The sequence below is a fragment of the Schistocerca piceifrons genome, chromosome 8 (assembly GCF_021461385.2).
Source record: "Schistocerca piceifrons isolate TAMUIC-IGC-003096 chromosome 8, iqSchPice1.1, whole genome shotgun sequence".
NCBI lineage: Eukaryota > Metazoa > Arthropoda > Insecta > Orthoptera > Acrididae > Schistocerca > Schistocerca piceifrons.
This window is the reverse complement of record NC_060145.1, coordinates 284,892,691-285,036,869: the sequence shown is the minus strand read 5'-3', so window position 1 is coordinate 285,036,869 and position 144,179 is coordinate 284,892,691. Positions and strand designations below refer to the sequence as shown.

The window sequence follows — 144,179 nt, the reverse complement described above, 5'->3', positions numbered from 1 at the left end:
GCGCGACACTACTGATGCTGTGTCGGAACATTAGGGGTTTGTATTTCCTACTCAACCGTATTAACTTATATTTTTCGACATTGAGAGCCATGTCCATTCATCACGGCAACTACATATTTTGTCTAAATCATCTTGTAACCTCCTGCAGTCACTCAACTTTGACACCTTACTGTACACCAAGGTATCATCAGCAAACAACCGCAGACTGCTGCCAACCCTGTCCGCCTAATCATTTATGTATATAGAGAAAAATAGCGGTCCTATCACACTCCCCTGGGGCACTCCTAACGATACCCTTGTCTCTGATGAACACTCGTCGTCGAGGATAACATACTGGGTTCTATAACTTAAGAAGTCTCCGAGCCACTCACGTATCTGTGAACCTATTCCATATGCTCGTACCTTCTTTAACAGCCTGATCTGGGGCACCGTGTCAAACGCATTCCGGACGCTATAAATGCAAGCTAAGTGAAGTACGAGGGGCGTTTGAAAAGTCCGTGCAAAAATAAAAACTACTTATGTGTTTGGGGTAAACCTTTTTTATTTTTCGACATAGTCTCCTTTTAGACTTACACACTTCGTCCAACGCCGTTATAATTTGTTGATCCCTTTCGAATAATAGGAATTGTCCAAGTCTGCAAAATAGCTATTAGTTGCTGCAATCACCTCCTCGTTTGAATAAAATCTTTGTCCCGCCAGCCATTTCTTCAAATTGGGGAACAAATATTAGTCCGATGGAGCCAAGTCTGGAGAATAGGGGGGATGTGAAACGAGTTGGAATCCTGTTTCTATTAATTTTTCGACCGCAACTGCTGAGATGTGTGCTGGTGCATTGTCGTGATGGAAAAGACTTTTTTGCGGTCCAATCGCCGGCGTTTTTCTTGCAGCTCGGTTTTCAAACGGTCCAATAACGATGAATAATATGCACCTGTAATGGTTTTATCCTTTTCCAGATAGTTGATGAGGATTATCCCTTGCGAATCCCAAACGTCAGTCGCCATAACCTTTCCGGCCAAAGGACTGGTCTTCGACTTTTTTGGTGCAGATTCTCCCTTGGTAACCCATTGTTTAGATTGTTGTTTGGTCTCAGGAGTGTATTAATGTATCCATGTTTCATCCACAGTGACGAAAAGATGCTCAAAGTCCTGCAGATTCTTCCTCAACAGCTGCAAACCATCCTTGCAACACTTCACACGATTCCGTTTTTGGTCAAGCGTGAGCAATCGCGGAACCCATCTTGCGGATAGCTTTCTCATGTCCAAATGTTTATGCATAACATTATGTACCTGCTCATTCTAAATGCCCACAGACACTAGCAATATCACGCACCTTAACTCTTCTGTCATCCCTCACCATATCATTGATTTTATCAATGATTTCTGGAGTCATGACCTCCACAGGGCATCCAGAACGTTCACCATCACTTATGCCCATATGGCCGCTCCGAAAATTTTGAAACCACTTATAAACTGTTCTAATCGAAGGTGCAGAATCACCGTAATGTTTATCAAGCTTCTCTTTAGTCTCATGAAGCGTTTGCCTTTCATAAAGTAATGTTTAATCGCCACACTAAATTCGTCTTCGTCAATTTTTTGACAATCACTCAACTTCTTTGATTCACACGAATGCCTAACACAAAGAAATAGACCAATATGGCTGAAACTTGGTGTGAGTTCTTTCCAAAGATGCTACTAACTAAACATGACCTCGATACGCGCCGGTGGTGCCATCTATCGGACTTTGCAAAGACTTTTCAAACGCCCCTCGTACAGTGCCGTAGAGTGCCCTTTGAAAAACCGAATTTGGATTCCATCTGGAACTGGTGACTTATTTTTTTTCACTTCCTTTACAAAAAACTTATATCTGTAATAAGCTTTATCTCTTGACGAATAATAAATGGACACATGTTATGCGGAATGTTTTATTCTAATTTCTCTAACACACCATCTCCTAAAATGTTTACTATTCCTCCTGAGCACGCTGTGTTATCACTGGAATATCAAATTACGGACCGTTGTTCTGTCTCATTATTTAATCAATTTCTCAGTTGTCCTCTTGAAGCTCGTTGGGCCCCCTTTGGCAAATGCGTGCCAGTCCAAATCTTTATCTCGTTTCTAGTTAACTGCCAAATGTAATAAGGACAGACAACTTAAGATTTATGCGCGTAGTTTGGGCTATTAAAAATTGTAATTCAACGATACAGCGAATCGGCATTTGAATTCAGTGCACCTCCCCGCGCCCGGAGCATATAATTTCGGCGAATTTTATGCGGGTCTCGCTTGGAGTCGGCAAAAAATTGTCCGACGCTCGCAGAGCCGCGCCGACAGTTGCAGTGGGCATGTACACTTCTTCTAAAAGAACTGCTGTGACGGATCTGACTGGAGTTCTGTATTCGGCCTGACAAACACTTCGTGAAACACTACGTTCTTTGTCGATACGAGTAAAATCTACAACTAAAGAAGACGTTATTTCATTGGGAGAAGCAAAGGACAATTAAGGCGAAGGAACAGATGGATTACTAATTGTATCCCACATGTCTTTTTTGGGTGTCATCACTCTTGAATATTACGCTCCTAGTGCGTCTCGCTGTTTGTCTCTTCCCTCAAACAATCCAATCCAATCCTAGTACGTAAATAAGCTGTATGTCGGCGTGTAATCAGCTGATTTAGGGCTTGCGGGAATTAAATACGAAGTATGCAAAATCTTCCTACGTGGGACGTATGACACAGTTGACACGAATGGTGACACAATTAATAGACTGTAAGAGGTCAAAATAACGCTCAGTAGCCTGTGCACCAACTACTACTGCTGTAAAAACATATAGGCGTTTGAGACTTGTTACCCTCTCTCTCTCACGTTGATGTTGTGGTCTTCAGTCCGAAGACTGATTTGATGCAGCTTTCCATGCTACTCTATCCAGTGCAAGCATATTTGTCTCAATGTCCCTGACAAACATCAATGTTTTTTTTTTCTCCCTGAACTTTATCTCCTACCCCCAATATTTCTTTGGTTTCCTTTACTGCTTGCTCAGTGTACAGATTGAATAACATCAGGGAAAGGCTGCAACCTTGCCTCACTTCCTTTTCAACCACTGCTTCCCTTTAATGCAATCGACTCTTATAACTGCCGTCTCGTTTCTGTACAAGTTACGTACCCTTTCACTCCCTATACTTTACCCCTGCTGCTTTAAAAATTTCTAAGGGAGTGTTCCAGTCTACAGCGTCAAGACTTTTCTTTAAATCTATAAATGCTATAAAAGTAAGTTTACCTTTCCTTAATCTGTTTTCTAAGATACGTCGAAGTGTCGCAATTACCTCACATGCTGCTACCTTTCTCCGGAATCCAAACTGATCTTCCTGACGTTGACTTCTACCAATTTTTCCATTCGTCTGTGAAGAATTCGTGGTAGTATTTTGCTACCATGTCTTATCAAACTAACAGGTCGGTAATTTTAAAAGATGTATGAGACAGGCGGAATACCTTCAGACTTCAAGAAGCATATAATAATGTCAATTCCAAAGAAAGCAGGTGCTGACAGGTGTGAAAATCACCGAACTATCAGTTTAAGTCACGGCTGCAAAATACTAACACGAATTCTTTACAGACGAATGGAAAAACTGGTAGAAGCCGAACTGTGGGAAGATCAGTTTGGGTTCCGCAGAAATGTTGGAATATGCGAGGCAATACTGATCGTACGACTTATCTTAGAAGCTAGGTTAAGAAAAGGCAACGATTTGTAGACTTATTGAAAGCTTTTGACAATGTTGACTGGAATACTCTCTTCCAAATTCTGATGGTGGCAGGGGTAAAATGCGGGGAGTGAAAGGCTATTTACAATTTGTACAGAAACCAGAGGGCAGTTATAAGAGTCGAGGGGCACGAAAGTGAAGCACTGGTTGAGAAGGGAGTGAGACAGTGTTGTTGCCTATCCCCTATGTTATTCAATCTGTATATTGAGCAAGCGGTAAAGGAAACAAAAGAAAAGTTTGGAGTAGGAATTAAAATCCACGGAGAAGAAATAAAGGCCTTGAGGTTTGCCGATGACATTGTAATTCTGTCAGAGACAGCAAAGGACTTGGAAGAACAGTTGGAAGGAGAATATACGATGAACATCAACAAAAGCAAAACGGGGATAATGGAATGTAGTCGAATTAAATCAGATGATGCTGAGGGAATTAGATTAGGAAATGAGACACTTAAAGTAGCAGATGAGTTTCGCTATTTGGGCAGCAAAATAAATGAGGATGTCGAAGTAGAGAGGATATAAAATGTAGACATGCGGTGGCAAGGAAAGCGTTTCTGAAGAAGAGAAATTTGTTAACATCGCGTATAGATTTAAGTGTCAGGAAGTCCTTTCTGAAAGTATTTGTAGGGAGTGTAGCCATGTCTGGGTGTGAAACATGGACGATAAACAGTTTAGACACGAAGAGAATAGAAGATTTTGAAATGTGGTGCTACAGAAGGATGCTGAGGATTAGATAGGTAGCTCACGTAATTAATGAGGAGGGACTGAACAGAATTGGGGAGAAGTGGAATTTGTGACTAGAAGAAGAGATCGGTTGGTAGGGCACGTTGTGAGGCATCAAGGGATGACCAATTTAGAACTAGAGGGAAGCGCGGGGGATAAAAATCATAGAGGGAGACCAAGAGAGGTACACACTAAGCAGATTCAGAAGGAGGTAGGTTGCAGCAGTAACTCGGAGATGAAGAGGCTTGCACAGGATAAAGTAGCATGGAGAGCTGTATCAAACCAGTCTTTGGACTGAAGATAACAACAACAAGAACAGGTTGGTAATATTCAAGGAAGGAAGAAGAGAAGATTGGATTTAATGTTCCGTCAACATCAAGATCATTAGAGACGGATCACAAGCTCGGATTGTGTCAAGAATGGGAAAGGAAATCGGCTGTGACCTTGCAAAGGAACCATCCGGGCATTTGCCTGGAGCGATTTAGGAAAATCACAGAACACCTAAATCTGGATGGTCGAACACAGTTTTGAACCGCCGTTCTCCCGAATGCGAGAACTGTGTGCTAATCGGTAATATTCAGACCTGTCAGCACCTGCTTTCCTCGAAATTGGAATTACTACGTTTTTCTTGAAGTCAGAGGGTATTTCTCATATCTCATACATCCTGAACACCAGATGGAACAGTTTTGTTATGGCTGGCTCTCCCAATATCAGACGGAGTGTCGTCTGCTGCAGGGGAATCGTTTCAACATAGGTCTTCCAGTGCTCTGTCAACTCCTTCTCGCAGTATCAGGTCTCCCATCTCACCTACATTAATGCCTCTCCTCTTTGTTTTATATTCATTTTCCTTGTGTAGCTCCTTTACATACACCATCCACCTTTCAACTTTCTCTTCTTTACTTACTACTTACTACTAGTTTTCCACCTGAGCTCTTGATATTCAAACAGTTGCTTATCTTTTTCCCATATGTCTTTTTAATTTTCCTATAGGCAATATCTACCTTTCCCCTAGTGATATACGCTCCCATATCATTACATTTGTCCTCTGCCATTCCTGCTTAGCCGTTTTGGCCTTCCTGTCAGTCTCATTTATAGACGTGTGTATTCCCTTTCGCCTGCTTCATTTGTTGCATTTTCATATTTTCCTCTTTCATCAATGAAATTCAATAGCTCCTGTGATATCCAGGGAATTCTACGAGGCCTTAGCTTGTTACCTGTTTGATCCCCTGCCGCCTTCACTATTTCATCTCATAAAGCTAATAACCCTCTGGTTCTTTCAATTTATCCAGGTCCTATCACCCAAATTTTCTATCTTTCAACAATTTCTTCAGTTTTAATCTACAATTTAAAACCAATAAATGATGGTCAGAGTCTACATCTGAACCTGGAAATGACTTAAAATTTAAAATCAGGTTCCGAAATGTCTGCCTTACCAATAGATAATCAATCTGAAGCTTTGCAGTGGCTCCATCTCTTTTCCACATCTACGACCTTCTTTCATGATTCTTTAAACAAGTGTTACGGATGATTAAACTAAGCTTTATTCAAAATCATACCACATGGTTTCCTCTTTTATTCCCTTCACCCAGTCGATATTCACCTACAATTTTTCCTTTTCGCCCTCTTCCTTCTACCGAATTCCAGTCCCCCATCACAATTAAAATTTTCTTGTCCGTTAACTATCTGAATAATTTCTTTTATCTCATCGTCCTTTTTTTCAATCACTTCATCATCTGCGGAGCTAGTTGGCATATAAACTTGTACTACTGTGGTGAATGTTTGCTTTGTGCCTTTCTTGGCTACAATGTTCGTAGTATCTTATCCGGATTCCTATTTTCTTATTCATTATTAAACCTACTTCTGAACTACGCCAACTTGGTTTCGTATTTATTATCCTGTAGTCACCTGACTACATATCCTGTCCCTCCCGCAACCGAACTTCGCTAATTTCCACTATATATAACTTCAACCATCCATTTTCTTTTTAAAATTTTCTACCAGACCTTCACGTTTAAGGGATATAACATTCTATGCTCCGACCCCTAGAACGCCTGATGAGGAAGCTTCATGAGTAGTTCCCGCCTGTAGACCCGAATAGGGTCATCAGTCAACCCTACAGTAAAGAAACATGCCTTCGGCTGTAGTTTTCCCTTGTTTTCAGTCGTTTGCTGTATCAGCAGACGAGGCTGTTTTGGTTGATGTTAAAAGGCGAGGTCAGTCATCCATCCAGATTGTTGCCTCTGCAACTATTGAAAGGGCTGCTACCCTCTTCAGAAATCACACATTTATCTGGTCTCTAGAGGGATACCAAGCCGTTGTGGTTGCACTTACGGTGCAGCTATCTGTATCGCTGAGGCAAGCCACCCCACCAACTGCAAGGTTCAAGATTCACGGGATGGGGGAGAGGGGGGGGGGGGAGCGAGGGTTGGGCTTCATATTCCTTCAAAGATAGTGCTTAGCCACTGCTCGCAACGGAGACTCGTCAAAATGAAGCAGACAGTCCAGAAATGCAGCTGATTATATTAATTATTTAAGGTTCGCCTAACCATAGGGAAGTTGTAGGACACTGGGAATTTGAAAATGTAAGTCAGCTTGAGAACACAAAACTATTATTTAATCTAATTAAGTGAACAATTGACAACGAATACACAGAGTAATGATCTAAAATAAAATGACTCGAAACTCCATGAGACTCGCGTTTAATTGGAAGACAGCAGCAAGCAAAAATGAGCAAGACTTCCTCACCTGGGCAGCTCGCCAAAACAAGATAAATGAGACGATTATTTGCATATGTAACGGAACATTCAGGATGCGTTATCGGATGAGTTAATTACGAGCTGCTCAGAAGAAGGATTACGCTACTGCCCGAGAGAAACTTATATCCTTCGAACACAGCGAAAGGGCGCCAGTCAGCAGCAGATGAGACCTGGGAAGCCAATCACCTCCAGTGCGAGTTCTCTCCTGAGCTCTCTATTTCCAAGCTCCGAGGATGATTGAATGCTGCTGCCAGTATGATGAACGAATACACTCCATTTCTTACATAAAAACAGAAGAAGCAGCAGAAGTTTCCCACTCAAACCGTGCAAAAAGCATATTTACTATTCATCAGCTTGGTGCTGGTTTCAAAAAGTCTCTCCCCATTGGTCAGTACCGTCTGCACCATTTCTATTGATAAGGGCGTTACTTTGCATTGGACAGACCATAATTTTGGAGGGACGCAACGAACTTCATCATTCAACGGAAGCGTCGGTAGGTGACTCCTCTCTGTGGTGCTGACAGAGAGGCAAGTTTCACCTCAGGGCAAAGCAGTGGTGACTGGTGGTACTGCGCCTTTGGTAATCGGATTGATCCCGGGAATTGTTCATTATAAGCATTTCGGGAAACAGCATCAGTTTCTATGAAAACTGGCTGCCACCCAGAAGGAGCTCGTTCCCAACTTTTGAGACACCGTCAAAAGCCTTCTGCCGTCCCTTTGGGAATGCCGAGTCCTCAAGGACCACTGCCTTCTAGCGAGAAATCGAAATTTTTCCATCCCAACAACATGTACCAACAAAAATGGTTCAAATGACTCTAAGCACTATGGGACTTAACATCTGAGGTCATCAGTCCCCTAGACTTAGAATAACTTAAACCTAACTAACCTAAGGACATCACACACATCCATGCCCGAGGCAGGATTCGAACCTGCGACCACAGCAGCAGCGCGTTTCCGGACTAAAGCACCTAGAACCGCTCGGTCACAGCAGCCGGCCATGTACCAACCTCACATTTAATTATCACGTAATAGTAACAGAGATGAAACAAAATCACAAAGCGATACTTGACAGTCGTGTCACAGTCTTCAGATTGGTTCAATGCTTCACCAGTCTTCAGTGTTGCTTGACGCGATCCACCACGACTTCCTATCCTTTTGGTCTCAGAATACCACCTGCAACCCATGTCCTCAGTTATTTGTTGGATGTATTCCCATTACTGCCCTTCCTTACAGTTTTTTACCTCCACAGTTCCTTATACTACAATAGAAGTTAATCCCCGATGATTAATGGTGTACTTCTAGGTGTACAGCAGAGTTGTTATTTCTATTTATGCCCAATGTTTCGACGACCAACTCAGTCATCTTCTTCAGGTGCTACGAGTTGTGCTTTGATGCGTATTCTCTGCCTGGCACACATACAGCACATCTCGCAGAACCTGAAGAAGATGACTGGGTTGGTCTTCAAAATATTGTGCGAAAATGGAAACAGCTACTGCGCTGTACGCCCGGAAATACGATCACGCTGAGAAAACCTGGTGGATGATATTCCCTGACACATGTTCTATAACCCTGTCCCTTCGTTTTGTCACAGTCTTCCATAGGTTCCTTTCTTCGTCGATTTTGTGGAGAACCTCCTCATTTCTTATCTTATCTGTCCACTATAACGTATCTTTTGATAATCACACAAGGGTGAAGTCTTGCACCTGATTGAATAGTCCTGAAAGGACATGGTAATAATACTGTCAATAATCCTGGTTGTGAACTGCCACATAACAATTACTAATATAATTTCAGTTAAAACATTTGCGAGGTTATATAAATCCCATTGAGTAAACAGAAAAAAATATTTCCTTTGGCTGCAGTTGTATAAAGATATTATACCAATCTTCGTTCTTCGATAATTGTACACTCCTGGAAATTGAAATAAGAACACCGTGAATTCATTGTCCCAGGAAGGGGAAACTTTATTGACACATTCCTGGGGTCAGATACATCACATGATCACACTGACAGAACCACAGGCACATAGACACAGGCAACAGAGCATGCACAATGTCGGCACTAGTACAGTGTATATCCACCTTTCGCAGCAATGCAGGCTGCTATTCTCCCATGGAGACGATCGTAGAGATGCTGGATGTAGTCCTGTGGAACGGCTTGCCATGCCATTTCCACCTGGCGCCTCAGTTGGACCAGCGTTCGTGCTGGACGTGCAGACCGCGTGAGACGACGCTTCATCCAGTCTCAAACATGCTCAATGGGGGACAGATCCGGAGATCTTGCTGGCCAGGGTAGTTGACTTACACCTTCTAGAGCACGTTGGGTGGCACGGGATACATGCGGACGTGCATTGTCCTGTTGGAACAGCAAGTTCCCTTGCCGGTGTAGGAATGGTAGAACGATGGGTTCGATGACGGTTTGGATGTACCGTGCACTATTCAGTGTCCCCTCGACGATCATCAGTGGTGTACGGCCAGTGTAGGAGATCGCTCCCCACACCATGATGCCGGGTGTTGGCCCTGTGTGCCTCGGTAGTATGCAGTCCTGATTGTGGCGCTCACCTGCACGGTGCCAAACACGCATACGACCATCATTGGCACCAAGGCAGAAGCGACTCTCATCGCTGAAGACGACACGTCTCCATTCGTCCCTCCATTCACGCCTGTCGCGACACCACTGGAGGCGGGCTGCACGATGTTGGGGCGTGAGCGGAAGACGGCCTAACGGTGTGCGGGACCGTAGCCCAGCTTCATGGAGACGGTTGCGAATGGTCCTCGCCGATACCCCAGGAGCAACAGTGTCCCTAATTTGCTGGGAAGTGGCGGTGCGGTCCCCTACGGCACTACGTAGGATCCTACGGTCTTGGCGTGCATCCGTGCGTCGCTGCGGTCCGGTCCCAGGTCGACGGGCACGTGCACCTTCCGCCGACCACTGGCGACAACATCGATGTACTGTGGAGACCTCACGCCCCACGTGTTGAGCAATTCGGCGGTACGTCCACCCGGCCTCATGCATGCCCACTATACGCCCTCGCTCAAAGTTCGTCAACTGCACATACGGTTCACGTCCACGCTGTCGCGGCATGCTACCAGTGTTAAAGACTGCGATGGAGCTCCGTATGCCACGGCAAACTGGCTGACACTGACGGCGGCGGTGCACAAATGCTGCGCAGCTAGCGCCATTCGACGGCCAACACCGCGGTTCCTGGTGTGTCCGCTGTGCCGTGCGTGTGATCATTGCTTGTACAGCCCTCTCGCAGTGTCCGGAGCAAGTATGGTGGGTCTGACACACCGGTGTCAATGTGTTCTTTTTTCCATTTCCAGGAGTGTAATTCTTCTGTCTGAGAAAAATGGAATACTACGTTGTTTCCTTCTTCCTGTTCTGGCATCGGTATGATAAAAACCCCAAGTGTAATCGATCTATCATTTTGCCGGTAATAACTGGACCATTATACGAGGGTTATTCCAAAAGTAAGGTCCGATCGGTCGCGAAATGGAAACGACTATGAAAATCCGATAAAGCTTTGCACAGATGTGTTGGGTAGTGTCTCTAGTATAACCCCAGTTAGCATCACGTCGCTCTTCTCATTTCTGAGCTCGCAGTGAGTGCGTAAAGATGTCTAGAAAATAGTGTCTGCCGCCAAGTACGAGGGCCTGGTGAGAAATTTCGCCTGAAGCTATGCAGCCAACATTACATAACTGTCGTGATGTTTCGTCTTCACGACAATTCTCAGCCGCATTCTGCAGGGGCAATGAAGATGCTCCTGCATCGTTTTCAAATGGAAATGTGAGATTACCCACAATACAGTCCGCAATTGTCTCCCCCTGAGTTTCATCTCTGGTCACATGAACCGCTGTCTTTGAAGACAACATTTTGACACAGACAACGAGGTGTAGGCCAGCGTGGAGAATTGGCGGAAAGCAGTGGCGGCTGCCTTCTATGATGAGGCTATTGAAAAGTTGGTACAACGCTATGACAAAAGTCTAAGTCAGAACGGCGACTACGTAGAGAAGTAGCTGAAAGGTGTAGCTAATTGTTACAAGTAAAACATTTCTGATGTTCACTGTGGTTTTAATTTGGCAATCAATCGGACCTTACTTTTGGAATAACCCTCGTATTTCAAACTTGTTTTCATTTTGGAAAGTAACAAACATCACAGTTTTCCTGTGTTAACTGAAATGTGCAATTAATTTCTGACCATTTGGATTAAGTTGTAAACGACTTGTTTGGTGATGCAACAATTGAGCATCTTAAGTGCACTATCACTATTATATTATTATTCTTAAAAAGTCGAGGCTGAATCTTAACTTTTACAAAATGATTTATTTTGTATGAACGTTAATACACACACGGACATTTGTCACCAGGCCTGCCGTTAACTAACATTAATTTGTTTTGAAGCTCATTTTTACTCATTGTATTAAAATCAACTAATACCATTCCATTTAAAGCAAAAATAATCACCATTTACAAAGTTTCAGTTGCAAATGAAAATAATTGAACTTCTCCTCCTTTATCACCTTTGTAGTGAATCCCTTTGTCTGAGACTCTACCATACAAATAACCTGGAAAATTAATTAATTTATTAAAAGGAATCACTTCAAGTGGTGACCGTTTATCAGGACTTAAACAATTTTGTCGAGTTTCCTGTGAATACGAATTTTGCCATCACATTACTACAACCTGTATTTTTCTGTTTCATGTTCATATACGTGATCAATCAGACTCCCTGATGTGGAGGAACGAAGTAAATAAGCTATAAATAAAGGGTAAGTCACGAGGTTTTCTCCCAGTTGCTAGAGGTTATTCCTTAGGTATTTGGAACAAAAAATGTAAATACAGTAATGTGATCAGATCCATAATTAAGGAGCTACAACAGAGTTCCGAAACATACCATGGTGGAGAGCTACACTTGCATTCATAAGACACACAGTCAGTCTTAGGTAAACGAGTCCAGCGAGTGGTACTTTCTTGACTGCAGTCACTGTTTACTGTTATTGTCTCCTGTGTACAGTACACTTTGCGATGCCGTAGAAGTTTTCATCGCAGCAGTATGGAGAGATGGTGTACATTTTGGACCTCTGTGGTGGTAATGCGAAAGCTGCTGTTGCCGAATATCACCGTCGGTATCCTAATCGTGGGATTCCGAGTGCCAAACATATCGAATATTGGTAGAAACTGGTACTCTTCGCAGTATTCATATTCACTCCGAAAGCTGGGAAGTTCCATTCAGCCCAGTCTCTATGTAATCGCCCAGTCTCTACGTAATCAACTTAGTCTTTCTGTACTCAGCGACCTCTTACAATCATTGCTAACAACGGCAATATCGTCTTAGCACAGAGACAGCTGCATGCTAATACAGTTACTCTGAACTTATGTTCAATTAACGTCAGTTGTACTGTGGTGTGAAACTCTAATTCTGCCGTGACATATTGCTAATGTACTAAGTGCCAGAGGCCACATCAAATACACTCCTGGAAATGGAAAAAAGAACACATTGACACCGGTGTGTCAGACCCACCATACTTGCTCCGGACACTGCGAGAGGGCTGTACAAGCAATGATCACACGCACGGCACAGCGGACACACCAGGAACCGCGGTGTTGGCCGTCGAATGGCGCTAGCTGCGCAGCATTTGTGCACCGCCGCCGTCAGTGTCAGCCAGTTTGCCGTGGCATACGGAGCTCCATCGCAGTCTTTAACACTGGTAGCATGCCGCGACAGCGTGGACGTGAACCGTATGTGCAGTTGACGGACTTTGAGCGAGGGCGTATAGTGGGCATGCATGAGGCCGGGTGGAAGTACCGCCGAATTGCTCAACACGTGGGGCGTGAGGTCTCCACAGTACATCGATGTTGTCGCCAGTGGTCGGCGGAAGGTGCACGTGCCCGTCGACCTGGGACCGGACCGCAGCGACGCACGGATGCACGCCAAGACCGTAGGATCCTACACAGTGCCGTAGGGGACCGCACCGCCACTTCCCAGCAAATTAGGGACACTGTTGCTCCTGGGGTATCGGCGAGGACCATTCGCAACCGTCTCCATGAAGCTGGGCTACGGTCCCGCACACCGTTAGGCCGCCTTCCGCTCACGCCCCAACATCGTGCAGCCCGCCTCCAGTGGTGTCGCGACAGGCGTGAATGGAGGGACGAATGGAGACGTGTCGTCTTCAGCGATGAGAGTCGCTTCTGCCTTGGTGCCAATGATGGTCGTATGCGTGTTTGGCACCGTGCAGGTGAGCGCCACAATCAGGACTGCATACGACCGAGGCACACAGGGCCAACACCCGGCATCATGGTGTGGGGAGCGATCTCCTACACTGGCCGTACACCACTGATGATCGTCGAGGGGACACTGAATAGTGCACGGTACATCCAAACCGTCATCGAACCCATCGTTCTACCATTCCTACACCGGCAAGGGAACTTGCTGTTCCAACAGGACAATGCACGTCCGCATGTATCCCGTGCCACCCAACGTGCTCTAGAAGGTGTAAGTCAACTACCCTGGCCAGCAAGATCTCCGGATCTGTCCCCCATTGAGCATGTTTGAGACTGGATGAAGCGTCGTCTCACGCGGTCTGCACGTCCAGCACGAACGCTGGTCCAACTGAGGCGCCAGGTGGAAATGGCATGGCAAGCCGTTCCACAGGACTACATCCAGCATCTCTACGATCGTCTCCATGGGAGAATAGCAGCCTGCATTGCTGCGAAAGGTGGATATACACTGTACTAGTGCCGACATTGTGCATGCTCTGTTGCCTGTGTCTATGTGCCTGTGGTTCTGTCAGTGTGATCATGTGATGTATCTGACCCCAGGAATGTGTCAATAAAGTTTCCCCTTCCTGGGACAATGAATTCACGGTGTTCTTATTTCAATTTCCAGGAGTGTACACATCATCTGTGTGGACAATAATTATTTATAAAGTAAGTATTTACCAGATTTAAGTTTTAAACATTACTAATGTGTGTGTTGTAGTGTCTGGTCAATATCCTCCTGAAGTAATCTAGTGGCTACAATATATCTCATGTTTTTGAAATGGATGTGAATCTTAAATTTACCGTGGCAACCACGTTCCTAGCACATTCATAAGATTAAGCGGTAGAAATTGCTTTGTAAATGTGTGTGGATTGCGGAAAAGGAAAAGAAGAAAGAATTATGGAATATAGGTAAATATGGGTAGAAGTCCCTACTAGCCCTGTCCACTGAGCTGTCAAAGTAGCGCCACAGTCGTCAGAAGAGTCGAAAAGGGTATATACTAGGTGTTGTGTTATCAGCTACAGAATTATGTCTCTTTCAGCCACAATGGAAGTTATGAAGGAGCTGAATGGATTAGAGAATACAGACAGGACGGCACTTAACCATCTGCTTCGTGACCATTCATATACAGCTCTGCCAAACACACAGGTGCGGAATGCAAGTTCATTATGCAGAAGTAGATGTAGTAAGATAAGTATGCTCATCATGATATTGAGTCTACAAGGAATGGTTTACCACTTCCACCCATGTAACACGGTGTAACAACAGTGAGAACAGTTTGATCTTAACTGGCAGTGACCTGAAACGACTGTCATACCTTTTGATTGTCTGCAGGTTTCAAACTTCTGCCGCTAGTGAGTGCAGGTCCGTCTCAGTCAACTTACAAGTGTACATTGCTAAAGGACCTACATCGTAGCGGGCCCTTATCAGTTAGAGGGCCCGCACAACAGACTAGCAAGATGGCTGCCGACCTCCCTTCAAGAGCTCAGATGGAAGCATCGCCAGTGGATGTACACAATAACAGGCTTTCCGAATAAACACGGAACGACTTCGCGAGAAGACATGTGACAGTGTTCCACCAATGGAAACTCATGTGACTACATGTAGAACTCCACCGAATCGGCATTATAAGCATGCCTGGAGAATGAGACCGGCAGTGTATACCTACCACTAGGACAGCTCTGGCAATTACTTATGGCGACTCTAGCACAGTAGACACTCACCGTAGCGTTCAGTAGCACGTTGTATCTTTGTAATTGGTAGGGTAGATTTTCGTCATTATTTTTCTTTCATTGTCTTGTACTCTTATCTGGTGTTGCCACGATAAGAATTGTGGGTTTTCTTGTTCTTGCGTTTGAAAATCAGTGCATGCCAAGAAGGCGTTTTTTAAAATTCTAATGAAGTGTGTTCAAATTTGATTGTTAGTTCTTCCCTGCCTCTCTCGCGATTGTAAATTCTGGTGCGCCAACGTTGTCTGCAAGCAGTCTTATGCCTCTCCGTTGATTCGCGATATGGTGGTGTTTCACGCACCCGACGATGGTCTTCGGGCTGGTATTTTGAAGTTACCAGTCCATCGACACCTGTCTGCCGATCATTCGTGTGTTTGAACAGTCTCAGATTCAGGCAGCGCTCACAAGGTCAGAACTTCACCAACACTCTCCAGCGTTGCAAGATGTGACTCATAGTGTTGATTCCATCGCAGGCAAACTGAACACTTTGCACGGGGCTCCACTGACGTTTCCGCCTTTCGATGGGTCTGTCGAACAGTGGTCTAATTATGTCGAACGGTTGGAAGAACATTTACTGGCACATGGTATCCACGACGAAAATCGAAGTCGGGCTTTTTTTTTTTTTTTTTTTTTTTTTTAGCAACAATCGGTCCACAGGTGTACCGTTTAATTCAACAATTGAACCCTGAGCAGTCCCCTCGCGATCTCTCGCTTATCCTCATTAAGGGCTGCCTTTTTGAGTACTTTGATGCACAAATACACGTCACCTCCGCCCGTCAGACTTTCTTTTCTTGTCGAAAGTCCCCAGGTCAGACATATTGGAAATGGATTACGACGCTCCAGGGCCTCTCTCGCGATTGTAAATTCTGGTGCGCCAACGTTGTCTGCAAGCAGTCTTATGCCTCTCCGTTGATTCGCGATATGGTGGTGTTTCACGCACCCGACGATGGTCTTCGGGCTGGTATTTTGAAGTTACCAGTCCATCGACACCTGTCTGCCGATCATTCGTGTGTTTGAACAGTCTCACTGGCTACAACCACCGGCTGTTTTCACGGCTCGCCAGTTGCCAAGCGCCGAGCGGGAGTCTAGTCGATCCGTTGGTCCATCCCGTGACAGAAAGTCCTTCGCCCGGTTTCCATGCTGTCCGAACTGTTTCCGGACTCACCAACGATCAGAGTGCCACCACCGGCGAGCAAGATGCACGGCTTGCAGCCGAGCGCGCCATCTTCCTGTGGACTCACAGGCTTGTCACGAATCGTCACCTCAGCACCTGGAAGCCTTGCATTCCACTGACGGCCAAGTATTCTCCACCATTCCCCAGTCGGAACCGTTTTCTCCTTATCTTGGAAATCGTGCATATTCCGGTGGTCTTCCAAATTGACACGACATCAAGCTTGAGGTCCCCGGTTTTATCCCTGTACACTCGCGCCTTGCATAGTTTCAGTAAGCACCCTATATCAGTCGACGGCGTTTGTTCCACACAAATCTCTTACTACGGTTGTTCCTTCACCACTCAGTTTTTGGTGGTCGGCTCCCCCGGCGCTACTAACCTTCTGGGTGTGGCCATTTTTGGCCATCTGGGTGTGTCAGTGCAGGAAGCGGTACAGGCGGTTTCAATCCCTTCATTAGATACGCCCCTCGCCCCGTTGCTCACCAAATACGAAACGTAGTTCTCATCCTCCACACCAGGGGTGAAGAGTTCCACCACACATGTTCAGCTTCTTCCCTCTGCTGTCCCTCGCTTTTTTGAGACCCGCCCGATCCCCTTTGCTCTCCGAGACTGGCTCCTGGTGGAACTTCGCCGCTTACAAGACAAAGGCATCCTATCTACCATCGTGCGCAGTCGCTGGGCGATGCCTATCGCGATAGTCGAGAAGCTGGACGGTGGTGATTTTAAGGTCACAGTAAATTCTCAGTCCTACATCGATGCATATCCTCTTCCATCGATGGATGACGTAGTCACACGTCTTGTGGGCTCAACCGTTTTCACCAAAATTGATTTGCGCCATGCTTCTGTGCAGCTGTCATTGGACGATGCAGATCCTAGTCATCAATACCTCGTGTGGCCTTTCCTGTACAACCACCTCCCGTTTTCATTGCCAGCGCCCCCGTAATTTTCCAACGTTATTTGGAACTCCTCACAGGCCAGGTGCCTGGTGTGACAAACTATCTGGACGATGTCATCGTTGGCGGCTCATTCGCAGTGGACCTCGCGGACAAACTGGATAGGCTGTTTTAGGTATTTTCAACCTGCATTGCCGGAAGAAAAAATGTGACTTTTTTGCGCGAGAGGTCAGTTATCTGGGGTTCACAATTGATGCCCGCGGCTTATCACCTCTAAGGAGTATGTCGAGGTGATTCAAAATCTGCCTCCTCCCACCAACGTGAGGCAACTGCAATCCATCCTCGGTCAAATCAACTATTATCGACGTTTTACACTCCACGCCGCCGAGTATCGGCGCCCCTGACCGGGTTATTGCGCAAGGGTGCACACTGGGTTTGGGACACGGCGCGTGAGCAGGCTTTCACACGTCTCCAAGTCAGCTCTCTCCCGCCCTCCTTGTCTGGCCGCTTATGATCCTTCCCTGTCCCTCATCGTCGCCGCCAATGCATCGGACTATGGCCAGGGTGCAGTCCGCTCGAAAATGGTCGACGGCGTTGAGACGCCAGTGGCTTTCACATCCAAAAAATTGGCCAATTGACCGACGCTCAAACCAAATATAGTCAAATTGAAAAGGAAGCTTTGGCACTGGACGAAATTCAACGATTTCGTGTATGGTCGTCGTTTCACTCTGCAGACCGACCACAAACCTTTGGTGTCTTTGTATCACCCGGGTGCCGCAGTGCCCACCTGGACAGCGCACTGCCTTCAGCGTTGGGTGATCTTCCTGGCGATGTTCGACTTTGACATTGTCTGTCGCACCTCTGAAAGGCATGCAAACGCCGGTTTTCTGTCCTGGCTGCCCGCCAAGTCGCACCGTGAACCTCCCCTTTAGTTTTTTTCCATGTGGAACAGGAAATGAGCGCACTCTGGACATGCTTCTGTTGGATGCCGGTGTGGTCTGGCGGGTCACCGCTCACTGTGGTCGTTGCGTCTGCAATACAAAGGTCCATCGTTTTTGGGATCATTGGCACAGTCCTTTTTCCGCAGTGGCGTCAACCATTTACATAGTGATTCAGACATTCACCGGGTGGTCTTACTGCATGGATTGCACCGCCGCGTCCTCGACCTCCTCCATGCTGCCATGCTGGCCATTGGGCATCGTCCTCACCAAACAGCTAGCCCACTGACACCTTTACCAGCGCTGTTTGGATAAAGACATTGCCTTCCTTGTGTCAGACATGTCAGGCAGCACCCCCACACCAGTATTTTTTGTGGCCAGATGCAGCTGCTGTGTGGGAACATCTACATTTGGATTTGGCAGGGCCGTTTCATGGTTCCCAGTGGCCCATACTGATCGATTCCAGGTCAGGATACCCTTATGTCTTCCACATGATGAACACCACTTCTCCTGAGACTATCGAAATTCTCCAACCTCTTTGTTGTTGAGGGACTCCCCAAAACGATCGTTATGGATAACAGTCCACAGTTTACATTGACCGAGTTTAAGCAATTCTGTACTGTCAATGGAATTTCCCTCATCCAGACTGCCCCATTTCACCCTACATCAGACAGCTGGGCACAACGTTTGGTGTGGACATTCAAGACCCAGCTCAATAGGCTGCTACACCATCACCCACTGGAGGTGGTCATACTTTTTTTTGGCTACATACCTTGCTGCCCCCCACGCCGGTAAAAGTCCAGTGGAGATACTTCGTGGTTGATCATTCTACTCGCCCTTATCTGTCCTTGTTCCTGAGGCTTCTCAGCCTACTGCCCACACTCCGGCACGCTCCTTCCGCATCAGGCTGGAGGTCTGGGTGCAGATCTTCTCTCATCAATGGGTGTACTGGGTGCCTGCAGTCATCACCAAGCTCAGCAGCCAGGCGATAGTGTCTATCTGGTGGATCGATGGTTCCGCTGCCTGCTGGCACCTCCACCAGCTCTGTCCCTGTCTGGTGGACCACGACACTCTGGGGGAGCTGCCAGTGCCTGTCGCCGGCTGCCCTGTGATGGAACCTCCACTTTCCCCTCCACCTCAGCTGCTGTCTCCACCACCAGCTGCCCCTGCTGCGTCTCCGCCTCCCGCCCCTACCAGCCACGAACCCATGAACGTTGACCAGGACGCCCCTACTCCTATGGACGCTTGTGGTGCTGTGCATTTTCCAGGGGGAGAAATGTCGTAGCGGCCCCTTATCAGTTAGAGGGCCCGCACAACAGACAAGCAAGATGAGTGGCCAACCCCCCTTCAAGAGCACAGATAGAAACATCGCCAGTGGATGTAAACAATAAAGGCTTTCTGAATAAACACGGAGCCGGCCAGAGTGTCCGAGTGGTTCTAGGCGCTACAGTCTGGAATCGTGCTGCCTCTACAGTCGCAGGTTCGAATTCTGCCTCGGGCATGGCTGTGTGTTAGTTAGGTTTAAGTAGTTCTAAGTTCTAGGGGACTGATGACCTCTGCAGTTAAGTCCCATAGTGCTCAGAGCCATTTGAACCATTTGAATAAACACGGAACTACTGCACAAGAAGACATGTGACAGTGTTCCACCAATTGGAACTCATGTGACTACATGTAGCACTCCACTGAATCAGCATTATAAGCACGCCCAGAGAGTCAGACCAGCAGTGTATACCTACTGCCAGGACAGCTCTGGCCAATACTTACGCCGGCTGTAGCAAAGTTGACACCCGCCGTGACATTTGTAAGTGGACTGTTTAGGTTTTATGTTGGTAACGCCACGTAGCGCTCTGTATGAAAATCACTGACTGTGCTGTGCAGTCTGTGGCTGGTTGGACTTATTGTCGGAATATTCGCTATTGTAGTGTTGGGCAGTTGGATGTGAACAGCGCATAGCTTTTTGCAGTTGGAGGTGAGCCGCCAACAGTGGTGGATGTGGGGAGAGAGATGGCAGAGTTCTGAGAGCGGACTATCTGGACGTGTGTCCGTCACAAAAAGGAAATTTGTAAGACTCGATGTCATGAACTGATATATATATATATATATATATATATATATATATATATATATATATATATATATATAATGACTTTTTATGACGATTAAGGTAAATACATTGTTTGTTCTCTATCAAAATCTTTCATTTGCTAAGTATGCCTATCAGTAGTTTGTGCCTTCAGTAGTTAGAATCAGTATTGGCGCTCGCTGCAATGCAGTAGTTCGAGTAACGAAGATTTTTGTGAGGTAAGTGATTCATGAAAGTTATAGGTTATTGTTAGTCAGGGCCATTCTTTTGTAGGGATTTTTGAAAGTCAGATTGCGTTGCGCTAAAAAAATATTGTGTCAGTTTAGTGATGATCAGAGTAAGTAAAGAGAGAAATGTCTGAGTACATTCAGTTTTGCTCAGCTGTTTGAAAATCAAATAACGTAAGAGGTTTATCAGCACAGTCATTTATAATTTTTCTAAGGGAACGTTTCACTTTCAATAGCATGTTGTATGTTTATGATTGGTAGAGTAGATTTTTGTCATTATTTTCTTTCATTGTCTTGTACTCTTATCTGGTTTTGCCACCACAAGAATTGTGGGGTTTTCTTGTTGTTCTTTCGTCTGAAAATTAGTGCATGTCACGAAGGCGTTTTTTAAATTACAGTACAATAAAGTGTGTTCAAACTAGATTGTTAGTTTTTTCCTGCCGCAGGACACTGCAGACTACATGCAATGGACATGCAGGGGTACTTTAGAAAAGAGCATTGTTCACAGCAGTGCATAATACTCCACTTAATCACATTCAACTGGACAGTAGCTGATTGGAACCGTGTAGTGTGATGCCTCTTTCCAAATAATGCAACATTGGGAGCATGCTTATGTCCCAATGTTAACCAGCAGAGTGTGTGGGTGTGGAGGGTATATTTCAGGCTGTATATGTTTCTGTGATGCCTCACAGGCGTTTTTCCTACCGTGACATGGACCCACTCATTCACGTTACTGTGAACACAAACGAGGCCATTTATTTCAACATTCTTGGTGGGCGAGCTTCTTTGTATTCGTGAGAAGTATACTATGGACACTCTTACCGTCCAAGATGGCAACAACCATTTCCGCAGTGTTGCATGCACACATTCCTAGTTGTCAAAAAATCAGGCACCATGTCGAACCTTGCTCGGTCCTCTAAATCATCCGATCTTAGTCCCATATAAAATGTCTGAGACTGTCTGTAAAAGGTGGTGAACGTGTATTTAACAATTTGAGAGCTCTACGGTATCCAACAATCAATGAGAGGCTTCGCTCTTTTCCTCGCCAAAATGAAGCCATGGAGGTGGTACTGTGGGACATTTGCATTGTTTCCTGGGAGTGACGAATTTTTGTTCAGTGTGCCTACTTGCACATATACAGCCTTACCTGAATTAAGGAGGCGTAGAGTCCCTCTGCGAGTCAAAAAAGTCACTTGCATGCCTGATTATGTTGTACGAAATGAGGAGGCTTCTTCTTTCGTTTCCTTTGATAAACCCAAAGATGGTGCAATACTTTACTATGACAAAATGCCGTATGGCGAGCCGCAGCCAACGCTGAATCCAGCCCTCCATGTGGTGGAGCGGAGGAGTGATATAGTTCGTTGATAGAACAATGATCCCAACAGAACGACTCAGTGATAGCTTTGTGATAATGAAGTACTGGGGCTTGGCTAGTGGTGGCGGTGATGACTATGAAATATTCTGGACTATAACGCTTGGTCTGATCTGTAGACAGCTGTGTTACATTATACCAGAAACCAGATACCTTCCACGTAGTTCAGAAATCCTCCTGTTGGTTTCCCATAAATTTTGAACATTTTGGATCGGTTTGTAGTGTCAGAAAATTACTCCACGACCTCTTGTTTCTCTTTTTATTCTTTAGTGATGTTACTGTGAAGCAGATCGTCCGGAAGACAGTTAATTCAGTTCTCTCTCTTATGGGTCAAAAAATTAAATATTAGGCTTTTCCAACTCTAAAGTGTTCTGTAGTACCTAACTGATGGCATTCTTGCGTACTGTTGTACAGGACTTCCATTGCAGTTCAACTATCGATGTTTGGAACAGAACGGTTCATTACGGGGCAACAGAATTTGGTTTTCATGGTCATAAGAAACGTTCAAAATTTTTTAGGAAACTGATAGTGACGCCGTTGCCCTCCAGAAGCTGCTAATCACAATAATATTTTTTACTGCACTGCAAACACCAGCTTTCCTGGAATAGCGGAGGATATTTTACAGTTTGATGAGTCACAGTACGCGGTTCATAAATTAAGAGCATGAGTAAAACTGAGGGTTGCCTGGTGAACAATGTTTCCTTGAGTGTGTCGTGGCAACAGTGAAACATGGCACGCAAGTCTGCAAGCAGTTTTCATTAATTTTGGTATCAGTTTAGTACTTTAGAAAATGATAATGTGGTGACTGTAATAAGGAAGTACTTATTAAAATTTTTGGACTACAGTGGCTGGTGGTACAATGCCTTATGTAACTTCCTTTCTTTAACATGGCAGACTTACTGATTTCTGAAAGCTTTTGCGTGCATCGCAAGACACAACACATTGGAGCTGAAATTGGCAAACAGAAAATGTTATGGAGAAAGGCACTTTCCTCAGAGACCAGAGGGACAGGCATTGACTTCGTGGAAATGCGACTACCGCGGCGTTCCAGGGGTCTCCCAAGTATTGTCCAACTGATAATCTCGGGTAGCTGAGTGGGACACCGAGGGGTGGAGAGGCGCCATGAGCTGCAGGCACTCTCATGTTTTGCAGACTAGATTTATAGACAGCCATCGGAAGCTTTCGAAAATATGAGATGCATCAAACACTGAGCTAGCTTGTGGAGCAGTATTTCCTGAGGACCTCTGATCTGAGGCTAACTTTATGAGCGTTGAGATGTGGGATTGGATTGTTAGAGTGTGACGTCACGAACACACAGGTAGCGTGGACGTTTTTTAGCAGTAGGGGAGAGTATTGCTATATGAGTGGCGTCTGAAGGTGATGCTTTGGTTTGATGGAACTCTATTTTGGAGGGAGACGTCGCTATTCGGCCAAGGTGTTTTGTAATTTTGCTACTGTCAATAAACACTTTTCGGTGGGAAATGAAAGCAGAGTGTAAAGGAAAGCCAAATTTTGACACTCAGGAGCAGACTTCTGTTGGCGGCAGTCCGTGCAGTTTTCGCTGGTGGACATCCGTCGAGGACAGTCCATAGAGATTCGCTGGATCTCAGTCGCCAACAAATCGTTGTCAGAGTGTGTTGGGGACTTTGGACGAAGTGGAGAGGAGTGCATTTTAGCCGACGACTTGGTGACGGCATTGCAGATATCGCGACGTACCCTTACTTTCTCTGGAGAGCCGCATCCATGCCAGTGGCGTTCATCTCGGGCCACGACAAATTTGTGGTGAGCCCTAAAAGCCGATGATCACTTCAGGGAGCGATGTCTGTCTGTAGTAGCCGGCCGCTGTGGCCGAGAGGTTCTAGGCGCTTCAGTCCAGAACTGCGCTGCTGCTACGGTCGCAGGTTCGAATCCTGCCTGGGGTATGGATGTGTGAGATGTCCTTGAGTTGGTTAGGTTTAAGTAGTTCTAAGTCTAGGGGACTGATGACCTCAGATGTTAAGTCCCATAGTGCTTGGAGGCATTTTTTGTTTGTTGTATACATCGACTTTGAATGCCTCCTTGCTCCTGTGGCCCACTGTGAAGGTGACCCCACGACCTCACATCCTACCTTTACAGAAAACACGTACTATATATGGTAGCGTACCAAATTGTATTATGCTATAATTCGAGTCTTAACCGCCACAAATCTTATGTTGGGGATAATCCTGCGGTTTGGCTGCTCACTGAGCTCGAAGAACTTTCATTGGAGTTACAGCAACAACGTTCCCATTACCAAATCGAAGGATAATGAAGATATGTACAATAATACTGTTGACTGTCATATTTGTGGGCTGCCGTTAGATACAAAAGTGGAAACTCCTCATAGGGACCATTGCCATCTTACGAGGAAGTTCTGTGGCGCATCTGACAAAACGTGCAATCTGAAGTACCAGCTACCAAGGCACATACCCGTTTTCTTCCATAATTTAAGTGACTTTCTAGTTGAGCACTTAGCTGATTTCGGCATGGAGAAATATCAGGTCAGTGTCCTAACTGAGTCTAAAAAAACATTTCATTCTCCAAATTGAATGATGCCGTGAATTACACTCCTATTCCTTGATACGCTACGTTTTATGGAGGTACCACTCCATAAACTTGTTGAAACTCTGGAGGATATGCATATCATTCGAGCTGCATTTCCCGATGAGGAAAACTTTCAGCTTGTGACTGGAAAGGGGGTTTTCCCTTACGAGTATATGGATAATATGGGAAACTCAATGAAACCAAGCTACCCGACATAACCGAAGTCTCCAGCAACCTTACAGGCGATGCCATAATGGATGCAGAATATTAGCATGCTGCGAATGTCTGGTGGGAATTCAACATCTCCACTTTAGGAGAGTATGCACAGCTTTACACGGACACAGATGTGCGCTTGCTTGTGGACGTTTTCGAAGAATTCCAGATTCTATGCATGACCACATATTCTCTTGATACCACCTTTTATTACACGGCATCTGGGTTGTCCTAGGATGCAATCCTCAAGAAAAGGAAGTGCAGCATTAAATTATTGACCAATGTTGAATGCTTCTTTTCTTTGAGCGAGAGATCTGTGGTTGACTTTGTCAATGTGTCCATAAGCATGTGAAGACAAATAACCCACAGTTGGGTGACAGGTTCACTGCATCCCTTGATTCGAGTTACATAATGTACCTGGATGCAAATAATTTATACAGGAACGCCATGCAGCAATCACTGTGGATGGGTGAGTTTCGATGGGTGCCTGAAGACGAATGCAAGGCATTAGGAGGAAAAATCATGTGGTGTATGGCAGCTGATTCCCATCTAGGGTATGTGGTCGAGGCAAGACTCATATATCCTATCAGTGTGCATGATGCACACACCGATTTGCCACTGTGCTCAGATCAACTAGTTCCGCGAGGAGGCTTCACCCCAAAACTGATGACAACACTGATGAATAAGCGAAGATACGTTATTCATTAACATAATCTCCTACAGTGTCTCACCTTTGGGATGGAGTTGGTTAGAATCACCCAGCGTATCTCCTTCAAGCCATCTTCCTGCTTGAAGGATATATTGATTTGAATACGAGACAGAGAGCTTCTGTGACGTGTGACTTCGAGAAAAGTTTTTACAAATTAATGAATAATTTATTTTTCGGGAAAACAATCGAGAATTTGAGGGAACGACTTGAAATATTGAATAGAAGCGAATGGGATGGGTGTTAAGGCGTAAGAAAATGCATTGCCACACCAAATTTTAAGCGGGTCACCATATTCAATAAGAACTTTGTTGGTGTGGAGATGGTGAAGACTGCAGTAGAGTTTACGAAACCTATTTACTTGGAGATGTGCATGCTAGATCTAACCAAACTCCACATGTACCCCTTTCATTATGGGTTTGCGAAAACTCATTTCGCAGGTCATAAACTACTTTGTGTGGGCAGAGATAGCTTCATCTATTTGGTGAAGAACTGCAGTCCATATGAAGTAATGAAGTACCACAATAATGAATTCGACATGTCCTCATACACAGCTGATAATCCTTATGGAAAGTTATCGGCCTAATGAAGGACGAGGTGAATGGATAGCTGATTCTGGAGTTTCTGCGATAAAAAATGTATGTGTATCGCACATTTGAAGGTGCCGCCCAGAGGTGGGCTAAGGGTATTCATCATATGGCATCGAGGATCCTCTCTATCGAAGACTATTTGCGGTGACTCTAAAGCAGTGTTTGCAGTGCTGCACTGCAGCCATTGCATGTGGTATGGCAAACTAGTATTTGATCTAGAGGACATGAGGTGTACACCGTGCTGCAATCTAAAATCGGCCTGTCGCCTCATGAGAATAAATACTCTGATAGAGGGAGAGAATGACTGAGAGAGAGAGAGGGAGAGGGAGAGGGAGAGAGAGGGAGAGGGAGAGAGGGAGAGAGAGGCAGAGGGAGAGGGAGAGGGAGAGAGAGAGTGAGAGAGAGAGAGAGAGAGAGAGAGAGAGAGAGAGAGAGAGAGAGGGGGGGGGAGAGGCTCTGCAGTGGTATGACCCTCTTATCATAGTATAAGTGTTTGTGTGTGCACGTGCATATGTTTCACGTGTGTGTGTGTGTGTGTGTGTGTGTGTGTGTGTGTGGTGTAAGTATTTATGCATATTATGTACACATGAATATACGCACACAATATGTATGGAAAAAAAATAAAAACAAGGAAAAATATGCACACCATGTGTGTAAAAAAGCATAAAGAAATATCTATTACAAAAAACCATAAACAGAAAAAACTGTATATTTATTTATTCATACATACCATATATGCAGCCTGTAAATATACATCTGCGCACCATATGCGTCCTGTAAATAGAATAGTTTTTAAGTTTTCTATTTGACTCTAGCCATTCAAATCAGATCAGCTTTTAAGTGTATATATGTATCTATATAGCTAATCAGAATAATTATTATTGTAAAAACCTTTGTTACTGGGGCTGTTAAATTAGTTTCTAAGTGTGCACAGTCCATCAGAGTCATTGTAAAAGCTATACTACTGGAACTGTGGAATGTAGTTGTAATAAAAGTATCGCCACATTAGTTTTTACCGTAGATTTATAAAAGATTGTAAACATTCTCATCCAGTGCTACTGGAAAAAAACTTGAAAAAGTATTCTCGACCAGTGTTATTGTTGTAGCGTGCAAGTTAAAAGTATCTCTGCATTGGAACAACAGAGTGAAATTTTACCTCAGGAACTATATTGTAATCTCAAGAACTAAATTATAATCCCTTTGTTGTTAAGCGAAATTCGCACACTCAGGCTTCACAGAGCGACTCCTCACAGGACAACGATAAAAAAATGTCTGTCACAAAATTTCTTCCGGTGAGTACATCCAGCAGAAAAAGGACGTTAAAGAGTGGCAATCTGGCAACACTGTAACCACATGTACTGTAACTATCTCTGTCGGAATATATCACTTGTGCTATACAGTTGGTGCAGTGCACAGAGTTTTGTGTTAGCATGCAGGAGGTCGATGGTTCGATCCTGTGTTGGGGTGCATTTTTTTTAATTTGCTACTCTCATTCTGACATTTCCTTCCGTAATATACCCCGTTTCTTATGTCACATGTATCCTAAATTTACGACATCTTGTACCGCTGAACATAACAAATACGTGGTTAGAGAAATAAGAAACAGACAATTGAAACAAATAATCTGTCATACGACTGAATAACTACAAAATCAATATCTGTTTCGAGATGTTAAAGATGATAGCACAATACAGTAACATAACATCTACTTAACATTTGTAGTCTACTAAATGTAATAAGAGCGCTCAGATATTGTACATTAGCAACCAGTGACAATAATAATGTCCATGTTAATGGCCGCATGACCTTCACAACAGAATACGTTGTCCTCAGAATAACTGATGCTCAAAGCGATCTCCCTGCACAACCAAACATTGCGCAACCCGCCGAATCATACAGCTCTGGACCCTTTGCAGCAAAGCTGCGGCCAGAGGAACAAGAGCAGCCTGAACACACCCTACCAATTCTTCCACATTCGTAGGCGGAGTAGAGTACACATGCTCGTTCAGGTGTCCCCACAGGAAGAAACCCAGGTAATTTAGGCCACGTGAACGTGGTGGTCATACAACTGGACCTCCATGTCTGAGCCATTTTCCTCGGAAATGTTCTGTGCGAATACTCTCACACATTAAATCCAGAGTGTGGAGGTGCACCATCTTGTTGGAACCAAATCCTCTGCCGAACATGTAGTGTAACATCTTCCAGTGCACCAGACAGATAGTCTGAGACAAATACATGATACCTTCGTGCAGTCAACCAGTCAGGCAACATGGAGGCGCCCAAGCACTTATCACCCAATATTCTGGCCTAGATGCTGATACCCAATCGAACTTGATATCCATGGTCACGGGTGACATGCAGGTTAACCTTACACCAATGGTGGGCACTTTACATATTGAAGACACCCTCATGAGTGAATGCTGCTTCATCTGACCATATTACGGTGTTCAAAAAGTCATTGTTGGCTTCCTGTTTTTGTTGGAACCATTCACAGAATTGTTTCCGCTGATGGCGATCTGCACGATGCAGGTGTTGCGTGAAATAATAATGATTGGGGTCCAGCCCATCCTCGTGCAGTACGTTAACGACCGTGCATTACGAGACACGCAGCTGCCTTGCTATGCTACGTGTACTTCGCTGAGGTTCTTAGTGTATGACCTCAGAATACCTTCCTCAGTTGCTGGAGTATGGCGAGTCTGTGGATGACCTCTGTCACACAATGGTGGAAGGAGAGAACCTGACAGCCGATGGCGCAGCTCCATATGGCGAAACACATTTTTATCTGGATGGCGTCGATGAGGATATCTAGCAGCATATTCACGAGTGGAAACACCAGCCTGGTTATCAGATGCACCGTTAGCATATCCACATATCCATCGTTTGTGAATACCATACGTCTGCCACACTGGTTTAGAGGTTTACAGTAAGAAAACTCGATACATTTACGCATGTACGTTGCAATCTGTCATGGGCTCGTTACTTCGCTCACAGATATTGCTCTGTATGATTTATCCCAACACCGCTAATTGTGAAATGTTCAGTTTCGAATTACATTGTTTCCCTAATGGTAATAGACGTGATCCTTCCAAAATACCATCGATAGAATAATAATAATTACAACAATAATGCATTGAGAAATGTTCTAAATAGCATGTGATTACCAGATTCAATGTTGAAAGGCATAATTATTGGGACCATGGTGATAACACATACAAATAGTAACGGAGTTTGGACATTATTCTCTCTGAAGATGAGTACTATTAAGAAGGTGAAGTTTAAGATCGAGAATGACAAAATATGTAGAATGGTTGCATGGGATTATGCCTTTAGTGCTGCACAAATTGGGTTATGGGAGCAGAGGCATGTGACCATGTCCGCTTCCAACGCAAATAGCAAACATGTCTAAAATTATATCTCCTGTGCTTGAAGAAAACTACAGACATAGTTTCTGGGTAAAACTGTATACTGCCAAAGCAGTAAAACGGTGATGAAAAATCATAAACATATTATGAGCTGAAAATTCATTTATTTTTCATCCAACTTAAAAGTAATTTTACATTTTCATAAGCAGACGCAGCAACATTATTTTCACATTTCTTCTTGAGTCGATGGAGAGCAGGACACACACAGAGTTCCAGGTCTTGAATAGCAGCAAACTTGAAGATTCGATGCATCCATGAGATCTTCTTCTTCCCGTTCAAGCAGATGATAGTATTCAGGTGGTCGAATAACCGAAGTGACATCACTATGTCTTTTAGGCTATGCCAGGGTCATCCCAGTGAATTCTATGGCAGAAATTTGTTAACCACTTTGCACTCTCCCGTGTTTTACATTCTTGAAAGGCGTCGGTGATGCAATATTTGCTGAGAATGTCTCTATTATTCCGTCATCTTTTGTGTACGCTACGAATACATCTCGAAATATGAACTGTCTATGCTCTGTGCTCATCATCATAGAAACTCTGAGCGTCTGCAATGATGTTCACACCTTGAGGTGCCGTTGTGGGATGCTCTAAGTATGGAAACGCACCTGCTCATTTATACAGCTCGTTGCACAACACCGGTGAGCGGGCAGTAGCTGATCACATGGTCATACAGAACTAGAGCGTATGCTGCAGTGGTTCTGGGAAATTTGCTTAAGTTTCAAATTCCGTTCTTACGTTTATAGGTCCAGACTTAATTACCTCGTTCTCTTTCGAGCAATCTATTACAATGATTGGTGACAGCTCCTTGAATTTCCTTGGTCTGATTAGACACCCTCCTCCTCCTTCTTCAGCACTTTCATAGTAAGAAGCACGAAACCTCGCATACATATCATATGCTACACTGTATACATTTTCATACCCCTGGAGGTGTAAATTGTCATATGGTTAGAATTCTGAATTCGAGTAGACCCTGGCATCAGTTAACTTGCAGTTGTCGAATACAGTGGAATCATTTGCTATATTCCCTCTTCTGTCAGTCCGAAACGCAAATATGATGAATCTAGGCGTCTCTAGCCGCGAAAAGGTTTTTATAGCCCTCGGTAGCACTGGGCACTCGAAAATCTCCCATGAGTGGAATGTTAGCGATAGATATGTACCGGAATTCAGAACGTTTGAAAGCTTCAAACGCTCCTAGTCTAATACACTGATATGAGGCATTTTCCATATTATCTTGCTGATTGTGATCATATTCTTCTCTTGAGCTCCTTGAATGCATGAGTTATTATCCATTGCACTCTGTACGAGAATGGGTTCCTATTTAGCATTGATAATAATCTGCCTCATGTCATCAAACTGGCCCATAAGCATTTTTAGAGGTGTGCACGCAGTAAATCGTTTGTACTCTGCAACTGTTCTGTCCACCAGATCGCCTATGACCATCCCGCATTTTATAAACCATTCAGATCCGTGGGTGATGCAGAGACATATGTTTCAAGGGTTGATGTTATGCCGACATTGCGTGTGTGATCGATCTCAGACCCACTGAGTTCATAGCGTATCTCTTGAAACAGGAATGCTAAAGCATTAGTATAAGCTTGGATCCCAGTGTAGCGCTGCCTTCGGTTTTCTCGAATGACCCCTCTAAATATAAGAAGCTCTTGCATGGAAGTGTCAGCGTGACTTGGTGCTGGATGACAAACTTAATTTCATCTTTCTTGTTAAATGTGGTTGAAACGTAAGGTTTATGTGAGAAGTATTCCCGACGAATAATTCGCTCGGTTATATTGAGTGAGAAAGTCATTGCATGGTTTCAAGCCAACGGAGTTAAGAAACTCGTAGTTCGTACGAATTATGACTTTGGGGCTTATCAACGAAGTGATGTGCTGTGAATTGCGTGCACTGGTTTTATACCGTACGCCCTTCCTGCTTTAGATGTAATTATATAATGATTCCTCATCACGAAAATCGACAAGTAGATTATTCTGGTCCACAATACGCAACTGCAAATAATCCAATGTCTGAACTGTCACTGGAAGGTATATTGAATTAATGGGTGGCTCAACAATTTTATACCCCGTTGCAACTGCGGGGGAGGAATCCGTAAATAGTATGAATCAGACTGTCGTTGAGATAGGAGTTCGTTGCAATGTTACACTCGACTCGGATTGTGCTGACTGGCAGTACGTCCACAGTCTGATATGACGTGTAAAATTTACTATAATCTTTCTTCAAAACCATTCCTTTTGTGAAACACAGCCCAGTAGGTGTCCTACTGAACCTTTCTGGTTACTCAGAAGTTTCATTCACAGCCCGTATTTCTGATTTAAGTGTATTGATGTTTGCAGGTAGCTCAATACCCTTTCCATACAATTTTAAGACTTGGTTTAAATCGTGGATATTGTATGCACCAGTTCTATTTCCACATGTCTTTTTCACCATTAATAAGCATATGCAGTTTGATGTTAGCCTCGGTGGCATTGCGATGCTGTTGTATGTCTCCAGTCCAATCAATGCAATACTCCATTCACCAGTGCTCAAATCAGTTGGTGGGAAGTAATTTGCACGTATACTGATGATTTTTTTTGTTTAAGTCACAGTGTATGATATTGCATCTGAACCTCAACTGATGAAGGAATGTTTAAAGCTCCTCCTTATATATTCTTCGTCTTTGTAAACGTCAAGAGAAACATGATACATAGGTGTCTGCAGAGCTGTGCATTAAAGTCCCTATAGCGCCGAAAATTGTAGCACACGTGTCTTCAGCGAGTGAAGTATCGTTGTAATTGTTCTGGCTGTTGCAGGTCATCAAATGAGTATTTGCATTTATCATAAAAAATGACACCCAGTGGATGCCGGGACCTTCAGCAACATCTAAATTCACAATACCACGTTCACCAGTTTTCCACATAGTCTTCGGTATGCCGCATAAACACACACGGAATCTTGGAAAATTGAATTTTTTTCTAACAAACTTAAGAAGCTCTCTATTTTTGAGTGGCCGTTCTGTTAGGACTGATAATGTTTTTTTTTTATTTATGAGTAGACCATATGGTTTCAGGTATAGTCCTTTTCCGGTGGCTGCTATGTCCAGCGCGGTAGTAAACACCGCGCTTTCACCAGATAACGGGCGGGCTGCAAATCTGGACATCTTGTAACCATTGTCATGTTGTTTGCTGTTTTGATTTATTTTGCAATAGCGTATTCAACTTACGGTTTAAGGTCAAAAGAATTTTACAAATTTATTTATTTTGTTAAAGAAAATTTTATGGTCGTATATTGTTAAATAAGTAGGTTGTGTGAAAAGAAAGTCATATTGGTGGGCTCTCCCTTCCACGTTTTTCTTAATTTCAGTAACTACCACGTATCATTGGTAGCAGTGTGTGGTTTACGACCTGTTAGCGGGCGGTTGTCACGAGTTTCATTTCACGCAACCTGCTGGAGTTTAAATTCTGTACTTTATTCTTTTTGGACATGGTTGAATTATTTTCTTTTATCGACAGCCGCACCATGGAACCACGTCAGTTTCCCGGTATTTCGTACCTAAAACGGGATCAGCTCCAGTATGAACAGAGCATTAGGCAAGAAAATGTTCACGGTACAGTGGGGGAACTGGCAGCCAGGTTATGGGCAGCGTTGTCAACACCACTCTCCATTTCTGTCAGCACGGTTGGCGCGAGGTGAGCCAAAATTTACAGACTATCATGGTAGGATTGAATCAGTTACAAGAGAATCTCTCCTTTCTCCAAAATAACCAACCAACCGTGAGGCAGTTGAAGCGCATTCATTCACAATTAGTCCACCTGGGCAGTAGAGTAAAGGACCTTAAACTTCTAAAGCCGAGGCCTGAGCAGCTAGCACCTGTCATTCAGTTAAATAATCTTTCGTTTGATTTGCAAATCCAAACTGCTGCTTTAGAATTAGAAAATGGGGCTGATACAAATAATATAGAATCTCTTTCTGACAATCCAATAGCTGAATGTGGATCTATTGCCCGAGGTCCAAGTGATCGATTAGGGGAATATTTTGCCCACCTCCCTAACCTGGTGATGTGTCTCTTAAATACCATTCGGAAATTGTCAATTGAAATCTTAGAAAATATACAACAGTTATTGTGGATGCCTGTTTGAGTGGCATGATGAGACATTAAGGACTCCCCATCACATAGTACTTATCGCACTCTACCCGTTATCATGTGCTGGCTTAAGTAATCTGCTATCTGAAACCTTACAGTAGGGTAAGACGATCGGGCAACTGAGGCAATCGGTTGTGGAGGGTAAGCTATCAGACAGTATGCGCAAAGAACCGGAGTGTAGATATTATTGGCGCATGCAGGACTCCCACGAATCGTTGTTTGAATGCGCAGTGCAGGTTCGTGAGGCAGTATCGACGCTACGTATGGATGTTCCCGAGGCGAATTTAGTTGATAATGTCTTGGAAGATTTTCGACCTGAAGATAGGTCTCGTATCGCACTCTTTCCTCGCCTGGTCACTCTTCGTGAGCTGTAAATCTTGTTAACTCCGTTATGAAATCGTCTTTTGCCGACAACCAGCGAAATGAGTTAACGGGGTGGGGGCATCAAAACTTAACTACGGTCCAGAGGGTAGTATGACGGGTAGAGCACATGGCTCAATGGAATGAGGGGCTCTTTTTAGGTGCAGCGCACGTGACCATTTAGTACGATGATGCCCGTTTCCAAGGACGCCTCGCGCTGAGAAATGACGCCAGGCGGGGGCGGCGTCGCATCCGCATCCTTGGAGACAGGTGTGGTGTAGTCGTACACAGGCAGCCACCACGTGTACCTTACCATTTTTTTGTATGGCTATAGGACAAGAACCGTTGGGTAGGTTACTAGATTCAGAAAGCTCTGTGTCACTCTTTAATTACGAGTGGTTTATTGAATATGTACACTTATGTAGATCCCTTGATTGAGAGATGTCGGGTGGCCAATGGCCAAGAGTTACCTCTGTGCGGGGAAGGCAAATCATTCCATGTGTGAATTTTCATGGTCTATGAAGTTTTTATTAGTTAAGGGACTGTTCCCTGACCTAATTCTACGGCATGATTTCATCCGTAAGACCGGTATGGTGTTAGAGTTTGGTACCCGGACCTTTAATTTCAAATTTTACCCCAACGATCGAATAGCCTATTGTTCACATACCCATGTGGGGATGGGACGTGACACCAGTAGTAACACATGCCTGCTTAGGATAGACCACCTCTCTAATCTACAAGGGAAACAGTTAAGTGAACTGTTGGGAGTATTTCCTGATGTACCTTTTGACAGATTCAGGGTCACAGACGTCATTAGATACCACGTTCGTGTTATGGATGACGTGCCAGTTCGCCAGTCTCCACATCGCTTGTCACCACCTAAGATAAAGATATTGCGGCACAAAATTGAGGGCTTGTTAAAAGACGGAGTCATAAGACTGTCTATCACCCCTTATGCTTCCCCTATGATTCCCCCATTTTCTTAGTACCCAAAGATCAGGGGCAGAATTTCCGTCCTGTGATTGATTACAGGCTTCTCAATAAAAAAGTGATCTTGGAATCGGTGCCACTGCCTGATCTGCATAACTGTTTCACCTTGGTTTTCTGGAGCATCCTGGTTTATGGTGCTAGATCTTTATCAGGCGTATTAACAGATACCCTTAACGGATGGATCTAAGCATGTCACCATCTTCACCACAGAGTGTAATTTATATGAGTTTGACCGGGTTCTGTTTGGTTTGTCAACCGGTTCATCAGTTTTATCCCGTTTATTAGATAAAATTTTAGGTGATTTAAAGTTTAATTGCGTCTTCAATTGTTTGGACGACATGGTCATATTTAGTACCTCCTTTGAAGAGCTGTTAGAGGCTCACGGATGCGGGGCTCACTATGAAACCCTCAAAGATAACCTTTGCTAAGCGCCAGGTGTCATTTTTAGGTCACTTGGTGTCTGGGGACGGAATTAGTATTGATCAGGAACGCAATAAGGCGCTGAGGATTTTTCCGCAGCCACGAAATAAGAGGGGGTTGCCCAATTTGTAGGGATGGCTAATTATTTCGTCAGATTTGTCCCAAACTTTGCCCAACTTGCAGCTCGATTAAATCTGTTATGCAGAAATAATGAGAAATTCGTTTGGGCTGAAAGTCAGCAGGCAGCCTTTGAAGGAATTAAAACTGCGATTGCTAACCCACTGGTTTTAGCCGTACCTGACTAAGAAAAGATTTGTGGTCCAGACTGATTCTTGCAATACTAGTGTGGCTGCAGTTCTTTTACAGGAAGATATCAGGTGTCAGTTAACATTTGGTTCCCGGCGTCTGGAGGGGCCTGATCACAATTATTCGGTATATGAGTGCGATGCGTTAGCTGTGTTATTTGCCCTGGAAAAATTTCGGTGACCTAGAGATGGATAACCAGGCCCTTAGTTGGGTCCTAGCTCGTGTTGGAAGAGAGGACGTATCGCCAGATGGGCGGTCAGCATTTTGGCTTTCCATTTTAAGGTTCGGCACGTTAAGCGATCTGATAACCAGGTTGCTGACACCCTTCCCAGGATGTTCCAACAGCACGAGCTTGATGAGGAAACGCCGGACAGTCACCTAGTATCTACGATCCTTACCAAGGATTTTGAAAACTGAACGAGAACAAGACCCATTGTGAGGGTGCTCAGTAAGCAAATACTAGATGGACAGGAATCCAGTGACTATTTTCTGATGAATGGCATTCTGTGTAACCACAGGGATGCGTCTGGGGAAGCTAGAATTTGTCTCCCACGTACCTTAGTTATTCGTGTCTTCCGGTACTTCAGTGACTCTCCAGTATTAGGGCATTTAGGTCATTCTAAAACCTCAGAGAAGGTCAGGGAGCAGCTGATCTTGCCGACCCTCTATAAAGTCATTAGAGGTTTAGTCAAAGAATACCGAGATTGTAAGAAGGGAAAACCAAGTAACTCTCCGGCGAGGGGATTGCTGCAGTCGGAACGGGAAGAGCATCCATTGGAAAAATTGTTTGTCAATTATGTGGGCCCACTACCCCGGATGAAAGAGGCAATTTGTATTTTCTCGTAGCGGTGGATGCTTTCACCATGTTCGTTTGGTTGATATCTAGCGGGGGTGTGACCTCTCTTATCACCATCTCTTATCTTGCTAATATATTTAGGTAGTTTGGGCCACTGCGGGCGTTGGTTACGGATAACGCTCCTGGCTCTCTGGTAAGGTCGTTTAGACAATTCTGTTTTGACAGTGGGATGAAACATGTTATCACCACACCTTATTATTCTCAGGCTTCCTTTGCCGAAAGTATTAACCGCAACTTGAAGTCAGTGATGATTATTTACCACCATAAATCGCTCAAGAAGTGGGATACCACTTTGCCTTAGTGCTTAACTCCGCATGGCATGAAGCATCCTAGGCCACCCCAGCTAGCCTAATGCTCGCATATCCCATGAATTCCCGCTCTCAAATCTATGGGAGATAAATGATCTTTTACCTTCATCTGTCACTGTGGAGGTTTTTAGGAAGAAGTGGGGGCGAGGTCAGGCAAATATTAGGATGGCTTACGATCGTCAGGTCTGTCGCTATAATAGAAACAAGCGTCCCTTTCAAAGGAAGATAGCGGATCTTGTCTACATCAGGAACGTTTCTGTGCGTTTTCTGTTTTGTGTAAACTCGGCCGGCTCGTTGGTCGTAAAAATAGGCCTTAGTTTTGTACTAAGACACTAGTTGTCGTTTGAAAATTTGTCCCGCTATTATATTGCCTTTCCTTCTGGTTTGTACCTGATCATTAATGTTCTAATAGATCAGCTCCTGGTCCCTGGATAAACGCTTATTGAAGCTCGCCCCACGTTTCCTAGGACCATATTTCGTTGTCAAAATTTTAAGCCCGGTCAACCTTTTCGTCAGGGACGCGGGAAAGGGGAAGCTCATAAGGGTTCGCCTCAGTCAGATTAAACATTCCAGCAGAGTGAGGGGTTCTTATCCCCAGGGGAGGCCAGGTTTGAGAGGGGGAGGTTGAGCTGTCTGTCTGACACAACCGGCTCAGGTGTAGTACTGACTACCCCTCTTGCGGCCCCGTTGCCAATATCAATGAGGAAGAGTGGGTATCTGTGGGTTGTGCCCTTAGAAGGTTCTTGGTTTCCGATATATGTATACAGGCTTTACTGGCTCGAGAGAGAGGAACGCAGTTTGAGCATTGGTGGTACCGACGCAACAAGGGGTGGTCATGAGGTCCAAGTGGCCAAAGCCACGAGCTGCACAAGGAGGCCCTGCGCAGACCAAAGATACCGCAGTACTTCACCGAGGGTAGCATCGACTACAAGCAGCAGGCCGACATCCCTTCGGTTGGTTGGCAATATTCGTGTCGGACGACCGTTCGTGACCAAGCTACCCTCTTCTACCCGGCTTTCATCGGCACCACTCAGTAACTGCTGTGACGCACCGTGGATCCATGGAACTGCTTGCTGATAAAGGGGAATAAGATTCTGTAATCCTCATGGTGATTTGTGTCATTGTCTACCTGCCCTCCTTATTATTTTCTGTTTTGTGTAAACTCAGTCGGTTCGTTGGTCATAAAAATAGGCCGTAGTTTTGTACAAAAACACTAGTTGTCATTTGAAAATTTGTGCCGCTATTATATTGCCTTTCCTTCTGGATTGTACGCAATTGTACTAGTGCACGGTTGCCGTTAAACAAAAGAGAGAGTTTGAGATTAGATTTAGATGTTAAGCGGTTCAATTCTTGGTTGTAATTACATTTCTCAGTCATTAGTTATAATCTGAACAACCTGTTGTACTAAGCTGTTCGTCGCTGTGTTTGAAAGACTGTGTCATTATTGATGTATTTTAGTGGATCTTATGGTTCCGCCGAGTGAGTTCTCTTGTAATAACTGTTCACGAGTAATGTTTTAAGATGTGATTCTTGAGTTTCTCCCGGCGTATTTGATAATAAAAATATCCACGTGTGTACTGCCGGTCTAGTGTCCAACGGGCACAATATTTCGGCGATCATACATGTCGCCATCATCAGGGGAACTGACGGACTGAGCTCCTGTGAACGTGCCGGCACGGAGATCCGTACGCTATGGCTGCTCAGAGGGAACTGGGTTCGGTCGCGGTGGCGGCCAATTTAGATACCCTCCGCCCGCGGCGCGCTCCCTCCGCTGTCCGCGCCCCGCGCCACGGTCGAGCGGTGGAACAGATTGCGACGGCGTCCGAGATGACTTCGGTGTGATGGCTCTGTCCGCCGTGGTCGTCACAACTACACGTTTGCTCGATTTACTCTTGATTAAGCCAATCGCTGGTTCCCAAGCCTTGCTAAGATTATAGCCACAGTCACGGTTTATGAGGTCGTCATTGGTGCGAATTTCGATGGCCTCTCTAACAACGCTGTTCCAGTATCTCGACGTCTGTACCAGAATCCTCGTGCGTTCATACTCCATAGCGTGATTTTCCGACAAACAATGTTCAGCGACCGCCGACTTGCTCGGATACATCAGTCGAGTGTGCCTCTGGTGTTCACGGCATCGATCCTCGACGGTACGCATCGTCTGACCAATATACGACTTGCCACATTGACACGGAATCTGGTACACGCCGGCCTTCTTCAAATCGAGGTCATCTTTGGCGCTCCCCATCAGTGCACGAGTTTTATTCGGAGGACAAAACACAGTTCCGACCCGGTGATTCTTCAAAATGCGTGCAATTTTCCCCGAGAGTGCACCTGTATATGGAATAAACGCAGTGCCTACCTCCTCCCTCGTGATTTCATCCATCTCCACAGGTTGTGCTGTAGTGGTTGGGCGGAGAGCACGTTGAATCTGCCACTCTGAGTACCCATTTTTTCGAAATACAGTTCTCAGATGTTCCAATTCCTGGGGTAGACTCTCTGCGTCAGAGATAGTGCGCGCCCTATGTACTAGAGTTTTAAGTACCCCATTCCTCTGTGAAGGGTGGTGGCAGCTGTCTGCGTGCAAATACAGATCAGTGTGCGTTGTCTTCCGATACACCCCATGACCTAGGGTGCCGTCAGCCCTTCTCTTGACCAAGACGTCAAGGAAAGGTAATTTACCCTCCGTTTCAGTCTCCATAGTGAATTTGATGTTGGGGTGTATGGAGTTTAGATGTGTAACTAAGTCATGGAGTTTATCCATACCATGTGACCAGATGACGAACGTGTCGTCCACGTAACGGAAAAATCAAGTAGGTTTCCATTCGGATGGCGACAGGGCTTCCTCCTCGAAGTTCTCCATGTACGAATTCGCTACCACCGGTGAGAGTGGGCTACCCATGGCGACTCCCTCCGTTTGTTCGTAGTATTCTCCATTAAAAAGAAAATACGTGGATATTTTGATTAATGTTTTAAGATGTTCCTTCAGAACGGTCTTAATAACTGAAATCAGCTTAACTTCGAAAATATTAACAACAACTCTCACCGGGGATTTAGTCAAAATAAGATTGTCAGGAGGGACAGGTTGGGATCCAGTCGTACATAGGTTTCCTATTGAAATTAAGAGGTTGGTTGCTTTGAACTAAGCCTTACCATTGTCGCATTGTTTCCTAATCAAAATGGTTCAAATGGCTCTGAGCACTATGGGACTCAACTGCTGAGGTCATTAGTCCCCTAGAACTTAGAACTAGTTAAACCTAACTAACCTAAGGACATCACAAACATCCATGCCCGAGGCAGGATTCGAACCTGCGACCATAGCGGTCTCGCGGATCCAGACTGCAGCGCCTTTAACCGCACGGCCAGTTTCCTAATCTGTTTAACCAGTAAGCACCGGTGCGCACCTTAACTCCGCACTTTTCGACATACAGGTTTTGAATTAAAAGTTACTTCATCTGTTTTGAGTAATTGAATGACTCTTGTCATCAGTGGTGCTTATATAGTTCTCATGCATTGCAGAAGAGAATTTAATAAGACACACTGTGTCCAGCGCGGTAGTAAACACCGTTTTTTCACCCGATAATGGGCGGGCTGCAGATCCAGACATCTTGTAACCATTGTCATATTGTTTGCTGTTTTGATTTATTTTGCAAAAGTTTAAGATTTAAGGTGAAAAGAATTTTGCAAATTTGTTCATTTTGTTAAAGAAAATATTACGGTTATATATTGGTAAATAAACAGGTTGTGTGAAAATAAAGTTACATTGGTGGGTCCTCCATTCCACGTTCTCCTTAATTCCAGTAAGTACCATGTATCACCTATTATATAGCAAATCATCAGCAACAATCTAGCTGTTTTGCACTGCAGGAATTCCGAGCCATTTAACTAGTGCTCTACTTCAGCATGTATTTCACTCAAATTTCTACTTTTACAAATGATTGAAGCGATCTCATAAATTCACTGTAGCTCCATTCATTGACATACGGTCACGACACACTACAGATACGTAGAAAAACTCATAAAGTTTTGTTCGGCTGAAGCCGCACTTCAGGTTTCTGCCGCCAGAGCGCTCGAGAACGCAGTGAGACAAAATGGCGACAGGAGCCGAGAAAGCGTATGTCGTGCTTGAAATGCACTCACATCAGTCAGTCATAACAGTGCAACGACACTTCAGGACGAAGTTCAACAAAGATCCACCAACTGCTAACTCCATTCGGCGATGCTATGCGCAGTTTAAAGCTTCTGGATGCCTCTGTAAGGGGAAATCAACGGGTCGGCCTGCAGTGAGCGAAGAAACGGTTGAACGCGTGCGGGCAAGTTTCACGCATAGTGATGTGAAAGATTCAATGTTTAAACCTCCTCTACCAAGAAATGTGCCAGAACTGCGAGCTCGCATCAACAATGCTTTCGAACTCATTGATGGGGACATGCTGCTACGAGTGTGGGAGGAACTTGATTATCGGCTTGATGTCTGCCGAATCACTAAAGGGGCACATATCGAACATTTGTGAATGCCTAAAAAAACTTTTTGAGTTTTTGTATGTGTGTGCAAAGCATTGTGAAAATATCTCAAAAAATAAAGTTATTGTAGAGCTGTGAAATCGCTTCAATCATTTGTACTAGCCCTGTACTGTTCTGTATCATCTGCATGCACACTGTATGTATGGAAATAGTTCATGATGTCTTTATACATAGTTTGAACACACAGCAGCCCGCAGCTGAATCTTTGCAACACAAGGGACAGCACCATCTCTTGTATCCCGCCTGGAAGACGGCGCGTGAGTCTGCTCCTGTAAGCTGAAGGGTAGGCCGAATGTAGGAAGCGAATAGGAGCAGGAAAAGGTGAAGTACTGCGGTACTGCGTATAAGTTAAAACTCTTTTACTTGTATATGAACATGTACAAATTATAATATTACTTAACTTTGGCTGAGAAGAGCACGTAGGTGCGAAGCCGTACATTAAGCTATAAAGGCAAAATCTGTAGTGGCTCGCCCACTATGAAATAGAAACAATGTTGCTTGGTCGTCTACTCGAAATCAAATGGTAGAATCTGGAGCGGCGCTCGTAGAGCCTCACAGGGCCGGCTAGAGGGCGCTGTCTTCGGTGTCTGTGTCGTAGTGCCAACCTAAGAACTTGCACCTACGCCGTGGCATTGTAGCTGTCGATACCACACCATCCGTAGACCAAACAAATCTGTAATATTGGAGTGTTGCAGATAAACGGATCGACCTCCAGATCTCCCCATGAATGTCACGCTATCGTAAAATGATCTTGTAGAAAGCATCAAACGTGCACAGTAAATGTCTGGAGATGAAGAATACTCAGAGGTCATCTGTTGGTTGATGTAGTGTCCCGCATGACACAGTTTCTCCCATTCCATCTCTGCAAAGAGCAGTTTAACACTTCTTATGCATTTTCAATCTCTAACACAACACACCAGTCACTGTCCACTGACGCTTCTCTATCAATATTTGAGCACATTGAACACTAGCTGTTAAAATTTAAACTGAAGTGAAAAGCATTAGAGCACTGGGAGGAATCGGCAGTTTCTCATCCACCACACCAACACTCTGCTCCGGGATGGTGCGTACTGACCCACTGATGTAGGTGTAGGTGTTGGCCCCCTATACAGTTCTTCTGAGAGTTGGGGACTTGCTGGGTGTCTAAATCAATGAGTGGAATGGATAATAGCAGTTTGCTGCCCTGCCCCAGCTTGCTGGTCGGGTGCGCTACAGGTTCCCATGGAGCTGCTACTGCAGCTGATCCTGACAGGCCAGAGTTTGCTGCAAGTCCCGACGAGGCGATGATGGCTGCTGCTGGCCCAGACACCCCAGAGATCGCTGAACAAAGAAGAAGAAGGAGATACAATAAGAATCCACAGATAATGACATAGAGTTGAACAAATAACAGGAACTGCTACATAGTAATAGTAGCAACGAAATGTAATGAGTACTTGCTTGTACACTTCTTCTGCTATGGAGGGGCAGATGAGGATCTCGACTGCTGGTGACACTCCATTGTCCTTCTTTTTCCAGAAACTGGCTGTGAGCGGGAGTGGTGAGCTATCACGCTCGCCTTACCTGCTATGTCAAGATCATGTGACCAGAAATTAATTATTTATTGACTTCAGCAGTATATCTGGAACGATTCCCAATCAGGCATTTGCCTTGAAAGAAGTTCTCACATGTGTCAGTAATCCACAGGGGATTACTGGGTAAATGCTGCTTTGTTTGTGGTTTGGTCCAGCAGTGGGACCTCACAGGAGGAGAAACAGAGACAGCACATGTTTTGACAAGACTTTGTTGGGAGCTTTTGCTCAGGGTTAGCGTGGCATATAGTCCGTCTGTTGTGAGGCCTGAGCACCCACCTCTTAGATCCCTGCACATGGCGCGGCCACTGACAGTCATGTGTCTTTATGGAGGTCCCCGGTACTCTCCGCCTCCCAGCAGCCTATGCAGATGGCATTCTGTGTGGGGCAGTGGATAGCACATGTTTCGTGATCGAAAGATTTGTAACAGTGTAATTACTTGTGGTGGGTGTTTCGTATGGTGTTCCTTGTGCGATTGGGATTAAAAAAAAGCGATCGATGTATTTTACAAGACCTTCAACTCCCCAGACAGCAGAGAATGATGAGTAAGAGAGATACAACCAATGCTATGTAACTGAATTTCCTGTTGTGAGAGCCTTCCTCTCTAGCACAGTGTCACCAATTTCCAGGTAGGTGAGGGGGGGGGGGGGGGCAGGGGAAAGTGGAGTTTGGCGGTTTACCAGCGGGGGAGGGGTTAATTTAATTGTTCAATTAAGTAGTAAAGTTGGTAGAGTGAGAGTGGGCTAACTCAAGCTTGAAAATGTACCTGTACCAGCGAGGGGGCGGGGGAAGGTTGGAAGTTTCCTTGAGAGGTTGGGAGGAGGAGTGGGAGAGGGGTTGGGGAAGGTTTCTTAGGACAGATTATGCCCAGGGGGTAATAACCCTCTTAGCAGAACAATAAGTTAAGGACCTGTCAATTAAAGGAGAACAATAGGTTTGCCCCTAAATGTATACTTGCCCCGATGTAGACAACAAATTGTCCTACACCCCTCTTGTCCCACTACTGCTGTTTATCTTGATGATGGCGCTTGTGGAGAAGGCCATCGACGCAGTGTAGCAAAAATGTGATTCACTCAAAGAGCAGACAGTTTCCATTAATAGACAGTCGAATCCCGATGCTCCCGTGTCCACTGCAATAATAACTGACAATGTCATTGGGACAGCATGTGAACACGAAGCCACTGTCTGCTGTGGAACCCCATGTTCAACAATGTACAAAGAACGGTGTGCTTCAAAAAATTGTGCATGCACCAGAATTGTGGCCTTTCGGTAGTGATGTCACAGATCACCATCTATCCTACTTTAAGCAGCAGATAAGCCTTCAAACCCTACATTCTGTGAAGAGTCGTCGACGTCCAACCATTTAGCGCGTAGTGGAAGTGTCACTGTCTTTCTGCCTCTTTCTGTAGATGCTAACAACAGTAGCACGTGAACATTCGACCAGGTGCTCCATTTTCGACAGACTCGTTCATGGACTCTGCTTAATACTAATCTCCTCTTTGTCAAAGTCGCTTATCTCAAAGGATTTCCCCATTTTGTGCCTATATCTTCGTTAGTGTGATCCCAATCCGCGTCTGCTCCACTTACATGTGAGTAATTCTGTTACCGCCTCATGTGCGTGCAAGTCCACCAGGCGATAGCCAACGTCACGGTGGGCAGTGGTCATAATGTTTTGGCTGATCAGTGTATTTTATCACCTTAATTTTCATCATAGCTGACGTAAAGTAAATGAACGAAGATAAAGTTAAGATAAAGTTAACAGGTGATATCAGTAACTCTTATGAAGTAGATACAGCTTCCTTAAGTCTATCACTCGCCAGATCTGGAATAATTCCAGACCTTGCGAGTGATTATTTATGGTAAGAACGGGTGGAGAGTGGGGTGTAGTAAAAAGCTGTAAAGAAAGTGCTGTCACTGCAGAGTATTCATTCTCCCCCCACCCCTCTCTGTCTCTCTCTCCCTCACTATATAACTTGCCATGCACCTGTCTTGTTACGAGTGCATCACGTCACGTGAGAAGCAGTGATTTGGTTGACTGGGTGGAAGTAGAAGACAAGACCATTGGTCGAGACAACCCTTCTGCAGTTATGTCTTGCTGCAGATGTAGAATATTACAAAAGTACACTGACGAAAAAAAACTGCAGCACCAAAAATAATTAATGTATAGTAATGAAATTTTGGGAATACATTTGTCTACGTAACTTACGTAAGTGATTAACATTGCAAGAACACAGGTTATAATGGTTCAAATGGCTCTGAGCACTATGGGACTCAACTGCTGAGGTCATTAGTCCCCTAGAACTTAGAACTAGTTAAACCTAACTAACCTAAGGACATCACAAACATCCATGCCCGAGGCAGGATTCGAACCTGTGACCGTAGCGGTCTCGCGGTTCCAGACTGCAGCGCCTTTAACCGCACGGCCACTTCGGCCGGCCAGGTTATAATGTAAGCGTGAGATGAATCATTGAATGTGAAATGCTGGTACATTAATAACCGATGTAGCCGCCTGACTGTTGGAAGCAAGCCAGAAAACGTGAATACATTGGGTTGTAGAGATGCCGGAAGTCAGTTTGTGGAATGGAAAAAAAAACGTTCAAACGTGTGTGAAATCTTCTGGGACTTAACTGCTGAGCTCATCAGTCCCTAAACTTACACACTACTTAACCTAAATTATGCTAAAGACAGACAACCCATGCCCGAGGGAGGACTCGAACCTCCGCCGGGACCAGCCGCACAGTCCATGACTGCAGCGGCTTAGACCGATCCGCTAATCCCGCGCGGCTTGTGGAATGGAGTTCCACGCCAGTTGCAGTTGGTCCGTCAGTACAGGGTAGATTAATGCTGTTTGTGGATGATGCTGGAAGTGTCATCCGAAGATGCTCCATATATGCTCGATTGGAGACAGATTTGATGACTGATCAGGACAAGGCAGCATGTCAAGCTTGTTGGGTTACAATAGCGGTATGTGGGCGAGCGGTATTCTGTTGGAAAACACCTCCTGGAATGCTGTTTATGAATGGCAGCAGGACAGGTAGAAGCACCGGACTGACGTACAAATTCGCTGTCAGGATGTGGGGGATAACCATGAGAATGCTCCATGTGTCATACGAAATCGCACCTCAGACCATAGCTACAGGTTGTAGGTCCAGTGTGTCTAGTATGCTGACGGGTTGGTTGCAAGCCCTCAATTGGCCTCCTTCTAACCAACACACGACCGTCAATTGCACCGAGGCAGAACCAGCCTTCCTCAGACAACATAACAGACCTCCACTCTGTCCTCCAAATAGCACTCGCTCGACACCACTGAAGTCGCTTATAGCGGCGGTTTGGGGTTGGTGGAACGCGCGTTACAGGGCATTTGGCTCAGAGCAGTCCTTGAAGTAAGGAATTTGTAACAGTTTGTTGTATCACTTGGTGCTAACCGCTGCTCACATGATGCAGATGCAGTACGATGCGATAGAGCCTTACGCCAAACACGATGATCTTCTTTCTCGGTAGGGCCACGTGACTGTTTGAAGCCCTGTCTTCCTGCAACTGTACATTTTCGTGACCTCAGGTGCCAGCAATCATGTACTGAGACTACATTTCTGCCAAGTCTTCCTACACTATGGCAGGCGGAACATCCAGCTTCTCGTAGCCGTTACACGACCTCATTCAAACTCAGTTAGATGCTGATAATGCCGTCTTTGTCTCCTTAAAGGCCCTGCTGTCTAACACCAATTCCCCACGTCCAATCTCAAAGATAACTAACGCTCACGACCGTTACAAAAATTGGTTCAAATGGCTCTGAGTACTATGGGACTAAACATCTGTGGTCATCAGTCCCCTAGAACTTAGAACTACTTAAACCTAACTAACCTAAGGACATCACACACATCCATGCCCGAGGCAGGATTCGAACCTGCGACCGTAGCAGTCGCGCGGTTCCGGACTGAGCGCCTAGAACCGCTAGACCACCGCGGCCGGCCACGACCGTTACAGCCTGTATTTAAATTAAACCTGATCTGAATCCTCACAGTGGCGCTTCTAGCACCACTTTTATGCGATTGGTGCGGAACATGAATGGTCACCGTCTTTCAGATGTGGCGTTGTGGCCGAGTGGTTCTAGGCGCTACAGTCTGGAACCGCGCGACCGCTACGGTCGCAGGTTCGAATCCTGCCTCGGCCGTGGATGTGTGTGATGTCCTTAGGTTGGTTAGGTTTAAGTAGTTCTAAGTTCTAGGGGGCTGATGACCTCAGCTGTTAAGTCCCATAGTGCTCAGAGCCATTTGAACCATTTTTGAGCAGCCGTTCGATCATGAAATCCAACTTTTCCCACCTCCCGCCTAACTGTCATAGTACTTGCAGTGGGTTCTGATGCAGTGTGGAATTCCTGTGTTATGGTCTGGACAGATGTCTGTCTATTACAGTCCGCAGCTCGTGGTCGTGCGGTAGCGTTCTCGCTTCCCACGCCCGGGCTCCCGGGTTCGATTCCCGGCGGGGTCAGGGATTTTCTCTGCCTCGTGATGACTGGGTGTTGTGTGCTGTCTTTAGGTTAGTTAGGTTTAAGTAGTTCTAAGTTCTAGGGGACTGATGACCATAGATGTTAAGTCCCATAGTGCTCAGAGCCATTTTGTCTATTACACATTACGACCTCTTTAACTGTCTGCGGTCTCTGTCAGTCAACAGACGATGTCGGCCGGTACGTTTTTGTGCTTTACGTGTTCTTTCACGTTTCCACTTCACTATCGCATCGGAAAAAGTGGACGTAGGGATCTTGAGGAGTGTGGAAATCTCGCGCACAGACGTATGACACAAGTGACACCCAATCATCTCACCACGTTCGACATCCGTGAGTTACGCGGAGCGCCCCATTGTGCTCTCTCTCGATGTCTAATGACTACTGAGGTCGCTGATATGGAGTGCCTTGCAGTAGGTGGTAGCACAATGCACCTAATAAGAAAAACGTATGTTTTTGGAGGTGTCCGGACCGTTTTGATCACGTAGTGTATGTCCCTACCAAATAACGGACTCTTGCGACATTTTGTATCATGCCACAACATCGGTCGGAAACTAGTAGCAGCCGGGCTAGGGAATTACCTTTCCACGTGTAGGCTGCTGTTAACACCACAACATACACAACTGCGTCTGGAACAGTGCCGTGACCAGGAAGCGTGGACAGCGGACGAGTGGCGTCACATTGTGCTCAGCAACTACTCAGGATGACCGTCGGCCTGTGTCGCGGCGACTTGGGCAGAGACCTTATAATTCCAATGTTTTTGAGAGAGACAGCGGTATTACTCTTGGCGGCCTTATGTGAAGAGCCATCGGGTATGACCTCAGGTCACGGCTGGTAGCATTTGAGGGAATCTGAGGGCACAACGGTACGCCATAGACATCCTGCTTCCTCACGTGTTACCCGTCATGCGACTGTATCGTGATGCCACGTTTCAACAGGACAATGCACGTGTCTGTATGAACTGTATGCGTGAAACTGAGGATCTCTCGTGGGCAGCAAGATCCCCAGATGCGTCCCCGAAAGAAAATGTGTGGAACCAGTGTTAGTACACAGGATGTTAAGGACCAATTATTACAGCAGCCTTGGGCCAGCTTGCCTTAGGAGAAGATACAAAGACTTTATGCCACCACTCCTGAGGGACAAGCGAATCCACGCATCATCAATCCGGGTCAGAGTCGTGTGGGGGAGGGGGGACGACGTCATTCTGATAAGTGAGTGGGCTCATATTGCCAGCTTCATCATAAATTTGACTCGATTTTTTTCATTACCGTAATAATATCACAGACCTTCTCAATTCCAGGATTTTCGTTTTGTTTTCTTCTCCTCTTTTGGATGCTTCACTTTTTTGTCAGTTAGTATATTATTTTTTGAGCAGTAGTTTTACTGACAACATGACTCGTGCATGTGATGTGATTTATATGTATTTGACGATGCTGGTGCTGACTCCGCATTTAACAGTTGACTATGCCACTATGGCTGCAGTGCATTAGGACTTTGTTCTTATGAGACAGATCTGATGATGGTCATTAAAGACCGAAACCGGTAATATGTTAAACAGAAAAGATTGTGACCATAGACGTAAATTAAAGGAAACTTATTACATATACGGGTCACTGTGTTTTTTCGCAGCTTGTGAGTATATTATTTTATTTCCTAACGAGCTTGTCAAAGCTGCAGAACGAAAGACAGCCTCTAGAAAGCTGCCTCCCTTCTACTGATCACTATAGCAAAGTGTAATTTGAAAATTCCCATTCGTATGTCTTTCAGAAGAAAACTTTCTGTTAGTATGAAGATACTCTTAATTAAAAATATGCTTGAGTTTCGTAATTTCCTACCCTTAATAGAAAGATCTGGAGTACAGATTATCAACGAGCATCGAATTTGCATTCTTGAGAAGTCTTTTAATTAAAAATTTTCCATTTGAGTACGCATCCATGAAATAATTTCCGCCAATATTTAGAGTTCCTGAATTATAATTGACAGTATAGTGTCTAATCTTGCACTATAGCTTCTCACCTCATCTAATTATATTCCATAGAGAAGTAGCTCTCTCTTCAGAGTTATTAATTTTTTTATAATATTCTTACGAATAGACATTTTAATGCCTTTTCTTATTACAATTTTCTCTGTATGCAACAACTAAAGAACATTCCATGTTTTGTGTCTGGGAGACTCGAAGAGGTACTCCTTCAAGAATTCATAATAGTCCCGAATAACTCTTTGGCTTATACGAACGTCTTCAGGAGTAGGAAAGAGAATATTAGGAATCTTCTTAACTGAAAAATGTGATTACAGCTTCAGTGCAGTGTTTATTGTCTGTATGTGTTTGTCGCAGAGCCCTTCTGTTTATTCTGATACAAGATAAATCATTCTCAAAAAAGCAAGTATGGTAATCGACACGAGGGTAGAGAAGAAATAATACAATATCATTTCAAAAATTTATTTGACGCATGTACTTACATACATTTATATAAGTATACATAATATGTACAGTTATATGTCATTTACATTTCAAATTGTACTTATTATACAAGCATATTGTGTTACAAGCTTGTTCACTGTGAAGCTGAATTATTACTTACAAATGATATCGCTAATGAACAGCACCATGGTATAAAAAAACTACATACGATAGAAAATGATATGTGCACATCCTGGAACAACACCAGTGTGAGTAAAATTGATATATGAATGTACTCTTTGTGTATGGGTATATAAATGTATTTGGATTGCACGTGAAAGCGATAAGAGCACAGTATATACAAAAATTAGGACTAGCGCTTCGAAGTTCCTGCTGTGAAAAGAACCACTTACTAAACATAAAGTATTTTCCATCGACCAAATACACCTCGAATGAAATGCAGCGATACTATTAGCTGGCTTTAAGCTGACAGCGAGCTCTATACTATGCGGCAGTTCTCGGAAAACGCTGCAGAGAAATATTTTCTGCAGCCGAGAAAAATATAATACTGTCTAGGACATTATTCTTGATGTCTGATGACGCAAAACGTAGTCCAGAAAATAATGAAGTGAATATAAATATATACATGTAATACAATGATATGATTTAGACTGTATGTTGAATCTTTAGGTTCGTTCTCTGCTCAAAAGGAAGACCCACAAATCGTTTGCAACGGAAGATATGCGGGAATTGTGAGGTGAATGGTGCTGAATAGGGGAAATTTCCGTGAATAAGAGTTTGTGGGAATAATGAATAAGATTTCAAGACAAAAAGCATTGGCAGACTGGTAATCTACATTCGTATAGTAAAAAATTTATCGTTTGCTACCTCCAGAGGCTATAGGAAGAGAGAATCTCAAAATGAGAATTTTACATATTCTCTTGTGCATTCATCTTGTACCACACAGTAAAGGTTTCTCTCAGCAAAATAAGGCACGCTCTGTGAAAAGTGAAGATGTTCCTCATCGTGATATGAAGCCAAGTTCCCAACATACGAACATCTTTCCCACGACGTTAGAAATGTGGAGAATTGTGGGGTAATAATAATGCTGAGAATGAGCTTTTACTTTGTGTGGCAGAAGCTCACATCATTTACAGCGTCTGATTATACACAGCATGTGGAGCAATAAAATAGTACAAAGTGCTCAAGAAATGAGAAAGGCGGTTCGAAACAAAGAGAGTATATACATTCGAACTCGTTGAGAGGTTGGAGGTAAGACATCCAAAGAAGGGAGAACGCCACTTCAACATTACAGTCATAGTTATTTACACATTTCTCTTTCCTGCATTGAATAGCATGTCAAAGGTTTCACGTTTGTCAGCACTGATAAACAAGTTACAGCGGAACGCATTATATTTTGTGTTGCTTCGCTGCTTCCCTCTCTGTACGGCGCTTTTTAAAGTTAAGTATACATTATTTCCAGAACCCGAAAAGTATGGAAATCGGGGCGACATTTCGCATTCTAAATGTTCTGGGAGTAACGATAACGGAAATTACTTTTTTTCGGGCAGATACCACAGTCGTGCAAAATTTCTGAAACATTTCCATTATTGTCCAATTTCTGCTATTATACCATTTTCAAGCGGTCTTCGTGTTGACACGATCGAAAATAATGACTCAATGTGCACTCTGTTATTGATGTCATCACTGGTGATCGCTGCTACAACAAGTTAATTTATTACAGTTGGCTTGCAGTGTGCAGTGCTCTATTTCTGCCACTACTTTTAAACGTTTTGCACACCACTTGTTTGCCCGACTACTTGTCCAAAGTTTCATGCTTGTCCGCTATATGCAGATGGCTGGACTGCTTGGTGGCTTATCCTCACGCACGTTAACTATCGCTTGAAAATGGCGTATAGTGGAAAATAAACAATAATTATAGCCGAAAGAGGAAACATTGCTGTTTTAAATATAGCAGAAATATTTCATGGCGCGAGGTTAGTGGCTTAGTTGATACGATGGATCTGGGCTAACATTCATGAATTATTCCCAGTGTCAGAAAGAGGAGTAGTTACCCAAGGCTACTGTCTACAGGTATTTGCACCATGCAGGCAAAGAATGATCATGAATACTTTTTGAGCCACATGTGCACCTGGAATCTGGCCTTACGAACAACTTGTAGACTGAGATATGATAGTCGATGCCACGAAAAGAGGCCGGCCAGGCAAGAGTTGTCTCAAGATTTTGGACGACCGAAGGTGGGCAGAAAGATGGTTCGGGGTGTCAGTAGACTTGATTTAGACACGAGAAAGTCTCCTGGTCAAAAATACACCAGGAATTTGGAGAGAGTAATGGAACAACGGAGAACATGACGTGCACGGCTGTGGCAGACACGTGACCAGAGAGGGTGAGCGAGGCTGGTGGTAGTCCGGCGGCGACCTTAGGGGTGCGCCTGTGGCCTGTCCTTGTGGACCGTGGCGTGGAAGCCGGTCTCCCAGTCTGCGACGTAGTCCACGGTGCGGACCGAGCCGTCGGGCTCGACCAGCGAGTACTGTCCCTTCACGACGTCTCCGTCGCGCTGCTCCCACTGGTGCTTGATGTCTCCGGTGTGGGCGTCGTGCACGCTGTACTCGAACGCGTAGCGGGGGTGGTCGTCCTGCGGGCAGAGTGCAAGTGGGAGGGTGAGACAGGGTAGAAAAACGATGTTTTGGAATACTGGAAGGAAAATAACGTGTGGAAAGGTACTGTTGTACTCTCCTCTTTCCTTTTCCAGTTTGTCAATAATAAGAATTCCCTCTCTGCCTGCTTATCGTCGTGGTCTTCAGTCCAAAGACTGGTTTGATGCAACTCTCCACCCTAGCCTATCCTCTGCAAGCCATTCATCTCTGCAGAACTATTGCAACCTATACCCACTTGACCTGCTTACTGTATTGGTCTCCCCCTGCAATTGTTATCCCCCGACACTGGTCCCCCCCGATAGCTGAGTGGTCAGCATGACGGATTGCCGTCGTACGGGCCCGGGTTCGATTCCCGGCTGGGCCGGGGATTTTCTCCGCTCAGGGACTGGGTGTTGTGTTGTCTTCATCATCATTTCATCCCCATCCGGCGCGCAGGTCGCCCAATGTGATGTCGAATGTAATAAGACCTGCACCAAGGCGGCCGGACCTGCCCCGTAAGGGGCCTCCCGGCCAATGACGCCAAACGCTCATTTCCATTTTCCCCCACACTTCTCTCCATTACCAAATTGATCATTCCTTGATGTCTCAGAATGTGTCTTATCAGCCGGCCCCTTCTTTTTTTTGTCGAAGTGTGCCATAATTTTTTTTCTCCCCAGTTTAATATAATACCTCTTCGTTACTTACAGCATAGACCCATATGGTCTTCTGTTTTGTTCTGTTACACCACATTTAGAAAAGCTTCTATTGTCCCCTCGCCTGTAATCTTTATAGTAAACATTTCATTTCGGTAGAAGGCTTCACTGCAGACAAAGAACCTCAGGAAAGACTTCCTGTCACTTAATTTTATATTCTATGTATGTACGTTAACTGGGGGCCTAGAAATGACGGAGAGGCTCCGTCTCCACCGCAGCCGCAGTGGTCCACAACCCCACGACGACTACCGCAGTCCACTTCGGCCCTCCGCCGCCCCACGCCGAACCGAGGGTTATTGTGCGGTTCGGCCCCCGGTGGACACCCCCCCCCCCTCTCCCCAGGTAACGTCTCACACCAGACGAGTGTAACCCCTCTGTTTGCGTGGTAGAGTAATGGTGGTGTGCGCGCAGGTGGATAACTTGTTTGTGCAGCAATCGCCTACATAGTGCAGCCGATGCGGAATAAGGGGAACCAGCCCGCATTTGCCGAGGCAGATGGAAAACAGCCTAAAAAACATCCACAGACTGGCCGGTTCACCGGACCTCGACACAAGTCTGCCGAGCGGATTCGTGCCGGGGACCAGGCGCTCCTTCCCACTCCGGAAGGCCGTGTTTTAGACTGCTCGGCTAACCGGGTGGGCTTAACTTTATGTTAATTGTTAACAATTTTGTGTTTTTCATAAACACTGTTCTTATTACTTGCCAAATTTATATAAATTCTAAATCGGTTGTCATCAGTTATTCTGCAGCATATTTCCTAATCCAGTTTCCTGAGTATCGCCTGATGTAATTTCGACCACATTCCATTACCCTGGTGTTATTTTTATTTGTTTTCGTCCTATAACCTCTTTACAAGAGACTATTCTCTCAGTAGCAAAAATAATGTAAGAGAAAAATAACAAAACATGGAACTCCATTATTTTAAAAAGAATGAAATCTATATACACAACTGAAAAGTATTAAAATGGTTGTAAAATTATGACTATGTGTTTTGAGTGGTGACGGAAGTGAGTTGTTGCTTTAAAATGATATCGATAAATCAGATAACTAGTAGAGTAAATGCTGCAATATAAGAAAGGAAGCGCCTTGATGATGGATAATTTGGAAGAGAAGTGGCTGTAGGGTATGGACTAGTACCCGAGCAGATCAGTATGGGTATCGTGTTAGGTGGAGCGTTTGAGATCCATGGCTATTCTGGGAAGGAAGCGGCTGAATATATATATATATATATATATATATATATATATATATATATATATATATATATATATAGGGGTACATTAGAAATGACAGCAAGAAAAGATGTGAGTCAAGGGAGACAGGAAGAGGGGAGTAGTGTGGTAGACCACAGGTAATGTAGACAGGGAAAAGGAAGCGACTGAGAGACGAAAAGAGAAGAAAGCGTAACTCGTCGAACATGACAACATTTCCTCTACTGTTTCGCTGAGAAAGTGGCTATTATAAATTAGCTGTTTAGGGAAAGAAGTTACTCTTTTAGTTTAATACTACAGGGAATCGAATTGTGCGTAGAGTGCACGACAGCTTGTACGAGACGCGGATAGCTATAGGGAGGAATTTAATGTGCCTTTGTTTTATGAATGAGTGCGGCTAGAATATTAGGTAAGTGAGATCTCGCCTTGCGATTATGACGACACGAGGAGTACTTGATTTTTGGTGCGAGGTACTCGGGAACATGCGCAGTGTGCAGCTGATGAAGGCGCAGCGCGTTTTACTCACGTAGCCATTACGCAGCCATCCCAATTGCGTGTATTAAGCACTGGCACGGTCAAGTAGATGGATGTTGCAGAAATAGAGCACACAAGTATTCATTGTGAGTTCTAGCAGTGTAGAATTTTTGCTACTCGTGCCGTTTTGGATCACGAGTGCTTGCTCTAAAAAATGTGTGTGAAATCTTATGGGACTTAACTGCTAAGGTCATCAGTCCCTAAGCTTACACACTACTTAACCTAAATCATCCTAAGAACAAACACACACACCCATGCCCGAAGGAGGACTCGAACCTCCGCCGGGACCAGCCGCACAGTCCATGACTGCAGCGCCTGAGACCGCTCGGCTAATCCCGCGCGGCTGCTTGCTCTAGTTTACGTCCCTCACCATATGGAAATATGTTTCGAAACTTCTGGAGGGCATAGAGACAAGCGAATATCTTGGTACATTGACGAAATTATTTTCTGCTCAGTTGAGGTGCTCATTAAAAGCTACAAACAAGTTCTTCGTCGTTACCGTATATGGTACTGCGATTCCTTCGAAGAAAATAGAAGGCAACTGTTCGAGGAATTTAATTTTGATACAATTATTATGATGCACAGATTTATATATTTGATCTCTCAGACTACCTGAATACGCTCTGTGATGGCAACAACGTAAATCCTGAAAGTGCTGTAGCAGTACGATGTCCGGACGACAGGGGAGCGAGTTAATCTGGTAGCTAGTGGGCTGTTAGGTGAGACGGACAGAGCTATGAATCACGGGTGATATTCCCTCACGACTTGTGGACCGTGCCTCTGCCGCGCAACTGCTGTGTTATTTACAGTTTTTAAATGGAGCTCTTAATTACTGCGGCAGAGCCCGTGGCGTCGCGCGCCCTTTGAAATAGCGGCCGCGCGGCTCTTCTGGATGTTTATTACGCGCGTTCAAAGAGCGGCGGCCTCCTCTTCCAAACAAATGTGTGCTGCTGGAGCGGCGTTCTAGCTTTTTCTACGTTTACTGAGCCATATTTTTGCTTTACAACTGGCCGCGTCGGATTATGAGAATTATGCCCGGTGTAAATTGAAAAGAACACGCGCCGTCCATTTCTGTATGATCAGGCGAACAAAGTTGCGCAGGGCTGTTTTTTTGAAAGCCGAAAGAATAAGACGACAAAGATATGGTCGGACATGGAAACCTGAACTATGACGTTGTTTTACAGAACGATTCCATAAAGCAAGCTGCCCAAGATTGGATTATTTTCTAAGGAACTAACTTGCTGCTGGATTATGACAGATGTCGTGCTCTCTTGCTACAGCCGCGTATTCATTCGCGAGAGTTCGTTAAATTGTGTAGTTACTTAAAATTCCGTACAGAAACCGAAGCTTTATTCTTCGTTTCCTGTAGTGTAGAGGGCTGACTCGATTTCATCAGTGGCGCTTCATCCCTTACACGTCACTGTCTTTTGGAAAACTCATTAGCCATTTGCTACACGTTTTGCTGAAGTAATGGCAAGTTATTGCTTTCGGCATCAGCCCACAGTTCTTTTTCTTGCTCTGACGATTGTGTAATACTGCTGCGACCTTGGAAAGGTTAACATGCAAATGCCTTGATCTTTCATTTTTCTGGTACTTTTTAGAAACCGCCTCCATAGCCGAGGTCGCTCACGCAGGCCTGTGCAGTGACGTTCGACTCGGAGATGGACCGATTAGAACCATGGTGGGAGAAAATTTTCACTGCCAGTATTTGGATAGGAAGAGGAGAGGAGATGGTGGCGTTAAGTTCCTGATCACCACTATTTGCGCCAAAGTCTTGGATTAAATTCCACATTGCCTTGCAGGAAGCGAGCTCACATGACATCTTTGACGGTGAGGACGTTAAGTTCGGCAGCCCACTTGGTGCTACTGGAGAGGATTAGGTTATGTGCTGGCACTGGGTTTCACACTCTACTATCCCCTCATCCACAACAACGCGAACGCAACACTACACTGTACAGTCAGACACATGACACAGATATACATTTGACACCTCGTAAAATGTTGGAGGAAGGCAACGGCAAACCACCTCCGCTTGGACTTCGTCTAGAACTGCGATACAGGATTCCCGCATCTACTCGCCTATGCTCAGTTCCTGAATGTAGGACTACTTTGAACATAATTTTAAAGCATCGTCCCTATCGGGATTTGCCCTGAGGTCACTGTATTTATCAGGCAAGCAGTTAAAACAGGATGGTGTTGGAATGATGGATACGATTTTCTTCTCAGTGTCTTGGATTACCGCAACTCCGTGTTTCTAGGGACTCTAAATGATTCTCATCCCTTTGGAGAGCGATATTTTTCAAGAAAGATAATGCGCTTTGCAATTTAGCGTTCTCCCAATGGTTTATTTAAAATAATCAAGTTTCCTAAGTATTTTTCTGCACACAAGACCCTTCTCTTCCCCTTCTCCTCCAACCTTAACCCAGACGTACGTCTGTGGAATTGCCTGAATCATTTTAACTGTATTACTCCTTTATCTCGCCGCTTTTAGCACCTATGCGCAGCACTGCAAGCAGACACCCATGCAGGTACGTAGCGGCCTGTCAACACCAGATACTGATCTCATCTGTTTGATATGTGTCTTCTACAGGGTGAATTCTCTGTATACCAGCGTCAGCATCATCGTCGCCATCAAAAATGGTTCAAATGGCTCTGAGCACTATGGGACTTGACATCTTAGGTCATCAGTCCCCTAGACTTAGAACTACTTAAACCTAACTAACCTGACATCACACACAGCCATGCCCGAGGCAGGATTCGAAACTGCGACCGTAGTAGCAGCGCGGATCAGGACTAAAATGCCTAGAACCGCTCGGCCACAACGGCCGGCATCGTCACCATCAGCCACTTCTAAGAGGCTGAGAAGTCCTCTCACTGCCATAAAAAGTTATCACCATCACTGTAGATCTGGAGGCGCTTCCTTCCATCTTCTACGACGTGCATCTGGCTTAGGTTGTTTTACACATCTCTCTGCTAACGGGCCAAGCAGGTCGAGAGTTTTCTGTGGATTTGCCTCCGATAGACTTCTCAGCCACATACTTGAGCTCTTCCTGTGGCTATTGTGGCAGAAGGAGGTCGTTTGTGATCTCCAGGGGAAGATAACCTTGTCCACTGCAGAGATAGTACGCCAGACTCTTCGTACTTCTAAATGAGCCAGACATACTAGGCTGACATAAGGGTTTGCGCCTTTCCATCATGGAGGGTGTTTTCCTGCACATCTTGGAAATAAACTTTTGAAAATTTCTGGCACGGTGCAGTACCTCCCAGAGAAATACTGTTAGTGGGAATAGCAAATGCGTTTTCATTCTGTGGTATGTGTGCAAACCCTGTGGACACAGCTGTTGTCATCTGGGACACGGGAGTGAAAAGGCCCAACACTTGGCCATCGAGAATTTTAAAATAACCTTGTTCATGTATACGGTAACTTGAATAAGTGGGATCTATTCAGAGTACGCAAAACGTTCTAACAAAATGACAGAATCACCTCTGGCTTGAACTACACCCTCCACACACACTGAGTGGTAAAAATTCAGTGGGACGCCGGTGCACTCCACTCCTTGAATCGTTTCCAAAGGAACAAAATTGCGATACGTTAGACAGCACTGCATGCCTACAGGCAGCTACTGTTGAATTTCTATGTCATTTGGATCACTGAAGACGTGTAGCTACATGTGCCAATGAGAGAAATGTTCTTTTGCGAGTTACTGAACTCCGAATGTCAGTCGTATCAAATTACGAAACTGGTTGAGATGGATCTGCGTTGACTGACAGCACAAATTTCTGTCTAGTCTGAAAATGTTTGTGAGTGACAAGGTATGACAGTGGTCTGTGGCCCTTGCCGCTTTTCTTTTCACAACTGTACTTCGGCCGAGTTACATGACTGCGAGCAGTATACCTTTCCTCGTAGACCCGATGGAGAATCTGCATTGGCACACCCACAAATCGGGCCGACGTCATTCACGATATGGTCACGGGCACATGTCCATTCGCGGTAGCTCCTTTCTGCCATTCTGTCAAGTCACCCTGTTAACCTGTCTTAATGCAACGACCACATACGATTGTCTGTCACATACGCACTACGCCACCACCACCACGACTTGCGTCAGCGACGGAGGGTCGACGACCGCCTGGCGCCAGTTCTACACCGTTTACAGTGTTCCAAGGTGACCAGTGTGCACAAATATTTTGTGTGGTGCATCGACACAAGAAAAGTCTACAGTATAAATGCTCGAGGGCATGAGCAAATTAAGAGCTGGGCTTGCGACGGTACTCACGTATTCCTTGACGATGGGCTTGACGACGGCGGCGGCCACGGGCACCTTAGCGACAGCGGCTACTGGCGCCGTGGCGACGTAGGCGGGGGCGGCGGCGGCGGCGTAGCGCACGGCTCCCGCCTGGCCGGAGTAGCCGGCGTAGCCGCTGGCCGCATAGCCGCTGGAAGCATAGCCCAGGCCGCCCGCGGCGGACGAGTACCTCACGCCGACTGCGGGGGCGGCGGCCACCACGGGGGCGGCGGCGACGTACTTCTGCACGGCGATGGCCGGCGCCGCCGCGCGGTACGCCGACGCGGCACTCAGGCTGGAAGCTGCAGAAACGGGCACAGTCAGACGCCAACAGTCGGCTGCTGATGGGAACTGCACCTCCACACGTGAAGGGCTGCCACAGTAATCGCGTTACGGAAATCAAGTTACTGGCGCATGTTGGGAATCCGTCTCCTCCACTATCCTTCAGATGAAATTCGCTGACACAGGGGCATCTATGCATTCGCTGGGGCATTTTATGTATATCTGTTGTTTGTTGACAATGTCCTGTGCGAATTCTCAGGTTTGTGCGGGTAGCAGGGGAAGCAAGGTGTTTTGGACTGACTCCCAGCATATGACCTGGCAAGTGGCTTGACCGGGTATTTGGGGGGGGGGGGGGGGCGAGGAACAGATCGCGCTTTCGTCATGCAGTGCTGGCATTATATATGTACTTACAGTCACTACTTGAAGGTTAAGGTACACGCAGCCGCTGTCCTTTTCAAAGAGTGTCAAATTGTGTAAAAGTAACCACGAGAGGCGTTTGAAAAGTCAGGTCCGAGAGATGGCACCACCGGCGCGTATCGAGGTCATGTTTAGTTAGTAGCATCTTTGGAAAGAACGCACACCAAATTTCAGCCATATTGGTCTATTTCTTTGTGTTTGGCATTCGTGTGAATCAAGGAAGCTGAGTGATTGTCAAACAATGGACGAAGAAGAATTTCGTGTGGTGATTATACATTACTGTATGAAAGGCAAAACGCCTCAGGAAACTAAAGAGAAGCTTGATAAACGTTAAGGTGACTCTGCAATTTCGATTAGAACAGTTTATAAGTGGTTTCAAAATTTTCGAAGTGTCCATATGGACACAAATACTGAACGTTCTAGACGCCCTGTGGAGGTTACGACTCTAGAAATCGTTGATAAAATCCATGATGTGGTGATGGATGACAGAAAAGTTAAGGTGTGTGAGATTGCTAGTGCTGTGGGCATCTCGGATGAACGGGTACATAATATTTTGCATAAATATTTGGACATAAGAAGGTTATCCGCAAGATGGGTTCCGCGACTGATCACGCTTGACCAAAAACGGAATCGTGTGAAGTGTTAGAAGGATGGTTTTCAGCTGTTCAGGAAGAATCCGCAAGACTTTAAGCGTCGTTTCGTCACTGTGGATGAAACATGGATACATTACTATACTCCTGAGACCAAACAATAATTTAAACAATGGGCTACCAAGGCAGAATCTGCAGCAAAAAAGGCGAAGACCAGTCCTTCGGCCGGAAAGGTTATGGTGCCTGTCCTTTGGTATTCGCAATGGATAATCCTCGTCGACTATCTGGAAAAGGGTAAAACTATTACAGGTGCATATTATTCATCGTTATTGGACTGTATGAAAACCGATCTGCAAGAAAAACGCCGGCGATTGGATCGCAAAAAAATCCTTTTCCATCACAACAATGCACCAGCACACACCTCAGCAGTTGTGATCGCAAAATTAATGAAAATAGGATTCCAATTCGTTTCAGAACTGAAAATGAATGATTAAATAATCTCACTATACGCTACCTGATAAGATTCATGCAACTAATTTGAATGGATAACTTGCCGAATTTGGCTCCTACTAAAGGATCGCTATATTCTTGAATAGATATCTATAACGTCGTGTTTCTTGATTCCGACCTAATACAGGAAGCTAAGAAACTAGGTTCATTCAAGAATAACAGACAGACGTCGTTGCTCAGTAGGAGTTGTGAAGAAAACATCCTTTTATTTTGTTCTTTCGTTTCATTTCGTTGTCTCTCATACATTTCAAGCCGCTAGGTCAGTAATTATATTCGTCCCTATAAATAGAGGATCAATTCGTGAACACTTGCATCACTTCACCGTTACGGCGTGGTAGGAGCTTGGTACTGTTGGGTTGACTATGTTGACAGCGACTGACTTCTACTGATTTGTGCCGATTCACAACTATGGAGCCCTGGTTCAGGAAGTTCTGAACGAACTCTGCACTGTCGACCATTAACATTGCAACACCGGGAAGGATCGAAGATCGAAATTTTAATTACTAAGTGCATACGGTATACTAATAAGAATACATGATTAAATTTTGTAGGTGAGTTTGTGTTTTATGTTTTGCGGATAAGGTCAACAAATGTCCTGTTTGTATTAAATGTTCTGGGTGCACTTGTAGCGATATTTATCGATAAAAATACGAACTTTCGACAGTATCCATCATAGTCATAGTAAAAGAAGCAACTGACTGACGAAGAAGTAAAGAAATTACTCAGATGTAACTGGAACAGTAGTGCCCGCTGCGAGCAAGGTGTTCATTGCTGCCTACGATGAAACCTCACTCGCAACCTCTTAGTTTCGATCACGATGTATAATGCAGCACGTACTCAGGAGCAGCAACGAGACTGACCAACATGGAAAGTGTCGATGTTGTCGGTTCCTTGTTAGCCAGCACGTCCAGGCTGTCCGTGGCAGCGGCATCAACAGCAAAGAAATTCGGAACTCAATTTCTTCGTACTTCTCGCTGTAACCTGTGCTATTGAGTTCGCCTTACAGAATCGTAGCAGCCTCACCACCTTTCTCCTTAATTTCGCTGCTTGCTGCGTCCATTCTTTTGAACATTAAAGTAATAAGCCGAATGAAACAAAGCACATGAAGAAAACGAATTAAGAGGTACTTTAATGGTCGGAAATGTAGCCCATAGATCGACATGGCAACGATGAAAAAACAGAAGGCGGTTCCTACCTTGTTTTCTGGTTAGTTGTTGCCACGGAAACACTTTCGTAAACGCCTAGCTCCTAATCAGTTTGTTATTCTGATTCACGCATCGATAAAAAGTGCACGTCCACAAGGACTACTGAGCCACAAACCCAAACCTTAATAAAAATTGTTCAACCACATTCTAATTCCCTTAGACTCGTAGGACTCGAAGTCATTTATGACTGTGGAAATAAGACCGAGAGTGAAGTAGTGTGTAAGGCGTGTACTTTGTACCTCGAGACTGCACCTACCCCTAAGAGTAGAGTAGGGTTATTTGAGCAAGTAATGGCCCACTTAAGAGTAGAGCAGGGTTATTTGAGCAGGTAATGGCCCACTGAAGAGCCAGCAAGTTTCAGTCAAATACCAGGCAAACTGGTGGAGATTCATAGGGAGTACCAGTTGGGAATACTTGGGAGAGGATGTTCAGTCCCATCCTTTGCCTTCAGCTAAGGACAAGCTCCAAAAAATCTTGGTGAGATCTGAAAGTTGGGAACTATTTTCGATTTAATACTCTGGAAATACGTTCCAGATGAAGAATATGAATGCTTAGTACGTGCATAGGCGTGTTTTTTAAACTGAGTCCACAGTGATGTCGATAACCTACTTGACATATGCAGTGTACCTATGACCACACAGGATTACGTCCCGTATTATACATCGTGATGGGAACAAAGATACTGTGTGAGGCTTCATCGTTGATCCAATGTAATCCTTGATCGCAGTGAGCACTGCTACATCTGTTACATCTGAGAAATTCATTTATTTCTTCAACAGTCAGTAGCTTTCCTGACGATGACATTGGCGGGTACTGTCAAAGCTAGGATTTTCATAGGTTATTTACGCTACAAGTGGACCGAGAACGTCTAATACAAAAAGTCTATCACACAAGGTTTAAATGTCATGTTTCCACCTATTGTATACCAAGCAAGAGGCAACAAAAAATACTGTGAGAGACTGCCAACACACAGGCACAACAATTCACCTAGTGCTCCTTAGGCCCCTGTAGCACTACTTCTGCACCAGTTCCTTCACTAAGTCGTGTACGTCCATCAACAGTGTTGACAATCAGTAGGGAACACTGTCATCAAGACTATTTCGCTTCCGTCTTGTGCTGTCAGACATGTAAATCATTCCTCTGACTGGCTTAAAACACGATGTGCTGCAGACCCTTACACAGTTAAGAACCAGACTGCACTGTTTAGTGCGTGCAGTCAGCTCAGTACAATACTCTCAAGACGACCTTCCGACTTATCAGTCACTGTTTACGGAGAACTTGGACCAACCCAGAGTTAAGATCAAAGACTGTGAAGAGAGAGCGAAATTATTTTAGATATCACAATGTTAGGTTGGGACATCAAGTGCCACAAATCAAACTTCATCAAAGTTAAGTATCATTTGTAACATATTCTTAATAAATATTATTTGCTGTTTCGTATTGTGTTGCCACTATCGCTTCTTATAGTGCTGCCCTATCTAACAAGTGTTTATTTCCAAATCTACAAATCAGCTACCATTAAGGAACTATAGAAGAGGAACAGTTTTCTCTACTGTGGGTGTTTGGGCTGAATTAATAGTAGAATTCAGTTACTACATTCGCATCAGTATCATTTCGTCATATAAACGTATCTGACCAAAAGCGCCTTACTTGAACCTAACAACAAAAAAGTTGTAATGTGCGACGTCTGTAGCGGCGAAAGTGCTCCGTGTCTTCATACCTGCAGAGTATGAGGCCAGCCTGGAAGCAGCGTAGCCACCAGCGGCGTATCCACCAGCTGCGTAGACGGGGGCGGCGACGGTGGCGACAGCGGGGGCGACGGCGACGGCGGGGGCGGCAGCGACGGCGACTGCGGGGGCAGAGTACCTGGCGGCGGCGCCCAGGCGTGCTGCGGAGTAGGAGCTGCCGCTGGAGTAGCCGGAGTATCCGGAGTAGCCACCGGCCGAGTAGGCGGCCACTGCCGGGGCGACCGCCTTCACAGCGACTGCGGGGGCGACGGCCTTGTAGGCGATGGCGGGGGCGGCAGTGGCGACGACTGCGGGGGCGGATATCACTGCGGCGGACTTGATTCCTGCAGCAGGCGAGGGATCCCCTCAGTAACAGAACAACCTCTCGATCTTATTTGAGACTCACAGGGTAAGTACCCCAGTTAGGATGGCTAAACTGAACAACAAATGATGAAAAACGTGTCTATTCCATCACCTATCCAGGTCTTATGTCTGTACGAGGGGTATTCATAAAGTTTCATCACCTCTAAAAATCCAACTGTGTACTTCGCTATGTATTCACGTTTCAAAGCGAAACATTTTTACCAATGATGGATGACTTAGTTACGACTTTGGTTGCAGAAGTATCAGCGTAATCAACAACACAAACGCGATGTTACATCATGTGAAATCTCACCATGATTACAATATATAATGACGGAAGTAATACTTCTAATTCCATTTGTCTTATTTGTCCACTTGTTTAAATTCGCCTTCAAAACATCCAAGGTTGCGTTCGGTGACCAACTGCACCCCACTGGCGAGAGAACTACCGAAGTTAATGTCTGAACAATGGTTTTTATGTCATCCTTGATTCGCCAATTCTCGCCTAGTCTGTTACTTTGAAATGTTTTATTTTATACATTTTATTAATGTGTTTTAATTTACGGTTTATTTTCGTGCTAGTCTTCCCAGTATACTCCCTTGTGAAATGTTCCCTCATTGTAGCTTTACCAACGACAGTCATAAAGTTTTAACTGTCACCTCAAAAACTGAAGCTGTGACCGTGAAGGTTGGCGACGGTGTTCACAGTCTTCCCCACATATTCACTCTGTAATGCAACACGTATCTCCCAACGATGGATGACCTGACAGAGACATTTTAACTGTTCAGACAATGTTATTACTCGAAAAATCATCTCATAATTCGGACGCTTCTGTCACTCAATGGATTCTTCATACAAGAAAAGGGGAAAAATTCACTCAGTAGCTTGTTAGGAGAATGTTGTGTGGGTGGAGGGGTGGGGTGAGGTGGGTACAAAATTTGATAGCCCAAAGAAGCAAGTGTGACTGTGTACTGTACAGATTTGGCAGGCACCTTGTCATGGCGCCAATCCACCTCCTTTGACACCTTCTCGTCATCCCACGATGATATTTCTTGATAGTACTCATAACGTCATCAGGAGATTTCAGTAATATGCTGCTCTGACAGTTTGCCCTTTATGAATATAATCTGTTAGCTCCAAACCATGCCAGTCCCAAAACAGGTTCAGCATCTCCTTGCCTGATGATGGATTGCTCTTTGCCTTTTCTCGATGCTGGTGTGAATCCAAGTGTTTCCACAGTCCTTTCTCTCGGGGTCATAGTGATACACCCAGCACTTCATAGTGATTCGGCGACTGGCGAAGTCATCTGGTTGACCTGATGCAACTGCTCTCGCTGCTGACTCAGTTTGGAGGGCTTTTTATATGGGTAAGCAGATGTAGGGGTGGTAAGAACAAACATTTAGTAATGCATACTTTATTCATAGCATCTTTTTATAATTTTGGTGAGTTCGTTGCATGCCCTGTTTCTTACATTCCTGTTGGAATGGGATTTGGTTTCTCCTTCCCATAAACATGGCAATTCTGAGTAAATATTTCTAAAAGCCTCCTAACGTTCTTTTACTGTTAAGTGAAGATGATCGACGGAATGACAAGCCTGGTGTGCAGTGAACGTCAAAACGTGTGACTCTGCTAGTCATCTGTGACTCGTCAGCAACTACACCTACATACTCTACAAGTCACTTTACAGTGTATTATGGATAGTACCTTGTACTTATATTATCAACTTGCTTTCCTATTCCATTCGTGTAATAAGCTACAGAAAAAATACTGTATCTCTCGTACATACATCTGCATATCCTCTAATCTCTCTTGTCATATTCTCATTATAAGTATATGAGATATTCGATGGTGACTGCATAATGGTCGCACAGTCTTCTTCGAATACAGGATCTATAATTTTACCGAGGAGAGTTTTGAGGGACGCCCATTAAAGTTTCCTGAGCATTTCTATTACACTTTCATATGGAGGATACCGACCTGTTACAATCTTAGCAGCTTGTCTCTCTATTCGTTCAAAGTCTGTAGTCATGACTACTTGCTAATGACTCCAAACGCCGGAACAATAATTTATAATTGGTTGAAATAGTGTTTTGTATGTGATTTCCTTTACAGAGGCACTGAATTTTCCCAGAATTCTTCCAACAAATCCAAGTCTTCCATCTGCCTTCCTTAATATTAATTTTGTATAATCGTCCCATTCCATCTTGCTTCTTGGTATTACCACCAAATACTTATAGAGTGTGGTACAATGAAGTTGTTAGAATTGGGAGACATTCAGTCCAGCTGCAAGACTGACTCTGGACACTTTTGGACATGTCCAGGCCACTGTGATCACAGACAAGAATGAGTGTGTGGTCTACTCGTGAATAAAAGGGTAGTGATATCAAAGGCCTTAATGTATAAGCTCGAATACGGCAAACGAAAACTTTTCTTGTTGCTGCACTCTCACCTGAACTGTAAGACGATCCTGAGTAGCCAGCAGAGTAGCCAGACGAGTAGCCCCCAGAGTATCCTCCAGAGTAGCCAGTGGCGACGACGGCAGGTGCAGCGGCGACTACAGGAGCGGCGGCGACCACAGGGGCGGCGGCGACTGCGGGGGCGGCCACCACGGACTTAATGGCCGAGGTGTAGGAGGTGGCAGCAGATCCCCCATAGGCCCTGCTGGCGCCGGAGTAGCCAGAGTAGCCCGCACTCACCACAGCCGGTGCAGAGTAGGAGGCCACCGCCGGTGCTGAGTAAGCGGCCAACGCAGGTGCTGCGTAGCTCGCCACTGCCGGCGCCGAGTAGGCTACTGCAGGGGCTGCTAGAGCTGCCGTCTGCACACAGATGTGCATTGGGTAAGAAGGGGAGGTGTCCATCACCTAAGTTACTATAGTTAATAAAGGCAAGAACTACAATGTTCACTAATGGTCGTTCAGGCTGTTTGCTACACAGTTTTACATACATTGTCATGAGAATATAATTATGATGATCAAAGTGGATTATTCAGTTGCTACTTGTAACTAATTGGGGCGCAATTGATAATGTCTGATGCAGTCATATACTTTCTTTATCATCTGCTGCTGGGGAGAGGGACAGACAGAAAGATGCTGAGTTAGAGGTTGGGAACTTGCTTGTCCTGTAATTTGCAGCTGGTGTTCGTTTTACTCTTGAAATTGCAATAAAGTTGTAACATCACCTAACTACACAAAAGTCAGTGCAGCCACTGTCAGCACGGGAAAGTAGATGCGTGGTGCCTCTAATAGAAGCTGACACAAAGTAACGACAGCTGTGCTGCCGAGACAATAAAGACGTGAACTGTAGCTCTTCTTAGTACATAATGAGGATGACTGATATCTCATCTGTTAGGTGGGATCTATTAGAGTGTTGAACAGGTGCAGTGGAACTGAGCTCACCCTGAGAGCGGCGCCGGCCGAGTAGGCTGCGCCGGCGGAGTAGGCGGACCCAGCCGAATAGGAGCCTGCCGAGTAGCTGGCCACTGCGGGGGCGGCGACAGCGGCGACTGCGGGGGCGGCGGCCAGCGGCAGGTGTCCACACTGTGTCGTGTGCGTGTGGTGCGCGAGGTCGTGGTCGTAGTAGGCCGAGGCCAGCGCCAGGGCGCAGCTGAGCATCACCTGCAACAGCCATGATGCAGAGGTCAGCGATCGCCACCAGAGCTGTAGCAGCAGTGCTGGCTTACTACACACTACAAGATGTATGCGCTGGAGCTAACTCATGTTACACAGGACTGTATATCTTGTCCACATAGAAAACGCCTCCATTTTTCTCACAGTCGACGAACATTCGAGCTCGCCTTGTCGTGTGTTAAGCTTCAATAGAGTCTACAGGAGTCTTCCTCCATAACTAAACTTGACTGACTGGCATCCAGAGGGCTGCAGTTCGATTCCTCGTACTGTCTCTTTCGTAGGAAGCCCCATGCCTCATGATGCCAACTGATGAGATATTTGAATGAAAAATAGCGGTTCTCAGGTCTGGAAATCCGATGCTGGCCGAGAGAATAGTGTGCTTACCCTGTGTCTCTCCATACCTCGTGCAAATGATGCCATTCACAGAGTATAACACGTCGGTCGGTCGGTACCTATTGGGTCGTCTGACGCCAGAACGGTGGTGCTACAACACTAAAACACTGTACGTAGGGAGAGCTTCGAAGATTCTATAATTCGTGCAGAGACTTGCAGCTGACTGCACGTAAAGAAACTCAACACAGTCCTTATAAATAGGTGAAGAGACGCGTTACTTATCGATTACGCTGTTGCCGACAAACCTCTGGAAACAGTAAGGTACCTAGATTGACCACGTAAAATTAATTGTACTATAAGCAGAAGCGAGACTACGAGCGATTCTTGAGTATTATTTTTTAGCCTGAGACCCTTCATAGGTGAATTAACAGAAAGAGAAAATCGAACGAGAAACGGAGTGTTTCGTCACTGTATCGATTGCTAAGTGATACCGGGATGCTTAAAAATTCCAGTGGCAGACCTTCAAGACAGAAATTTATGTAGCACTGAGAGATTTACCGTTGAATTTCTAAGAGCATGTGTAAGAAGGAGAGTCGGGCCGGGCAGCATGTTACTTTCTCCTACATGTCTCGCGAAATGAGCACGACGGCAAAATCAGAGAGTTAGAGCTCATACGGAGATTTATCAACAACCATCCTCCCCACGCACCACTAGCCTATGGATCAGGGAAGGGTGGGAACTGATAGTGATGCCGGAAGTTCCCTCTGCCGCACACCGTAAAGTCTCTTGAAAAGTATTGATCTAGATTTAAAATAATTCTAGCTTCTCTATCGGTTGCCTGCGTTTAAAAAGTCACAGAAACCTTGTGATCTGTGTTTTCGCTCCTAACGAGCTAATTTGAAAGGTGTGTGCACTAAAAGATTGAAATTAGAAGTGACAATTTTAGTTAATATACGAGGGACGTTCCAAAAGTAAGTTTCGTCCTTGTTTTTGAAAAAAAAAAAAGATGATACACTAGATGACAAACAAAGGCCATATGAATCCTCACCCATTGTTGATTCAACAACGAAAGGGGCATCAGCTGGGGAGGAATGACGCATGCGCAAAGCGCCGAAGAAGAGAGGGTAGCAGCAGACCGGCGTGTCAGAGATTATTCGAGGACAAATCATGATGGGATACAGATGTATGCCGACAACATTGTCACCAGTGTAAGTGCGTACTATTATGTAATATGACTGAACATGTGGGACTAATGTCTTCATCATCTATGCACGCCTACAGACCGTGTATGGTGAAGAGGTCATGTTTCTTCAAATGGCTTGTCACTGGTGTTGCATGTTCAGAGAAAGAAGGCAGAGTGCGGAGGATAAAAGTCGAAGTGGGCGTCCGTCCACATCCACGAATGAAAGCAACATTGCTGCAGTAGCAGTGGTGTTAGCAGACAGGCTCATAACAGTGTCAGACATATTAGCCGTGCCCATCACAGGCTCCATGATGTTTTGGGTTACTTAAAAGTATCTGCAAGATGGCTGCTGAGGCCTCCTGAACCCAGATCACAAGGATGCAAGAATAGGGCTCAGCCTCGATCACTTGAAGCGGTACGTGGGAGAGGGAAATGAGTTCCTTTTCGGTATCATCACAGGGGATGAGACGAGGGTGCACCAATTTACCCCAGAATCCAAGGGCCCCCCAACGATGTGAAAGCATCTCACTTCACCAGCGAGGAGAAAATTCAAATTGTTATCCTCCACTGGAAAGGTTGGTGTGATTCTCCAGCACTGGACCATCAATGCGGCACGCTACTGCGACAAGCTCACCAAACTTGGATCCAACATTCGACGAAAGAGACGAGGGCTCTTGAGTGAATGTGTTGTGCTCTTGCATGACAACGCAATACCACACACAGGAAGGTACACACAGGACCAGATTCGACGCTACGTACGGAAGAGACTGGATCGCCCGCCCTACAGCCCCGATATTACCCCATAGGAATTTTACCTGTTCCATGTACTGAAAGCTGCACTTTCGGAATGTCATCTGCGAAACAGTGCTGAGGTTGTGCGGCAATTCCTTGCGTGGCAGGGCGTCCGGTCTTACCAGTGCGGTTTCTTCAAACTGATTACGCGCTACGATAAACGTCCCAATGTCGGTGGCAACTGTGTTGGAAAAATAGTGCTAGGTTTATAGCTCGTGGTGCCACGGTGTGTTTGTTTTTGGAAATAACGTTTCCATATGAAAAACCAAGGCGAAACTTACTTTCGTAACGTCTCTCGTACTTCGGGAACTTTTGGATACCACCTCGTGGCTGTGACCCGAAGCAGAGCGTCGGTAGCTTTGCTATCGTTTACAGTCCGTTCGACCTCCAGCGACAATCAGCCTTGACAGCCAGCTGCCACAGCACGTCAGCGTGGAGTAAGCGAGCACATTGGCCTTGCCTCGCGACTTCTCAATTCATTTGCGCGTGTGCTGGCGGTGACGGCGCAGGTGCGCCGACCACCGGCGGCCTACAGTGGACAGTCGGCGTCTCTGGAATGTCGCTCCAGTCTCGCCGCCGCATTCCGGCTCGCCGCACACCACCTGTCTTTCCGCCTATGACAGACCACCGCCTGCGATGTACTGCCCTATCCCCACTCCCTTTCCTAATGCGCCTGCGTGGTCTAAAGGGGAATTTCCTCTCCACAAAGTAAGTTTCTCTAGGGCAGCAAACAGAAAGAAAATATATATGATCAAATGTATTCAAACACTTGGATGTAATGCGGAATTGATCACTAGATGTCTCGATAGGTGGACCCACCAATATAAAACGAGGAGTACTGTGTTGCCATTAGAGGAGCAGTAATACCAAAATGGGCCGGTCAGTTGAGTTCAGTAACTTCGAACGTGGAGTAGTTATTGGACAGCTCCTGAGATACAAATCCATCAGGCACATTTCAACCCTTCTAGAGTTATCTAAATCGACTGTTGGTAACGTGACTGTGAAGTGGAAACACGAAGGAAGAAGCACAACTAAACCGACACCTGGCAGTCCTCATGCACTGGCGCACAGGGACCGTCTAGCAATGGAGAGGGTGTCTGTAAAAAATGAGGCCACGAAATGAGCGAAAGGAATCACCCGTGACTTCCAAAGTGCTACCAGCGGACCAGCTAACACAACGACTGTGCATTAAAGAATACGTTAAAGAGAATGTGGTAGAGTGGTGCAACAGCTCGTCATAAGTCGTATATTCTGTAGTCAGAGCTGGTGTATAGTGCTACACCACTGGACAGAAGTCTTTGCAGTGGTAAAGCACGCTATAGCCTGTGGTAATCAGATGGAAGGGTTTGGGTTTGGTGAATTCCTTGAGAACGCTACCTACCACCATGTGTAGTATCAGTACTGAAGTATGCATTGTGTTACGGTATGGCCGTGTTTCTCGTGGTTAGGGTGTGATCCCATTATCGCGCTTAAGCAAACGCTAAATCAGGAAGAATACGAACACATTTTAAAGCACGGTGCACTGCTTGCAGTAGAGAAGCAGTTCGCAGACGATTATTGTTTGTATCAGCAAGACAGTGTACTTGTCATGAAACAGTATCTGTGAGGCAGAATGTGGAGAGCAACATCCCTGAAATGGACTGGCCTGCCCAAAATTCCGACCTGAACCCAATGGAACATCTTTGGGAGGGGTCAGAATGTTGACCTCGCTCCAGACCCTAGTGTCTAATACCGCTACCTTCTTTGGTTTCAACTCTTGAGGAAGAATGTACTGTCATTCTCCAGAGACATCAGACGCATCATTGAAGGTTACGCCAGCAGAGTTCAAGCCATCACAAAAGCGAAGAGTGCACACGCCCCATGTCAATGTCCACTAATAGCTGTCCAATTACTTTCGATCATATAGCGCACTTTCCTGGACAAATAAATATTGGAACAGATACAGCAACCGTTAAACACGAAGGAAGAAGCACGACTAAACGAACACCTGTCAGACCTCATGTAATGGTGGACAGGGACTGTATTAACAGTGGAGAGTGTTGACATCACCAATGTCAACATCTTTTCATGTCCACAGCTAGATAAATGCCTTTTTATACTTTTCCGTGTTGTGCAGTTTCCAACTACACCCATCCAGGTTGGTCTTGTATGTTTCCTAATGTCAGCTACCCACATTCCAGTGAGACGTTTTTTCTCATTTTCTGGAGTCCAGCAAGGACCTACCTTGTTCCATTTACTATCCATTTGCCAGGCTACACGTGACACTCACCGTAGTTTTTTATCAGTGGTCATATTTACTTTGGATATAAAGTGGAACGACCTCGTAAAACAAATCTCTGGGAAAGGAGATTCACTGGAAGAATCCTCAGGAAGTGTAGTCCTCCCACGAAGGAGGTACTTTACAAAATCCTCGTTCGACCGATACTTGAATTTTTCCCGTCAGGATGGGACCTGAACGATTTAAGATTGATGGAAGAAACAGCGAAGATTCAAAGTAGTGCTGCACGTTTCGACACAGATTCATTTATTGAACGCGAAACCATCCCGGAGATTCTCAACCAACTCGACTGGCAGACGCGATAAGAAAGGCATTGTGCATTTACTATTAAAATTTCGAGAGTGTATGTTCCCAGAAGTGTGAATCAATATATTGTTTTCTCCTGCGTATATCTCGCGAAAAGTGCATGAAGACAAAATCAGGAAGATTCGAACCCACTCAGAGACTTATCAGCAATCATTCTTCCCTCGCACGATTCGCGCAGTCTGTGTCCAGTTCCACCTTTTTCCCCAGGCTCTCTCTGTAACTGCCAACCCAGATCTCACGATTCCTCACTGATCAGTCCTCGGGTCTCAGTGTTTGTTTGGTTTTCACACGGGATGTCCATGTCACACTGCTGTAAGTAAGAGCCGGTAACACGCATTCATTGCAAACTTCCCCTTTCAGCCACATCGGAAGTGCAGTTTTCGAAACTCTATTTACTTTCCCCAAAAGCGCTCCAAGGCAATCTTTACATTTCTGTTTATTTATTTTACTGCCTACCTACTTGCTCTCTTCAACTGCCCTAAATACAAAACCTCACCAACTGTTTCTGTGGTTTTACTCTTAATTTACAGAATTTTCCATTTTGATACGATGATTACACACTATTTTAGTCTTATCATAATTGATTTTTCACGCTTACTTTGAAGCTTGATCTACTTTATTTGTTCCATTAGTCTTTGAAGTTCATCTATACTAAAGGCAAATAGAAGGAGATTATCACCAGCAAAATTTGCAACCAAGACAACTTCTGTTTAGCAGCACATGCCCAGAACGTCAGCTCTAATGCTTTTTCACCAATAGTAATCTATATGTAGCACATATTCTACAATCTATTCTACTATCAGCCACTTCTTGTACGATTGTATTCGCTTATTGAGCGGGTAAAATGTAATTGCCTACATTGCTGTACATGCTCCGTCACTTCTCCTATTATATTTGTCATGATTGTCTCGTGAGATATAGATGACACTGTATAATTCTTAAAGAGGCCACCTCGAATTCCTCTCTGAGTAGTTGCATGAGCACAACGTTCTCATCTTTCCAGGTATTTCAGTTTAAGTTTTCCGACCATCTGTGTTGCAATTTCATATAGGTTCTATGACCGCTTTACGGTGTTAAAGTGCGCCTTTTAAGTCCATCAAGCACAGCAGTCAGGCTACTTAATGGGAACCGCAGATGGTGGAGCAACAATGGTACTCCAAAATTTTCTACACGGTCTACACTTTCTCAGATTCCTCCCAACAAATGTATGTCTCTCATCGGCAGCTACTGGCCTCACATGTTAGCTCGTTTCATACCGTTTCGTTTATTGCATCCAGGTAAGACGAGAAAACCTTTCCATTAGTGCTATAATGTGATTGTAGAACATAATTTCTCTTGTTCATACGAATTGTCTTGCATTTATATACATTTAAGGAGAGGTGCCATTTAGAGTGGAAAGAGTGGATACGTTTGCATGTCCCTGCTGTCATCCAATGGTATTGCAATCTACGAAATTGACCGATACTGTGATAATAACTTTATGAGAACACATGTGGTCTTAAATGTATCCTTGGGACACAGTTGATACTTATGTTGAACACTACATTTCTATTACGGCGCGCTAGGAGGTCCTGTCAATCGAAACCGGAAGTTTTCACATTTGAGTTACTGGAAACAACAGAAGGAGGATTAAGAATTTAATGTGCTGCCGACGTCAAGGGCATTAGAAACCAGGCACAAGTTTGGATTAGAGACGGATGAAGAAGTAAACTGGCGGTGCCCTTTCAAAAAAAGCATCCCAGTACTTACACTGAGAGATTTAGGACGATAATGGGGAACCTAAATCTGACTGGCTGGACAGGGAGAATTTTAAACTGCCGTCCTGCAAAATATGGGGACTGCCAAATGAAAAACTATATGGTTCCAGAGACCTTTGCAAGTCTCAGAGACTTCTGTGATTTATATATATAGACTGAAGCGACGAAAGCCGGCCGCTGTGGCCGAGCGGTCCGGAGCCATGCAGCTGCTACGGTCACAGCTTCGAATCTTGTCTCGGGCATGGATGTGTGTGATGTATTTAGGTTATATATGTTACGTTAACCGGGGACCTAGAAACGACGGAGAGGCTCCGTCCCCGCCGTAGCCGCAGTGGTCCGCAACCCCACGACGACTAACGCAGTCCACTTCACCCCTCCGCCGCTCCATACCGATCCCAGGGTTATTGAGCAGTTCGGCCACCGGTGGACCCCCCAGGGAACGTCTCACAGACGAGTGTAGTCCTCTGTTTGCGTGGTAGAGTAATGGTGGTGTACGCGGACGTGGAGAACTTTTTTGCGCAGCAATCGCCGACATAGTGTAGCTGAGGCGGAATAAGGAGAACCAGCCCGCATTTGCCGAGGCAGATAGAAAACCGCCTAAGAACCATCCTCAGACTGGCCGGCTCACCGGAACAACACACAAATCCGCCGGGCGGATTCGTGCCGGGGACCAGGCGCTCATTCCCGCCTGGAAAGCCGTGCCTTAGACCGCACGGCCAACCGGGCGGGCTGTCCTTAGGTTAGTTAGGTGTACTTAGTTCTAAGTACAGGGGACTGATGACCTCAGATGTTAAGTCCCATAGTGCTCACAGCCATTTGACCATTTTTGAAGCGACGAACGAAAATTTACACCGGGAGCAAGATTCGAACCCGGGTCTCCCGCTCGATAGGTAGGTGCACTAACCATTGTTCCCTGTTGGCGTTTAAGGGGAATACCAAGTGGGCTGAAACGTGAATGGGAATTTTGATTGAGGAGGGGGTTATGCAAGGCTACTGTGCCAGGGCTGCGTAGTGGTTAGCACATCTGTCTAGTGAGCAGGGACCTGGGTTCCAATCCCGGCCTTTGTACAAATTTTCATTCGTCACTTCAGTCTGCATAAACACATAAGGACTACATCTACATCTACAATTGTACTCCGCAAGCCACCCATCGGTGTGTGGCGGAGGGCACTTTACGTGCCACTGTCATTACCTCCTTTCCTGTTCCAGTCGCGTAAGGTTCGCGGGAAGAACGATTGCCGGAAAGCCTCCGTGCGCGCTCGAATCTCTGTAATTTCACATTCGTGATCTCCTCGGGAGGTGTAAGTAGGGGGAAGGAATATATTCGATACCTCATCCAGAAACGCACCCTCTCGAGACCTGGACAGCAAGCTACACCGCGATGCAGAGCGCCTCTCTTGCAGAGTCTGCCACTTGAGTTTGTTAAACATCTCCGTAACGCTATCACGCTTACCAAATAACCCTGTGACGAAACGCGCCGCTCTTCTTTGGATCTTCTCTATCTCCCCGGCCAACCCGACCTGGTACGGATCCCACACTGATGAGCAATACTCAAGCATAGGTCGAACGAGTGTTTTGTAAGCCACCTCCTTTGTTGATGGACCACATTTTCTAAGGAAGCTCCCAATGCATCTCAACCTGGTACCCGCCTTACCAACAATTAATTTTATATGATCATTCCACTTCAAATCGTTCCGTACGCATACTCCCAAATATTTTACAGAAGTAACTGCTACCAGTGTTTGTTCCGCTATCATATAATCATACAATAAAGGATCCTTCTTTCTATATATTCGCAATACATTGCATTTGTCTATGTTAAGGGTCAGTTGCCACTCCCTGCACCAAGTGCCTATCCGCTGCAGATTTTCCTGCATTTCGCTACAATTTTCTAATGCTGCAACTTCTCTGTATACTACAGCATCATCCGCGAAGAGCCACATGGAACTTCCGACACTATCTACTAGGTCGTATATATATATATATTGTGAAAAGCAATGGTCCCATAACACTCCCCTGTGGCACGCCAGAGGTTACTTTAACGTCTGTAGACGTCTCTCCATTGAGAACTACATGCTGTGTTGTGAGTGCTAAAAACAGGACTATGTCTTACGGCATAGCCAAGCCGCTCGGTCGGCAGAAAGTGGCGAGAGGAATTTAGCAACAAGTAGGGACGCGCGAAGGAAAGCCAACCAGCTAATGACACGGACCCGCACGAGAGGCATGGGACCCACTCGGCGCTTTTTTTGCTCGTTTGTCGCGGACGGGCCCTTCTCTGTGAAGGGGGTAATTAGAGTAATTAGGCCCTGTAGATCAGCGCCAGCAGCGGTAGCAGCTGCGGCTATAAATATGAATTAGCCGGCGAGCGGCGGCGCCGCGACCGCTGGCTCCGTGGCCGCGACCTTGCCGCTCTGGTCACTGACTCTCTGGGCGAAGGGGAAGGCCGCGCCCGGGCCGGTACGGCCCCCGTGCGCATGCGCAGGGAGCGCGGCCTTGGCGGCGGCACCTGCTCCACGCTCCACTCCGCTGTCCGCAGACGCGTAACCACAAACTGGGGCTGCCGGCAGAGGCTGCGCCGCTCAACTTGCGATTGGTATGGCACCACAAAACAATGAGAAAAGTGGCAGCATTTCTGAATGGATAAATGACTCAGAACTTGTCAGTCAAAGCGAACACGTTTCTAGGAACAGGAATATGCCTTTATTATTCATCTTTTTTATCTGCAGCTGTTGTGTTTCCTGTTCCGCCTTTTTGAAAACACACAAAAAATGTGTGAAATCTTATGGGACTTAACTGCTAAGGTCATCAGTCCCTAAGCTTACACACTACTTAACCAAAACCACCCTGAAGACAAACACATACACCCATGCGCGAGGGAGGACTCGACCCTCCGCCGGGATAAGCAGCACAGTCCATGACTCCAGCGCCTCAGACCGCTCGGCTGATCCCGAGCGGCTGCAAACACACAGTTTTTACTGAAGTAGAGAAATTTGTTAACATCGAGTATAGATTTAAGTGTCAGGAAGTCGTTTCTGAAAGTATTTGTATGGAGTGTAGCCATGTATGGAAGTGAAACATGGACGATAAACAGTTCGGACAAGAAGAGAATAGAAACTTTCGAAACGTGGTGCTGCAGGAGAATGCTGAAGATTTGATGGGTAGATCACATAACTAATGTGGCGGTATTGAATAGAATTGGGGAGAAGAGGAGTTTGTGGCACAACTTGACAAGAAGAAGGGACCGGTTGGTAGGACATGTTCTGAGGCATTAAGGGATCACAAACTTAGCATTGGAGGGCAGCGTGGAGGGTAAAAACCATAAAGGGAGACCAAGAGTTGAATACACTAAGCAGATTCGGAAGGATGTAGGTTGCAGTAAGTACTGGGAGATGAAGAAGCTTGCACAGGATAGAGTAGCATGGAGAGCTGCATCAAACCAGTCTCAGGACTGAAGACCACAACAACAACATGTTTCAGCACCTCTGTGCTATCATCAGTGGGGTTTTGTTTATTGAAAACTTCAAAAAGCGAACACATTTTTGATAGACTAACAAAGTGAAGCCCAAAGAAAGTTTTTTTGTTCGTTTTGCTTCTTACCGTGATTTTACACTAAGTGGTTTCGGAGGACTAACTGCATGGTGTACTGCACTAACAGCTTGTCATCCCCAAACCAAACGATGTACATCTGAATTTCATCATCGAGTTAACACATCCCTTGATTAAAATAAATAAATAAATAAATAAAATAAAATAAAATAGCTGGAGCTATGCAGTAGGATTTTTCTGGACTAAATTTACGTCTGCTGACGTCGTTCTTCGTAATGTACATTCTATGCACTAGGAACGTAGAGGTCGAGCACGACTCCCTTTTAATTCATCATAGCGTGTCATATTCTTAATACCTTCCGTACCCGCCAGGGTAGCCGAGAGCACTAACGCGCTGCTTCCTGTACTCGGGCAGGCGCACCGGCCCCGGATCGAATCCGCCCGGCGGATTAACGACGAGGGCCGATGTGCCGGCCAGCCTGGATGTGGTTTTTAGGCGGTTTCCCACATCCCGCTAGGTGAATACAGGGCTGGTCCTCATGTTCCGCCTCAGTTACACGGCTCGCAGAGATCTGAACACTTTCGCACTATTCCATGGATTACACTCGACGCAGACAGTTGGGGTACACTCATTCCGTCCTGGGGGGTACGGGGTGACGGCAGGAAGGGCATCCGGCCGCCCCTTAATCATTAACATGCCAAATCCGATTAACGATGGCTGACCCTGCGTAACTGCGGGACAAGGCTCAAGCGATAGAATTCTTAATACCTTCCGTAAGTTACAAATTTCTGCTGTAATTACTGAAACGGGTTTTATCAACTTATTTGCGGAACAGTACTGTAGTACTGTGAAGGCGAATGAAGTCGTGTTACAAACTGTAGTCACATGATGCATATTGTTAAATGTTCGTTTATCAAATGTACGTCTATTCATCACAGTGTTGAATCGTGTCAATGTGCTACACTTCTCAGTGTATTACACGCTGCACTGTGCATTTGTAAATAAGTTTAAGCGAAAGTTGATAATTCACTAATTTTACAGCGAACTTTATTTATTATTACCGGTATTTATATCGAACGTGGTATGCAAACGTGAGTCCTGCCATGGTTCCAACGGGCGAAGAATTGTAGAACAGCATGGCATTTTGTGGCGGTTTTCGATAATTGCACTAATGACCGCTGTTATTTTTAAGGATACAGATATCGTTACACCTACGCTACATCTCTGCTGGACCCAAGAGCACTGGTAGCGCGAGTTGGGGCATGGAAACGCACGCGCGAATAGGGGCGCCAAATATTTACACTATAATTAGTATTGTGCCGTATAGAATAGTATAGTTTTCTTTACGGCGACCGAACGGAATTGAAAAGGCGATGGTTAGCTGTAGTGGAGAAAATGAATAGGTGGTCGTGGATGTACTCTGGGTACACTCTTCAAGAACTGAGTACAAACAACTTTAAGATTCCTTTTCTAGCATAATTAGTCTTTTACCGACGGCTCTGCCCCCGCATGCGTATGTCACAAATATTGCTCCCATATCTCTCTCTCAATCTCCTCTTTTGATGATTCAAACAAACCTGTCCACTTTTGTGGCTCCTATCTATAAACCGCACTGTTTGATATTGGTCCCGTACACATGAGGAATCTCTGTAGAGCGGGTCACATGAGTAGGAAATCTCATTCGTATATTGATTGCGTTTTCCCAGTATCCTAGCAAAGAATCGAAATTTGCCCTCTGCTTTACTTACAACTGTGCCTCTGTGATCATTCCATTTCATATTCATAAAAACTGCTACACCCACGCATTTGTATGAGTTGCCTGATTCTAATCGTGAATCACTGATATTGTTGTCATAGTAAACTTCGATTTTTCGCTGTTTGAATTGCACAGTTTTAAGTATATGTGTATTTAAAACGAGTTGCTATTCGTTGGTCATACACATTTAAGATTCCCGGATTTCCCTTGATGGGGTAAATTAAGTAAATAAAAATTACCTACATTAAACAAATTACATAAGATAGAATTAAACTACCTCCTTTAGTATCAAAAACTAACGTGCATCATACACCTTAATGTAGAAAGGTAAGCTAATCAAGCTAATGGGTTCATACCCCATTTATAGAGGTATCAATCCTCTCCTTTTTAATGACCAACAACTCTACAAAACTTCTCTTCCTATGAACACTGGGCTGAAGGCTAATGCCGCGATAGTTCCTCTGGTAAGGCACAGCTGACTTTCTTCACCATCTCCCTGTCCAGAACTGTGCTCCATCTTTAATAACCTCGTGTCAAGGTGACGTGGAACCCCAAACTCTGAATAGATGGTGGTAACAAAGGCGCAGTGGGAGTTTTCGGTGCTGTCCTCTTCCCTCGCTGCCGAGGATTCGTGTCGGGGCTCTGTGGTGACGGAACCGGTTCGCGCCCAGTCCTCAGACGCTGGCGCCCGTGTTGCGCCCCGGAATATCGTGGCGCTGCCGCGGCGGCTGTCAGCGCTGACAAATAGTTGCCGCTACCGCAGGTCCTCCTCCTTTTTTCGCCCGTTCTCTGCACCAACCTGGGGACTGCCGTGACGGGACCGACAGCCGATTACCGACGGCGGAACTCCTGCGATAGACCTACGGCGAAGCGTGACCGTTTCTGCGCCGCGACTTGCTCCTCAGGGCGCGGTCAGCAAGTTCAGCATTCCTTTACTTCTGAGATGCATCACGACAATTTGGCTGATAGTTGCAATGAAGCACTCGAGATACACTACTGGCCATTAAAATTGCTACGCCACGAAAATGACGTGCTACAGACGTGAAATTTAACCGACAGGAAGAAGATGCTGTGATATGCAAATGATTAGCTTTTTAGGGCATTCACACAAGGTTGGCGCAGGTGGCGACACCTACAACGAGCTGACATGAGGAAAGTTTCCAACCGATTTCTCATACACAAACAGCAGTTGACCGGCGTTGGTTGGTGAAACGTTGTTGTGATGCCTCGTGTAAGGAGGAGAAATGCGTACCATCACGTTTCCGACTTTGATAAAGGGCTGATTGTAGCCTATCGCGATTGCGGTTTATTGTATCGCGACATTGCTGCTCGCGTTGGTCGAGATCCAATGACTGTTAGCAGAATATGGAATCGGTGGGTTCAGAAGGGTAATACGGAACGCCATGCTGGATCCCAACGGCCTCGTATCACTAGCAGTCGAGGTGACAGACATCTTATCCACATGGTTGTAACGGATCGTGCAGCCACGTCTCGATCCCTGAGTCAACAGATGGGGACGTTTGCAAGACAACAACCATCTGCACAAACAGTTCGACGACGTTTGCAGCAGCATGGGCTATCAGCTCGGAGACCATGGCTGCGGTTACCCTTGACGCTGCATCACAGACAGGAGCGCCTGCGATGGTATACTCGACGACGAACCTGGGCGCACAAATGGCAAAACGTCATTTTTCGGATGAATCCAGGTTCTGTTTACAGCATCATGATGGTGGCATCCGTGTTTGGCGACATCGCGGTAAACGCAGATTGGGAGCGTGTATTCCTCGTCGCCATACTGACTTATCACCCGGCGTGATGGTATGGGGTGCCATTGGTTCCACGTAACGTATCGGACACCTCTTGTTCGCACTGACGGCACTTTGAACAGTGGACGTTCCATTTCACATGTGTTACGACCCATGGCTCTACCCTTCATCGATGCCTGCGAAACCCTACATTTCTGCAGGTTCATGCATAACCGCATGTTGCAGGTCCTGTACGGGCCTTTCTGGATACAGTAAATGTTCGACTGCTGCCCTGGCCAGCACATTCTCCAGATCTCTGACCAATTGAAAACGTCTGGTCAATGGTGGCCGAGCAACTGGCTCGTCACAATACGCCAGTGACTACTGTTGATAAACTGTGGTATCGTGTTGAAGCTGCATGGGCAGCTGTACCTGTACACGCCATCCAAGCTCCGTTTGACTCAATGCCCAGGCGTATCAAGGCCGTTATTACGGCCAGAGGTGGTTGTTCTGTGTACTGATTTCTCAGGATGTATGCACCCAAATTTGGTGAAAATGAAATCACATGTCAGTTCTAGTATAACATATTTGTCGAATGAATACCCGTTTATCATCTGCATTTCTTCTTGGTGTAGCAATTTTAATGGGCAGTAGTGTAATTTACTGTTTATGACGGAGACCGCCGATGGCAGACATCCTGCGAAGCGCGAGAATTACTGCACCGCAACTTGATCTCCAGGGCGCTGTCAGCGGATTGTCATTGCTTCACAAGTCCAGCTTTCCGTTACTTCCGAGCTTCGTAACGACGATTTGGCTGGTAGTTGCCATGAAGCACTCGAGGCAGTTTACTGATTAAGGCACTGGATTCGTTTTAGTCGCGATGTACTGAACACCCTTTCAAGGACTTCAGCAGGAAGAGAAATAGGGTGTTTTCCAATGTGATGGTTACCAGGTTGTGTGCGAATCTGTGCGAAACGCAGGCCTGTAGGGTACATGACGTGGCACAAGGTGCGATTTCGCTGCTGGCTGTCATTTCGCTGATCAGTCAGGAAGACATGTAAATGCGGGAGGACTGGCTGGCTGTGAAGCACAAGAAAGTGGGGGCGGTGAAGACAACTATCCGGCCATGGCGTTTCTTTTACTGGTCACTGCGAGGAATGAAGCAAACGTGACTCCGCCACTGCGAATAGGGCACTGTTCCCAGCACATGTCTTCATATTTCGGCGACAGGGTCTTTTCCTCACAGTCCCCGCGGCCTGTGATTCCTGGGAGATGCAGCTCGCTACACGCCTCATTTTATTTGTGCAAGCAGTTTCTGCGTTACATTACGACATCTTCTTCAGGCAGGTCATGATCGAAAGGATCACTGCGTTAAAAATTAATCTGCGGATACCAGTGACTGAATGTTGGCCTCTATTTCGACCGTACAAGCGGTGGGATTCTACCTACAAGTGCCGGCCGGGGGGGCCGAGCGGTTCTAGGCGCTACAGTCTGGAACTGCGCTACCACTACGGTCGTAGGTTCGAATCCTGCCTCGGGCATGGGTGTGTCTGATGTCCTTAGGTTAGTTAGGTTTAAGTAGTTCTAAGTTTTCTAAGTTCTAGGGGACTGATGGCCTCAGATGTTAAGTCTCATACTGCTCAGAGCCATTTGAACCATTTTTTTTCTTCCTACAAGTCCGTCAGGGGGCATAAAGATGGTGTAATGTAAAGCACAAATAAACTAAAACTGGAAACTTAGACGGTTGGAGGTGCTTTTATTTGACATTTAAGTGCATCTGAGGCGCAAAGTTGACTCTAGGAAGACCTGCTCACTAAGGATAAAAGTAAGCTTTCGGATTCGTATGGCCTAACCGATAGAGGACTTTCAAGTGAACAAAACCTGAAACTTTCGACTAAAAGTTCCACACTCGTAAATAGAGCGAAAGATTCAGACGCAATATTTGGTCTGAAGACCACATGGCCCTACTGGAAACGTACACCCTCAACTTCCTACGGTCGGAGGACCGGCTCACATTTCCAGATACAGGAAACCTGCAATTCAACGTAGAGCCCGAAGCTCGGTGCATTACCAGAGCTGGAAATTACAGTAACATTCCAGCACCCGCTGACATTCAAACCTCGGAGTTTAGAATTTGGCGTATGACGCTCCCCCGGCTACGAACAATATAGCATTGGACAGAGAATACTATGTCGTTGGATATGATGAAAGGGTATAAAATGTTCAAATGTGTGTCGAATCTTATGGGAGTTAACTGCTAAGGTCATCAGTCCCTAAGCTTACACACTACTTAACCTAAATTATCCTAAGGACAAACACACACACACCCATGTCCGAGGGAGGACTCGAACCTCCGCCGGGACCAGCCGCACAGTCCATGACTGTAGCGCCCTTAGATCGCTCGGCTAATCCCGCGCGGCCCGTCAAAATAACACAAGAAGCCACATATGCAATAGAAATCTACCAATTGGAGACTAACAAGCTAGGAGAAAGGAATAGCAAGCTCATATCATTGCATGCTATCCTCCACGACGCGGGATTACTATGGGTTTGTGGCAGGCTATGAAAGGCTGATCTGTCATATGAGGAGAAGCATCAGCTCATACTGTCACCTGATCATCATCTCACAAGCCTAATGGTGGAAAGTGAACATCGTCGTCTTTCCCATGGTGGGTGTCAATTGTTGCTTACATCTCTCAGGAAGCAATACTGGATACCTAATGGACGAAACGCAGTCCGGCACGTTCTGTATCAGTGCTTGACTCGTCAGTGATTAAAGGCAAAACTTGAACATCAGCTCATGGGAGACTTGCCACACACCCGTGTAGAAGATGTGAGGCCTTTCTTCAGCTGTGGAGTTGATTACGCAGGATCGTTCCATGTGAAAACTGGCTCATTGCGTCCCACATCAAAGGAAAAGTTCTACATTGCCCTGTTTGTGTGCCTAGCGACACAAGCCTTAGACCGCTCGGTGCAAGGGTATATTGGGGGGGTGGGGGGGGGGGGGAGAGGAGGCTGTGCAGTGAGGAACCAGTCCAGCGTTCGCGATCCAGAGAAAGCTAAAGAAAATCCAATCAGGATGACCGAAAATGGTTTTCAACAAAAGTCAGTGTCCTAACCAATGGAACGAGTGAGTTCGCGCAGTGCCAAATCACTGGAGTCACATTCGGGAGAACGACGGCTCAGATCCCCGTCCGGCCATCCAGATGTGGGTTTAATATGTTTTACCCAAATAGCTTAGGGAAAATATTGGCACAAGCTCACCAAAACGAATTTTTTCCCATCTTTTCCCAATCCGAGATCGGGCTCCAGTAACGTCATCGTCGACGTTACATTACACTCCTATCTTCATTCCTGACTAGGTAATGAAATGTGAGGAGAGAGAGAGAGAGAGAGAGAGAGAGAGAGAGAGAGAGAGAGAGAGAGGGGGGGGGGCAGAGAGAGACGCACAGAGAGAGAGAGAGAGAGAGGGCAGAGAGAGAGAGAGAGGATGGGGGGCAGAGAGAGACGCACAGAGAGAGAGAGAGAGAGAGGGCAGAGAGAGAGAGAGAGAGAGAGAGAGAGAGAGAGAGGGCAGAGAGAGAGAGAGAGAGAGAGAGAGAGAGGGTTTGGAAGGTGGGAGCAGGCGGAACTTGAACTTACTTGCTAGAGAGCTGTGGTAGTTAATATTCTAAAGCGCTCCCCAGTGATGAAGACAGTGAAAGAGCATTCACGTACATGAACCCAAATGCGAGTACACGAGATAAATGGTCGACAGCTGGTTGACACATTATGCATTAGCGCGCTATCTGTAACTTCTCAATAACCGCGTCGGTTACTTGTCTTCTGCGATGCAATTTCCCGGCGCATTAAAAGAAATGACTCTGCTTCTCTGCAGCGGGAAATCGTCTTAGCTGCAGCGGGGGCAAGGGAAGGAAAAAAAAGGAGGTGTCGCTGAGAATGGCCGGCATATCGCGTGTGGCGGACAGCGGATAAATGGAGCGCAGTTAGAGCTGACACGGTCGCAGCGAGGCGCGCGCCGTAACGGGTGCTGAGAAACGACCGCCCGTGCGATATTAAGCGCCGCTCGTGGCCGAAGCTGCGTTTCTGGAGATGGCGATAACGCGGAGGTGAGAAATACGGCGGACCCGGGCGGCAGGGGTCGGCGACACGTCTCGCGGGAAGCGAAGCCTCTCGTGTTCCAGCACTCTGCCGCACCAAAGCTCGTGGGGTGGTATTTCCGAAATCAGCAAAGTAGCTCACTGCACTCGAGAATGTTAGACGCATCTCTCTTCTCTGATGCTGACCTGACAGTATTAAGCGTAACGTCTGACTCTTCGCACATGACGCAGTTAGTGAAAAAAGCCGCGGAAATATTCAGATTTTGATCAGGTTTCAAAGTTGTACAAATACGGCCAACTTGCTTTAAATGTCCAGAAATGAAAAATTGTGCACATCAAAAAACGAAAACAAACGTAGTAGCCTGGTGACTACAATACTAATGATTCACGTTGTAATGGTATTTACGTGACCATTACGGCACTCCAACCCCAGTTCTCGATACCAGTAATATCGTACTACTTTTCTGCGAAGTAACACACATATTTTTATCACAATATTCACATTTGGTTTTATCAATGTATAGGTACTCCGATGTATCGATATATTACAGTGATATGGTTCTTGTGTGTATTCATTTCTGTGAGACTGTCATAATCGTTGACTTACTTGTAACCGTTTTGGCGCGAATGCGCACAGAGCAGTCTTTGTTTCACTTTGCAGAAGTTAAGTTGTTATTTTGCTTTGTAAAAGAACCGGCTGGTCCCGGCGGAGGTTTGAGTCCTCCCACGGGCATGGGTGTGTGTGTTTGTCCTTAGAATAATTTATGTTAAATAGTGTGTAAGCTTAGGGACGGATGACCTTAGCAGTTAAGTACCATAAGATTTCACACACATTTGAACATTTTTTTGTAAAAGAACAGTCAAGTCTTGTGTTTGGTTAAAGTGGAAATTAAATATACGAAGATTGATACAAAACTGTTTTCTTGATGATGTGACAATTAAGAAGAAGTATATGTGAATTTACAAGAAGTTTAATAGAAATGTGGATCGTGAACACCAAGTCAAAAATTATTTCTACCTTACCATTGTTCTGATCTGGGATTGTTTCATCATTAAGAATTTCCTGCAAAACGCATTTGTTAGGTCTTCAAATATTGCTAAAATACAGATCTGGACCTTCTAGCAGTCAAAGTGGAATCACCCTAGAATCAACAAGATGAGTCATAACAACTTCGACGAAATCTACGTGGGAATCCATTCAAGATAAGTGCCAAAATTAATGACTTTTTTACAGTGACTTCATTATTTCCATTCTGACGATACCATCCAGAGTCAATAACTTTGTTGTCGCCCGATAAAGCGAACATATGCTGCGTGAGCAACATTATTAATCTGATTTCTAACCTACCTTGCAAGTGGTGGGCCGGCCGGTGTGGCCGTGCGGTTAAAGGCGCTTCAGTCTGGAACCGCGTAACCACTACGGTCGCAGGTTCGAATCCTGCTTCAGGCATGGATGTGTGTGATGTCCTTAGGCTAGTTAGGTTTAAGTAGTTCTAAGTTCTAGGGGAATGATGACCACAGAAGTTATGTCCCATAGTGCTCAGAGCCATTTGAACCATTTTTTTGCAAGTGGTGGTATTGTTAGAAAGTACACAACCAATCAACTCGTACAAAGACCTGGCTGTAACAATATGTAGTGCTATGAAATGGAATGATTACTAGCTCATTTGTAGATAAGGTTAGATAAATTTCTGCAGACACCCAGACCTCATGTACTCACCAGCTGTAAGCCATAGCTTCATAACTTAGTTAAAGAAAGTCCTGTGCAAACTGTCGCTTTTTGTGGGAAATGGTTGATAGAGTTGTATGGGGTGGTGCATTATCAACAGAGTGTGATGAAGGGAGTATGTATGGAAATAAGAAAAACTGCTGCTAGCGAAACTGGCGCCAAGTATTTCTGGAAATCAGCTGCTCAGTAAGTCACGACCTACTTGCACCGTGAGAGTCCTGGTCCTGTGCGGCTGGTCCCGGTGGAGGTTCGAGTCCTCCCTCGGGCATGGATGTGTGTGTGTGTGTATGTGTGTGTGGTGTGCGTACTGTAAGACCTTCGGTACACACACCATCAGATTATTTGACTTGTCGCTCTAGCGAAGTAGGCGAGTGTCAGTAATATGTCTCGTGGTCTTATCGTGGGGTGTTTATCTTCTGCCGTTATGTCAGACGATAGAAATGCCACGTGCACGCTTAGAGTAGCAGATTGACGGTGACCAACTTTAAACAGAACTTCATTAATCTTCACACACATTTATTAAAATGGTTCAAATGGCTCTGAGCACTATGGGACTTAACATCTGTGGTCATCAGTCCCCTAGAACTTAAAACTACTTAAACCTAACTAACCTAAGGACATCACACATATCCATGCCCGAGGCAGGATGCGAACCTGCGACCGTAGCAGTCCCGCGGTTCCGGACTGAGTGCCTAGAACCGCTAGACCACCGCGGCCGGCATTTATTAAAATAATAACAATCATAAACCTTACTTAACTTGATTCTGGGTGCTATTTACAATTGGCAATCTGAAGTTCCATTCGTCTCGGTACCTTAATCTTATTCTCACATCTCTGATATTTGACAAAGTGTCTATTCATTTATCTTCATGGCTATGTACAGGAATATGATAATCTTATTAGGTGCAGACTGAAACTTGACTATAGACTGGTACAGACAAATGCAGACTAATGCAGACAAATGCAGACTGACTAATCGGAGGTCTGTACACTCGTTATAATACCTCGCGCGTTCATGTATCACTGCGCGAGTGTGATCAGGGAGGAGAAAAGGTTCTACGTTAGCAGCAATCTCAGTGGCTGCGTTACATATTAATACGCGGATCGGCGGAAGCAGAATTTGGTCCGTCTCTATGGCAGCGCCATCTCGTAGTGCGGAGACTGACGAGCGCTGCGCCTGCGCTGTTGTGCTTAGCGGGGCGCGCTCTATTGGGAAAGTTGTGTACGCGCGGAACTATGTACACAACAGTGTGTTTGTCCTTAAGATAATTTAGGTTAAGTAGTGTGTAAGCTTAGGGACTGATGATCTTAGCCGTTAAGTCCCACAGGATTTAACACACATTTGAACAGTTTTGAGTCCTGGTCCACCGCAAATGCTCCCTTCGAATTAAAGTCTGCCCTCACTCCCAGAGACCTCGTTCAGCCAGTGCTTGACCACTTGAACAGTCGCTCCGGGCTATGGGTACGACTCTGAACTTTTGTAGGGTTCATTTCGTAACTGTTGTGTATTTTTCTGCTTATAGGTTTGATAAGAAGAGCTAACGACCATCTGCAGTAAGCCATGTGCCCACCATTAAGGTTAATGGTGTGTCTGAAAGAGTGCCAAAGTAGATAGGGTCATCATTTCTTGCTACTTGAAAAAATATCAAAGTACTGATGTGGACTGCTAAAGAATAAAGGTTGTAAGGCGCTTACTTCGAACGAACGTTAATGTGAAGCGTTACAAGACCGTACACCGAATCAGGCGAAGAAAATGCTGCGAGATGAAGACAACCCGACTTCTAGTATATATTTGGAAAGAAGACCGAAGCGATGAATGAAAATATGTACTAAGGCGGGATTCTAACCTGGGTTTTCCGTTCACTACTGTCTGTGCAGTTGTGCAAAGCCACTGTATCAGGGAGGCGTAGTGGTTAGCGCATCTGCCTACTGAGCAAGAAATCCGTGTTCGGGTCCGTACCTTGGTACAAATTTTCATTCACCGCTTCAGTCTGCATGTGTACATCATAGATATTTGAGATTTGTATATATCTCTGGAACCATATAATTCCTTTCGACATTTCGAAAAATTTCGTGACCTGCACGATCAAGGGCATGATTTACTGAAATGCAAGAACAGAAAGCAACAAAAAGTATGTTATAAAAAGGCTGAAAAATCTGTGATTGCCTCATATAGAATACAACACATTATCATCGTTTCCGATTGTAATAATTCTGGCATCACAGTTTTTGTTCGAGTATCTCAGTCCTCTTCATCAAGCATAAGGAGCTTGCACCGGCCGGATAAGTTACAAAATTCGGACAGAGGGGCTGGCAAACATTCCCTCGACTTTTCCTGGGAGCAAATTTCCCTAGATGCAGATTTAACTAGGAGCAGTTTACAGGAAATTGTATGTATCTGTGTAGATCCACGTATGTCAAAAGCGGAATTTAAATTTGTGACTTACGATCTTTGTCTTTTCGCTGAACCACTTAAAGAGAATGTTAGGATGGATCTTTAAATACAGCCGCGGTCGATTACCTTCTCAGTCCTACACCAGGTTGACAGAGTTTTCTGTTACCAACGACCCCAACGTCGTCGCGGTTTCAACGTCCCTTCCCCCTACCGATCGCTCCTCCGTAAAAGAACGAACGATCGGTGGAGGGAAGATAGTAAACTCTGCAGCCGATAATTAACGGGTAGTAGGCGGAGCTTGGGCCCTGGGTTATCTGCGTTACGCAACCACTTTCTAGGCGCCCGCGCCAGCGATCTAGACTGCGGAAAGTCGAAGTACGCCTTGCGTCTACAGCGGGAGTGACGCTAACTGCGACGGTGCGATACCGACCGCCAGCTACGTCATGATCTTGCAGAGAACGCGCTTAGAGTGACAGTGTCAAATGTTCGCCGGAAACTATGGCAGTGCGCCACATAGCTTGGCCACGGTGGCTCGATTTCATCATTCACTTGTTTGCGGAATGCGAGCCACAACTTTCCTGTGTTTAAAGACGATTCCTGCATTGCATCTTTTACTAATTACTGAAAACCACGGGTTACTGTGAACTGCATTTATGCGCTAGCTGTTACCATTACAAATTTGTATCTAGAACAATACTGGATACAAAAGACGCAAAGAAGAGCAGTGCGTTCCGACAATGCTAGAGCAGCACTGAGTTCTCATCTACTGCCAGCATCAGACGCTGCTGAATAGGCATATTGGTACGGAGTAGCTTGCTGTTGACATTCGTGATGGTACGCATTTCTCCTCCTTACACGAGGCATCACAACAGAGTTTCACCAGGCAACGCCGGTCAACTGCTGTTTGTGTATGAGAAATCGGTTGGAAACTCTGCTCATGCCAGCACGTTGTAGGTGTCGCCACCGGCGCCAACCTTGTGTGAATGCTATGAAAAGCTAATCATTTGCATATCACAGCATCTTCTTCCTGTCGGTTAAATTCCGTGTCTGTAGCACGTCATCTTCGTGGTGAAGCAATTTTAATGGCTGGTTCGACCTATACTTGAGTATTGCTCGTCGGTGTGGGATGCATACCAGGTCGGGTTGACAGAGGAGATAGAGAAGATCCAAAGAAGAGTGGTGCGTTTCGTCACAGGGTTATTTGGTAAGCGTGATAGCGTTACGGAGATGTATAGCAAACTCAAGTGGCAGACTCTTCAAGAGAGGCGCTCTCCGTCGCGGTGTAGCTTGCTGTCCAGGTTTCGAGAGAGTGCGTTTCTGGATGAGGTATCGACTATATTGCTTCCCCCTACTTATACCTCCCGAGGAGATGACGAATGTAAAATTAGAGGGATTCGAGCGCGCACGGAGGCTTTGCGGCAGTCGTTCTTCCCCCCGAACCATACGCGACTGCAACAGGAAAGGGAGGTAATGGCAGTGGCACGTAAAGTGCCCTCCGCCACACACCGTTGGGTGGCTTGCTGAGCATAAATGTGTATCTTGAAAAATAGGATTTTGTATACACGAGTGAGGGGAATAATATTATGTATTGGAAGCCTGAATAAAACCAACCTGATTTTAGAAAATAATGTGTCGCGTCACTTATTGAACGACCCGCGTAGAATTGCCCACGTTGGATGTATTCCAAATGCAAAAAGGTGGCTTGTTAAATTCTGATATGTTATATTCTTATTAGTGACCTTTTCCGGGTTGCATACGTCTTTCCTGTAGCGCGTCCCACTACTGACCGCTGAGCACTACCTTAAAGCTCGCTCGCCCACTAGAGAGGCATGCGAGGGGTACGCCGGAATCAGGAAACCACCCATGCCGACGCCACAGAACGGCTCCGCCACGTAATCGGCCGCGGACGCCGTGGCCCAGCCCACGGGCCAGCAGCCTGCGGCAGGCTCGTGTCGCGGACTGCAGCGCGGCGCGGCGCGGCGCGGCGCCCGTCCCCGGCTGCATCTCATTAGGCGGCGGCGGGCTTTCGCTGGTGCTGCTGCTCCTACAGTGGAGCGCGGCCTCCGCGTCCAAATAATAACGCCTCCCCGCGGCTGCGCTTACGCAAGCGCGCGCACTCGCCTCCTTTTTTAGAAGCGGGCCCGGCCACTGCAGTCACCGTTGGCGTCACCTATCTCGCGGGGAAATGTATCCCGCTTTCTCCCACAGCACGTATCGGACCAGTTCTCCAGCTCCTGTTCTTGCCTCTCTGTTTCTAATCTCTTTTTAAAAATTTTATTTCAGTGACATACTGCAAAATTCTCCAACATTTGAAGCCATACCAGTATTCTATGCTCCCTCCCATCCCAAAGTCAATTCCTTAAGCAATCGAGCTTATATGTATTAAATGTCACATCTCTCGAACTATGTTTCGTACAATGATGTAAACTGAACAGCCAAAGAAACAGGTACACCTGCCTAACATCGTCTAGCGCCCCCTCAGAACTGCCGCAACTCAACTAATGTCTGAACTAGTGTTGGAGGGAGCTGATACCATGAATGCCGCAGGGCTGTCCATAAATCCGTAAGACTACGAGGGGGTGTACAGAAACCAGATGGCAGTTATAAGAGTCGAGGGGCATGAAAGGGAAGCAGTGGTTGGGAAGGGAGTGAGACAGGATTGTAGCCTATCCCCGATGTTATTCAATCTGCATATTGAGCAAGCAGTAAAGGAAACACAAGAAAAATTCGGAGTAGGTATTAAAATCCACGGAGAAGAAATAAAAACTTTGAGGTTCGCCGATGACATTGTAATTCTGTCAGAGACAGCGAAGGACTTGGAAGAGCAATTGAACGGAATGGACAGTGTCTTGAAAGGAGCATATAAGATGAATATCAACAAAAGCAAAACGAGGATCATGGAATGTAGTCGAATTAAATCGGGTGATGCTGCGGGAATTAGATTAGGAAATGAGGCAAAGTAGTAAATGAGTTTTGCTATTCGGGGAGCAAAATAACTGATGATGGTCGAAGTAGAGAGGATAAAAAATGCAGACTGGCAATGGCAAGGAAAGCGTTTCTGAAGAAGAGAAATTTATTAACATCGAGTATAGATTTAAGTGTCAGGAAGTCGTTTCTGAAAGTATTTGTATGGAGTGTTGCCTTGTATGGAAGTGAAACGTGGACTACAAATACTTTAGACAAGAAGAAAATAGAACCTTTCGAAATGTGGTGCTACAGAAGAATGCCGAAGATTAGATGGGTAGATCACATAACTAACGGGGAGGTATTGAATAGAATTGGAGAGAAGAGAAATTTGTGGCACAACTTGACTAGAAGAAGGGATAGGTTGGTAGGGTACATTCTGAGGCATCCAGGGATCACCAATTTAGTATTGGAGGGCAGCGTGGAGGGTAAAAATCGTAGAGGGAGAGCAAGAGATGAATACACTAAACAGATTCAGAAGGATGTAGCTTGCCGTAGGTACTGGGAGATGAAGAAGATTGCACAGGATGGAGTAGCATGGAGAGCTGCATCAAATCAGTCTCTAGACTTAAGACAACAACAACAACAAAAACAACTGCAAAATTCTACAACATTTGAAGCCATATCAGTATTCCATCCTCCCTCCCATCCCAAAGTCTATTCGTTAAGGAATCGAACTTACATATATTAAATGTCACATCTCTCGAGCTATGTTTCATACTATGATATAAACTGAACAGCCAAAGAAACTGGTACACCTGCCTCACATCGTGTAGCACCCTCACGTGCCGAAGCACGACATGGCATGGACTCGACTAATGTCTGAAGTAGTGCTGGAGGGAACTGATACCATGAATGCTGCAGGGCTGTCCATAAATCCGTAAGAGTACAAGGGGATGGAGATCTCTTCTGAACAGCACGTTGCAAGGCGTCCCAGATATGCTCAATAATGTTCATTTCCGGAGACTTTGGTAGCTAGCGAAAGTGTTTAAACACACAAGAGTGTTCCTGGAGCCACTCTGTAGCAATTCTCGATATGTGGGGTGTAACATTATACTGCTGCAATTGCCCAAGTCCGTCGGAATGCACATTGGACATGAATGGATGCAGATGATCTGACAGGATCCTTACGTACGTGTCACCTGTCAGAATCGTATCTAGACGTATCAGGTGTCTCGTATCAGCCAACTGTACACGCTCCACACCATTACAGAACCTCCGCCAGATTCAACAGCCCCCTGCTGACATGCAGGGTCGATGGATTCATCAGATCGCCTCCATACCCGTACACGTCCATCAGATCGATATAATTTGAAACGAAACTCATCCGACCAGGCAACATGTATCCAGTCATGAGCAGTCCAATGTCGGTGTTGATGGGCCCAGGCGAGGCATAAAGCTTTGTGTTGTGCAGTCATCAAAGGCACACGAGTGGGCCTTCGGTTCCGAAAGCCCATATCGATGATGTTTCGTTGAATGGTTCGCACCCTGACCTTGTGGATGGCCCAGCATTGAAATCTGCAGCGCCTCGAGGGGTTAGCCGAGCTGTCTAAGGCGCTGCAGTCATGGACTGTGCGGCTGGTCCTCGGCGGAGGTTCGAGTCCTCCCTCGGGCATGGGTGTGTGTGTTTGTCCTTAGGATAATTTAGGTTAAGTAGTGTGTAAGCTTAGGGACTGATGACCTTAGCAGTTAAGTCCCATAAGATTTCACACACATTTTAACATTTTTTTGAAATCTGCAGCAATTTGCGGAAGAGTTGTACATATGTCAAACTGAACGAATCTGTTAAGTCGTCTTTGGTCCCGTTGTTGCAGGATTTTTTCCCGGCCTCAGCGACGTCGGAGATTTGATGTTTTACCGGATTCCTGATATCCACGGTACACTCGTGAAATGGTCGTACGGGAAAGTCCTTACTTCATCGCTACCTCGGAGATGCTGTGTCCCATCGCTCGTGCGCCGACTGTAACACCAGTTTAAAACTCACTTAAATCTTGATAACCTGCCATTGTAGCAGAGTAACAGATCTAGCAACTGCGCTGTTCCCGAAGGGGCGGGCCGGCAGCAGCTTAGTACGCCTCTCTTCAGCCTACAGAATTTTTAAAACATAAGAAGATAAGAAAAAATAAAAACAGGCGATAAAACGGTGACGTAAAATGTAAAACAGCGGAAAATTGTGAAATTTAAAGCATAAAAAAAATGGTGGACGATGATAATAAAATACACAGGAAGCAGACAGGGAAAATAGTAGACAGGCAATTAAAAAACACGGCGACAGTCTGGATTCTGTTCGCAAGAGATATAAGAATCACGCCCTGCGACAGCATGATGTCCGTAACTGCGCCAGACGCTTGTTGTCTTACATAGGGCCGGCCGGTGTGGCCGTGCGGTTCTAGGCGCTTCAGTCTGGAACCGCGTGACCGCTACGGTCGCAGGTTCGAATCCTGCCTCGGGCATGGATCTGTGTGATGTCCTTAGGTTAGTTAGGTTTAAGTAGTTCTAAGTTCTAGGGGACTGATGACCTCAGATGTTAAGTCTCATAGTGCTCAGAGCCATTTGAACCATTCTTATATAGGCGTTGCCGACGGCAACACCATATTCTGCTTGTTTACATATGTTCGTATCTGAATACGCCTGCCTATACGTTTCTTTGGCGCTTCAGTGTAATTTTGCAAGTGCATTCAGTGATTTATGTGGACACTGTCTGCAAAATGTGTTACGAATAGAGCCACTACTAAAGCAGTAAAAAGGTCATACATGACGCTGGAGTTTTATTGTATGAACAGCAAAAATGTAGTAGGCTACAAACTTTTTGCCTTTCATCATATTTTGAAGCATGTCAGCGAGAAAAATGCTGATAAAATGTGTAAAGGTTGTCGGAAGTCACTAACTACTCACGTAAAGCGGGAAACCCGGGTTCGAGTCTCAGTCGAACACAAATTTTCACTGCCGTCATTCCTATACACAGCCGTTAGTGGATCATATTCGCAACTGCGAATACTTTTCCTGTATCACTTAACAGTGCCGACCCCACAGAGAAACGGGACAAGGCAAAAGAAGATAAAGATATCAACAATTTAGTAATTTTTTCCCGCATTCTAAATCTAGTCGAACAGGAAGTGGGAAGAGATATGATTGAAGGTGTCTGTTGTCAAATACTAGACAATCGCTTCCGGACTTTTTATGTATACTGGACGTGAAGAAGTGAACAAACGTTTTGCATTCGCCCAATTGTGAACTGACCCCGTACAGGGTTCAGTCATTGTGATTTAGATATCTGCAAACTTTTGTGTTAACCTAAGAAAATGAGACATAAATGAGGAGACGGTAACGTGACTTACACCAATGTATCGATTGGCAAATGGGCTTTATCTTTCAGGACGCCGTAAACTTAGAAAAGAGCTAGCCCTGAGTTAAGTGGATGGATGGATATGGTGTTATGGGCGCTCAACAGTGTAGTCTTTAGCGCCCGCTGAGTTAAAGAGACGTGCACTAGACGGGAAGCTTGGTGTGGCATTACTTGTTTGTAAAGTGGCAGTCAGCACATCATCGGGTAATTGAAACGAAAGCACGGGCCCACGGGCGCTGTGCAGTGTGTAGCCGGAGTGCCGCTACTGGCTGCGGCGGTAGCCGGTCGCCATACATCATTGGGCGTTCCGCGTACGCCGACAGCAGCCGTTATTACACATGGTACGGGGACCACTGCGAGAGACCTGGCAATCGTACGCTACAGGTAACGAACCGCCAGCTGTGTTGCAAATCTTATTCTTGCCAAACATGAATGTTGTGTACCAATGTGTGACTAAGTCACGGACGTGATACATAAACAAAAGTGCGCATAGAGTTCAAAAATGGAAGGCTGCTCAACGAACAATGGTAAGATCTTCGTACGTAACGAGGAGGATCAGAGAAACATATAAACGTGTAAGCCAAATGACATTAGTTAGACACGTAATACTCTTCTTCTTTCTGGTCTTATCCAGTATCTTCATGGGGTTGTCAAATTTGTGTACCCCCAGCTATCTGCGTCTAGTGTTACACCATTGTAAAAGTGTGATAACGTTTTCGAGATGTTTGTGAGTAGTGTAAGTGAGTCGGGATGTGGGTAGCAGCCCGATATTCACCTAGCCAGACTTTGAAAACCACCTAAAAGCGACATCCTGGCTGGCCAGCACACCTACCCACGTCGAATCCTGGATCCAAGAGTCTCAGGGGGATCTGGAGGAAATGGGAATACAGGAAATATAGAGCTACAACAGGGTTACTTCCAAATAATATAATCAGACTATCGTAAATTTCCAGGACAGTTTATACCCAGGACAAAATCGTTATGGACAGGAAACTGAAGATGGTTTGCGAAGTATGAGAATGAAATAATATTAGCCAAGGTTACAGTTCAGAAGAAACGAAGCTGACCGGAATTAACAAGCTCTTGGGAGACCAAAATGGAAAAAAAAGGAAAAAAGCGTAAACATTTTTTACAAAAAGGAAATCTTTTAACTGTGCAGAAGTTTCTTACGGTTATCTCTTTGTCTTTTTAATGTAATTTGGCATGTTTGTTAACATTAGACTTTTTACTGTGATTAATCCAAAATTAAATTACGCGTCATGTTGTGCCGTCTGTACTCATTCTAGGACACGGCGTAGCGTTTCATGATATAAAGAAATGTTGTTAACAATTTCTTATACGTAAAAAACTTTTATCTTTTATATTACTGGCGTAACAAATTTTTTCTTCTTTTTTAGTAGTGAGCATGGGAACAAACTTCCCGAAATCGGCCCTCAAAGGAAGGTCGGGAAAAAAGATTGTGGCTGTGTGGTGGATTACTTTCCACTACAATATCGGTAACACAGCTGCGGACCCAACCAAGGAATCCATCACGTGGAAATCCACCAAGAAGAAGCAGTTCTGTTCCGCATCACCATTCTGCCTTAGTGCTGAAGCATTCCCAGTTTCCGCAGATGAGGGCACCCAGTGTGAAGAGTCGAGACACACGCCCGTTTACCAGCAGTCCCCGCGTTCAGCGCGAGCTGAGCATCGCAGCACGTACACCCAGCTCGCCAGCTCTGTCGCCTCCGAGAAATAAATTGCTACTCAGTTGGGAACCCGTTCCGGAATCTACATCTCATTTAGGAAAGTCGTATTTCACCAATAACAAACTGCCGCATTTTTCGGGACTGTATTTGCGTGTAAATACCATGTCGGAGTCAGCCATAATTTAGCCACCGCCACGACAGGCGGGCGCGCGGGGAACAGTCGAGTTAAAATTCCCCGGCTACCAGTACGCCGCGCTGCGGAGCGATCCTCGCTACGAACCGGTCAGTGCGACAGGCAGACGGCGAACACCGCCCGAGAGCGGCGCGGACTAGCTTTCCTTAAGCCAATTTGTCACGGGGCTAAGGCCGGAGCTGCGTTCACATGCTGCAGGTCTAGATGATCGGGCAAGTCCTCAGTTTACGCAAACTACTTCGAAACCGTACGTAGCTACAATTAGTTAACGGGCACATATAGTCGAGGTCTGATTTACAGACAGCAGCACTCTAATCGACAGACTTTGACGTCCCCCCTCCCCCATAAAGCCCTCTTGGTTTTCGACCTTCGGCGTTTTTAGTTTCCAGACATACACAGAGTAAGTTTCATCTTTGGCAGAGGAATCGTAGTGCCCCGTTGCCCTACAAGCTTAAGATTCCATCGCGTTAACTGATTCTTCCGTCCCTGCTTGCTAGCAAATAAATGAAAAGCACTAAATTGTGTATGTTCTGCAGTATTAACTTATTTCGTTAATTGGTTTTAGGTTTACAAAGCCATCACCAGACTTTACCTGGTTATCATCGCCAAAGGAGGTACAATGACGATGCACAAAATTGCAAGAGATATTACACACGGAGAGTGATGTGCAAACTCTGACTAAATTTCATCTTTGACAGTGTAATAGTAACGTAATTGAAAATGTCGAGGAAGTTAAACAGTAGATGAGTGTAAAGCGAACAAACCAGAAAAAATTAACACTAAATGACGAAGAGACACATACACACTGTTTTCTTTCTTTTTTTCTTTTTTTTTCGAAAGAAAGAAGAAGTGTTATCTGACGTCGTTACCGACGAAAACAAACGCTCGTACGTAGGAAAGCTAACGCGACCTTAGCGGTAAGTACTACGGCATGTGGCTGGAGTAGCTTGAGAAAACCACGGAAAAGCTGAATCTGGATGTGTCAGTGGGGAACTGAACCCCGCGCCTCCAAATGCTAGTCCAGTGTGGTAACCACTGCGTCACATCGCTCGGTGGTACAAAAAACACTTCATGCTACTAATTAACATAAAGACGTTTCACAATTTATTCAAAATTCCACTTGGGCATGTTGATCACATAGACAGCATGTTGACTAAAAAGTAATTGGGAGTTCAACTCTGCTTGCCGGATACTAATTAGCCTTAATGTTCATATTGGCAAGCTTTACTGTGGGATAGCTACAATAGATCGTCAGCCAGCTTCGTGATATGGACGCCTCAGATTTATCAGGTCACCGTGACCAAAATCTCCTAACTGGCGGTTGTCCAGAGGATGAAACCTTCGCAGCTCAGACTTGACTTCAGTGTCATTATTTGTGTAGTCAGAATGGCGATGGTAATAAGTAGAAGTGAAGAGGCTTGAAATAGTTAAAGAAATGAAAGAGGTCTACGTTAAAGAACAGAGTTGTGGAACATTGACTAAGGAATCTAGGTACAGTTCACCAGCAAAGGCTGTGGCAACAGCAGGGGACACTTCTAGGGAAGACGAAGTTGAGTTATATGTATCACCCATTGAGAAGTAGAAACTGCTGTTTTTTGGAAGTACGCTGCAGTAATTATAAATGAAACATTAAAGATGTGTGGCCGGACAGTGTTTCGAAACTGGTGGTGAGCCATCAGCTGCGCTAACATAGCATACTCGAAGTTTCAACCTGCCACAGAGCTCTCCCTGTTCCTTCCACAATGCACTGCAATTTTTCCAGGGCACTGCAGATGTAGTAGCAACTCCAGAAAAAAAAGACTTTAGGTTCTTCACGACTTGAGTTTCTGGGCCCTGTACTCAAGATTCCTCAGAATTATTCAGCTCTCACCTGTCTGTGATGATACCGCAAATCGCAAGTACTCATGTACGCGGCGTTGTATAGACGTATCACCTACGAAGAAATACAGTTTGAAGCCGAGCTCACCACATTGTTACCTACCGTTTCTTTCCCATCCATGCTGCGTGGCACGCAGTAGTTCTCTTGGCCAGGCAAGCTGTGCCTGAGTGGACCCCATAATCATAGTTCCTCAGAATCATCCAGCTGTAGCCATTAATTCCGACAGAAAATATGTCTGTGATGATAACGCGAACTGCAGTTACTCATGTACCCCATGCTGTATGGGCGCATCCCCTATGAAGAAATACAGTTTGAAGACGAGCTCCTACAGTTTCTTTTCTGTCCGTGGATTGAAGTCTCCAATGCCTGGCAGTGCAGTGTTGCTCTTGGACGACTGGGCACCCTCTGGCGGGTGCCGGTTGAGCGCTGCGGTCAGAGCATTTGTCAGAGCCGCGGCCCCGAATCATAATTACGGGCCACGGCCGCCCCAATGTGTGGGAGCAGGCGCTGAGGGCGCTGGCAGCCTCTCATTATTCGCAAGACCGGCGATTAACGCGCCGCCCAGCTGTGTTTACCAACAGCGGCGCTGCCGACTTCGACGTAACAGGCTGCTCTTGCAACACTCGTGTCAATTATAGCGGCGCCAGCTACTGCAATTTTATATGTTACTGCGGAAGTCAACGTCTGGAAGTACACGCACGCATGAAGTTTGCTATCTACACGGGTTGAAATAGAAACAGTTACACCAGAAAATTTTGAGCGAACGTTATCATATCTGTGGGATGAGCCGATTAAAATTTCGTCCTTGTAGGAGCTTATTTTCAATATTTTCCGCACGGAAATATGTAATTTCTACAGATGAATAATGGTGTGCGTACGTAAAGGCTATTCAATGTGTCTAAGGTTGCGGCAACACAGCATGCTCAGATCAACGCTATGTGCAGCTTATCTTTTGGCCTTTGGAGAAGATCGAATCATTAGCATGACGGACATGGGAGCATCATCTAGACAGATCGACTATAGTGTGATGACTACAGAAGGGAATGAATACAGAACAACAGAGAAGCAAGAAAAGTAGGCACGGGTCCTTATTGTTCGATGGTTATCATGAACAGATGGGTGACAACTACTTAAAACCGGAAACACTGTCGCCACGAATCGTAGGGAGCAGTTTACTGGAATCTGGGTTGAGATCTCCAGTTGCCATTCGGCGTTTGTCGCTGACAGCACACCACAGACAATGTAGATTTACATCATGTGGATACAGAGTCAATTGGGACATCGAGTAGCGTTGTAAGGTTTTGAGCGACAAGTCTCATTTCTGTTTCTGGTGGTCTGATCGATGACAACGTGTCCTAGGCAATCGTGTGAAAATTCATAGGAAACGGTGATTCTCGAGAGCCATATCTCTCCAACTCCTGGAATAATGGTGTGTGGAGCTGTTGGATATGGCAGTAGGACTTCAAATCAAATGGGTCTAAGCACTATGGGACTTAACATCTGAACTTATCAGTCCCCTAGACTTAGAACTACTTAAATCTAACTTACTAACCTAAGGACATCACACACATCCACGCCCGATGGCAGCAGCAGGACGGTTCCGAACTGAAGCGCCTAGAACCGCTGGGCCACAGCGGCCGTCCAATAGGACTGATCTGGTAATTGTTGAAGGGGAGTTGAATACTCGTCATGATGTGGTAGGAACGTTAGAGCTTGTTGCTATATTCTTTATGATCAGAGTACCAAATGGCATACTGTAGCGCACCACACTACGGTTCGTACTGCAGATGCCTTGATGGATGTACGGATACTTGATTGTTTCTCCGGCAATCTGATTTGTCACCCATAGAGCATGTCTATGATGCAATGGGAAGACGTATACTTTCATACCCCCTTCCAGCTGACACAACATTTGTCCCAGGCACGGTAATAAATTCCTCAACATGATTTTCGGAGGCTGTGTGCTTCCATGCCACATTGAATAATAAAGTGTATTTTTGGCCACAGGAGTCACACATACTGATCTTTCTGTTGTGTATCAGTTCAGAATGGCATGGGGATTCTTGCTTCCACTTCTACCAGAACAGTTTAATTTGTCCAAAAACTCTTCCGCTGAATGGTGCAATGGTTCCTTTGAAGAAGTTCGGCCAATTCCTTTCTGCATGCTCAACCAAGTGAACTAGTGGTTCTCCTCTGTTGATTGTGATGTCGATAAAATCCTAACCACTGGTATGCTTTCCAGGTTACTCTGAGCCGTCTCAGGAGGGACAGAAAAGAAGCCAGTTAAGTTTTTTCTGTAGCTACTCGCTTTCGTAGCGTATGCAGGTCATTTTAACTATTGTCTCGCCTAGAGGTCCTTCGTGCTTGTGGAGTGACCATCCAACTTACGTAACTGTACAGCGCAGATGATGGATGATCACGTGTTATGTGTGGTGCTATATATTTTGTTCACAAGTACCATTTTCTTGAAGAGAACAGTCAGGGCAGATGAACCGAGAAGTCTGAAATACGAGCATTGAACTAGCTTAAGATTCTGTAGTACTTATTGGAGAGGCTAGGGTAACACACAGAACTCCGGACGGCGAACGGCGTGGGGATAAAGACTTAAATCACCACTCCCATGTTTGCGACAAATATCTTTCAAAATATGATGATATCCGGTATCCGAAGTGGCTGACCTTCCAATAAGTGCCGGTATTAACGCGCACGTTAGCCGTTCCGGTTTTGAGGACTATTATGAAGACCATAACGGTAATTCAAGCTGTATTCACATTTTTTTACGGACGAAACTGCGCGATAATTTAAGTCCAACACCTGAAATTGCGACCGCTGGTTACATCTGCATGGGAACCCTGCTGCGAGTGAAATGCACTACTGCTTCAACACCTCTTTTCCCCGTTATAACCTATTCCCTGAAGTCAGTTCCCACAAAAAACACGACACCTACATGCTACACAGCTCTGGGGATATTTACCTCGATATGACAGTAATAGTGAGCCGTATGCATGTATTTCACGCCGTAATGGGGCGAATACCAACGGTACTGATATACTGCCGAAACATTCACCAAATGAATGTCTTTACTTAAATAAACTGGTGTCATAAAACTCACAATAATATTACAACTCATACCATGTACAGTCCGAAATATCATATTCTCTACACAAAACGAGAGCAATGCCTGAAAATGTAAACAATCTTTACAGTGCAGACGGGATTTATCTGCTACCTGTTTTATTTGAGGTTTAGAAAGCTGTTTTCAGTAAATGCCGTGGATAACCTGTGTTAGTTCTTCATAACTTCGTACAGCTGAAACTGACAAGGTTTGAGAAAGCTCCTTGCTGTTTCATCCAGGCTATAATTTTTAGCTTCGTAACATTTTTTTAAAAATGAGTACGGCTGCGAGATTTACAGAACGCAAGCTACTTTGAATCTACACAGGTTCATATCTTCCGAATAACTTTGTTACAGTGTAATTGGACGAGATGGAGCAATAGGATGTATTTGGGAGAATCTAAGTTCAAACCCCACTCTGCGTATCCTGATTTAAATATCTAGCGGTTTCCCTAAGCATCTAGGAAATATTGCTGGGATGGTTGTCAAGAATATCTCTGTAAATTATCTTCCCCATTCTTGTTCAAAAATGGTAGTACTTCACCTCTAATGGCTTTGTCGTCCACGGGATGTCAGATTGTAAGCTTATTTTCTTCTAAATCGCAAGAATATATCCTCTAAGTCGCCTAATGTGGGGTACTGAAATGACTTGGAGAAATACAGCACAGTTGCGATTGACTTCTTCCGGTGGGCACCACAGCCTAGGACAAATATTATCCACACAATTACGACGACCTCCAAGAGTTGAAAAGTGCGAGAATCATCGCACAATCAGCTTAACAGCTCATGCGTCCAAGTTGCTAACAAGGATAATATACAGAAGAATAGAAAATAAAATTGAGGATGTGTCAGATGATGATCACCTTGACTTTAGTGATGGTAAAGGCACCAGAGAGGCAACTCCGACGCTGCGGTTGATAGTGGAAGCAAGACTAAAGAAAAATCAAGATACGTTCGAAATTCTAAGGAAAATAGGCGTAAGCTATATTGAAAGGTGGATAATATAAAACAAGTACAAGAGCCAAGAGGGCATAATAACACTGGACGACAAAGAACGACGTGCTCGGATTAAAGTGAGTGGACCACAGGGACGTAATCTTTCGCTCATACTGCTTAATCTGTACTTCCAATAAGCAATGATAGAAATAAAAGAAAGGTTCAGGAGTGGAACTGAACTTCCCCGTGAAGTAAGATCAATAATACGATTCTCTGATGATACTGATACCGTGAATGAAAGTGAAGAAGAATTACATGAGCTACTGAACGGAATGAATAGTATAATGAGTAAAAAATATGAACTAAGAGTAATCGAAGAAAGACGGAAGAACTGAGAAGTGACAGAAACAAGACAGTGAGAAATTTAGCATCAGAATTGATGGTAATAAAGTGGATGAAGTTAAGGAATTCTACTACCTAGGCAGCAAAATAACCAATGATAGGCGGAGCAAGAGGGACATCAAAAACAGACTACCACTGGAAAAAGGGCATTCCTGGCCAAGAGAAATCTACTAGTATCAAACATAGGCCTTAATTTGAGGAAGAAATTTCTGAGAATGTACGTTTGGAGTACAGCATTGTCTGGCTGTGAAACATAGTCTTAGCGGTAACGGGAACAGTAAAGAATAGAAGCATTTGAGATGAGGAGCTACAGCCGAACGTTGAAAATTAGGTGGACTGATAAGGTAAGGATTGAGGAGGCTCTGCGTAGAATCAGAGAGGAAAGGAATATGTGGAAAACACAAACAAGGAGAACTGATACGACGATAACACATCTGTTCAGGGAATGTCTTCCATGGCACCAGAGAGAACTGTAAAGAGCAAAATCTGTGGAGGAAGACTATGAGTGGAATATGTTAAGCAAATAATTGGAGATGTTGGTTGCGAGTGTTACTGTAAGATGAAGAGGCTGATACAGGAGAGGATTTAGTGGTGGGCCGCATCAAACCAGTAAAAATAAGACTAAAGAAATGACAATAAATTGCACACGAATATCTGTCGCATCTTCAGTCAGTATACGCTGTTTGGTGTTGACTTGAAAGCCCCAGTGGCTATACAGGGTGTTACAAAAAGGTACGGCCAAACTTTCAGGAAACATTCCTCACACACAAAGAAAGAAAATATGTTATGTGGACATGTCTCTGGAAACGCTTACGTTCCATGTTGGAGCTCATTTTATTACTTCTCTTCAAATCACATTAATCATGGAGTGGAAACACTCAGCAACTGAACGTACCAGCGTGACTTCAAACACTTTGTTACAGGAAATGTTAAAAATGTCCTCCGTTAGTGAGGATACACGCATCCACCCTCCGTCGCATGGATTCCCTGATGCGCTGATGCAGCCCTGGAGAAGGGCGTATTGTATCACAGCCGTCCACAATACGAGCACGAAGAGTCTCTACATTTGGTACCGGGGTTGCGTAGACAAGAGCTTTCAAATGCCCCCATAAATGAAAGTCAAGAGGGTTGAGGTCAGGAGAGCGTGGAGGCCATGGAATTTGTCCGCCTCTACCAATCCATCGGTCACCGAATCTGTTGATGAGAAGCGTACGAACACTTCGACTGAAATGTGCAGGAGCTCCATCGTGCATGAACCACATGTTGTGTCGTACTTGTAAAGGCACATGTTCTAGCAGCACAGGTAGAGTATCCCGTATGAAATCATGATAACGTGCTCCATTGAGCGTAGGTGGAAGAACATGGGGCCCAATCAAGACATCACCAACAATGCCTGCACAAACGTTCACAGAAAATCTGTGTTGATGACGTGATTGCACAACTGCGTGCGGATTCTCGTCAGCCCACACATGTTGATTGTGAAAATTTACAATTTGATCACGTTGGAATGAAGCCTCACCCGTAAAGAAAACATTTGCACTGAAATGAGGATTGAAACATTGTTAGATGAACCATTCGCAGAAGTGTACCCGTGGAGGCCAATCAGCTGCTGATAGTGCCTGCACACGCTGTACATGGTACGGAAACAACTGGTTCTCCCGTAGCACTCTCCATACAGTGACGTGGTCAACGTTACCTTGCAGCAGCAACTTCTCTGACTCTGACATTAGGGATATCGTCAACTGCGCGAAGAATTGCCTCGTCCATTGCAGGTGTCCTCGTCGTTCTATATCTTCCCCAGTCACGAGTCATAGGCTGGAATGTTCCGTGCTCCCTAAGACGCCGATCAATTGCTTCGAACGTCTTCCTGTCGGGACACCTTCATTCTGGAAACGTGTCTCGATACAAACGTACCGCGCCGCGGCTATTGCCCCGTGCTAATCCATACATCAAATGGGCATCTGCCAATTCCGTATTTGTAAACATTGCACTGACTGCAAAACCACGTTCGTGATGAACACTAACCTGTTGATGCTACGTACTGATGTTCTTGATGCTAGTACTGTAGAGCAATGAGTCGCATGTTAACACAAGCACCGAAGTCAACATTACCTTCCTTCAATTCGGCTAGCTGGCGGTGAATCTAGGAAGTACAGTAGATACTGACGAAACTAAAATGAGCTCTAACATGGAAATTAAGAGTTTCCGGACACTTGTCCACATAACATATTTTCTTTATTTGTGTGTGAGGAATGTTTCCTGAAAGTTTGGCCGTACCTTTTTGTAACATCCTGTATACAAGTTTTGCGCTGTGCAGTGTCAAGAATTTGGAATGTGCTGTCCGTTGCTGATCTGTAGCACAGTTGTCGGCAGTCGACTTGTATCCTTCATAGCGACCGGTGTAAAGTCATAGCCGTCCGTCGATCGGAGACTCACCATACGCTAGTCGTATCTCTAATGATAATGCAGGCTTATTTACATTTAGTAATGATGTGTCTGATCAGGGGAGCACATCTTACTTTATCATCGATAATCATCCTAAAATATTGAGTTGTTTTCCCAACTGGAGAAGTTTGTTGTCCGACTTACATTGTTTGAGAAAGTACAATCCTATGACGAGTAAGGATCATAAGAGTAGACTTGTTGTCAGAAATTTCGAAGCCACTTTCTGTACACCATTCATGTAGATGTTTGAGATCATGTGCATTTTCAGACGTAAGGACTGAAGACTGTTGTCTTGAATATGTGCATACGCCGTCTTTGTATTGTAATATATGGATGTCACTGGCAAAGGTCTCATGCAGTTCTGCAGTACAGAGACTGAATAAAAAGGCAGCCAAGACTGATTGCTGCAGGAATTCTCTGTAAATTTCTCTGCGTCCCTGTGTAGTCCTGTGTTGCAAAATGTTGTCTTCCTATTGCTCAGATAGCTTACAGTGTTACACATGAGTGATTATGGAATCTGGAGTTTCTCCAATTTTTTCCCTAATGTTAAAAGACAACGTGGTCGTATGCTTCAGTCAAGTCTACGAACGCTATTATCATGTAATTATCCCGAGAGAAATTTAGCTGTATGTCGGTAAGTAACGGTTAGAGGATTTCAGTCGTCCCTACGAATGCTATTATCATGTAATTACTCCGAGAGAAATTTAGCTGTATGTCGGTAACTAACGGTAAGAGGATTTCAGTCGTCCCTCTTCCTTTTCGAAACCCAAGTTGTTTCCCAGTAATATAGTATATCAGATATATAACCCACAGTTATACACGGCCTGATGCTCAGTGGGCACAACCGCGAAATAAATAGGCGTAGTCATACACAACTGTTTGCAATCGAGCCTCATGTATTTACAGTTATACGACGAAAAATATGCATGCTGTGTGTCTTTTGATATATACCTTCGAGGAGGATGTATCCACGTCTATTTGCGAATTTGAAAATGGGGTAGTGTTCGGAATTGGCCGGTAGTGTTTCACAAAGCACTTATTTTAACCTAGTGGAAATATCTTTCTCTCTAAGTACTGTTCGTTTAAATGTAGCAGTTGCAAACGGCACAGTAGATAGAGCTAACCGCAAGGGTCAAAGTGACAACGTCTAGATTGAATTTCTATATTGCTTTTCACGTAGCCTAGCAGGAGAGGCGGCAACTCTGAGCCTCGTTACCTGATCGGCCAGTTTCTCAAATCCCGGCTCGCACGAACACTAATTTAGAACTACGCACGTTATTTTCGTCACGACCTTCAAGCCTGTTGTCCTTGGCAGTTAGGAACAAGTTCGAGCAAAAAATAACATAAAAGAAGAGGTGCAGCGCCGTTTAGATGATGGGGCGAGAAGACGCCGCGAAAAAGCGGACGGGCTAGGACGTTCCTGGCTGGCGAGGACCTGTTCTTGCCTGGCAACAGCACTCCGAAGTCCTGGCTCCTCCACATTCAGCTGCGGACGTGCCCGCACTCCAGGGTCAGCTGTCTGTGGCAGGATTCGTTGCGCACGCGTGTATTACTGCCGTAATCATCGACAGAAACAAGTATGAAGGTACTCATATTCACAGTGTTTCTTCACACAGGCTATGTGCAAACCACTTCTTTTGTTTAACCATCTGGTTACGATAGTGAATCCGTTTTAATACATCTCTTTAGACGGTCGCTGAAGTTGTAGCATTGTTGCGGATTGGACATAACTGTTACACACATTCGAATGCTGGAAACTTCAATGCACGGACAGGAAAGAAACTGTGACGACTTGCGCTCGACTTCAGTGATGACGCAACGGAAGTAGGATGTCGATCGCGTTATTACCATCTGGAGACGATAGTGAATTAACACGCTTAACGTCTGCCATCAAAAGTTCAAGCGAACGTCTGAGGAAGTTGAAAACTTTGCTATCAGTATTCAGTGCCATTTAGAAATGGAGACTTCAGTGCATGGATAGAAAAGAAACTGTAGCTTAAAATTATCAATTTCAGAGCATTTGTTTCCTGTCCGCCTCCTGAAGTATCGAAACCGATTACTTTTAATAACGCTTTAAAAATCGATATTCAGCCATCTCGTTTCCACAGAAAACTAGTCGAAAAAACTTCCAACTTTCACGAAACATAACACAGTTCGCGGCTGAAATTAGAACAGAGGCGTGGAGGGTAGTACACGGCTGGTATGCTCGGTATTTATTTCATATAACTTTCGGCATATGTAAGGAATCTCTAATACAGTGGATTGAATTCACTGTTATGTAGAAACTGCATGTATTTTGACGTGAATGCAGAAAGGTAGCAAGGTTCTTAATTCTACAAAACTTTTCTTAATGGGTACCAGTAATTAAGCGTGGAACTCAAAATACGAGAAAGCTGAACAGAATTCCGATAGTAAAGTTTTGTTACTTAAAAGTCTAATATCTTTTATATGCTTTAACCGAGTACGTTAACTTCCTACTTTCGTGCCGAAATTTGTAATTTGCTATTTTTGTCTTTGTGGAAGCAGTAACAATAATAATTATGGCAGGTGAACATTTCTAACTGGAACTGTTTGTCAATGTCTGGAGAATTCTAAGCTTTCAGACTGTACAAAGTCGTCTGCTTCACTGCTTTCAGACAATACGTGCGTGGAGAAGAAGGCAGTTCCCTTGCCAAAACGACCTTTTAGACAAAGTTGAATTTTATATTTATTCCTGCACAGCAGGCGTATCGGGTTAACCTGAGATTTCAGCACCGTACTAAAATTTTGTCCAGCCAGTAGTGATGTCTCAGACAACTCTGGCAAAAATAATTTCGCTGTCAAGTCCACGGGAACACGCTATGCTTTCTACAGAACGCTATATCTTTCTCTGTGTGACAGCTGTATAGCACCTTTAATAGTGACTCTCGTAACCGAAGCCGTTGCTTCTCTTTCGAATGGTTTCTAAGTTGTCTTCAAAATCCCAAATGAATACCGTTTTGGTTTCTATCGAAGCAAGAACCGTTAAAAGTATCTAGAATCGAAACAGAGGCCTTCGTGTAACGGTCCGATACTATGACATATACGCTATGAATGCGGTTCACGTAAACACAATCGCTTGCAGACAGACTCTGCGGTAAATTGATACGCAGGAACATTTTACTAACTTTCGATTTCTTTCATTTTAGCGTATGTTGGGCTTCATTACGAGAATGTCAACTAGCAGTTGTGATTAAGAAAAAAAGGAGAAAAATAAATCGATTTGTGAATGTTCATTGACATGAACGTCTAACCGATTTAATTTTGCTTCCTTGAACCACGAGAAATAAGATTGGCATACATATTGTTCATCGATAACTATTACAAGCGCGGCTTATTCTTTAATATTGCAAAACTGCGGTGCGTTTGTTAAACATCCCTGGGTGACGTAAGGAAACGATCTACATGAAGTCGAGTCTTACAGTTATTCTCCGTAAGGTGATGTTAGTGACTCGCCTGCGCTAATTCCATGCAGTTTTCACGACTAAGTCAGTCCAGTCGTATAGTAACCTGTCAAGGGCATACAGGAGAAGAAGGGTGCAAATGGCCGACCGATCTTTGAGATTTACACGAAATATTCTAAGTGAATGCCAGGATAGTTCCGACAGAAGTCGTTATCCATGTTTTCCCTATTTAGCTAGTGCATCCCGAATGATCATGACGTCGACTGGACACTAAATCTGACCTTATTTAGGAAAGGAAATGGGCTACTAAGTTGTGGAAGGAGTTAAGGGGAAGCCCTCAGAATCTGTAGCCTTTATTCAGTATCATACCACGTGGCTCGACACAACAGAAGATTCCCCGGACGAGCTAAATACAACTACCGAATTAGGAAGAAAGTCATAGCCTACCTGAAACAGTGTTTAGCAATGGAAAAAACGACTGCGTTGAAGCTTTAGGGAAAGGTAATTTCTCCGAGAAGAAACTAACACGATACTTGGAAAGTGCAGTTCCGACAGGCGACAGTCATCATAAATCTATGCCGGCAGCTCAGGGCTGGGGAGCATACGTTTGTATCAGCCGGCGTCCGAGCAACGAGGAGTAAAACGTGTCCGGAAGTGAATGCGATCGTTAAGGCTTCATTCGCCCTTTTATTTTATTTGCAGACGTCGCCATTTCTTAGCCGACCTGGTTTTCACTGTTACATAAAACGAGCCAAAAGCTCCTTCCGCAAGAAAACGGCTGCCTCGTTACTACGTCGGCACATCTGGATCGGATGGTCGCCGTTTTTGCAACGTCGACCCTCTCCGCGCAGCAAACGTTCGCTCTCGTGCAGGAGCGATGCCGTAAAATATTACTTTGCACTCTCCGCGACTTTTACGACCCGGTCCGTTTCCGTTTCCTCCGAGGGCGATCAGTTACGCAAGGGGTCGCAGTTTATTCCGCATCCATTTTCGCTGCCTCTTTCAGCTGTCGCGCTTGGACAGGTGGAGTACGTAATCACCGATTTCCGGCAACTGGTCGTACGGGCCACATATGCGGACACAACGTGATGCGCGCGCTCCAGCTGCAAGAGCAGCGCTCACTGACCCTTCCGGGGTGGGAGAACGTTGTAAAAGCTCGCGGTCTAACGCCGAGGTGGCCCGCAAAATACGAGTCTTCAGATGGCGCGCCGTGCAGTTACACAGAGATGTCACCCGGCAAAGCGAGCTGAAGGTCTGGTCAGAGTTGTAAGTGACGGTGCATTTACGCACCAGAAACAGGGGAGGTAGCACGACTGTCACTGCAGTATTGTTACAAGAGGAGCGCTGGCACACGCTACGTGTCTATATGCCGATGTCCTAAATAGAACAACAAGTAACATCTCGCACATTATGACTGTGACAACATTTCCTCATAATGAAATGACATAAAATCTGAGATCGGCCGCAGCTGGGCACTGAAATAATTTCAATGGCGAAAAGTGAAAATCTGTGTCGGACCGGGATTCGAACCCGGATTTCCCGCTTTATACAAGCGCTCGCCTTAACAGATTCGACTATCCGAGCACGCTTTCAATTTGTCCCAAGTTCCCGTCTTGTCATAGATCACAGATTACTGTAGCTACCACCATCCCCCCCTCCCATCTACCCGCAAGCGTTCAGGAGAGAGAGTGCATCCGCACTGAAATACTGAAATCAATACGTATACAGTTATGCATGTGTGATGTTTGTCCTTTCGGACATGCCAGAAAGAACAGACACCACACATATATGAACATTTATTCAGTGTAATAAGTACGAATCCATGTTTCGTTTGAATAACCTGCTAGACATATTAATTGTGAAAAATTGGAGTTGTATGTCTTTTCTGAAATTGTACAGTCTCGTTCGCACAAGACGGCTTGGTTATCTTGCAAGAATCCATCAATTGTAGAGGCTGGCAAGTGGCGGCGTGCCGTCTCTCGTCAACCTGTGACGAAATGTTTTCAGCGGATGAGAGGTCTGGAGAACATGCTGGTCAGGGCAACACTCGTGCCTGTTTGCCTTCTTTCGAGCCCGAGTTCCTCTCACCTTGTCTTTTCGGTCCTTATACAAAATGTATGTTGGTGGTAGTAAAACCGTTCTGCAGACAGGTAAGTTCATGGAGAAAGTGAAATAGGGCAGGGCAGTCAGTCACTGAGACCGCTGCGTACGCACATCCAAGCGGCCCGCGAGAGGCAGTGTCTCTGTTCGTTTGGTTTGTTAAAACCAGACACCACACATATATGAACATTTATTCAGTGTAATAAGTACGAATCCATGTTTCGTTTGAATAACCTGCTAGACATATTAATTGTGAAAAATTGGAGTTGTATGTCTTTTCTGAAACTGTACAGTCTCGTTCGCACAAGACGGCTTGGTTATCTTGCAAGAATCCATCAATTGTAGAGGCTGGCAAGTGGCGGCGTGCCGTCTCTCGTCAACCTGTGACGAAATGTTTTCAGCGGATGAGAGGTCTGGAGAACATGCTGGTCAGGGCAACACTCGTGCCTGTTTGCCTTCTTTCGAGCCCGAGTTCCTCTCACCTTGTCTTTTCGGTCCTTATACAAAATGTATGTTGGTGGTAGTAAAACCGTTCTGCAGACAGGTAAGTTCATGGAGAAAGTGAAATAGGGCAGGGCAGTCAGTCACTGAGACCGCTGCGTACGCACATCCAAGCGGCCCGCGAGAGGCAGTGTCTCTGTTCGTTTGGTTTGTTAAAACCAGACACCACACATATATGAACATTTATTCAGTGTAATAAGTACGAATCCATGTTTCGTTTGAATAACCTGCTAGACATATTAATTGTGAAAAATTGGAGTTGTATGTCTTTTCTGAAACTGTACAGTCTCGTTCGCACAAGACGGCTTGGTTATCTTGCAAGAATCCATCAATTGCAGAGGCAGTGTCTCTGTTCGTTTGTACCTGACTCATCCTGTATACGTACTCAGCTAGCCATCTTACGGTGCGTGGCTGAGACAACCTTGTGCCACTAGTAGTCATTACCTATCCTGTTTCACTCACAAATGGAGCCGCGCGGGATTAGCCGAGCTGTCTAGGGCGCTGCAGTCATGGATTGTGCGGCTGGTCCCGGCGGAGGTTCGAGTCCTCCCTCGCGCATGGGTGTGTGTGTTCGTCCTTAGGATAATTTAGGTTAAGTAGTGTGTAAGCTTAGGGGCTGATGGACTTAGCAGTTAAGTCCCATAAGATTTCACACACATTTGAACATTTTTCACAAATGGAATAAGAGATAAACAACTGCCTGCTTGCCTTCTTTCGAGCTCCATTTCCTCTCACCTTGTCTTCTCGGTCCTTATACAAAATGTATGTTGGCGGCAGTAAAACTGTTCTGCAGTCAGCCTAAAATGCTGGTTCTCTAAATTTTCTCACTTGCGTGTTGGGAAAAAACATCTTCCTTCGAGGAATTCCCATTTGAGTTCACGAACACTTGCGTGTTGTTCGAGCCTACCACTAACGGATCTAGCCTCTTGCTTTTGAACTGCTTCTTTGTCTTCCTTTAGTACGACCAGGTGGGGATCCAAAATTCTCGAGCAGTAGTCAAGAACGGATTGCGCTACTGTTCTATAAGCATTCACCTTTATAGATTAGCTACACTTTCACCGAATTCTCCCCAAAAACCGAAGTCTTCCATTTGCATTCCTTGTTACCGGCCGGCCAGTGTGACCGAGCGGTTCTAGGCGCTTCAGTCTCGAACCACGCGACCGCTACGGTCGCAGGTTCAAATCCTGCTTCGGGCATGGATGTGTGTGATGTCCTTAGGTTAGTTAGGTTTAGGTAGTTCTAAGTTATAGGGGACTGATGACCTCAGATGTTGAGTCCCATAGTGCTCAGAGCCATTTGAACCATTATCCTTGTTACCGACCTAACGCGCTCGTTCGTTTTCATATCGTTTTGTAACGTTACGCGTAGATATTTAATCAACGTGACTGTGTCAAGAAGCAGCACGTCACTAATACCGTATTCGAAGATTACAGTATGGTCTTTCCTACTCATATGCATCAACTTACATTTTTCTTTATTTTATACACCAAACAGAAATCTTGTCTAAGTCATCCTGTATCCTCCTGCAATCAGTCAACGATGACACTTTCCCGGACACTACAGCGTCATCAGCAAACAGTCGCAGATTCTGTTCACCCTATCAGTCAGATACGGTGAACAGAATCAGTCAGACTGTCCCGGTACATATACCGGCAGATTTCACATTCAAGTAGTAGCGTAACGACAGATGTAGTGTTGGTCCTGCTAGGCTCGGAGACAAACACGGCGCTACCCTAGCAGATAACTCTCCTGCGGACACAGAAAGCGGAGGGCAGACAGGCGGCGCGCGGCAGCGGCTGCTGTGGGATTGTGCTGTGGCGGTTAATTGACAGTTGTAGGCGACGTGGGAACCAGTTGCAGAGCCGCAGGAAGCCGCTGAATTAGTGGCGCGCAGTCCACTTCCTGATGGCGGGACTCGAAGCCGCGCCGCCCTGCATACTAATGCCGCGCTCCACTGTTCGCCGCTGCAGACCCTCGCCTACGTGGCAAGTGTTTTAATGCCGCCCAGTACAGGTTTCGCGAACTCCTCGCGGACCCTTGGCCGCCGAAAACAGGATTCGCTGTTTTTATTTCACGTCTCCGCTGGACCAATTTTACTTCTCTCAGTTCCAGCTTTTTGTCGTCCCGTCAGTTTATTTATTCAATTATCCCTGTCCAGCTTTCGGAATGCTGCTCGGTACTTGCTGTCAGCCGTCTTCCAGCGACGTTGGCAGTGTCGCTGTGTTTGGTGCCGCAGAACGTAGCGAGCTGCTGCATTTACGTCATGTCTGCTGCTTAACATCGGACGTGGGTCAGACGACAGTGCGTGGTATCACTCCTTTATCCTCCACCCAATACGTCGTAGGATGGGTGTAAAGGAAGGGATATTAATGGCTGTGATTCATTGACCCATCTCTTAATGCGTAATCGGAACCTACTTCTACTTCTCCTTTCAGCAACTTCACAGCTATCTTCACGAGGCTGTGTGAAATCCATTCCAGACGTCGACAGTATCGAGTATGATACTCCCCAACGGGTCATAGATTTTGTCATTTTTCACAGGACTGCAGTAACTACTTAGATATATCGAACACTACTGTAGTACGATGTGCTTCTTAACAGTTTTCACAGTTTTGCGAGCCTTTTGAATACGACATGAGGAGCGGTCTTAAAGCACAGTTACTCACGGAGGTCCAGTGTGGGCTGTAATTATCGCATGGCTGCGAAACTTGGTAAATATGCAAATGCGTTAAAGTGGAACCCATTTACGCTGGAAAAAAGTTAGTTCCAATTTTAGTCACCAGGTGCAAATCTGGCGCTGTACACTGTTTGTATGACAGTTTGACATCCACGCTGTAATTTGAAAAGGCCTTAACGGTTAATAATGAAGTTAATATTATATGTTTCTCACTTGTTTGAGTTTTTCTGCGCATGTCCCGTTACTAATCCATCACATATGAAAACATTTCTGTGCCCCTTTCTTGCATTCACAGTGTTGCAGACCAAAATTTTTTCCGGTGTAAATTGGTTACACATTAATGAATTAGCATATGCACCAAATTTCGCTGACTTATAATCACAGCCAACACTGAACCTCTGCGAATAGTTGGACTTTAATTATAACCATCCGTAGGTTCGGATAGATACAGGATGAAGGTTACAGTTGTTATGCAGAGGTGAAAAGACTTGCACAAGGTAGACTAGTGTAGAGACATGCATCATACCATTCTGCCTGAAAACCACAGAGAAAAGATGGTTTTAGACGTATTACTTGACAGTGTAGAACGCTGACCTGGTCGTAGCGGGAAATAATCAAAGTTATTGGTTACAGCCACGTTCCAGTTCAAAGCAGTGCGCTATGCTGGGTGATCCGGCAGCCCCTACCTATGGGTTTAATGCAACCCGTAACGCCTTCAGATAACACGAGCAAGATTTTCATACTGTCTCCCTCGCTACCTGCTAACTGTTAGCCCTACTCCCCGCGGCGTAAACGTATCCCAGTATAAAATTCATATAGGTATGTTAAATTTCCTACAAAAGGGTTCCGTTCTTTTTTTTTTTTTGTAGGACTAACAGTTTGCGCATAGCAATGGAGAGAATATGAAAATCTCGCGCATGATTTGTGAAGGCGTTGCGGGTTGCGTAAAAGCCATAAGTAAGGACACCTGACTCACCCTGTTTAAGCACAGCAAGTGATCACAGAAAATGTCATCTCGGATGCCAGGACGGCTTGGTGTTAACGTCAGTAAATTTATTGGCAATGAGAAAGAGTGCAGACTGAAAACGTGACGGAACATCCAAGAAAAATGTTAAGCTCAGTGAATCGACAGTGTTCAAAAATGTGTATGAAAGAAACGATGAAAAACGGAGCGGGATTCAAGTGTATACAAGCAAAGTTCGCTCAATATATGTGATGTCCATTAAGTGCCTCTATTATCTTTAAAAAAAGCGTAACTTGGAAACAGTTAAGAGAGAGAGAATTTTGGTTTGTTATAGAATGTTTTCAGCTCCCAAAAGTTTTTCCTTTGTGCTTTGTTGTAGTATTGACTTGGTGCGCATCAAAATGAAAACGAATACAAGGAAGGAGCAATATGTCATTTGGTACGCAGACTCCAAATCTGTGACAACGGTACTGTAGCCGCAAATCGTCTTCTGACGCGACTGTGCACCCCCTTATTTCAGTCTGAACGTGCGGTATTTGCTGAATAAGACATTTCCAGACAGATAGGTGGGTCATGATGGTCCGATCGTATGAGACATTACCAGACGGTAAATGAAAACACCTGCAAACAATCTAAGAAGCGGAGGTGAAGGCTGCTCAGTTTTTCTCCTAAATCATTAATATAGATTAGGAACAGCAGAGGACCTTACTTGGGGAACGCCACATATCACTTCTGTTTTACTCAACGACTTCCTGTCAATTACTACGAACTGTGACCTTTCTGACTAGAAATCACGAAACCAGTCGCACAACTGAGACGATATACCGTAGGTCCACAGTTCTGGTAGTCTAGAAGTATTCGCGCACTTATCAAATTGTTCAAATGGCACTATGGGACTTATCATGTGAGCTCATCAGTCTCCTACTAAAAATTACGTAAACCTAACTAACCTAAGGACTTCACACATATCCATGTCCGAGGCAGGATTCGAACCTGCGACCATAGCAGCAGCGCGGTTCCGGACTGAAGCGACTGGAACCGCTCGGCCACAGCGGCCGGTGCGCACTTATCAGTGGAGCAGTTAGAGCTGTGATGTTGCGGTGAAGATGCGCACGTGGGCAGAACGGGAATATAGCGTCTGTGTTCTACGAATGACGGACGGGGCAACAATTGAAATTTAGGCATAACAGAAAAAGACAGTGCCGCTAAACGTTTTGCAACAGACCACGATACTCTAACAGTTTCCAAATTATGACTTTTTGAAACGATAGAGGAGTGATATGAACTTCCTGCATGTATTGTAGTAGAGATATGTACACTCCTGGAAATGGAAAAAAGAACACATTGACACCGGTGTGTCAGACCCACCATACTTGCTCCGGACACTGCGAGAGGGCTGTACAAGCAATGATCACACGTACAGCACAGCGGACACACCAGGAACCGCGGTGTTGGCCGTCGAATGGCGCTAGCTGCGCAGCATTTGTGCACCGCCGCCGTCAGTGTCAGCCAGTTTGCCGTGGCATACGGAGCTCCATCGCAGTCTTTAACACTGGTAGCATGCCGCGACAGCGTGGACGTGAACCGTATGTGCAGTTGACGGACTTTGAGCGAGGGCGTATAGTGGGCATGCGGGAGGCCGGGTGGACGTACCGCCGAATTGCTCAACACGTGGGGCGTGAGGTCTCCACAGTACATCGATGTCGTCGCCAGTGGTCGGCGGAAGGTGCACGTGCCCGTCGACCTGGGACCGGACCGCAGCGACGCACGGATGCACGCCAAGACCGTAGGATCCTACGCGGTGCCGTAGGGGACCGCACCGCCACTTCCCAGCAAATTTGGGACACTGTTGCTCCTGGGGTATCGGCGAGGACCATTCGCAACCGTCTCCATGAAGCTGGGCTACGGTCCCGCACACCGTTAGGCCGTCTTCCGCTCACGCCCCAACATCGTGCAGCCCGCCTCCAGTGGTGTCGCGACAGGCGTGAATGGAGGGACGAATGGAGACGTGTCGTCTTCAGCGATGAGAGTCGCTTCTGCCTTGGTGCCAATGATGGTCGTATGCGTGTTTGGCGCCGTGCAGGTGAGCGCCACAATCAGGACTGCATACGACCGAGGCACACAGGGCCAACACCCGGCGTCATGGTGTGGGGAGCGATCTCCTACACTGGCCGTACACCACTGGTGATCGTCGATGGGACACTGAATAGTGCACGGTACATCCAAACCGTCATCGAACCCATCGTTCTACCATTCCTAGACCGGCAAGGGAACTTGCTGTTCCAACAGGACAATGCACGTCCGCATGTATCCCGTGCCACCCAACGTGCTCTAGAAGGTGTAAGTCAACTACCCTGGCCAGCAAGATCTCCGGATCTGTCCCCCATTGAGCATGTTTGGGACTGGATGAAGCGTCGTCTCACGCGGTCTGCACGTCCAGCACGAACGCTGGTCCAACTGAGACGCCAGGTGGAAATGGCATGGCAAGCCGTTCCACAGGACTACATCCAGCATCTCTACGATCGTCTCCATGGGAGAATAGCAGCCTGCATTGCTGCGAAAGGTGGATATACACTGTACTAGTGCCGACATTGTGCATGCTCTGTTGCCTGTGTCTATGTGCCTGTGGTTCTGTCAGTGTGATCATGTGATGTATCTGACCCCAGGAATGTGTCAATAAAGTTTCCCCTTCCTGGGACAATGAATTCACGGTGTTCTTATTTCAATTTCCAGGAGTGTATAAATGTGCTGCTACGTACCGGCAGCAGTTTTGTGAACAACACAAAGAAATAGCAAATTAGTGAGTTCTTCACAGTTTTTGTCTCACAGAAGAATATTAGCAAAGAAAATCGCAGATAAATGGTTCTATCAATGGAATTTGCTTTAAAATTATTCTAAAATAAATGAGTTGTCGTGTGTGAATGAGATTATAATTTTTAGAAGAACTGTACTGCATCAGGTTCTCACCAAGAAAACGAAGCGTCATTCAAGAGGTCAGTGGTTTATTCAAATGGAACGTGGATTCATACGCATTGCATTGCGAATAAAAATCACAGTGATAGTGCGTGCGAGGTTATGCAAACAAAAGTGCTAGTCAGTATTTAACTGTTGCAGTATGAAGGGGATCGGTGTAAAGACACACAGCGCGTGACACTTGTAAGGAGATGGAGTGTACACTGTTACTGGCTCCCTGCCCCCTCCTCCCACCTGTCTCTCGCGTGTAAAAACGACGCTGGCGCCACACAGGACAGGTCTTCAGTCCGCTTTATCGGGTAATATAGAACACCAGTGGATGCAGCTCGAGCTCCTCCGTCCTCACACTACAGCAAGTTCGCGACTGAGGAGCAAGTAAAGTGTAAGTGACTTCGAAGTGTCTTCGTTACGTTGTTGGATGTGATGCTGTGAAGGTTTTTAGGTACGCCAATCTACACTGCTGGCCATTAAAATTGCTACACCACGAAGATGACGTGCTACAGACGCGAAATTTAACCTACAGGAAGAAGATGCTGTCATATGCAAATGATTAGCTTTTCAGAGCATTCAGACATGGTTGGCACCGGTGGCGACACCTACAACGTGCTGACACGAGGAAAGTTTCCAACCGATTTCTCATACACAAACAGCAGTTGACCGGCGTTGCCTGATGAAACGTTGTTGTGATGCCTCGTGTAAGGAGGAGAAATGCGTACCATCACGTTTCCGACTTTGACAAAGGTCGGATTGTAGCCTATCGCCATTGCGGTTTATCGTATCGCGACATTGCTGCTCGCGTTGGTCGAGATCCAATGACTGTTAGCAGAATACGGAATTGGTGGGTTCAGGAGGGTAATACGGAACGCCGTGCTGGATCCCAACGGCCTCGTATCACCAGCAGTCGAGATGACAGGCATCTTATCAGCATGGCTGTACGGATCGCGCAGACACATCTCGATCCCTGAGTCAAGAGATGTGGACGTTTGCAAGACAACAACCATCTGCACGAACAGTTCGACGACGTTTGCAGCAGCATGGACTATCAGCTCGGAGACCATGGCTGCGGTTACCATTGACGCTGCATCACAGACGGGAGCGCCTGCGATTGTGTACTCAACGACGAACCTGGGTGCACGAATGGCAAAACGTCATTTTTTCGGATGAATCCAGGTTCTGTTTACAGCATCATGATCGTCGCATCCCTGTTTGGCGACATCGTGGTGAACGCACATTGGAAGCGTGTATTCGTCATCGCCATACTGGCGTATCACCCGGCTTGATGGATGGGGTGCCATTGGTTACACATTTCTGTCACCTCTTGTTCTCATTGACGAGACTTTGAACAGTGGATTTCAGATGCGTTACGACCGGTGGCTCTACCCTTCATTCGATCCCTGCGAAACCCTACATTGAAGAGGGATAATACACGACCGCATGATGCAGGCCCTGTACGGGCTTTTCTGGATACAGAAAATGTTCGACTGCTGCCCTGGCCAGCACATTCTCCAGATCTCTCACCAATTGAAAACTTCTGGTCAAGGGTGGCCGAGCAACTGGTTCGTCACAATACGCCAGTCACTACTCTTGATGTGGTATCGTGTTGAAGCTGTACGGGGAGCTGTACCTGTACACGCCATCCAAGCTCTGTTTCACTCAATGCCCAGGCGTATCAAGGCCGTTATTACAGCCAGAGGTGGTTGTTCTGGGTACTGATTTCTCAGGATCTATGCACCCAAATTGCGTGAGAATGTAATCACATTTCAGTTTTACTATAATAAATTTGTCCAATGAATACCCGTTTATCATCTGCATTTCTTCTTGGTGTAGCAATTTTAATGGCCAGTAGTGTAGTTCATACGTCAGGGGTAGTGCAAAAGCTGTGAAGAGGTGCCCTGGTGTGCAGTGGGAGTGCGTGGCTGCATTTCGCAGTCGCGACTTAGGCTGGTTGGAGTCTAATGGCGGACCAGACCAGGGGAGTGGTCTCCTCGGCTGGGAGGAGGAGAGGTAAGGAAGGGGGAGTAGGAGGACAGCAGACAGGCAGACAGCAGACAGCGCCGCTACCGCGTTACGTACGGCGTCAGCGATTACACGAACGGCAATTAGCGCCCGGCCGGCTGCGGCAGTGGCCGGGGCTGGCGGCTTGCGACACGACGCGGGCAGCCGTCTGCCCGCTTCCTGGAGCGCCCGCGGCTCCTCCGTGGCCCGACAGCTGGCTGTCTAGCTGCGCCGCGGCGCCGCGCGAGCCAGCCAGAGCTCTGGCGGAGCGGGGGTCGCCGGTTCCGGACTAGCTCTGGGTTCTTAGAGGCCCCACGCAGCGTGTCTAGGATCACTAGCTGCTGTAACATTCACAGAAATGCCTATTTACGCTGATCAGCCAGAACACTATAACCACATACTTTGCAGCCGGAATGTCAACCTTTGCCGCGAGTAACAGAGGCGATGCGTCGTGGCACGGAAGAATGAAGCCTTGGTAGGTCGCTGGTGGGAGTTGGCACCAACTCTGCTCCCACAAGTCACTTAATTCCCGTAAGATGCAGGGGTGGGGGCATGAGCTTTGACGTCACGTTCAAATACATCCCAGACGTGCTCGATCGGGTCCAGATCTGGCGAGTTGGGGAGCCAGCACATCAACTGAAACTCGCCACTGTGTTCCTCGAACCATTCGATCACACTCCTGGCCTTGTGACATGGCGCATTATCTCGTTGAAAAATACCACTGTCGTCGGGCAACCTGATCGTCATGAGAGGGCGCACGTGGTCTGCAACCAGTGTACGACACACCTAGGATATCACGGCGCTTTGAACGAGTCCCAGTGGACCCATGGATGACCACGTGAATCATAGAATGCAGGCTTTCACGGCAGGTGTTGTCATCACTTAACACTTCCGGGCTGAGATGTCGTGATCCATACATAAAACTCTCCCCAGACGTTTCGCCTTCCGCAGTCGAAGACGAAACGTCAGGGGAGAGTTTTATGTATGGACCACGGCATCTCAGCCCGGAAGTGTTAAGTGATGACCACGTGAATGTTCCACATAGCATAATGGAGCCGCTGCCAGCTTGTCTGCACCCCGCAGTAGAGGTGTCAGGGAGCTATTCTCCTGTAAGACGACGGATTGGCGCCCTCCCATCGGCATGGCAAAGAAGTTATCGGGATTTATCAGACCGTGCAACGCTCCGCCACTGCGCCAACGTCCAGTGTCGATGGTCACGTGCCCATTTCAGTCGTAGTTGTCGATGTCGTGGTCTTAACAGTCGGCCGCGGAGGCTCACCGTTAGGAGTCTTCGGACACACTTGTACCCTGCCTAGCATTAAAGTCTGATGCTAGTTCCACCACAGTTCGCCACCTGTCCTTCCAGTCTGCCCAGCCTACGATGTACGGAGGGGCGGCTGCCCAACACCACGATGTCTGGACGTGGTTTCACCCTGGTTTCACCACGTCTTGAAGACACCACAGCAGTCCTCACACACCCGAGAAGTCGTGCAGTTTCCGAAACTGCAGCCTTCGGGCCATCACAATCTGCCCTCGGTCAAATTAAGATCGATCGCACGCCTTCCCCTTTATACACGCGGACAGCGTAATCACTGATACTAAATGCAGCGTGCGTGTGCCTGACTAGCAGTCATTTCTCGCCAGGTGACGCTGCTATCGCCAAGATGCGTTTGTATCGATAGTAGATCGGTGGTCATAGTGTTCTGGCTGATCAGTATATGGGTGTAGGATTCTACATGTTGCTTCAGTGAGATTCATCTACATCCATACTCCGTAAGCCGCCTTATGGTGTGTGGCCCTTTCCGTTGCGTTCGTGAATTTTATGTTGGAAGAATAAAGTCGCATGGCGTGAATGGCTTGAGACCCAGAAGGGCAGCTTCTGCTGCCTAACTGGAAAGGTTTTCCCTATCCCCCGGTCCGCAGGCACCTTTCCTTCCCGAAGTATGAGAGTTGTATGTGGCAGTGTATCTATTAAGTGTATATCATTGTAATGGTGTATGTGTGTAGTGTTAAGTGTTGGAGATGGTGAGAGAAGCGAGAAGGTGAAACCGGATGCCTACAAGACCACCAAGGGGGCCGTCGAGCTTAGTGTCCGTGGATGGACGGCTCGCGATCAGCAGTGTCGCATGCCCTCACTCCAAGAAATGCTGCTGATGGGTTTGGAATTCAATCTAGGGCACCGGCACAAAGACTGGTGATAAGGTACCTGTTGCCACCACTCTTCCTGTCCCCTCTGCCGTACCGGCAAAAGGAAGATTGTAAACACTACGCAGCGTATCCAGACGGTTACCCATCCAACTACTGTCTACACCCGACCTTACATAACTTCGGTGATGTGACGCGAAGCGAAGTAACCACCGTATCGTGGCCGTTAACCTCTGGAGGAATAATTATCGGTGAATCGTATAAGCTGTAATTTCTCTGATTTTCTCAATATTCTCATTTCGTGAGACGTATGTGTGAAGAAGTAATATCCATCCCGACTCTTCCCGGACCGTACTCCCTGGAATTCCAATAATAAACCTCTCAGTCATGCACAACGCCTCTTTTGTACCGTTTGCCACTCGAGTTTGTTGAACAAGTCCATCATAACGCTCTCGCACCGAAAAAACTACCCCGTGATGAAACGGCCCGCTGTTCCTTGCATCTTCCGCATCTCATGCAGGAATCCAGTCTGGTAAGGGTCCCAAGACTGATAAATCGTACTTCTGAGTAGAACCAGCCATTTCTTTCGGGGGAAGATTATGTTTTCTTAAGGTGCTTCCGATGAGTAGCCTGGCATCTGCTTTTCCTGGTTTTATGTGCTTAATCTACTTTCGGCCTCCCCGATTTCATGATACTATTTTTTACATGAAAGAAGAGGGAAACGTGGGGTGAATATAACTTAAGAACTGATACTAAATTTTATATTGGCGTCAGCTCTAAGTCAGTAAACTTCCGTAGCTCTTCAGCGAGCCTGGCTACTATGCGAAAGACCCGGGTTCTATTCCTGGTATTACTAAAGATTTTTCCTTGGTGGGAGGACTGGAACGAGCTGAATCCAGCCTTATGATGCCAATTGAGGAGCCACTTGAAGCAGTGGCTCCAAGGTCTAGGAAGCCGGCAACGGCCAGGAGATATGTGTATTCGCCCCATGCTCCTCAATACTGCATCCAAATGACGCCATTGGCAGAGGGTTACATGGCGGTAGGTCGGTCACGATTGGTGCTTCTGGATAACAGTGCTGAGGATGCAGCCAGCTGTTTAGGTTTTTCGTTGCATATCTCATTAATTACCCAATGGGTATCGAGCCGAGAGGATAACAACACAGCAAGCCAAGGGGTGTTGCGTCTCCGTTTCAGCAGGGGAAAGTTATGGCTCTGCGATGTCACATTCGTCGAGAGTACCACAGTGCACTTCGCGTAGCTCGTAGCAATAGATATTTTTATCAACAGTTTCAATAGAATGGTTGTCTTTGTAAAGAGAAATCAACAGATCGCACTCGTTCATAACATGTAGTGCGTTCATCGGAGTTTTGCACGTGGTCCACGGAAGTGTACATGCGGTGCCAGCCGAGAGTTAGCCTTTCATAATGTGTCTGTGTGGCGAGTTTGTCACCGACGTTGTGTTTCAAACCATAAAGGATTCACTTGCTATTTACAAGCCCGCCCTTCATTATGTTGATAAACAACTGATCGATCTTATAACACCGCATTTTTTGACGAAGTTTGTGACGGATTCTGGCGTCTTTTATCCAACAACAATGGATGAACTGCGAAGCTGCCTAGTAATAGAAATGAATGGGGAACGTGATGTTGGTCTCTTAGCTTGCCTGATCTTATAGTACGCGACTTTTTTTGATGAGGTTTGTGACAGACTTCTCTGTCTTTTTTCCAACAACAATACCAATGATGACAATGGACGAACTGCGAAGCTGCCTATACATTAACTCGGCACATACTCTCGTGTTTTCGGGGCTTGTTTGATTATCACCTGGTTGTTTTATGTGCGTTCGGTGGAGGGCACAGTGAACTTTTGTAAAACGTAATTGAAAACTACGATTCAACCACAAGGATGCATGTAAAACATATACCCTTGTAAAATCGGACAGTTTTATTGAACACAAGGCCGAAAACAATGCATCACCTTCAAGTGCAAGTTTGTTCTATTGATAAATGAGGTGAAAGGTGGTGTATCATTGTAGAAGTATACGATAACAAATTCAGACACAAAACACACATGTCAGAGTAAAGGTGCCAAAACAGACGCATAAGTATACAGCGGTCCCCTTCTGGTGACAATAGAAGCGTGTATTTTCACGTACAAGCGATCATAATGGTGCGGAATGGTCTTTTTGAGTAGACTGTCCATAGCATTTTAAACCTTTTGTTACAATTTGGCAATGATTCTTGTAGGCCCTGGAGGACGAGTAAGTTTCCGCTATATCACGTCCTATATGTGTTAAATGGCGAGAGATCTGGTGATCTTCTTGGCCAGGGCAGTTGTTGTACACCACGATGAGCACATTCCGTCTAGGCAGTCGTATGTGGTCGTGCATTGTCCTGCTGAAAAAGCGCATCACTCTCATGTCGAAGAAAGGTCCGAGGCACGGGGATAGTAGCCTGTGCAACGTAGCGCACAGTGATTATTTTACCCTGCACAAAAAAAGTCCACTCGTCCCCTCCCTCCCCCCCCCCCCCAACCCCCGTGACGTTTTTCTCTGAGAAAGTTCAATGGATAGTTATTTTTGTATTATCGGGAAAGAGAGAGAGAGAGAGAGACAGAGAGTCACAGATATGGCAATCGAGTTGGGGTGGCAATCATTTTCGTTGGGGCAAGATCTTTTCACCAAATTTTAATCATTAACTTTCTCCTCCGATTTCCAAAATATTTTATTGACTTCCACCTGATAGGGAGAAATGACGATCGCAACAAAATAAAGGAAATCAGAGCTCACACAGAGTTTTAATTCTCCCCACATGCTGTTCGAGAGTGAAACGGTCGAGAAACAGTATTACGTTGTTCTATGAACCCACTAGCAAACACGTAATTATGAGTTGCAGAGTAATTTTTTAGATGAAATTGTAGATCAGATTTCAAACCTTTTGACCATCCTTCTCTCGAGTGTCTCTCGTGGTGTTAGCGTCAAGTGAAATGGTGGAAACTAAAAAGTTGATCTGATTGGCCGAACGGGTATCTGAACACCGCTCCTCCAGAATATGAGTGTAACGTTGCAGATATTTCGCCATCTTGCTCAGTGGGGAATGAGCTGAGGAGAGAACAAAAGCAGCAGAGAATGAAAGCGATATGTTTCAAGAAAATTGCGGAGAAGATAGAACCTAGAGTCATGAGCGTAAATCGTTTTCCCAAACACGGTCTCTGGGGCGAGGCAATCTCTTTAGCTGAGCGGCAGCGTCGTCTGCTATGATATCTTTACGCTAATGCAGGCCGCAGGAACGGTGATCAGGCGTGTCAGGAAAACACAGAAACTACTTAGCGGAGCTCCCCAAATATGGGCACGGAGCAGGGCGCCGGCCGCTGAAATGTGTTTAGGGCCCTGGGGCAAAGAGCGGTCATTTCGTAACAGGCCTGCGTTATCTCGCCCACCGCATACCGATGCCGCTTTCACCGGCACATTCGTGATTTCCTGTTCGCACATCGCGGCGCACACTTTGCCTCGCAACGCGCGCGGACGCGAATGGTCACACAGGACACGTTTGTAGCTCAAGAGGCCGGTCGACGCTCTGCTGGCGTGAGTTCACTGTCTTCATCGTGTACTACAGTGGAAGCTCCTGCACTCTGCTGGTCGGACCTCTGTGCCGTCCAAAATCAGCTACGGATCAGAGCTGTTGGTGGAGGATGCCACCTTCCTTGGTAACTTCTGGCGAATGCTCACTTTAGGAACACGCTACTTTGCCGGTGAATACTGAATGGTAACACCAGGGTGACGAGAAAGGGAATGTAATGCCCCTCAGGAAAGCGGTTTTAAATCGTGTTCCTCAGAACCCTAGAGTTCACTGAAGCGTTCTATGAAATTAACGTTCTGTTTTTAATAACGTTCAAGAAAACAGCTTAAAGAAAACAATAGAAATGGGCGTTTCTCTGGAACTGTAAAAATGAAATAACAGTTGTCTCGCCTACATTTACCGATCAGGATAGTTTTTAGGAATTCGTAGTGGCAACTTAAACTAACAATGCCAAATCTGATTACAATCATGTCCACCCCGCGTAGATGCGGGACAAAGGCAAAAAAAAAAGAAGAATAATTGGGAGCATGCAACTCTTTTGTGCCCTACACCCAACCCAACAATGCGTTGAAGAGAGAACGCTCTACTCATCAAGTTGTCAAACTCAGATCATGAGCTGAATTAGACACCCTGATGACGAAATCTTTGTCTCTCGAAACGCGTTGTTGAGTTGTGTGTTGGACACAAAACAGCTGAACGCTACCAGTCATTACTGTTAACCAGTTCTTTGTTTTCGTTCCACCGTAAATCGCCCCGAATGCTTGATTTAACCATTTACATAGATTGATAACTAGCGTAATAATCAAACAAAAAGCAGTTCTATCTATTTACGACGAGACTCAACTGCCAGTCGATGTTCTGTTGGTAGCAGAAATGAGTATGATACACTGAATTCTATGTATGCATGCTGTACAGATGTCATATGTAAGTTTATATTTCGAAACAAGACTTATTTTCGTAAATTATATTAATGAAATTACTTACTTAATTTCCAGATTTTAAACATGGCTGCAGCAGCAACTGTTAAAATTCTTCACAATAAAGGATGGCAGCCAAAAACAGTTGCAGGATAGAATTTTTTTATTAAAATTCTTGACCAAGGTTTCGGTACATATAAATATACCTTCATCAGAAGTAAAACTTCTAAAATTACATCATGCACTGGAGAATAATAAAACAATGATGCCAAAAGGCGTCGTCAGTAATTAAAATATCATCTCCATTTGTACAACATGTGTAATGGGCACAGGATGAAAGCGAACAGTTTAACAATGTTACTTCGCCTATGAACTGTTGAGACACGAGTGTGAAGTCACTAAGGTAGATTAATTTCCCTGAGGGCAACGGCCTTGCCGCAGTCGGTATACAGCTTCCCGTGAGATCACCGGTTAAGCGCTGTCGGGCGTGTCCGGCACTTGGATGGGTGAGCGTCCGGGCCGCCATGCGCTGTTGCCATTTTTCGGGGTGCACTCAGCCTCGTGATGCCAGTTGAGGAGCTACTCAACTGAATAGTAGCGGCTCCGGTCAAAGAAAACGATCATAACGACCGGGAGAGCGGTGTGCTGACCCCACGGCCTTCCTATCCGCATCCTCTACTGAGGATGACGCGGCGGTCGGGTGGTCACGGTAGGCCACTCGTGGCCTGAAGACGGAGTGAGTACTTAATTTCCCTGATGCAGGTAACAAAAGCATTCAATTCTGAGATATACCTCACATGTTCCACATAGTGATATGGTTTCAGTGGGGCGGCCGGCCGGGGTGGCTGAGCGGTTCTAGGATCTACAGTCTGGAACCACGGGACCGCTACGGTCGCAGGTTCGAATCCTGCCTCGGGCATGGGTGTGTGGTGTCCTTAGATTTGTTAGGTTTAATTAGTTCTAAGTTCTAGGGGACTGATGACCTCAGAAGTTAAGTCCCATAGTGCTCAGAGCCATTTCAGTGGGGCATGGTTTTGGAATGAGAGGAACCGGCCAGTTAACCTGAGAGGCCTTTCGTGAAGCGTGATCAGCCTACTCGATTTGCAAAACACCTACTGCGTTTCATTTTTCGTGCTGCACACGCTTTCAGCCTGTCATGAGGCAATTTTCGATAAACCACACCCTCGTGTTCGACATCGACAACTTCCTAGAACATAATGGCGACCGATTTGGACCTAGCCCACGGTATTACTGTCATTGTAAAGAAATTTTCATACCCAGAATCTGCCTGGCAGGAAGAGAAGAGCTGGTAGCCTGCAGTTTCAACCTTCACATTAGTGATTCAGCTGTTGATTGTCAGTTCTTTAATGTCGACTGAAGGGGCATGATGGTTTCTTTTTCCCTCCTCTACGAGCGCCTCCTAGACACGAATCGCCGTGCTGTGCCTATTAATGATGGGGTACCATTCTCAATTGGACTAGCACCACAACTGGTTCCTGGAATCACATTTATCTCGCGAAGGCACTCCAGATGTCGATACGTGGCATAAATCTCGGCGCGTAATTAGATCGCCGGCCGTTAGCAGCCGGGTCCCTATTACTTTGCTGATTTGTGGCCCGCCTCTGGGACGTATCGCTAATCTCAGCATCGAGGTTTGTAAGTTGCCGGTCTACGTATCGATCATTTCCTCCTCTTGCAGCAGTTGTTTGACAACGGAAATCGTAAACACGATTTCCAGTCCTGTATACGTGTGTCCTGCTTAGCATACTTGCAGATACTGGGAGTCTCTCTGTTTTGATAGTAGAAGATGATTACATGAGAAATGGAGACAAGATTGGAAGTACGCAGTTACAGTGTTGAGTTCGTTAAGTGTTTTTTTATATGTTATTTGGACGAATACCGCGATGTAAAAGCTGTACGGAGAATGATACAGTGACTAAATGCACGTAAAATGGGCTGATATACATCTGAAGTGGAGTACAAGTAGGGATAGATAGATGAAGCTCAACACCCCTCAAGCGAACGTTGCTAAGCGTTATATTCAGCTTCCGTGTTTGGCATCGATAGTTTAAAAACCAACAGCAGAATTTTAATATTGCCTTACGCGTTGGACTGTATGAGTAACATCGTACGAATTAACTGACGTCATTTTTTATATGATTAATACTTTTGGTAAAAAAAGAAGATCATTTTAATTTTTGCCTAGGTAAACCGCTCTATAGTATTGAACTTTAAGAATTTTCCTGGTGATTGATGTTACTACCAATAGGTAAACGTGTGGTCATTGCTCTGATCTACGAGAACAAGTCGAAACTTTAGTTCAGTTTCAACATCCCCGGACTGCATAATAATTCCAAGTATAACTATTTTAAATCGAGATTATACACAGGGCTTGTGCTTCCGCGGGTTTGTTATATTTGCTATTTTTCTAAATAGTAAAGTTAGGTCGGAACGTAAAGATAAGACGAGAGTTCAGGTGCATCAATATGAAAAACACTCAAAATGAATATTCCTGATGGCTTAGTAGGTACTAACGATCTTCGGCAAACTGGAACGAAATAAATCTTTCCATATCTCACACTTTGGGATACATTTTTCGCTAACTAGAATCTGACTGCGTATGTCCTATGTGACGCTGGTACGCATGCCTCAAAACTGCTTAAAACTGGATTGTTCTCTGGTGGCTCACACGAAGAGAAAAATCATTTCAACCCTATTTGGTATTACGTGTCATTCGACCCAAGACAGTGGTAAGAGCATATAAATGAAATGCATGACAGGGAATAAGAATCCAGAGCGAAACAACGGTATCAGACAAGGATTCTGGTTCAATGTCAAAAAAAATCTACTTGAGCAAAGTCACCCCAGTTCGCGAAGGGCTGCAAGTTGGTAATTTGAATGCTACACAGACTGTGGATCTCTACAGGCCTGACAGTTTCATTTGGTTTACTTGTATACGGCAGGTAACGATTAAAGTAAAAAAGAACGATAGAATATTATTTTGTTAAATGTATTATTAGTGAGTTTCAACATAACTCTCGCTTGTATGAGAGCTGTTACATTATGTTCACTGATTTCTAAATTTGAAAATGAAGACCTCACACTCAGCGACGTGATACGAAGCGGAACTATTTAAATCGAAAGGTTATGATATGGAAATTTTTGTGAAACTGGTTTGGGCGAACTCCGTCGCGGTCAAGCTGAGTGGGACACGCGTTCCAAGTTAGACAGGTGCACCCACTTACCCACCTCGAAAAATTATAAAACGTTTCACTTTCATCTGCACCCCATTCAGCGTGTTAAACGAGGAGTGAGCTGGAGAAAAAAAAATGGTTCAAATGGCTCTGAGCACTATGAGACTTAACATCTATGGTCATCAGTCCCCTAGAACTTAGAACTACTTAAACCTAACTAACTTAAGGACATCACACAACACCCAGTCATCACGAGGCAGGGAAAATCCCTGACCCCGCCGGGAATCGAACCCGGGAACCCGGGCGTGGGAAGCGAGAACGCTACCGCATGACCACGAGCATCTCACGCCATATTATATAGGGAAATCCCACTGCTGCCACCTGCAATGATGTTATGACCATCAATCATATAAATACCGGCAAATGGAATGATCATATAAAGTTGATCGTCGGTAAAGCAGATGCCACTCCGAGATTCATTGGAAGAATCCTAAGGAGACGCAGTCCTAAAACAAAGGAAGTAGGTTACAGTACACTTGTTCGCCCACTGACTATTGCTCACAAGAGTGGGACCCGTACCAGATAGGGTTGATAGAAGAGATAGAGAAGATCGAAGGGAGAGCAGCGCGCTTCGTTACAGGATCATTTAGCAATCGCGAAAGGATTACGGTGATGATAGATAAACTCCAGTGGAAGACTCTGTAGGAGAGACGCTCAGTAGCTCGGTACGAACTTTTGTTGAAGTTTCGAGAACATACCTTCACCGAGGAGTCAAGCAGCATATTGCTCTCTCCTACGTATATCTCGCGAAGAGACCATGAGGATAAAATCAGAGAGAGCCCACACAGAGGCATACCGACAATCTTTCTTTCCACGAACAATACGAGACTGAAATAGAAGGGAGAACCGATAGAAGTACTCAAAGTACCCTCCGCCACACACCGTCAGGTGGCTTGCGGAGTATGGATGTAGATGTAGATGTAGAAATCTAGAACATATTTGAGAGTGGATACAGAAGGAGAAGAGTGTTAAATTAACGAAGGAAGGAAACTTACAGAAAATCCTTACCAAAAGCACTCCGTCTTCAGGCCACGACCGCCGTGTCATCGTCAGTGGAGGATGCGGATAGGAGGGGCGTGTGGTCAGCACACCGCTCTCCCGGTCGTTACGCTGGTATTCTTGACCGAAGCCACTACTATTCGGTCGAGTAGCTCCTCAATTGACATCACGAGGCTGAGTGCTCCCCGAAAAATGGCAACAGTGCAAAGGAGGCACAAGGGGGAACCAATTTTCGGGTATGACAGAAAACGACAAAGACTGGGGTGGATATCGCTTTTTACTCCCAGATTTTCTCTCGTGTACGTCTGCAATGAGGAACTTCGGCTGTGAGTCACGGCTAATTGGAGAGGTAACAGGTAGGTAGGAGGTGAGGATATTGGCACTGGACGGACAGACACGGAAGCGGCGGTGAACCAGTCGAAAGAGTGCAGACTTGGAGGGTGAAGCAGATGGTGGCGTATGCACGCGAGAGGGAGAGTGTTTGATTTGTTTTCGGGGCTGTGGTGACGCAGAGGCTCGCGTCGGCTGTGACGCAACGCGGTGTGGACAAGACGGTCAGTGGGCCGGCGAACGGCGGACGGCGAGTAAGGTCGACGCCGCATTAGGAGCAACTGCCAACTGCCAACGCCGCTCATTACGGCAGACGGCGTCGCTACCCATTACGAGTGCATGTCGTTGCTACACTTTCGGGCAGTTACCACCACCAGCTATTAGGTGTATGTTCCGTTGGTAATCATTAGGAGTATGTCCCACTGATAATCGTTAGTAGCCTATACACTTGTGTGCAAAACTTCAGAACAAAAGTAGCTGTCGCAAGATGTGTCACTGCCAAGTAACATAGCTCGAAGAAACTTGGACCATACATACACTATGTGATCAAAAGTATCCGGATACCTCCAAAAACATACGTTTTTCATATTAGGTGCATTGTGCTGCCACCTACTGACAGGTACCCCATATCAGCGACCTCAGTGGTCATTAGATATCGCGAGGAAGCAGAATGGGGCGCTCCGCGGAACTCAAAGGACTTCGAACGTGGCCAGGTGATTGGCTGTCACTTGTGTCATACGTCTGTAAGCGAGACTTCCACACTCTTAAACATTACTAGGTCCACTATTTCCCATGTGATAGTGAAGTGGAAACGTGAAGGGGCACGTACAGCACAAAAGCGTATAGGCCGATCTCGTCTGTTGACTGACAGAGACCGCCGACAGGTGAAGAGGGTCGTAATATCTAATAGACAAACATCTATGCAGACCATTATATAGGAGTTCCAACATCAGAATCCACTGCAAGTACTATGACAATTAGGTGGGAGGTGAGAAAACTTGGATTTCATGGTAGAGCTGCTGCTCATAAGCCACACAACACGCCGGTGAATGCCAAACGACTTGGTGTAAGGAGCGTAAACACTGGACGATTGTACAGCGCAAAAACTTCGTGTGGAATGACGAATCACGGTACACAATGTGGCGGTCCGATGGTAGGGCGTGGGTATGGCGAACGCCCGGTGAACGTCATCTGTCAACGTTTGTAGTGTCAACAATAAAATTCGGAGGCGGTGGTGTTATCGTGTAGTCGTGTTTTTCATGGAGGGGCCTTGCACCCCTTGTTGTTTTGCGTGGCACTATCACAGCACAGGCCTACATTGATGTTTTGAGCAGCTACTTGCCTCCCACTGTTGAAGAGCAATTCGGGGATGGCGATTGCATCTTTCAACATGATCGAGCACCTGTTCATTAGGCACGGCCTGTGGCGGAGTGGTTTCACAACAATAACATCCCTGTAAAGGACTAGCCTGCACAGAGTCGTGACCCGAATCCTACAGAGCACCTTTGGGATGTTTTGGAACGTCGACTTCGTTCCAGGCCTCATCGACCGACATTGATACCTCTCCCCAGTGCAGCACTACGTGAAGAATAGGCTGCCATTCCTCAAGAAACCTTCCAGCACCTGATTGAACGTATGCCTGTGAGAGTGGAAGCTGTCATCAAGGCTAAGGGTGCGCCAACACCATATCGAATTCCAGCAGTACCGATGGAGGGCTCCACGAACTTATAAATCATTTTCAGCCGAATGTGCGGATACTTTCGATCACATAGTGTAGAAAGAATTTCTACAGTATAGTACAGAGGGCAAATGAAAGAAATACGCAATGATACGAACAGAAATGACACTTTCATTCAAACACATTAATTACTCTGAAGTCATCCCTTGGGCATTACAAACTGCAACACATGGTTCTTAATAAGATGTTAGACGACCTCGGACGGCAATACATATTCTGCTAATTGCTCCCACGCTGGTCACAAAGCTGATAAGGAGTTGTGGTTGTGTGGCGTTCTATTCCTCCACTAGCGTGGTTGTAAACTGCTGAATGGTAGTTAATGTAGGTGGGCGAGATACAATACGTTTCCCCAACGCATCCTACACGTGGGACTTCAGTCGGGAAAACGTTACTCCAGTGCATTCGCCGAATATCCTGTCCTTCCAAGAACTCCTTCGCCTGCGCTGTCCGATGCGGCCGCGTATTGTCATCCATAAAAATGAAGTCAAGACCGTGAAAAGTCGCACATAGGGAAGGAGTTCAGTGACGCAGCAACGTTGACCGCTGAGTGTATTGTGTTCAGAGATCTGGAGGTCGATACGCCCATGTAGTATTATGCTTCCCCACACCACAGCACCTGGACCACCAGAACTGTCGTTTTCGGCAATGCTGGACGCACTCTCATATGGTGAGAGGTGGGAACACGAAATGCGCCCAGGAGCATTGTCGAACATGATTGTTTTGGTTGTCAGAGTGTTACCATGTAGGGAAGCTTAACATTGCACTAGCATGGTGACTTAGAAATCTTTGAACAAGGTACACTCAGCGGTCAACGTTACTGGACACTGCACTCCCATGTGCATCCTTTCGGTGGTTCATTCTGCCTGGACTTCACTTTACGGTTGAATACATGCGACCGCATCGAGCAGCATGAGAGGAGGATCTCTTGGAACGGGAGAATATTGGAAGAACGGACTGGCCTGCTCGTTTACACGACTTGAATCCCATACAGCACGTGTCGGGTGCGCTGGGGAGACATACATCATCAGTTGTTTTCTGCGCTGTTGGAGGAATGGGATGTCCTGCCAAAAGGACTCCTTACCGAACTTGTGAGCAGCACGGGGGCACGTTGCAGAGCACGTATTGCCGTCCGTGATGGTCACACATCCTATTAAGAACCATGTCCCGTCTAGGGGACCATCACAAACCGCGGTGAGTTCAGTGTAATTACTGCCTTTTAACAAAAGTGTCATTTCTGTCCGCCTCAACCTTCTGTACTATACTGAAGCAGTTCTTTCTACGCGTCGTCCAGTTTCATCGACCTGTGTTACTTGGCAGTGACATCACGCATAAGTTACTTTAGTTCTTAATTATGCAGTCCAGTGTTCCATTCGTACTCATTAGGAACACGTAAAGTCACCGGGCAAAACATTGATCACCTTCTTAGAGGAATACACTGATGGATTTGGATCGGTGTAGATGGTGTACTGGAGATGACTGGGCATTTGTGTTGTCCTCACCATTTCATCATCATTCATGTAAGTGGTGAGACTGGACTGAGCAAAGGTTGGGAATTTGTACGGGCGCTGATAACCGCGCAGTTGAGCGCCCCACAAACCAAACACCATCCAGATGGAGTTGAAATGATTCCGGGTGGACTCGTGACCCTGCACCGCTGACGTAAGTGAAGGCAGTGCAGTGATGTGGACGTGCCAGTCGCTTTTATGGAAGCAGAAAAAGATGAGTCGGCGTGGGGAAGTGACAGAAGTACAGAGAGGAGATATCGGCGTTGCAAGCGCCCATGACCGCACCGTGAATAACGTTCTCGATCTGTTGATGGGTCATCGCAGGCGGTCCAACGTGTCTACAAAGGATGATGTACCACTGGCCGCATTGAAACACAGCGAAAGAACAGCGGTCTGCAAAAGATCCTAACCGACAGGGCCAGCACATTTGTATCACACTTTGTGAATGATCGTCGATTTGAGATCCAACAGAAGGTGTTGCTTTCAGTAAATACAGGTGCATCTCAACCAGTTTCCTTGCCACCACTGTAAAGAGAACTGTATGCAATGGACGTTTGGAGTCGGGTTCCTTGTGAAAGACCGTTGCTCACGGGCGCACCTAAAGCTGTACGTTTCAACGCTCCAGACAGCAAGCCGGCCGAAGTGGCCGTGCGGTTAAAGGCGCTGCAGTCTGGAACCGCAAGACCGCTGCGGTCGCAGGTTCGAATCCTGCCTGGGGCATGGATGTTTGTGATGTCCTTAGGTTAGTTAGGTTTAACTAGTTCTAAGTTCTAGGGGACTAATGACCTCAGCAGTTGAGTCCCATAGTGCTCAGAGCCATTTGAACCATCCAGACAGCACAAGACACTATAGCGGACTGGAGGCATGTGTTTTAGTGCGACGAATCGCTATTTTGCCGCTTTTTAAATGACGCGAGGCCATCAGGATGAGTATCTCGTGGACACTCCCATCTTCCAGGATTTCTGCAGAAATGCTCACAGAGTTACACGCATTCGTTCCTGGGTTGACGAGTATTCAAGCACCCTTCCGCACTTCGACTGGCTCGCTAAGCCATCCGATCTTAATCCCGTACAAAAGTCTGGCACTGCTGGGAGCAGCAGGTCAAACGTAGCTGTCCACATCCCCGTAATCTGATACTTCTACAGGACCTGGTCACCAATGAGTGGCTTCCTCGCCGAATTCGGATAATTACAAAGGCTAGATCCGCTGTTAGACAATACTGGCCAAATGTCTTCATAGCTTGACTAATTTTTTTGTCTAGTGTGCTTGCCTTTGGTATCTATTAGAAGCGTGTTCAGTTGGTACCCACGGTCATGGAATGACAACTTTCATCGACCTTCGACACGGTACCATAGCCAGTACTTTACAGAATCTGCTTATACACATCCGTATAAAATACCTGCAAGAGTCCAGCAAATGATATTCCGAGATATAATACCGGTATTTGAAGAAAACTGGAAAGATGTGCATTTCTAGAGGCGTTCCACACATCAGACAATCATATGGCACTGTCAGTACTCACAGTTTACTATTCTTGAAAAAGAAAAAAAAAAAAAGAAAAAGCTGGGTAAATTGCTAAATGTGAAACTGCAAGCTGCTAGCACAGCATGACATCAGTCCTATTAGGCTATATTTATGTAGGAGTTGAAACTGTGCTGTACTCCAGACCCTTTCCTCAGATTTACAATATTTTCCTACTTCGTTTAGTGATAAAGCTCATTGCGAATTTTGACATATGCTACATTACTGCAGGTACCTTTTCGCGACCTGTTTAATGCTACTCTAAAATTATATTTACTTCAATGTTTTGGTAGATAAGCAATTTAACGATGCATCCAAAGACTCTCATCTTCCCCCCCACCCCCCCCCCCCCCTTTCCCTGCGTTCTGTTACTCAACGTGAGATTTTTCTAGTGCTGCCATTTTGTGCAACACCATGTTGAGAAGCTAGAAGCTGTTATTAATATGAACGACTGTTGTTTTATTGTGGCCATTCAATCGCAGACTGCCAGCCTAGCGTTGGAGCGCTCATGTCCGTAGCAAAGAGAGAGATTTGTACCTCCATTGACTCATTTGATAATGAACCATGCATGTAAAACACTATGTTTGATGCCATTCCATACCTTGTACACTGATAGGGATGCTTTGTCATCAGCAGCCTATTATAAATTTGACTGAGTCATCTGGCCCTGCCACTTACGTCTCACTTCTGCGCAGGCGCTCTATAGTATGGGTACCGTCGCCACAATAGTATTGTTCTAGAGACAAGACGGTATGTGCTACTGTATGAAAATATTGGTACCTGCATCTAATTACAAGCTCCACAAGCCACTGTGCAGAGCTTGACGGAGGGTCGTTCGTACCAGTATTGCGATATCCGTCCTACACCTTTCGCGTATTGAGTGACGGAAAGATAGTATGTCGCTTAGGCCCTACCGTCTCTCTTATCTTATTGTCATTATCACTGTGGGAGATATACAACGATGGCAGCAGAAACATTGCACAGTCTTCTTCGAACATGGTTTCTCTAAATTTATCCAACTGGGTTTCGCGGCAACTATGTCAGCTTTCTTTCAAAGATTTCCATTTAAGATCCCCCTAACGCCCCTATGGCACTTTCTTAAGAAAATATCGATATGTTACGAGCCTAGCAGCTCGTCTTTGAATTTTTTCGGATTCTGTTATCATAACTATTTCATAAGGACTCCAAACGCTGATTTCCTTTAGAGGTCCACCACGCTTTCCAGGAAGCGTTCCTACAAATCTAAGTCTTGCATTTGCCTTTCCTAATACTGATTATACGTGATCGTTCGATTTCATGTAACTTCTTAGGATTACACCAAATATGCGTCATGACGTGCTCCATACTTTTATGACTAATCTTGTTGGATGTCCGTTCTTTATTGAGTTCATTACTTTATCTTAATCCACATGTAAAGGGAGATGTTATTCGTTGCGAGTCGAAATATTATTGACTCTCTCAGCGGGTGGAAGTATACGGTCAAGCAAAATAAACTAGCCGACTTGTTTAACGGATCTGTTATTAAAGACGAACATCCAATGGACTAGCGATGGGGCACAAAAGTCAAGGGGCTCCATTTTAGTCTGTGAGATTTCAAAACTGCACTCTTACGTTACTTTCTGTAGCTCGAGCTCCGTCCAAAGCGTGTTCGGAGCTTCAAATTGTTCCTTGACGTTCTGCAAACAATACTGAAGTGGCAGTACGGTACTTAAGAATGCTTCTCGCTTTTTCGCAACTGAATTGTGTTTTCCCTCAGCGACAAGTCGTCTTATGAGCTTGAGACATTTTCTTACGTTCACGACACGGAAAACGAACGGCTTACAGCGTCGCTCCCTTCTCTAGTCCCCGCGTGTATATTAACATAATGCGTCAGTTTATGCTTCATTTTAGAGACGCTGCTATCTTCGGACAGCTGTGCAGCAATAATTGTCGCTAGTGACTTGTACTTATGCGTTATTACTACGGACCGTATGTTAGCTGTTTTTTTGTGAAGTAACCACTATCATTACTGAACGGAGATTTAAAATTACAATTACGATTGCTATTGCCACCAGGAATTGCGCATCTGCATGTTTTACATTACGTATACGAATTATCGTGCAGGATTTCAGGTGGCGCTGTGTACATCACTATGCGTAACCGAAAACTCAATCTTTCCCCCTCTTTTTGTCTGTCGAGGAAACCATGTGTGATGGCAATACAAAGATTTTTCCAGTATGGAAACCCGATTTAAGGTGTAGCCACAAATATTTGCTCTCTACCACTTATGGCTGTGAAAAGCCGATCAATAATGACGACTACAGGGCATATCCCATTTGCGCCGTAGATAATGGAGCCAGTATCGGTCAAGGCGGATTCTTCCCGAGCTCCAGGTACGTTCTTTTCTCACCGCTATAACAACAGTTCCTGTAAGCCAAGTACGGCGGATAACAATAAAGCCTGGGTGTAGGAGATACAGAGTCTATAAGCGAATGACTAAAACTGAAACAGCAATACGAGAAGGACTGTTATAACGGACCCCGCTGACAGGCTGTGTAGTATAGGGAGTACGTAACTGATGTCGATAAGCTGTGGGCAGAACTTGTTAGAGTCTTGAAAAGAGTACGCTTTGTAACAAAACTTCTGTGTGTTTGGTCCACGCTGTGTAAACAGTGTTTTGTTTTACGTTCTCCCAAACTTTTCACGTGATTGCAGCTGCATTATCGGGAGCTGTTTACTATTTATTCTGAAATTAGTGTTAACGCTTTTTTGATAAACTGTAAAATTTCCTTTTATTTGTACAAAAAATTCTCATTGAACTTTTTATCTGGCACACTATTTTATGATGTGAAGAATTACTTTCAGATTCGCAAGTATTCCACGTATACTTAACATATATCATCTGCGATTGATGTAGGCGCAACGCTAATGATGTTCGAAAATTTTTCTCACTTACTTTTGTTATAAAAATCTTTATACTAGCCGTGCTAGCTGTATTACATGAAACATTATTGTTACTTTCTTTGTCTCTTCCGTAAGTATCGTTTGTACAATGTAAATTGGTTTCTCCTAAATGATGAAATGAAACAGAAAAGAGGAGAAACTCTCTAAAGTAAAATGTATCCCTTTTTCCTTGATGGGAAAATTGCATATTCGAGAAGTACGTACAACAAACTGTTTTGAGATAGACAACAAGAGAAATTAGATGAATACGCAAATGTACCGAGATATAATGTAATAATACCAACGAACGCCAATTTTAGAATAATACTGAATTATGGGAGACGCCACACAAGTAACGAAAAACATTTTGTATTTAAATGAAACAACTGTAAGTAGGCACAGCTACTCAAGGTTGCTTTGTTTCATAATTTAGTTTAAGTTATACTCAGCTGTATGTTATTATTCGCCATCTGACTTTTTCCCATTTTCAGCGGCGAAATATTGAGTTTCATGGAATGTCATCGGCTGCATAGTAAAATGTAGTATGTTGTAGTGATATTTCTGTAAGTTCCGTGAGGCTGGGATAGCTCTTGCAGAGGCCATGGTCCATTTCGTACCTCTTTTTGAGCAATCCCATCTTGTGCTCCGTCTCTAATTATCTCGACGTCGACGGGACACGAAACACTAACCGCCTTCTCTTTTGACAATTCTTCAGTTTTGCTCTATCACGCGTTTACAGAAATAACGAAAATACTGCATTTTACATAGTGCAGTGCAATACTTAGCGGGTTCAAGTGCGGCATAAAAAAAAAGAAGTATGTTCGTCTTACTATGTTTCTACGAAGGACAATGTACGTGAGAGCACAACAGCGAAATAAAGCATGAAAATCTACCTTGAATAAAAATGAATTTCAGCTAAGATATGAAAGAGAAATCCACTGAAGACGGTACAAAAGTGCTGAAAAGTGTTTTCGTGAAGGAATCAAGGTAAATTTCCTGAGGAAATTGTGTGCTGAACTGAGACACGATAGTGTACCCTTGGCTATCGCGGTGAAAGCTTTTACTGCCTGAGCTATCCAAGACACTTCGATCCCGCTGCTATCTCTTTGCCAGTTTCCCAACACCACAGAAGCTGCCTTGCTCGTATTGCTGGAGTGGCTCTCCTGGGAACAAGGGTATCGTGGAACGTTGCTTACCCACAGCCTAAGGGGCCGTTTCCAGAAAGAATCTGTCACCCAGCAGCGGAATGTGCGCTCTAATGAAACCGGGGTACCAAGCAGGCACCGGTCCACGTTCTAGTCCTGTCAGCCTGTCTGGCACAGTTTTAACGGCCAGAAAATTTTGCAACGACGGAATTCACTCTAGAAGAAGAATCTGCAGTCTGATATACAAAAACAGGAGGATTCAATTCATACTAATTCTTGAAGTTTCCCCTTATGGTCCTTCAGCTGATTTCCTTGAAGGTAAATTTGGACCACTGTAGTACTCCTTTCTGCCTTTTCGCTTCTGCATCTACGTATGAAGGGTGTCCCAGGAGCCATGATCAGTATTCGGAGAAAACTTCTTATGGATACATGCCCTGTTACACGTGTAATGTACATTTGTTTTTGGGCTAGTGGTGTGCAAGCATGTGTCTTACGTACCCAGCGTCCTTGATGTTCTGTTCTAGTCCAACATACCTCGTTGCTTTCAACCTCTTTTCTCCCGATGTCTGTCTGTCATAAGAATAGAAGTGTATCCAATACTGAACCCTGTAGGACTCCCTTTGTGATTTATCCCCAATCAGTATTTTTTTAAAATGTATTTCGAACGTTATTTGAATTATTGCGCACTACTTTCTGAATACTGTTTTGAAGCATGATTTAACCAGCTGTGTTCCATACAAAAATAATGTACATTAAATGTGTTCTATCTCAGAAATCATTCGAAATAGGTCATATATCCGTGCAAAATTTGTTGTTTCAGAGGAGTGATTTTGTCATATCCCTGAATATATTGACCATTCCACCTGCGACACACAGTATTTGTTGCAAGCCTGTGCACAGTGCATGATGGAGGGTACATACTACCAGTATTATAGATTTCCTTTCCCGGCTTATTCGCGCATTGAGCTAGAGAAAAGCTGTCTGCGCGCCTCTGTAGGCACCATAATTTCTCTCATGATACCTACGCGAGACATACGATGGTCGTCCGGTCTTCTCGAAATACAGGTCTCCTAACTCAATCCAAAAGGGTTTGGTGAGAACTGTGCCGTTTTCTTCTAGGTGATGGCATTTTAAGTTCTATAAAAAGCAGTTCCATTAAATTTTTACATGGTGTATACCGACCTGTCACGATCTTAGCAGCGCGCCTTTGAATTCATTCACTGTATGTTTGAGAAGAACTCCAAACGCTGGAACAATGCTTTAGAACCGATGGCAATAGCGTCTTGTATGTAATTTAATTTACAGATATACTGATTTTTTCTAGAATTTTTCTAACAAATTAAAGTCTTCCGTTCACCGTCGCTAATACTGAATTTACGTGATCGTCCCATTTCATAACCTGTCTTCAACCAGAGGGTTGCATTGAACAGTATTGTGCTTTACTAGGCACGTTATGCTGTTGCCTTCCTATGACGTTTAAGTTATAGGACTTATTTTATTTCCAATCGCACGGATTTTTTTGTTTATTTGTCGCACTTTACTATTTCTGATTACCCTTTTCGGCACTTAGTCATCCTCAGGTCAAAATAGTTGACGTAATACATTTGTAATTATCATCATTCGACTCTGTAGTGTATACGAAAAAAAAATACATCCGATGTACTGAACCTATTTTCCTGGTTATGGCAGAACATCAACCGGCATCTAGCGGGAGATGGATGCACGATGTCTGGATACGTGGTCTGGCACTTAACCACAACGACATCGAGCAACAGCGCTGATTTGCTCTTAATACTTGGCTACGATTTGACGATATTCACTACTAATGCTGTGATCAGGTACTACTCGGGTTGTTTCTCCTCCACATGGGAAAGAGCGGGCAGCTTCCTGTTACGCGTGGAACAGCCCCCTACGCGGCAGATCGGTTTGGCGCCGTCGGAACCAGTCCCGGCGGCGAATTTGGGTCAGCGCGGCGGCCTTGCGCTGTGGCCGCGTGGTGCGCACGTGGGGCCAGTGGACGGCGGGGGCTGGTGCTACTCACCGTGAGAAGAGCGGCCTTCATCTTGCTGTGCGGCGGTCACTGAACACACTGGCCGCTGCCCGGCCCCGCCCCGCTTTATAGAGCCGCCACTGCCCCACTATCCGCCGGCTTTCAAATTCCAACCCCCCGGTCCGCGCCGCCAGTCGCCAGCGCCGGCCGCGCCGTGGACCACATCTCCCCTCCAGGGGCCGCATTACGTCACGGCGCACCTCACCACACCCCACTGCGGCCCGTGTCGCGAGCCACCTTGAGGCTGGCCAGTAACGTACTGCACCTTGTCATTACAACAGCTCGTTCTGCCACGTCTGCGTCTAATCCCCGTCCTAATGGCACTGCTCGAGTCGTTTCTACTCACGTAGACCCTGGAGCTGCACTAATTCCCTGTCAGGCTGTCAGAGCCTGCGGTACCGCACGTAGGCACAAGTTAATCCAGACCTGCAGTACAGAAAACCAAATACAAAGCCACATAAAAAATGGCGCTGAGCACTATGGGACTTAACTTCTGAGGTCATCAGTCCCCTAGAAATTAGAACTACTTAAACCTAACTAACCTAAGGACAACACACACATCAATGCCCGAGGCAGGATTCGAACTTGCGACCGCAGCGGTCGCGCGGTTCCAGACTGTAGCGCCTAGAACCGTTCGGCCACCCCGGCCGTCAAAGTCACATACACAGAGAAAACCTTGTAC

General features: G+C 45.5%; 1 protein-coding gene across 1 annotated transcript; it reads right to left on the bottom strand.

Annotated features, from left to right (window-relative positions):
• Nucleotides 1-49,898: 49,898 nt before the first annotated feature.
• Nucleotides 49,899-143,569, bottom strand: LOC124711405 (fibroin heavy chain-like). The gene is made up of 6 exons (XM_047241464.1): nt 143,489-143,569; nt 67,640-67,858; nt 66,694-67,060; nt 63,874-64,224; nt 59,141-59,451; nt 49,899-52,407 (listed from the first exon to the last, which is right to left on the bottom strand). Exons 1-6 carry the CDS (start codon nt 143,507-143,509, stop codon nt 52,192-52,194), a joined length of 1,485 nt encoding a protein of 494 aa, XP_047097420.1. The 5' UTR covers nt 143,510-143,569; the 3' UTR covers nt 49,899-52,191.
• Between the last annotated feature and the right edge of the window lie 610 nt (nt 143,570-144,179).

Coding starts and splice junctions, on each gene's coding strand:
- LOC124711405 (XM_047241464.1), bottom strand. CDS start 143,509: ATGAAGGCCGCTCTTCTCACG. Junction 67,061..67,639: donor CGGCCGGCGCCGCTCTCAGG/GTGAGCTCAGTT, acceptor ATCTGTGTGCAG/ACGGCAGCTCTAGCAGCCCC. Junction 52,408..59,140: donor AGCCCATCGTCAAGGAATAC/GTGAGTACCGTC, acceptor CTCTGCCCGCAG/GACGACCACCCCCGCTACGC.